At 36.0% G+C, this 144,179-nt stretch overlaps 1 protein-coding gene across 1 annotated transcript; it reads right to left on the minus strand.

Moving 5' to 3' along the window:
• Window positions 1–35,986: 35,986 nt before the first annotated feature.
• LOC140149107 (extracellular calcium-sensing receptor-like) lies at window positions 35,987–105,997 on the minus strand. The gene is given in 5 exon segments (XM_072171276.1): window positions 35,987–38,880; window positions 38,883–39,041; window positions 51,937–52,060; window positions 65,277–65,932; window positions 105,091–105,997. Coding segments are annotated over 5 exon segments (2,661 nt in total). The 5' UTR covers window positions 105,953–105,997; the 3' UTR covers window positions 35,987–38,020.
• Between the last annotated feature and the right edge of the window lie 38,182 nt (window positions 105,998–144,179).

Here is a 144,179-nt window from a genome sequence, read left to right on the forward strand (position 1 = left end):
CCTGGATGGATTGTTACACCAAAATTCATCTAACTGTCCTTAATGTATGGGTATTCCCCAAGATTAGTGAGAGGATCAGGGAAAGCTGGTTTTGAACACAATTGGTAACCTTTTCTTTATGATAATTAGTCTGGGCTGTTTCAATAAAAGCTGTGTTTTTCCTTATTTTGTCCTTAAAAATATGTTTATGAACTTCAAGGCCTGATTGCATCCATTTACGTTCAGCACGATGTTTGTCCTGTTCGCCTCACGAAGTTCAGTAGTAAACCACGGGACGCTGGGCCGTATAGTAACAGTACGCTTAATTTCATGAGCATGAATATCATAAATGGCTTTAAGAACAGTTTCATAATGGTCAACAAGATCTTCTAGATGATCCTTTGGAGATTCATGAACAAAGGATGATTCAATGTCTAGACGAAAGTTGGGTATGTCAATATCACGAGTTTCCGGTAACAAATGACTTTCTTGTCTTGGATGGTTTCGGTCTACGAATTTTAGATTGCATTCAACAGCAAAGTGGTCTGAGGGAAGGTCTCTTACAATATTAACATTAGAGACCAATCAGAATAAGGTATGATGTGTGACCAGAAATATGAGTTGCTCCTCGGACTCAATAAGGTCCCAAAATTGAGATGCTTCCTTATCTCCACGAACGTCAACATGGAAGTTAAATTCCCCATTCAGTGATCCAGGGAAGGTGCTAGAATTTTCAAGGAACCTCGAGAATTCAGTAAAGAACTATTTAGCAGTCAGCTTGTTTTTCTTGGACGGATAGAAAATCCTCACAGATGGTTCATCGAAAAATCATGAAAGGTGTAACTGAGATCACTGAATGTAACCAAGGTTCTCGGCAACCTCCTCTTTTACCACGTACTTTTGAACGAACAGTGTTATTTATTCCTAAGTCAAAGGAAGCATGGGAGACAAGCCATAACATTCATCGATGTTCCACATTAATACTTCGGATGTTATGCAACAGACCGTGGGAAAGTAATGCTTGTGGAAAGACATTGTGGTTCGAGGAAACATTATGCACAAAATGACGGTTTTTTAATGTATTTCTGCAATAAAGGAAATAAACTAAACTAAACTAAACTAAAATTAATGATGTATCAAAACATATAACATGCACTCACCACGGTGGTCACCAGCTTCTTTTGTTATGCATAGTCGCGCTAAAAGTCGATCGATACATGTTGAAATCAGCACAATTCATATATACGCCTTTTTGCTATGAAATTAATTTTATCGGTCAAATATAAAGCAACATCATGCAGTTATTGTTGCCTACATGTATGCACATAACACAGGGGCACTCACAATAGGCAATTGACCCCTGCTGGTAGCGCTGTGTTGTAGATATAGGAGATGAACTAGTTAGCGTCATATATCAAAAAGTTTAAAAGTTATGATTTTAGTACTTGCTCTATGTTTCAATTACTTATTCTTTTCAAAATATCTGAATTTTCAACCCGTTACAAGCATTAATGACGGGGAACCATACATTTTTATGAGAAAGAAATCCTACCATCTATATCCAAACTCCCATGTTATTCCAATGCATATTTTGCTTCACCGGGCCGCCCTGGCTTGGTCGCATTTGGGAGAGGGGTGCCACGAAACCGTAATAGGTAAAAATTTAGTACTTTCTGTCAATCAAGTATGGTTTATTCTCTACATGTCAATCTTTAAATCATTAGCATAGTCCTTATAATAACGGGGACCGCCTTGATGAGTAAATGACAGCAAACCATTTAAAAATACCCCAAAACTCGGTCAGTGGAGCTCCGCCCGTACATGTCAATAGCGTCATTATCGATTGGATTAGTGGACCGTAGCTGACAATTCGATCGCTCATTTGTTTAATATCATCACGTGGTAATACATTTGCATTGGACAATCGATTACTATAATGGTTTAGTACTGCATATCTCGGTTTAATCTTCATTATGCGGGTTTATGGCTGGAAAGGTCCCGATGAATTTGCACTATGATATATTTTTTCCTTCAGAAATGCCAGTTAAAAACATAGTTCTTGGATATACATTTAAAAAAAATCCTGGTGTTAAAATTAGGCATGAAATTGTGTCTTTTAGTGTAAGATTTTGATTTTTATAGGCCTTAACTTTAGCCGTGAGCTTTTTTGGCTAAAGAAATATATTTCTCACCTCTGTAAGACACACCGCGTGGGTCTATATATTATAGTTTTATCAGAATCTGTTTTGATCTCACCATTTTTCACAAGTGACTGCCAAAATGTCCAACCAGTACTTCATTTCTAATATAACCAGTAGAAATAATCGATATTTCTATCGTGGCTTGCAAAATCATCTATCCATGGGTACATTCGCGAGTTGATTTTGACAAAATTGGTAGTTGGAATTGATAAATGGTGCAATGAAAACGGAAATTCTGACAAAGCTATGATATATAGCTCACGGTGATGTGCGTTAGAAAGTTTGGGGGAATCCTTTTAAAAGTAGCGAACTATATAACTTTGAAAAGCTAAAAGGTTGATCCGGAAAAAAAGGCTCGCGGTCCAACTTGAAGCATATCAAAATCGAAAATCTAATACACTAAATGACTGAATTTCACGAAAAATTAGTATCAAGCATTTTAATTTTTCATGACATTTACTGCTTTTCATTTGGCCGAGAAAATAACTTTTACAATAAAAATTAACTAACATCAAATTCGATCGTTTGTATTGTCTCATTTTATGACTGAGTGAGCCTTGTACAACAAAAGATATCGGCGGACCACCGTTGTGAGTGCGTAGCTGTGCTTCTTTTCACTATTTTATTTTTTTAATTAATTTTAGATTTTGATTTATTATCACATAATATAGGCAGTAATTACTTTTCGTGATGTGTTTATGAGAAAGACATTATTTGTGCGATGTTAAATCTTTGAGACCTGGTCCCATAGCGCCAATACCCGCCGGCCGCCGTCATCTTCTTTAATACGCAGTTAGCATGTTTGCGATGTGGTAATTACTGACATATTGTATTTCTTAACTCAAAATAAAATGATGAAATCCCAACAGGTGTAAGGTTTCACCTGCAAATATGAAACGCCACTTAAATGTCTTATTATGAAATATCTAAGGAATAAATAGTATATCAATAATATTTATTGCATTTTTGAAAAGTATGCAAAGCAATTATTTTAAAAGCCAATACTATTATAAACAGGAATTGTTGTTTCGATTTCGTTCCTGAATCAGTTGTTAAAGGACAATGTGTTGTTGTTGTTTTATTTTAATTTTTAAATCAAATCAGTTACGGAAAAGAAGGACCATATTTTCAGTGTTAGCCATTAACTGAAAACTGCAATATAATTCTTAATATCAATACATTGATCTGACTGGAAATGAATCGAGGGTCGAGGAAGCCAATAATTGCATTTATATTTAGGTACACTTCTGGTGTGGTAACTACAATGTGTAGAGTCTCCGGCAATCATAACATTATGCAGTATACATGTTATATGTTATAAAAATAATTATCAAGCACGAATCACGTGATTTTGTTTAAAAGAAACTCATATTGATCATAAGAACGAATAAAAACAGTCAGCTCTCAACACGCGATATTCAAAATTCCCGTGCTGAAATTACTGCAATGATGTAATGGTTATTTGTGTTCAATTGTCGTCAGCCTTCATTGTATTACTGTGACGTCATGCACTCGACAATTTTGGCGCCCGGGAATTTTGAATATCGCGTGTTGAGAGACGGGTGTTTTATTCCTTTTATGGTCACAATGAGTTTGTTTTAAATAAAACCACGTGATTCGTACTTGACAATTATTTTTCTTACATATAAGGCATAATGTTGTAATTGCCGGAGACTTCCTTTAAACTAAAAATATCTCGGGCGTTCAATTTCACTGGGATAATGAGAAAAATATGAATTTTCTCCTGATGCCAAAAGCTCAGTTTTGATGATGAAAAATGGAGGATGAGGCTGTCGATCGGGTCAAGGACCAGGACCTTTAAAATGTTAAAAATAGAAAAAAGACACTATTTTCACAGCCATCACTATATCGCTTTGACTAGTGCTCGGATAAAAGATAAAGCGCTTGTTTCATTTTTAAAAATTGGTATATCCTGTGCGTAATTCTAGTCAATTATTGATATTGACAACTCTGATACAGCTAACGTCATCTACTCCATGATGTTTACTTACGAGCCGATTTCTTCTTTGGTTGCTTTGAAGCTGTATGAATTGATATACAGTATACAGCTTTGGCATTATTATTTTAATTGTGCTCTAAGTGTTTTGAAAGGTTCTTCACTTACAAGGTCCTTAAGCACCTCTTTTATATCAGACGCCCGATATTACTGAGATAATGGTGTAGTATCCGTGTGTACCAACCCAGTACACTTGTGTATTAGATGACTTGGGGCAGATCAGTATAATCTTACTTGTCTACTTCTGTTACGGTAATTATTTCCACTGTCATAATGCGATTTGTTTTCTATAACCGCAAAAATAATTTTGAAAACTTGACGTTTCTAAATCTACTAATTGTAATCAAAAGATTTATGTAAGTGACTGCAGCAAAATGTCCACCTTTTGTTCTGCCGAGTAGGTTTTTGTTCACATTCAAACACAAACTCTTTACCATATTACAATCAACACATGACTTTCTGTCTCCAGCCATCTGCATTTTAGGCGCTTAATTCAAATAAACATGCATGAACCCACTAGGCGCTGACCTTCTAAATGGGGATTACATCTACAAGCAGAACCTTCATCCACACTGCAGTTCACGTTTGGAATAGCTACCAGATGGGGTAGTCGGAGACATATCTGACAACGGCGCACCATCCGTCAAGAGCAGAATGCATAAGCATCTTATTCCATGTGTCTGATGCTTTACTATACTCCTTCACTCCCGGCCTTCACTCTTGTTGTTCCTAAGCTGCTGTGAACCACTGGTTGGCCCATGTTGGTGTCTTTTATAGTGCCTAGGTGCCTATATAAATTCTTGACCTGTGTCACTCCTCATGGGCTATTGTTCACTCTAGCATTTTAGCTACAAAGAAATAATAGCGATCAAGCTTATAAAGTATATAAATTAGCCCCGATAGAGGGCAGTGCCTGAAGAATGAGGGAAACTGAGGGGTAAATATAAAAACCTAAAAGTATGATGGGTGACGGGTATAGAGGAGTAACTTTTCAAGAAAAGAAATGTCTGGATTTTCAAGTTTGCTTTCTGAAAACGACTGGAATTCCAGTTGACAATGTTACTTGAAAAAGCTTGGAAATCCAATTAAAATAATGAAAACTCCAAAATCAGTTCTCAAATTGAGGATATCTGATTCTGAACTATGTTTCTGCTGGATTTTTTCGCTTTTCGACTCTTTAAGAGTCTGAATTTCCAACAATCACGACTGGACAAAACTCCTCTATAGGGGGTGTGCATCTATTTTTTGGAAAAGCCCATTTTGTCACTAATTTTTACTTTAGCGGGCTTTTTACGCAAACAAAAATAGTTGGTCTTTTAATTATATAATGAATAATAGGATAGGAAATGAAATGAAAAAACTATTTTATATATTGTTCTGCAATTGACGCAATTTCGTTCAAAATTTACTATTTTATCGGTTTCTACGTTCACTTCGACTTCTAGAGGCTTTCATGACAGGGTGGTTTTGATTAGATAATCCTCTAGACGTTGCAATTTGTGCTTTGGAATTTTGGAATATGCAATTTGCAAACTCTATGTTATCTTTTAAAGGAAAATTATGGAGAATATCAAACGTAGTCATGGTAGTGTGATATACTTTGTTTACAATAACATAATCAGTCAGATCTCCTGTGTTTTGGGAAATTACCAAGGTAAATTTCTCGGATATCATTTATGGGTTAATAAACGCGTATCACTTGTTGGGAGTGAAATTTTTCAACCAAAAATTCTAAATTTGATGACTTTTGAAGAAAAAAAAAAAGCGAAAATGAAATAAGGGCTGATAAAGGAGATGGACCCGCAGGGCTCCTTGTCTATGAGCCCCGGAGGCTCTTGCTACGCCCCTGAGAAAAAATTATGCGTTTAACGCTAATTCGGTTCGTGACAACTCTATGGAACTGGCGTGTAGTTGTGTTAGACCAGAAAGAAAATCATTCAACATTGATCGGAAGGGTCAGAGCGTTATTAATAATGTCTATATTTAGTTGTTGCAACTCTAGGTCGATATTTAGTTGCATGTTTATTGCTGTTTCCTTCTTGTGTTTAATTTAGCATAGTTTAGTTTGTGCACAACAAAAGCGATGATAAATTGTAGTGTAAAAATGCACATCATATTTCTCGCACACATATTATTCATTCATCGAAAATTCAAAAATGGAAGAAATGGCAGACAAAAGAAAATTACAAGGATAACCAGCCAAGATAAGTTTGTTAATGGAAATCAGGCATGACGTAAAACAGCATACTTTTTTAAAATAATTTTCATTTTAATAACATGTTGCGTTACCCGCAATCTCTTCCCAAAATACTGCAATGCAGTATCGCAACAAAGTTAAATTTGTTAACAGGATTTGCAGTGTGTTGCTTTGAGTTGCGACAGAATATAACAAAATATCGGTAACTCAACGCAGATGCAGTGAAGTATGAACGGACCTTAACGCACCCCGGACTTATCGTCTACCCGCTATGCAACATGCCCCCTTTCCGCGATATGATTATTGCAGACAACCACTATTGTGTCACAAATGGTCCTACTTCAAAAGAGGTGTTCCAGACATGACAAATTATTTACGCCTCTTTGCGATATATAATTTCGTGGAAAATATTGATAACAGGATGAGTAACTTGAATTAATTTGACACTGATTTCGGTGTGAATCGACATTTTGACGCCAAAAGGAATCGGCAAAACAATGTAGCTACAATGTAGCTCCCTTTCTGGTGCTTGATTCAGCATAGTTAAGTTTGTGCACAACAAAACGTGTTGTTTTAAAAGCGTTGATAAACTGAATTCAAAAATACATGTTCATTTCATCACAAAATCAAAAATCAAAGAAACGGCAGACAAAAGAGTAAGCTTAATCCAGTGCTATAGTTATTAATCGACGTCTGTCGCTGCGGAAAACGCTGCGGCAAAAAGCCTGCCAAACATCTGCATATATATCTAATGTAGTAGTACTATTGTTCTTTGACACCAGTATTCAAAATTTAACTGTCTATGAGTGTGATGGTCGAAATATAATCACGAGGTGAAAGATGGATTGTTCCATTCCACGAGCCGTAACGGCAAGTGGAATGGAACAATACATCTTTCACCGATTATATTTCGACCATTGCATGTATTTAAGACAGTTGGCAAAGGTCCAAATTCTTTTATGGTGTTGGTCGAAAGGGCTTTGGGTGTAGATCCACTTTGCTCGCTCATATGTTACCCGTTGCCATGGTAACGTCCAGGAATGTGTTTTAGACGATTTTAGCTCATTTCAGGCTGAAAATGCTGAAATTTGCCTAATAAAGAACGGGCCATATCTCCACTATTCGAGAAGATACATTGATTAGATCCTTACAATGGACCATCTTTTTACTTTCCAACAAAAAATTATTCATGTGGTGTTCGTTTGTATCTTTTTTGACCTGGCAACACTTATAGTTTTGCCCTTTTGAAAAAGTGACAATTTTGACCCATTTTTGAGGTGCAAAAAAACTATTGGCCATGACTCCCAGAATATTGTAATTGTGGTTGTGAACAAAGCAGACCATGCCCCATTCAAAATTGATATAAATTGCTTGGGGGATTATATCAGTAAAGCGGAGTGTTGCCAGAAAATAACATATTTGTTGAAAAGGGCTAAATTTGACATGGAGTGTTTTTCCCCTAAAATACCTAAAGATATTTCAGTTCGCATGTACTACAATTGTGCAAATCGTGTTAAAGTTGTCATATTTTGCAGAGTAATAGTCCCGGGGTTATAGTACTTTGCACAGAGGTTCAAGTTCCAAAATTACTTAAACCTATGCATCTTTGACCCATCTTTGACGTACGGTTATTGAGTTATGTGTAAAAGGGTAACATTTTGACGTCATATGTCTAATTTTCCCCCGTATGTGGCGAAAATGAAATTGCTCTGATTTTGATGAAAATTATCTCAAATTATTGACTCAATAGAGTTCAATGCGACTCAATGAGTAAAGTGATGTGTTACCAAGTAACGAAACATCGCACATAATAGCTCATATTATTATTGTTATAATTTGAGACCGTTCTATGACAATTTGATTCACATGTGCATCATCATTTTAGCTCCAATGTTATAACACATTTGCTACCAAATCTCTCAATTTACCAAAATTGATACCAGTATTAATTTTTTGAGGTTTGGTGCATTTGAAAAGCTGGATATTAAAAGGCGTACGCAGTCGAAAGATGCTGAAGTGATATCGATCGCGCTATGTATTACGCAACTATTTTTCGTATATATAGATAGACAATGTTATATTATACTGCCCTCACATGACAAAAGGGCATAACTAACACTTTTGTCAAAATTGAATTATGACCACAGGAACATAATTTCTACACATAGAATATCTAAAATACCCAACTTCTAATTCCAAACCATATATTTAAATGTTCTTGATTAAGTTCGTCAGGACTGTAGTATTCCATTAATTATACATTTCTTCTAAATATAGGTTCAATTGAAACACTTACTGTATGGGACGCTTCAAGAGCTAAGGACACTGTTGGTATTGATTGAAGTAACGCTCTCATCACCAGTATGACAAGTATACGAGATGGGTCAAGGAATCCATCTGGATCCGGAGACGGGCACCCCAATCTATTCAAATAAAGCCATATTTATCACGTATTGATCACTGGTGATGAGAGTGTTACTTCAATCAATACCAACAGGAAGTTTAAAGTGTCAATTCAAGCAGATCAGTGCATCATCTGGCTGATGAAAAGAGCAGACCTTACCTCTTGAAACGTCCCATACAGTAAGTGTTTTAATTGGACTTTGAAGAAATGTGTAGTTAGTACATTTAAATGGTTTACAAGTCTATGGGAGTAAATCAACAGTTTTTATCCATTATCTCAAAAAGATAAATATTTACGTTATGCCCATTTGGCATTGGGCGGTCAACGCGTAAATATGTATAAAATGCTGTCGCCTGCGTTGCTGGATTAAAGGGGCATTTCGTGATCCACAGCCTCATCCCCCACTTTTCCCAAAACAAGTTGAGATTTTTACACCACTGGATACCTCTGGCTACATAATGTTTATGTACCAAATATTTCTTGCAGATTAATTCGTTTAGCAAAAATATCGCCAAATTTGAATTTCGTTCTGGTGCACCAGAACGAAATTACAACACCACAACGCAAAATCGGAATCAACTGAAATTTTGGAAATAAGCTTTTTTCATGGATATCTACTGAAAAATGTCATAAAAAGAGGATGCTAGGATCACGAAATCCTCCTTTAAACTAAAGACAAGAAAGACACCTGAATCTTTAATGTTTCACAGTTCATGCGTCAGTGGTACATTGTATATACTGATAGCTACTTATCTTCATCCTTCAACACTTGATTTTGAAAGATTAGAATCTTCCATCATATTTGTCGAGAGTATTTGTGAAGTTATCAAATCTAATATCCGACATCTGATATGTGCTAAACTGTGTATTCCGCTTCAGTTCGGCGTTGTTTATTGTCCTTGATGTCTTCTTCTTCTTCTTCTTCGTTATACTGCTTAACTTCCCAGCGAAGAGATAACACAAGCAGGGATGTGGTGTGCGCAGTTAGTTTAGTCCTTCAGATGACTGTCCTGCTCACGCAGGTAGTCTATGGTGGCTGCTTTAAATTGATCTGGGTTGGATATTGAGGAGATGGTATCAGGAAGATTGTTCCAATCCCTTATTGTTCGGTTTATGAATATTTGTGGCAATCAATCCTAGCGTGTTGTTCAATATAATTATTGGTCCCAGATCTCCGGGATTGCCTTTGGGCTGGCGTCAGGTAGTTTTGCACCGGTATAGCGAGGTGCCCCCCCCCCTATGGCTTTATGTAGAATTATGTCAAGAAGTATTTAAAGAGCAAAACCCCCTCAGGTAGTGTAGGGAGACGTGTATTCTGTATTCGGCTTGAATGCCGAACAGATCATGTTGCAAATTGTGTTGCACTTACCACTCACTTGATTTAAACGAACCAACACACATTATTAAGGGAGGACCAAACTGGAAAAACCTATAATATTAGGATGAACCCGAAGATGAGCTTGGTGTAGTGTCGTGATGCAACCACCTTTTTCCCTGTTAATGTGCAATATTTAGTAAATTATTTATTGTATATGCCTGTGATGGATCGGTATAATAGTGATATCATTTTCGTCTTCAGACGTCTTGGGTTTTATTATGCAGAGTTTAAACCTATAAGGCGTCGACTGCATCAGATTAAACCTATAATAAACACCTTTTCCCCATATCTTGTAGATACGAGTGACTCTCGGTAAATCCCGACGGTAAATGATATTCTCTTGTGTAATATATGTTGTCCCAGAAAAAAATTGCCCGGTGAATGAATTCGGAAATAAGTTGAAAAATAGGTATCACAATCCAAAAATATATACCCAAACTTATTCTGTATCTTGTACGCTAATTTACTTGAATCGATTGACTAATTCCGAAGAAATAACGCATACGCCAATTCACTTCTCCTGGTTCACTTCTTTCCAAGTTTGAAAGAAAGATCATTCAACACAATGCATACTGATTGACATGTCAATGTGCTTTATCTTTTGTTTGGCGAAATCCTTTTTATATTTGAATGTGAAAACTGCACGATATTAAAAACTAAAGCTTACATGTAAGATGATGCTGGATACTTGTAAAAATGTATTTCGTTATAAATGTTAATAAGATTATTTCAGTTTTCTCACACCTTAATGTTTTTGGAGCATTTCTGTAAGGATCTTGACTGTCTTGGAAATACTGACCTATCGGTTATATTATAGACTCAATCTAATGGGTCTTTGCAATATATTATTAAGGCTAAACATGCTAAAGAAACGTGCACTGTATACACTGGAATTAAAGGGTAACTGGGATGTGAGTCACATGGATATAAAAGAAAGAATTCTTCGTAACCTTTTGTTTTCACAAAATGACGCAATATGAGGTGAAGCATGTCACTTTACAAGTTAACGAACTTAGAAGTGACGGTTTTAGTGCATTAACTTACGCATGATTGATGATACAATCAATTCGGACTCAGTAAGATCATTGTACAACAGTATATTCAGTAAACCATGTCCTTCGTGTTGTCGATTGACGATTAACTAATTTAGTCAAAGATTTGTAAGCGACTATACTCCAGGCAATTGCCTGAAGTTTTTAAGTGGATAAAAACTTTTACATTACCTTCAAAACCGGGTGCGAGTGCGTTGAACAAATCAAAATTGAGCAATTATTACTTTTTGGTAAAGATATTGAAATATACTCCCATATGCTTGGGATATTTTAAATTAGTAATCAATTATATCGTTTTTGTATATAAAAAGAACAGAGTTGATACTGAAATGGCCAATAAAAAGCAGTTTCCTATTATATGCTTTTTGTAGCTGAGGTACCAATTACCCTAATGGTCATCGGAGTTAGGGCCCATCAACTCAATATCCGGGGTCTGTACTCAGACAATGAGAATGTGAAGTGTTATGCTCTTTACGTTCCACTACACTTGAAGCAGTCTGAACCGCGACGAGAATATGTCCTTGTCTGAGCTTTAAAGGAATACTCCGGCAATCACAATATATGCCTTACTCATATTGACCATAAAAACAAATAAAAACAGCCGGATCTCAACACGCGATATTCAAAATTCCCGCGCCGAAATTGCCTGTGGTCAATTGTCGTGTCTTACTGGGACGTCATTGCCAAAGGCAATTTCGGTGCCCAAGAAATTTGAATATCGCGTATTGAGAGATGACTGTTTTTATTTGTTTAAATGTGGTCAATATAAGTTTGTTTTAAATAAAACCACGTAATTCGTGTTTGATAATTAGTTTTCTAACATATAACATGTATAAGATGTATAAGGCATAATGTTGTGATTGGCAAAGACTTCCTTTAGATTGGTCGGTAAGCGTCATGGATGACTGTTTGCCATGGTATTCAGGAATATTAACGGTAGGGTGTTTTAGTGGGCATTTTGTGTATTTAGATAGACACTCAACCTGCTCAGAAGTATTTTAATATTGTTCAGGAATCAAAACATGACGTCATATGCGATCTTTGAGCGAGGAAATACCTTCAAGAATGAAGACTTGAAATATTTGTCATCTGTACAGTGCTTTTACATATTTTGCTTTGTTCCAAAACTAGTAAAACATAAGTTCCTTATCATTTCAATGCGTTAGCTACATAAGCATGTCAGCAATTTCATTGTAGCTCTCTTTAAAGGAATTTGGCCATTTTTTACTTGCTTCTTTAGACCACATTTTACGGTAATCGACGGTGTGACTGTGAAGTGCCATATGAAATGATTTAATTTGAACCTTTATAAAGGTCCTTTTTGATTTTTTTTTCTGCGGACCAAATGTTACGGTATTGACGGTGTGATGTGATATCTAACATTCTAATGTGAGCTGGTAAACCCCATAGATATTTAGGGAAACCCTTTTGTTTACAATTACAACATGCTGGGAATCCCCAGATCAATTAATGCATGAAATAATGGCAATCATCAGGTGTGACTGAATGTGAACTGTAAATGTATCAGAAGGATCTAGCATTAGAACGTTATGTAAGGTTATGTACGGGATATGGTAAAGGGAAGACATATGGGAATATCAAATTTTAATAATTTGTCATACAATTTGTATTATATCACGAATTTCAAACATTATTTGATATCAGAAGGACATTCCTCGTATTCAGAATTCAATTCGATATGTCTGATGTGCTCTCATGTCCCACAAAAAATACTGTCCAAACGTTCATACCAGAGCCCTTAATGTTATAATTATCCAATTTCAGGAATCCAAGTTAGTAGTCCAAAAGTGTGCTATTATTTGATGAGGCACAGGCAAGGAAGTTTTTGAAATATGTACAGGAAAGTCATCTGAATGTAGCTTGGAACTATTTAAGGGGAGAATGAGATGTGTCTTATTTCAGCAGTTGTACTTCGAGAATTTTGAATGTGGACCACATTCAAGGCTACAACTGGACACACATTATGTGGTTGTACAGCTTATGGAGAATGTGAATGATTTCAAATATATGATTTACAGTTGTATAAGGATAAAACATGAACATTCATGTTTGGATATTTAGAATATATAACCCCCTTCAATTCCTAAGACTTATAGAAACACATTATGCAACAAGTCTAAAACATGTTTGCTATTTACAGTGTGATTGACGTCAGATGCAAAAAAAGATACATGTATTTAATTAGCAAAATGTGGGAATAAGTGTTCTCATGCCACATGCCAATTTTCATTTCAAAACATCAAGCACAGTTTTATGTTGTTAGTATCATAATGCTGATTTTTATTTTCAGTATCAGTAACAAAATAAGCATCAATACTTCATGCTGTATAACTTTGCATGCCATTATACAACCAAAACAATTTAAATGCGACACCTATGTAAAGTATATCAACCACAATGAATGAGAGAAGGTGATAAGCTACTGTGCTTTGTCACACGTCTTGAACTAAACTCTGGATGTAACAAGATACCTACAATAATTTTCTTTATGACACTTTTATACATACAAATACTTTTGTTTGTCGACAGGTGTAAGCCAACGTCGTGATGACTATAGCTTTATTTCACGCATAACATTATTCTTGTAAAACCTGTATTGCTATTGGGTTTCATATTCCAAGAGTAAATGGAAAGGTGCGTCTTGAAGTTGGCAGATATACATAAGTCAATATTGAATTAACGTTACATTATGCGTTCTTGTTATACGCTAACGTAAATGGGGCCACTAGTTCTTACTCAAGGTGTCTACAATAGTAAAGATAGAAAAGTGACATTCTTATTCATGAGAATACTTAGAAAGAGTAATACGTAAAAAGAGCTGTCTTGGAAATACTGACCTATCGGTTATATTACATAAGAGAAAATTTGCCTTTGGGGCTTTCGATACATGTTTTCTACTTGAGATTAGAACCCAATCTAATGGGTCCTTGCAATGTATCACCAGTAAGGCTAAACATGCTAAAGAAACGTGCACTATATACACTGGAATTAAAGGGCAACTGGGATGTGAGTCACATCTAAGCACATGTCTGTTTCGCCCGTGACAAATAACATGTAAAAAGAGAAGAATTCTTCGCAGCCTTTTGTTCTCACAAAATGACGCAATATGTCTTTGAGGTGAACATAGTGAAGCATACGTGAAGGTTATAGTGCATTGACTTACGCATGATTGATGATACAATCAATTCCCACTCAGTAAGAACATCGTACAACAGCATCATCCGTAAATCATGTCCTTCGTGTTGTCAATTGACGATTAACTAATTTAGTCAAAGATTTGCAAGAGACTACTCCAAGCAATTGCCTGAAGTTTTATACGTGGATGAAAACTTTCACATAATCTCCCGCACCTTGTGCAAGTCAATGTGTTGAACAAATCAAAATTAAGGAATTATTATTTTTTGGTAAAGGTGTTAAAATATACTCCCGTTTAAATGCTTTGGATATTTTTTGGACGAGTTTTTGTATAATTATAAAAAGAATAGAACAGATACTGAAATTGCAATATTTAACAGACATGGCCAATAAAAACGCAGTTTCTACGGTCTTTGATATTGATCAATCAAATTGATCGTGTATATGCCGCATTAAAGTAACAAAAAATCATCAGTACGGCACTTAACACCCTTTTTGGTCACACCCTCTTTTGGTCCAAACACATGTCATTTGTAATATTTATTATAAAAACAAATGTTGCTCATAATACATTTACCATCTTTTTTGTAAGCACATTACTAGAATATAATGAATCTGTATTTTAGTCTCTGATACAAAACAACTTAGTTACATTGTTTAAAATCATCTTGATCATATTTTGAGAGTGATATAATGACTTTTTTACATTCGTCCGATAGTTTTTTGACCATTTAACATGGAAATATGTATAAGTTTTTCATTACTTGCCCTCACAAGAGCCCAAATCAAGTGAAAGTTTTGCTTTAACACAAAAATCACAGGAGAGCCTTTTCGTCAATATTGGGCTGCAGTAAGTGGATGAACCTCTTTGAAACATTGATATTGCTGTATATGAAATGTCACGGTGGGTAGAATGACGTATAATATGAGTCTGAAATGCATTTTGTACGTCAATGAAGATAGTAAAGTAGTAGGTACAATACATCAAAAACTCCTTTGTCACAACTGCCATCAGAAATAGGTCACCTTTTACAATAGTTTTAATGTTGCTCAGTGATCTTGCACAAGTTTTTATTGAAATGTCACCGAATTATTTATAGAACTCCTTTGCAAAGTATTTATTGATTTCAGAAATATTAGGTCTTGTGGTCATCAATTTGCAGATCATGATTCATAAAGTTAATTCCATAAGACGAATAGAAAAATATAACTCATTGCTGTATCTATTAGGACAAAGCCCCCGACCTGTTTCTACTTCACAATTAAAGCTCCTCTGGGATATGCGAAATGCCACATAATAAACGGAGATTTTATACTGTTATATGTAACACTTTCGCATACTCTCTGCTTTTTTCTGGCAAACCATGAATTCAATGGAGTCTACACAGGACGCAGATATGAATATCGAAAATGTATATATGGCATTTGCTGTACAAACACGAATACTAATGAGATTCCGGATTTCCCCTTAAAGAACGATAGAGTGGCGTGATATGATCGGACATCTATATGTCATGGTCGTGTCGAAGAAGTTTTTGATTGAAGGATTAGGTGATAACATGACTATCAAGGAGAATGGTGTGATTTTGCAGAAGTTTGTAACGGACGGTGGACTAAGCGATAAAGAACATGGCCTTGACAATATTGAGCTTCAGTTTGTTACCGGCAGGCCACGAATTCAGCTCGAATGCATTTGTAGCGGAATCACCAGGACAGACCGGGTCAAACGACGAATGGCACATATACTTAGGAGTATGCAACATGATTAGAAAGTATAAAACTAGAAGGCTATATATTTGTACACAAATACGGCTATACCCGCATGTTATCGGTGTACCCAAACTTACAGTCCTTATTTGCTGATGCCTTAAAATAAACAAATTGTATGTGTAAAAATTGAAAGTCCAAGTCACAAGCTTTTATAATTGAATGTAGGTTGCGCCGTTGTAGCACTTAAAATAAATATATTGTAAAATGTTCCTTCCCAGGGGAGTCGTCTCTCTTATTCTCCATAGGGTGCTGTTGTCAGTCTCTCTTACTCACAGTGAGGCTATGCAATATGATTAAGGAAAAACTATTCCAGAGGGAGTATGTAAATTAAATGGAACAGCCATTTCAGAGGGAGTATGTAAATTAAACGGAACAGCCTTTTTGGGGGCCATTTCAGAGGGAGTATGTAAATTAAATGGAACAGCCAATGGGTATGTAATTTAACTGGAACAGCCTTAACGCATCACGCTGGTATTTCCAATTATGATATCATACGATCTGTCTGTTTAGTCCTTCGTGTGTGGGGTGGATGGGTGTGTGGATGTTACTAACAATATAATTCTCAGGTGCTATCTGTGTACAAATTCTGAGCCCGGAAGCTGCCTTATTTGATGAGAAACGGCCCGCCCTTTGTTTTAACATTTGGGGCCCTGGGGCCCATAATATTTGACTTATGAGGCCCATGTACATAATTATGTTGAAGTATAATTGCCTAGTACTATCAGTAGACTCAAGCTGGCCACTGTAGCTACTTTATTTACTGAGTAACGGCCGGCCCTATGTTTTAGCGTTTGGGGCCCTGGGGCCAATATTATGTGATATATGGGGCTCATATGTACATAGTTCTCAGGTGCAAACTGTGTACCAACTCTGAGCCATAAAGCTGCTTTATATAATGAGAAACGGCCGGCCCTTTGTTTTAACATTTGGGGCCCTGGGGCCCCATGTATATGACTTATGGGGCTCATGTACATATGTTGAAGTGTGATTCTCAAGTGCTATCAGTAGACTCAAGCTGGGCATTGTAGCTGCTTTATTTACTGAGTAACGACCGGCCCTATGTTTTAGCGTTTGGGGCCCTGGGGCCCATATTATGTGACATATGGGGATTATATATACATATGACAATATAATACTAAAGACCTATCTGTGTACCAAATCTGAACCCTGTAGCTACTTTATTTGTTGAGAAACGGCCGGCCCTTTGTTTTAAAATTTCGGCCCCTGGGGCCCCAGCCTTGTACATCTGGGGCCAAAATGGGCAAAAGGCACATCTACAACTTAGGGCCCATACATATGCCACATATGAGCCCTAGTGATCTTGTACTTTTAGAGCTAGGCTTGTCAATCTGTTGCACCATATTTTAACATTTGGGCCCCTAGGGCCCATAATATATAACATATGGGGCTCTTGTATATTGTAAATATAGAGTACCCCTAGGGCTATCAGTGTACCAACTCAGGGCCCTGAGGCTGCTTCATTTGATGAGAAATGGTGTGCTTTGTATTTTCACATTTGGGCCCCTGGGGCCCGTGACCTTTGACCTCTGGGGCCAAGATGGGCAAAAGGCACTTCTACAGGGTAAGGCCCATAAGTGTACCACATATGGGCCCCAGGGCCTTTGTAGTTTTAGCGCTAGCCTTGACAGAATGATGTGTTTGATGGAGAAGGAGGAAAAGGAGGAGAACTAGAAGGCTATATATTTGTAAACAAATACGGCTATACCCGCATGTTATCGGTGTACCCAAACTTACAGTCCTTATTTGCCGAGGACTTAAAATAAAGAAATTGTAAAAAGTCGCCCAATTGGGCAACAAATGTGTAAAAAGTGAAAGTCCAAGTCACAAGCTTTAAATGAATGTAGGTTGCACTGTCGTAGCACTTAAAATAAAGAAATAGTAAAAAGTCCCCTCCCAGGGGATTCGTCTCTCTTACTCTCCATAGGTTGCTGTTGTCAGTCTCTCTTACTCACAGCGAGGCTATACAATATGATTAGGGGAAACTATTCCAGAGGGAGTATGTAAATTAAACGGAACAGCCATTTCAGAGGGAGTATGTAAATTAAACGGAACAGCCTTTTTTGGGGCCATTTCAGAGGGAGTATGTAAATTAAATGGAACAGCCAATGGGTATGTAATTTAACTGGAACAGCCTTAACGCTTCACGCTGGTATTTCCAATTATGATATAATACGGTCTGTCTGTTTAGTCCTACGTGTGTGGGGTGGAGGGGTGCGTGCGTGAGTGTTAGTAACTATATAATACTCATGTGCTATCTGTGTACAAATTGCTGAGGACTTAAAATATAGAAATTGTAAAAAGTCGTAAAAAAGTGTAAAAATTGAAAGTCCAAGTCACAAGCTTTAATTTAATGCAGGTTGCACTCTCGTAGCACTTAAAATAAAGAACTTGTAAAAAGTTCCCTGCCAGGGGAGTAAGTCTCTCCATAGATTGCTGTTGTCAGTCTCTCTTATTCACAGTGAGGCTATGCAATGTGATTTAGGGGAAAACTATTCCAGAGGGAGTATGTAAATTAAATGGAACAGCCATTTTAGAGGGAGTATGTAAATTAAACGGAACAGCCTATTTTGGGACCATTTCAGAGGGAGTACGTAAATTAAATAGAACAGCCAATGGGTATGTAATTTAACTGGAACAGCCTTAACGCTTCACACTGGTATTTCCAATTATTATATTAATAATTATAATACGGATATGTCTGTTTAGTCCTACATGTGTAGGGTGGGGGGAGGGGTATGTGGATGTTAATAACAATATAATTCTCAGGTGCTACTGTGTACAAATTCTGAGCCCGGAAGCTGCTTTATTTGATGAGAAACGGCCGGCCCTTTGTTTTAACATTTGGAGCCATGGGGCCCATAATATTTGACTTATGAGGCCCAGGACATGTGTTGAAGTTTAATTCTCTAGTGCTATCAGTAGACTCAAGCTGGGCACTGTAGCTGCTTTATTTACTGAGTATCAGCCGGCCCTATGTTTTAGCGTTTTGGGGCCCTGAGGCCCATATAATGTAATATATGGGGCTCACATGTACATATAACAATGTGATTTTCAGGTGCAATCTGTGTACTAACTCTGAGCCCTAAAGCTGCTTTATTTACAGAGTAACAGCCGGCCCTATGTTTTAGAGTTTGGGGCCCTGGGGCCCATATAATGTAATATATGGGGCTCACATGTACATATAACAATGTGATTTTCAGGTGCAATCTGTGTACTAACTCTGAGCCCTAAAGCTGCTTTATTTACAGAGTAACGACCGGCCCTATGTTTTAGCGTTTGGGGCCCAGGGGCCCATATTATGTGACATATGGGGTACATATATAAATATCACAATATAATACTGAAAACCTATCTCTGTACCAAATCTGAGCCCTGTAGCTACTTTATTTGCTGAGAAACGGCCGGCCCTTTGTTTTAACATTTGGGCCCCTGGGGCCTCTAGCCTTGTACATCTGGGGCCAAAATGGGCAAAAGGCACATCTACAATTTAGGGCTTAATGTGCAACATATGAGCCCTAGTGCCCTTGTAGCTTTAGAGCTAGGCTTGTCAATCTGTTGCCCCATATTTTTAACATTTGGGGCCCTGGGGCCCATAATATATAACATATGGGGCTCATGTATACTTGTATTTATAGAGTACCCTTGGGACTATCAGTGTACCAACTTATGGCCCTGAAGCTGCTTCATTTGATGAGAAACGGCGTGATTTGTATTTTCACATTTGGGCCCCTGGGGCCCGTGACCTTTGACCTCTGGGGCCAAGATGGGCAAAAGGCACTTCTACGGGGTAGGGCCCATAAGTGTACCACATATGGGCTCCAAGGCCTTTGTAGTTTTAGCGCTAGCCTTGACAGAATGATGTGTTTGATGGAGAAGGAGGAGGAGGAGGAGGAGAAGAAGAAACCACAGGATGGCAATATACCCGTCCATGCTTCGCATGCGGGTATAAGAAGGAGGAGAAGAAACCACAGGATGGGAAGATACCCTGCATGCGCTGCATGCGGGTATAACAATCAAGCTGATTATGCATATCCATTGTTTTCCTCCATGTCGCCAGCTAAGGTGCGTTCCGTATTATGTGTCCCTGCTCGTTACACATACGCGCGTATTAGACTTGGGATTGTCATTTTCTAAGGTTTTCGTATGAAATTTCTCAAACTTTCAGCTTTCTTTTACTTTTTATTTGATCAAAATTGAACATTCCGTTCAAATTTTACAAATGAAAAACTGTCAACAGAAAATGCGAAAATAATCCATAATGAGTGATATCTCATATGAATACATGCATTCCATTTCTTATGTATTTTATTGTTTTCAAGCAGTGATATTTTATAAATCATTGAATACAAATTAATTGCAGATCTAAAATGCACCCGTTAAACCAAACATATTGTTGCATTGAATATCAACATGTTACAACAGTAAAAATAATCATTCTGATCATCAAAATTATGTTAATTAGCTAATTAATATTCAATTATTGATTTTGTAAACTTTAAAGTAAATTTTCTCATATTTCATATTTTCACCAATTTTGGAATTTCAACAAAATGTGGAAGCAAAACTACACCCCCTACTGGCCTAAAATTTGGAATGAATATGTTTTAATCCATGATCTGTGCATTGAGCCTACTTTTGAAAATGTTGACTGCATACTTCAATGTGAAATGTCTGCCATACGAATGTTGCCCATGACGAAAATTTCACATTAGCATGATTCTTGGATGCAGCTGTTGATAGCCATACCCCGTAAGTCTGTACAAATAGGCTCAATGCACAGATCTCGTTGATACCTTAATGAGCTTCATACGATGTTTAGTTCTTGCTCTACATTTGTTGTCGTTTCTCGGTTGTCCAGCTAATTAATTATGCAAATTAGCTAATTAATATTCATAAAACTATGCACTAATGTATTTCTCCATATGGTCATCATTTATGTATAACCTAACAATGATGTTTAGTTATCAAAATAGGTCAATCCCAGGTCTAATACCTTAAGTATGGGTATTAAGTCGGTAAGTTTTTACACTTGTACGATTAAGAAAAAGGCGGGGAAAGGCTTAACAGATACGTTACCACAGATACGTTACCCCAATATGTACAAGTTATATTGCTATCAAATATTGTTGAAAAATCACCCAAGCATTGTTTTGTGTTCTGAAACTATTAATGTTTACGATTATAAATGATTTTCATAAATTCTTCGTGGTTGGTATATTGTCATTCCTGTGACGAATAACTGTACGTCATCAGTGTATAGGTGAATTTGATACTGTAACGACGGATAATCTGATCAATAGGGTGGGTGTAGTAAGACTTAACGGAGTGTCTGAGCTCCCTAATCAAACACTTGACCAGCTTCATCAATATACGGCTTGAACCAGTTGGAGACATTATCGCTGAGCCCAAAATCTTACCCAACCGCTGCAAGGGAATACCATAATCCACTGTATCAAATCATAGACAAGCATTACCAAAAAGGCGGCATGTGCGCTATAAAAATACACTGACTGGTGACCGTGACGGCCACCGGCTCAGGTATATTTCACTACCGTCACTCTCGTATTCACTACCTGTATAAATGGGTGAAATCACTTCACCGGTAATTTGATTGACAATTGCTATTCGTTTGAGTGTATTTAGCCTGAAATTTACGTTCGTGCGCAGACAGAAATGGTGTGCGTACTGGACTACTGCTTTAAGTTCAAAAGTAGAAGTGACTTATTCCGTCGTGATTGATTGACATTCGCTGCCCAGAAATGATCACAAAACGTTTCACAGATTACGTTTAAATTTGGGGTTATATAATGGTATAAAACATTTCAATAACATCCAGAAAATATTTTTGAAAACTTGATGCAAAACATTCCGACATAATGCTATTAACTTTTGACAACATATTTTGTAAGCATGTTTGCCAAATAATGTTTTAACAACATTTTAGTGTTTTCTTGGTGGGCACTATCGTACTTAGTTCCGGATCTGAAAGTACATTTATTTCAGAAAGAAATATTCGTTTGAATCAAAAATTATTTTGTTTTTACTAGGGAAAATATGTTATTTTTTATTGATGAATTTCTCGCTAATTTAGACCGGTAACTCAACATTCAGTCTCGATACATGCAAGTCTAGCATTGTCAGGTTAACACTCCCCATTACTGTGTGGAGTTTATTCGCCAAGATGGCGGACAAGAAATGCCATTATTTATATATACTCTCTTGCAAAAATACAGCGTATTTAGCCAATATCAACACCTCAGCTTCGTACTTCACAATAACAGTAATGGAAGGAAACGTACATTGTTCGGCACTTATATTTTACACAAGTCAATCTCTTACAAAAAAGAGTGCACATGTGTAGTGAGTATGTGACTGACTTCATTTGCGCAAATGAGTGGCTTATCCTGTACTCTAGATCCTTGGTTCTATTGAATGACAGATTTACACCAAGATAATGTTGCCCCTTCGTTTGTGGAAGGTACAAGTCTCTGTCTCCTACGCTCCGAATTTAGTTGGATCTTCGTTACACTGCACAATATCTGTTCATGTCTTCTATTTGTTTATAATGAAAATAAATAAAGCATGGGACGTTATGGGAATCAAAATATGAATAACAAATAGTTAATAACAGTATAGCACGTCTGTCAGATGGTTTTATGTAGGTTAATAGCTTAATTGATTTCCTGAAGTAGATTTAACGGCAATACAATCAACATTACAAGTACGTGGGTCGTACTTTGCTACTTCAGTTCGGGGGCACTGCTAATTCAAAGACGTCTCTGATATCAAAGACTCTTCAGTGCCGAGTCACCTGACAGTATCATAATTCAAAGACGTCTCATAAATCACATACTCCCTAGTTTCAAAACCCAGCCGCAAACGATATTGTGAACGTGAACTGGCGCAACCGGAATAATTTTGCGAGTAGGCCTAATCAGCATGATCAGGGTTGTAGCTAGCTCAAGTGCCTGCTAGCTCCTGCTTATTTTACTATCCAATTTATGAATTAAATCGCGGGCTCGGGATACACTCTTTCTAGTGAACGTGAGAAATCGGAGAATGCTAAAAAAATGTTGCTCTTTTTCATAATTGAGCTTAAATGCTGCAGAATAACTTTGCTCCCTCGACGACATTTTGCAGACTTTCAATTCTCCAGGACACATCAAAACTGTTTATTGGTTATTTTCGGAGCATATATTTTTTTACAGATTTCCAACTGAGCCGCGAATTTTAGTTTTAGGCTTATATGAACACTCGTGCTCAATAATTCTTTCAATTCAGCCTAAGTTTAGGCTTTTCTGTTTTGCTTGAGGGGGATGTGCTATAATAGGCCTATAGTCATTATATCTATGAAAGATAGGCCTATAATTCATACATAACAAATTTCCTGCGGACCTGACTTCTGCATGAGTATGAACCTGCTCAATTAGGCCTATATGGATAAATGCAAGTTAGCCTTTTCTTTTTTGACGGAGAAGGGTGCCTGAGGGGGATGTACTCCCTCAGAAGTTGGAGAATTATTTTCAAAAAGTTATGAAAGGCACAATAAAGTCATTTGGTGTAAAAGTTTACACTTATTATTCGTATTATTTTGGGCATAACAGATTTCAACGGACCCGACTTGTGAGGGAATATTATCCTCAAACTAAAAGCCAATTGGTGCATCATTTTGCATTAGGCCCCTATTATTAACTTATTTTTCCGACCATCATGATTAAGCATAGCCTATAGGCCATATAACCATGTCATGATAATGCATAATATGTATTTTAGAATGGATTTCCAGTGGATGCGACTTCCCGTCACAACTTTCAAGCATGAACATAATTATGATGCGCAATGACTCAGAACGTATACTCTTCCTCGTTTCTTCTTGTTTTCTTCCTTGTTTTCTTTCCACTTTTCCCCCATAAGAAAGAAAAAAAATCCCCGGATATTGAAATGAGCCTGGGTGGCTGTGGCAAAACAAAATTTTCAACCAGTTTTGCTAATATTTTGTCCTGATTTTTGTAACATTTTCGTTCCGGTATGGTATTGGCAGTTATTTTATATATGTTTTCAGTTGTCGGGTTATTTCTTTCAATTTTTGGGAAATCAGACCGAAAAAGTAGACCTTTTCTTTTCCTCCTTTTCCGCCCTTCAATTTTTGTAGGGGGCACTATACTGCCCCACTGGCTATGCCCAGGCCCGTACGCAGAGTGGGCCGTGCGGTGGGGCAAAAGTCCTCAAAAAATCCTAATTTACGACCTTAGTGAGCAAAAAAATGTGTTTTTTATGCTTTTTTAGTCAAAAAAAGGTCCAAAGTTTGTGAAGAAGGTCCACTTTTTACAAAATAGCCCCCTGGAAAAAAAAGAAACACTTTTTCAAAATCAGCACCCCGCAAAAAAAAACGGGCCTGGCTATGCCCCTACTTTATCACTCCCCTTCCTCTCCCTCCCTCTCCCTTCTCTCTTTCTCTCTCTGCCTCCCTCATTTTTTTTAAGACCCGGGCTGCAGGCCCCAAAGCCCCACTCCCTAGGCAGTGGGCACGCGCCTGGTTTACCGTAATTTGTTGATCTATTTTGAGCCACCTAATCATAACATAACCCTACCCCTATCAATAAAATACAAGTGTCCATATTTCTCCGAATTCATCCCATGCACGTGTGCAAGAGTCAGGCTACGAGGTTAGGCCTGAACGTTTCCGTAGGGGCCTACCATTTTTCAAGTCATTTTGAATATATTTTTGAAAAGTTGACGCCACAATGCGTGCCAAAAATCGCTCCCCTTCCCCCTCGTTGACTGCCCAAAAATTCATTGTTCCCTCCTTTTTTTGCCTTGCCAAAATATTCACTCCCCCCATGACTTGGGATTTTTTGTTACTTCAAAACGTTGGATATGGCTCGATTTTGCCAATCTAAGTGTTTTCTGGGACCATTTGTCAGAATTTGCACAGATAGATATGATGTTTGCACAGGCAGATATTTGCTAAACATAGGAAAGCATATTCCGATACAGTCACCTTCTTTCCGATGTGCTGCATCTAGCCCCAAACTGTAAAAAAAGCACGACGTATGTGATATCACAGATCCCCGTATGTGAAATCACTGACCCGTCTTTGATATCAGAGACGTCTTTGAATTAGCAGTGCCCCCGAACTGACTTACATCTAATAAGAAAACTAATTTAAGATGTCATGTAAATATTTGCTTCCCATAAGCTGAACTAATGGGAATTGGAAACAATTCTTTTTCAAGCTTAGTCCTGTTACAAAACTTGTTTACAAGCCTCTGCTAAATTAGAGTGGAAAGAAATCTAAACGAATTATATCAACCCTAAACCCCCCAGGTGCTTTTTGGCGAGGGAAAAGGAAAGAAGGAAGAATCGGTTTGGTTTTGAATATCCGACCCCTCGGGTGCCACACATGCGACCGAGAATATCGCGCCACGGGGGTGCACATTGGCAGGCCAAGCTTTCTGTGCCCATATGTTCGTATGTCATATATATTCGTCAAGTGTTAAATGGACGTACTATCACGAGCCTTATTGATTCAAGGCCAAAATCACCTTTTACCCAAATTCACACGAATGCACAACAACAATACACTGTTTGATTAAGTTAACAAAATCTAAGCCTTTAATTGAAAGTAAGATATGATTGGTACATACCAACAATTGCACATACAATAATAATCACACAGTCACAATTTTAACTAATCAATACTTAACCAGCAGTCTTGATGATCATAGAGTTCTTGCAATGTTCTGGGCGGCTGATGTAAATCTCCTTATTTTATTTGCTTATCCTGCTAAAATCATTGTTCAGCGAAGTCCGTTGTACACTTATATAACTCCTCCAGGAATCAGGCTTCGTTCTGCACTGCTTCACTTTATTGACAGAATAGTGTGTTGTTTTATAAACCAGACTCCAGCAAGTCTCTCAAAATCGCCTTCATTGCTGTATTAGAATAGCACATTATTGGCTATGCAAACTGGTTAAAATGTATCTGCTTTTGACGACCACACACATGCAGAGTCTACAATCTCTCTTCATCTTCTGTATTCATCAAAAAACAAATGATCTATTAATAGACCATTCTGCCATTCACTTCCTGGGGGAATTTCTAAAATGATGTAATTTCACTTTACATTATCTGGGATTCTCATAATGATTTTCCAAACAATCCAAAAGTAGATATGATTCAATTTGTTTTGATCAACTTGATGCAAGAGAGGGATTATCCCAAATGTCTCATGAAATAGATTTTAATTGTAAACAAAAATAAATATTCAAATTAAATTACTCAGGGCACATCACATTACAATGTGCCTATTTGTAAATATGCCTATTTGTTTTTTTTAAAAAGGACAGTAATTATTTTAGATGATGTTGATGTTCTTAGTTATAAAAGAAAATGAAAGAAAACACATAAACATCTTAAGAACGTTAAAGAAAAGAAAAAATATACATAGAATCATTTGTTTGAATATCATGATATAGTTTCTGGCTCGAAGATCTTTCGGGACCGTGTGACATTAAAATATCTTTTGTACGAATATCAATGATACAAGTTCGAAATACCCTGGAAAACTTATATTATGAGCCGGGTGTAAATTCCAAATGGTGTGCCAAAAAATGCTTGCCCCTTCTCGGCCTTTCAAAATTCGCTTGCCGTCCTCCCTTTACACGTGTCAAATTGTTTTGATCCCAATTTGCAAACCTTAAATGGTCTAAAAATATAACTGCTAGCGTAGTGAGGAAGAAAATTTGCAAAAGCGTTTCCGTACATTTTAGAGCGTTTTATTTTTATGTGTGGCCAAAATCCTACTCTTGGCTTGCCAAAAACTGTTTGACCGCCTTTCGGCTGGCCAAACAATTCCCCGAATTTTATCCTCCCAGATTTTATAGTGATTGCACAGCCCCTAAGAAACAATTCCACGAAGAGTGTCTGGCAGCAGAATGCACAATGCCTATTTATCCATTGCTGCGCACCGACTAATGGGAGCTTTAATGTGATGTATTGAAACAAACTCCTCAACAAAAGTTTCGAAAATATTTTCAAGCATCTATACCTCAGATTTTTTGTGACATTTTCATTTGGCGACGTCTTCCATATCAATGGGCAGCTCATTTATTCCACTTCGACCAGCGTGTCCAGGATCTGTTCCTGCTGGGGGCTCAGAGGCAGTGGCGTGGCGTAACTGGGGGGGGCCGAATTGACCAATTTCATCATCAATTCTGCGCCCTTTCAAGCGATGAAAGTCAAAATTTTCGCGTGTTCCGCGCGCATTTAACCACACTATCCATTTAGATCAATTTATGACCGAAATTCAACTTCATTATAACCAAAATTAATTAGTAGTATTCGTGCAAATTTTTTTGCGCTCCGCACACAATTGTTTCAAGATTTTTTTTCTTGGGGTGAGGGGCGCCATGTATCCTTTGCCCCGGGCGCCACAACCCCTAGCTTTCAGAGTTATGGGGTGGGGGCCCTTAATGGGTAAAATCTCAACAACAACAAAAAAACCAGCTGATTTTACATGATTTTTAACAAAGTGCGGGGGCAAGCCGCTTTACCTCGATTTCTTCTCTACACAGGTTTGAAATGGGGAGCTGTTATGAGTGTTGTCCACTGGGCGTTCTTCAAAGGTAGCTGACATATTCTAACGAGACGACAGCGGAATAAATGTAAAGCGCTTTAATACATGTGAGAGGCGTTGCATAAATGCCAACATGTATCTATTTTTCGTTGAAGAAGGAAGCCTTTAACATTCATATTTTAACCACAAGGGGATGTGCCACCTAGGTTTCATTATCATTGAGGTATAGGACTTTTTATTTTTTTGGAGAAGAGCAGGTAGGGTAACTACTTGATTATATTACTACATGTTCATACTACATACTCTGAAAATTTTAGAAAATTCGCACGAGGCGGTTTTTTTTAAATCACATTTTTGTTTCTAAAATGGGGTTATAGCGCCCTCAACGGGCACTCTCTCCATAGGGCTACATGTAAAGACCAGTTATAGACAAATGGCCCTAAAATAAAAAGGCCCGTTCATTTTTCCTCAAATTTTGCATATGATGTAGATTTAACATCTGGAATGTAATGCAAGTGGTGTCGTTGCTGCTCTTCTAAATTTCATTTTTAAAATGTCCGCCCCAGACCAAGGTGTACGTGCCCTTGGTTAAAAATTGGTACAAATTAACATTCTGTTAAGCCTTGTTTTCCAGGACATTAATCTCTATAATATGGTGTTGTAATGAAAAAAAAAACCTGTTATAGTGCCCTTAAAAAATAAAAATATATAAAGTTGAGAGATAAATGATTATACAAATTAATTATAAAGACAGGGGGCCTATATTTCCTGTGTCTCCAGGATATCAGTCAATGTGATGTATTAAATGCGAGGATCACAGAGGATATAATGCCTGAGGAAATATGTATAATAAATAAACAAGTGAAGTTCAACTTGTCCATTGGACCATAGACCATTTATTGGACGGCCCAAAGGTAGCTGACATTCTAACGACAGCGGAATAAAGTTAATATTTAATGTCTTACATTGACCGATGTCCTGCTAGGACACAGCAGATAGGTTGCTACCCTCTTTATAATTAATTTACTTGGCTGTGAGACATATTGATGAGAGAATAAAATCATTACATATTTAATTTCCCGGCTTATCTTATCCACCATGAGCTGTTTTGGCGTGTGGTGGTGAACTTAACAACATGTAATCTCCGAACGGTCCTGATGTTTTCTCTTTCTTTTTATTTATTTATTTATTTAAAACAAAAAATGTATTGCCAGTTTTCCTGTGCTTCACTTCTTTATTTATTATAAAAATTACTTATAGCACAATATGAAATACAAATGCTTAACAAAAAGATCCTGGTATGAAAAAGGCACACATAATATATTAGATACTACTGTGCAAAGGGATCAATATTAAAGGGGGGTAACCCTATCAGTTTAGGATATGGATTGTCTTCAAACTTACAAACAATTTCAAATATTGTCCCCTTTATGCATCTATGTGAGAAAACGAGAAAATTTTCAGCGTAAAAGTGAATAATTAGCACAATTAGCAAGCCAATACGTTGGTACGCATGAATTGCATTGTGGTCCGGCATCCAGAAACAACACTCCCGTCGAGTGCTTCGCCATACCACTACGCCCATCATTCTTGTGACAAAATATCTCATTCTTTTTATTTGAATTTGACCCTGGCTACCACTATACCCTGTTTTTTTCCCGATTTAAAAAAATATAATCTATTAAATGATACCAAAAACTCATCAACAATGAGAAAAATCGGGGGGATAATGCTGTCGATCGGGTTACGGACCTTTAAGTATTCATGCAGGTTAATAACATCACTGTAATAACATGTAACCTGCATTTTATCCTCTGGGTGACGGGCTGTCTAATCACCAACAAGGATATTCCGTCTATAAATCAAGCCCGAGGAAGTGATAGCGACGAGCTCGGAGATGCCATAAAACAGATCTACGGTAGTTGAAAGTTCTAAAATAAATATCGCCCGAATAATAGCTCAAATCGGACCCAACTATTATAGATCAGTTACTATGGGATGTTTCCGTGCTAGTCGTTTCTTCGCGTTTGATAATTGTTTTTTTAATGATTTATTTATAACATTCGGCCGAGGCCAGGCAAATGGCCAATGGTGCTACGAGGCTACTAAATTAAAGTGTCATGATTCCAACCGAATATGACGGGACAGAGATGTGGGAAGAGATCATGATGCAGTCATGTCTACAGTAGAATTCATCTCGACCTTTGCAGGAGTTAAACCCCATTAAAAGCTATTAAACCAAGATAACACTCATTGAAGCAGCTCAACTGATTAAATCAGATCTTCTCTGGTTGTGCACAAGTGTCTGTTTTACATGTGCGACATCGCAATAAAGCTGGTATTATAGCTTCAGTTGGGTAACCAATTATAAAGGAAACGAAAGGAAACAATGGTATGTGTACCTTTGTTCACGAAATGAGACAATGACCTGCTTTTTGTTAACCAGCATTCTTCAAAATGAGAAACATAATGATTGTTGACTTAACACGGTTTGGAAATAATTTATTCATATTTTTGGTGTTATCTGTCGTTTACATATCCTTCCTAAAACACAAAAGTGCGACCCTCTCCAAACATCTAAATTAGCTAAAAATTTAGGCCATGTTACAACACTATATTTTCTAGAACCTATTTAGAATAGTTTAAATGTAGCTTGTACCGTTTTTTTTTTTTTTTCTTCAGAACGGAGCGGTCCGTTACCAATATTGTTCAATATTTTCGGTCAAATCTCCATTCAATTAACATTGGGAGTTGGCTAGCTAGCTATGCTTTGCCCTCACTCATATTCTACGAAAGTGCGACCCCTTCTGAACATCTAACCTAGCTGTAATTTTAGGTCATGTTAGAGAAATATATTTGCTAGAAGTTTGGAGAATAGTTAAAATATTGGCCGGTTATTTTTCACACAGTGATGTTAACTAGGCAATGCCCATATACCTATAACATACACTGTTTGTAGAGGTCACGCGTCAATGGTGAGAGCACTGTGTATTGTGTAGGCCTATAGAAAAACGGACAGTAACTGCAGTATGTCCGATTTTAGAACCAGGTGGAAAACCGGAGCACCTGGAGAAAAACCTGCGAGGATGAACATGGATCGGCAACCAAACTCACTTGGGGCAACGCGGGGAAATTGAACAAGAGCCGGGACCCAAGCCGCAGTGGTGAGAAGCGAGTGAGAAGACCACGACTCGAACCCGTCCTCTCAATTGATTGCATTTGATTCCGTACAATATTTGCCCTGTCCCCCCATCTTCTTTGCGGGGCTAATACAAGCAACACTGATAATTGCCATAATACTCACCTTGTAAGTCACTTATAATAAATATGATAGCCAACGTGAGCCATTTATGCAATCCCATAATTCCAAGGAAAAATTTTATACAGGGGTCAAAATTCAAAGTTGCTCATATTTTGTTATTATCTGGTCATAAGGATTCAGATTTATCGAGTTAAACAAAAAAGGTTGAAGGTCAACATTTAGGCTCCACATAGGTCAAAACGGAAGTTTCCTCCGATTTTGATGAAACTAGTCTAAAAATGTTCGACTTGTTACAACGATTTCAAAAAGGAATAGCAATACCTGAGATATTTTCAATACTCAATCAGACCTATTGGTTGTGAGATCTTTTGCTGTTTTTGTTCCCGCTCCAGTCAACCACTCTTGGATATTTTTTTTCTTAGTTGTATGACCAGTTTAAATATTATATACTTCAACCTATTTTGGTGTGTTTAAAATGTCCTTTATGTAACCAAATGTCCTAGATAGTGTAAACTATTCTCATTCTTGATTGTTATAACAAGATCACAAAATTGAGACAATTTTCATCAAAATCGAAGAAAACTTTCTGTTTTGACATATGCGTGGCTCAGATGTTGACCTGTCGACCTTTATGCTTATAACTTCGGTAAGGTATTAGTCGTACATTTTATGAATCCTTTATGAACTTTGCAATTTGACCCCGGTACAAACATCGACCTCGAAATTCTGGGCTAACGTTGGCTAACGTATTTTTCTTAATAAGTGATCCACAAGCAGAGTATACTTCAGTTCTGTTGCCTGTATCACCTGCGGCTCAATTGTGACACCAAAATTGATTAACCTGCAGTACTAGCCTATACTGCAGGGATTTTGTGCAACTCTATTGCCTGGGTGAAACATGCTCGGACCTTTAATATTGTAGCACAATGATAGCATGTAACTTTGTAAAATTCTCTGGGACTTCCAAGTCGATTCGATAAATTATCATCCAATTATCATAAAGGATAAGGCTGCGATCATCTACTATAGGTTCCAGAGTAAAAAATAAGTACAGCTTGTCTGTACGCAGTGCGATAATGCTCACACATATGAGGCCTCCACTAATAAGGAAGAAGAAGAAGAAGAATTCGCTCCCTGTTGACGCAAAATAATGTGACAACAAAGCTAATGGTAATCAATTGCAGCACTCTTATGTGATGTACTTTGCTTCAGAATTTATTACTTCAATATTAACATGCTTCAAAACATTAGCATTCAAATACAAAAGAAATTCTTAATTTTACAAATGTTACAATAATATTTTGACAACATTGGACTTGTTTGTTCGACAATTATCAATTCTTTTTAAAAATTTGTTTACACTTGACAGAATGTCTGTATGCAAAATGTCTGTGATTATTATTGACAACAAATTCACCGATTAATTTTTTATAAAGAAATCAATGCGAGAATCATTCACTCAATACTCTACTCACCATCCTCTTTTGTTATGCATAGTCGTGCTAAAAGTCGAAATTTGATTGAAATCAGCACAATACCTTTTTGCTTTGAAATTAATTTTCTCGGTCAAATAAAAAACAATTATTTTTCCAGTAATATCGGATAAAAACATATAAACTATAAAATATAAACCTTTTTTTGGAATTAACTTTTTACTAATATAGTAAAGAAAGATTTTCCCCACCTCTATATTAAAGGCACATCGTGTGGATCTATATATTCTAGTTTTGTCAGAATATCCATTTTTATTTCACCTTTTTTCACTTGCGACTGCCAAAATGTCCAACCCAGTACTTCATTTCTAATATAACCAGTAGAAATAATCGATATTTCTATAGTGGCTTGCAAAATCATCCATCCATGGGTACATTTGCGAGTTTGGACAAAATTGGTAGTCGAAATTAAAAAATGGTGCAATCAAAACCGAAATTCTGATAAAACTGTAACATAAAGCCCTATATGATGTGTACTATAAAGTTGGGAAATATCTTTTATTAGCAAATTTATGTTATTTTGAAAAGCAAAAACGTTGACCCCCCCCCAAAAAAAAAAAAACACCTCATGGGGCAAATTGAAGCCTGTGAAAATCGATAATTTTACCCTAGCAGCCTAAATTTCACACATAAGTTTAACACCAGGGTTTGAAAACCCAAGCATTCTATTTTTTTTCTGACATTTACCCAAGAAATTATTGCTTTTTATTTGACGGAGAAAATTAATTGTGAAGTGAAAAGGTGTAACTAAATATTTTGCTTTCCAGTTTTCAGTTTCCAGTGCCTAATTAAGTGACAGAGTGGGTCTTGTATAACAATAGCCATTGAGTGACTAGCGTTCTGAGTGCATTATGCTGATTCTCGCCCAATTTAAACCTTGCCAACTGCAGAACTTTGAACAGATAACAAGCCGGCTCTGCAAAATTACATTAAAGTTGCTTACTGGACAATTAAAGAATCTAAAATATTCAAAAATATCTTAACGAGACGGCCATAAGCGTCATATTATTTCCATATTATGGTGATAAAACACCACAGACAGACATATCTAGTCCTGTATCAGATTGTGTATTGATTCAAAGTCAATCGCATTGATGTCATCAAAAAATGTCTTGTGAACAGAACATAATATGAGCAGTAAATTAGAATCCGTCATAAAACGTTATTGTCATGTCAGGTCAAGTAAGGTTATTGTCATGTCAGTACAGGCGAAAGTCGAGTCAAATCAGAAATAGTAACATTGATGTATTAATGTTATTATTCAAAAGGTAAGTATCATGCGTAAGATCGTCTGTTGCTTCGACTAAAAACGGTTTTCTTTGAAATTGAAACTTTTTGTAATATATAGGGTTTCGCAACGATGACGAAGCTGGTTCGTAGGTCCTGTTATTTCTTTATACAGAAAAAAGGGACACATTTTGGCTGACTTGTGCTGGGTACGGTGGTATTTGCGTATTGAAGGGCATCGCCCAACAACAAGGGCTTTCCCTGCAATCAGAAGAAAAACATCACAGAAATCCCACTATTTTAGGAAAAACTAACAAATGTTGGTGCGTCCTCTATAGGCCGAAATTCGTCGGAGGTGTGTGGACATAGCTCACTCTGAAAAAAAAGTGTCGCCCAAGACACTCGAAACTGTCAGGTCAGTGAAAAACAGTATTTAATTGGTTTTGAAAAACGAACTTTGTATTCCAAATGTTAGAAATGTCTTTTTCGACCCCTCCCACTCCCCCGATTTCACTTCTCCCACCCCATTGCCCCTACTGCAGAAAAAATCCTGGAGCCGTCAATCACGGAAGTTGTGATTTGTTGACCCACAAATTTTTTTGCATGGTTTGAAATAGTGTCACCCTGGGTTAAAAATAGTCTATTATTAACCCAATTTTTTTTTCAACAACGCCTTCCGTCTACCGACGGCCTTACATGAACCGGCACTGGCCCTCTGCACCCCCCCCACTGGCTACGCCACTGTTCGTATGTATATGTGAGTTGTTGGTTTTTTTTATCGCATTTGTATATGCACGAGTACAAAGGCCAATATAACTATGTGATTAAGTTTTTGTTTTTTCTGGACTCATTATATATATTACTTCTGCTTAGCCTTTGGCATAGGTAGGGCACTCAAGTTTCATAGTGATCATAGATTGTCAAAACATACCATAAATAGGATTTGCCCTTTTGAGCACAAAACACCCCTAAACACGGTAAACAAATTTTTACCCCCTAAACAAGATTTATTTGAACGTGAAAGGTACCGCTAAGTAGAATTTGAAGTTATCATCACCTTTACCAGTTTTGGTAAGGACACCTATTTAGTGGGGTTTTTTTGCTCACACATGTGTACAGTACAGGGTGTATCAAAATGATTGGTACCGGGCTATGTCACATTTTCAAAAATATATCAAAAATATTAAATTGCTAATTAATATAGTTTTTGTACTATAAATAGAAAGAGGCATATGTTAACTTGTTGATCTATCAATCTGAAGTTGATAGGTTGATGCATCTGGGAGCTATTGTCATTTAAACGAAGATCGACGTAATCATGGTTTGACTTACAAAACACAAGATGAATATGTTCACTGCTTGAACCATTTATTGCATACATACTCTCCAATATCTCGCCTCAGTATACATAACATAAAATTGCTTTACACATGCTTTTAGAAAGACAGTTCCTGAAGTCTCTGCCTTACGACTCTGACAATGTGAGGTGAAGCCCTATCTTGAACTTAACACCTGGGATGGGTCCATTATGTAACTGCCCATATCTAATTTTGAAGCATTGCAAGTTATAGCATGTTTACATGGGATACGCCTTGCTCTTAGAAACTGTCTCCTAAATATTCTCTGCACTTCTCCATAGCTTCGTGTCTACCAGTAATTCTTAACTATGAATGCACACTGAAGTGTGGAATACTGTGGAGCCATTCCAATAACTTTTACCAGGTCTAAACTAACCTACACTGTCTACAGTGTATAGCCATTCTGCCACGCAATAGGAATCTCAATAATACAATTTAAATTACCGCCCTGGATGGTGTTGATACGCAAACTTCTTTCACCCCACCTAAATTATTCAAGTCAATAATATTACTCTCAAGCAATAAATATTGATTATAACATTTATATCTAATATGAATGGAGAAATAGGCAAGGAAAAAATTAAACATTTCCATGATTTTCAACATACAAGGTATTTGCAGTAAAATAGAGCTTTGAAAATGGTGCGCTACTGATCCAGCGTTACGATGAAAAGTGTAAAAACACCTACTTTCTTTTAGAATCATATAACTTCTGAATAGAATGTGCTATCTTTATGATCTAAAATTCTTAGAGAAGATAAAAATACTATAATTTCAAATATTTAAACAATTAACCCCAAACTGGCACCAAAAATAGTAAAACAAATCGGCAAAAATCATTTTGATACACCCTGTATGATACGACGTACTTGTGTGGCACCTAGTTTAGTATTACTTTGATTTCGTCTAGTTTTGGAGTTGTAACCGGAAATGATGCTATTAAATACCGGGGATGAATTTTCTGTCGTCTGAAATACTGGAATTAATAATAAAGCACCATAGTTGTTACCCGGCTACAATAGTATTATGCAATTATGCAAATATGCAAATTAGAGGGCGGCTTCACTATATAATATATTAGGACATATTAGAAACACTTTGACAAAGTTTCAGGGCAAAAGTATGCAAAATAAAAGTACCGTGAACATCTATGCATTGATTTTTAGCAAAATATTGGCAAAAAATTACATATTAATGAGCCTTTCCAATCCTTTTAGCTCATTATTATATTGATCATTGACAAAAACAATAGGATACAAAGAAAATATAAATTGATGTATTATGGAAACCGTATGTCCGATATGCTCCAAACAAAAGGCATACTGATCAGTGTACTTTACCCTACTCAATTAATTTATTTAAAACATGCTCTTAATTTCTAGAAAATGCCTCCAACACCACATTAAGGTCGTTGTTGTATACTTTGAAATAGTAAAATAAAAATATGGTTTTATCATAATCCATTAACGTACCAAGACGAATGATAATGTATGTCTTGGGTGCTACACTTTGTGGGTGTGAAGGTGGGTGTCAGTGTATGTAGGGGTGTATGGAGTGTTGTGAATAGATGTATGTGAGGTTTTTTAATCGTATTTGTAAGTATGTGCTGGCGCAATTTATGGGTAGGGGTGTCTGTGTGTTGTATTGGTGGGGTTTGTGTAGGGGTGGGTACGTGCAGGTGAACACGATCAAGTTTTTGGTTCTATGCTGGACTTATTGCATTGCCTCTGTCTTGGTGTAGTCTGATTTTGTCTAGTTTTAGTGTTGTGCCCGGAAAAAAGTATAATAATGCTATTATATTCCGGTAGATTTTTGTCTGAAAGTCTGAAATACTGAAATTAATTAAAAGCACCATGATATATTTTGTCCCAGGCTTTTATAATACCAATATCAAAATCAACAAAATCACAGCAGTGCACATAAGCAACATAATTTACATATTTCTTATATATATTTTTTTTTGTCGCAGAAGGAAGAAAGTTAATTTTGCATTTCAATAATCACCTAACAGCGTTTCACGGAAACCTAATATTACGCGCGGGTCAGAAATTTGACAACATAGCAGAAAATATTTTCAGACTCTTCTGAACATTTTTATATATGATTTGTTCATTTTAAATATCTGTCCTGTATGGCCTCTACACTGAGATGTGAAGCACACTATCAAGGTAGTAAAGCTTCTCATTAGTGGAACATGCTCAGTGTTACAACGTACAATCACAATGGTGGTCATCAATATCCCTGTGTCCAAAACGTAATGTTGTTGTAATCAATATACAAGAACATGATTGATGTATGGACAGCAATAGATTCACTACAATGCATGACCGGTTTCTGAAATTAACTTTTGCGTAATTATAAATATGGTTGATTTCTTACATTATATATAGTACTGTTACATTGAGAAAAACCGAATGCGTTTATGCTGAACTTCGAAAATTGTACATTATAAATATGATTATGTTAACATAAAGTTATATTCGGCACAAATATAATTTATTTCAATATATCTTGACCATATATCATTTGGCATAAAATATCAACATTTTTATGAAAATAATTCTTTACTGTTTCACTGATTGTTCAAGGAGCCCAAGCGTGATAGAATTCGTTCATGAAATGTGTATAAGAAATTCCTAAATTTTACAATATGCGTCTATGAGAAAAATGTAAAAATTTTCTTAAATATTTCTCATACAATTTATTGTTGTACACATTAAAATAATAACATAAAAAAACATGACTTAAATATTTCTCATACATTATTTTGTTGTATAGACGAAAATACAACCATGGTTTCGTGACTACTTTTGCAAAACATCCTAATTGTGACAAATTGAAGTATAATTTCCTCTCTTTTACCGCCAACTAAGATCCCTTGAATACAGAATCACGCTTGGGCCCCCTTAAACATGTTAAAGCAGATTTATTCTGAGCACGACGGTCTTCCTAAACTGTTAAGTTTATACGATGAACCCCTTAGTGTCATCTTTTCATCCATATTCACTACCAAGGAGTGATTGACTTCACTAAAGTGCATTCCACATGCTTGTCCTCTCATTGCATGTGCGGTATTTCTTTCCGGTTTGAGGAAGATAATATAGCACTTTGGTACGAACATGAAGCCTAATATAAGTGTGTCTGATATTAGAACTGTCACAATTTGCATCATAGATTGTAGCTTTCCTGTCGTAATAAAATAAGTTGGGAGGGATACAATCCAGATTATGATATAAAACAACATACACACTGTTATGTAACGAGTCTCATGAAAGTTTTCTGGAATTTTTCGCGCCTGAAATGAGAAGGTGAAGCATAAGCAGGCGATGAGTGCGTTATAACTGTACATGACAACGAAGGCAATCAAGTTGCTATGACATGACACGTAGATTTGTAAGTTAGACGTCTTGTCATCAATTTCAACTCGAGAAGGTAAAATAAGTAGATAAACCGTGACAATGATTATTTGTATTAGGCACAGAGTAACAAGAAAAGCTAGTTGAGATCCTGCGGTTCGAAATGAACGTCTCAAAAATCCTTGCTGGCGCCAGCTATTTGTGTCAAAAACTACCAGAATTCTTCTTGTTTTGATGAGAAATAACGCAATGACACCTGTATTGATGAGACTGTGTAAGGCAATTCTGACATTACATGACCAATCAGAAGGCATACCAATGTAAAAAAGAGGTTCTAAGTAGGCAAGAACAAGTAGGCATAGCAAGGAGTAACTGAGCTCTCTATTGGAGGCACGCACAATTGGACTTTGGTGATGAATGGTAAAATTGCCGTCATCCCAAAGGTACAAAGAACACCCAGAGAACACACAGTTAGACATATTAGTGTTGTTGGTTCGTTCCATTCTAGAAGATCCAATGTTTTCGGAAGGCATGCTGTATGTTCTGCATTTGACCAGGTTCCTTCTGGACATGATTCACAGATAGACTTACCTGTAGAAAAGGATGAACAAGAATATTTGAAAACGAATTAATGATGTAATTTTGCATTTTGTAGAAGCACGAAGAGAAGAAGTAGAACAATATGAGGAACAAGAGCAAGAAAGATGAAAAGTAAAAGATGATGATGAAGAAGGTTGTAAATGAAGATTGACGAAGAAGAGGAAGAAGAAGATTTAAGAAAAGGAGAAAATTGGAGACGGAGAAGATTGAAGAATAAAATTTAAAAAGAAGAAGAAGAAGAAGCAGAAGAAGCAGAAGAGGGACAGAAGAAGAAGAAGGAGAAGAAGAATTTAATCATATTATTATTATCATAAAGACTTTTATACAAAGCTAGCATCGTGTTGTAATTACTTTGCGGTTGCGGTAGAGCCTCACAATGTAGATGAACAAGAAATATCTGGGACACTCTTTCCCCTGACTCTTTAGTTGCAATTCAGATGCATAATAACCTAACATACTGACGTATGTTAGGTTATACACTTCACTAATGGGGCACATTGTCGATCGCCCTGATAGCTTCATGGCAGAAATCCCCATGATGGTAAGTCGAATCCACTAGTTCTTCAACAGCCACGCATTTTCATTTTGTTCCGACCTGTTAAATAGTTTTGAGACTATGGGCCGAGGGACCTCCGACTAAGGCTATTGACTGACCTCTTTTAGACTAACTCCACTAGTCTACACTGCTCATGTACTCCATATATTAAATTTTTTGGATGGAATTTCTTTATGATCACATAGACTGTACCTTTGTCTTTCAAACGACATTATGTGAAAATGATGCCATATACCATGTATACCTGATTACGTAACAGCATTAGCATAAAATCTATAGACTAGGGACAATGCCAAATCGCGCAAAAGGCTGGCCTTTTAAATTAAAGAAAGGCATGTGTTTAGAATGTTCGATAACAGCAAAAGTACATGGTGCATATGGCTAGTATGGGGAAGGAATAAACACTAGGTTCTGGGTCTTGAATATCAGACTTGCCATTAAACTTGAGTGGAAATGGAGCGTCTTGCTTTTTAGGACTTGAAGGAAAGCAACATTATTCTGCAAAATGGTAAAAATGAAAATGCAGTTATTACAAATGACGTTAATTATCTCCAAAATGAAACAGATTAAAGTATAATGACTGGTCACATGTGAGTGCTCAGCACGATGATTACTGATGCAAACCAAACAATAATCTGCGCATGCGTAGGTGGAATGACTGATACAATATGCTGGAAATCTGAGACGAATATATCAGCTGGAAATGTATGAAAATACGGAAGACTCCTGTTTTAATGTTTGGGGATTATTCAACAGAACTGGCAAAAAACAAATTCCACGTTTGATATTGTTGGCAATATCAAAATGTTTATAGAAAGAAAAGCCTTGTCAAAAATAACACATTATTTGACCACACATTATACATAAACCATTTGTAAACTAAAACCTTTCCAGCCCAACAAAGATGGTTTTATGAGTTTTGAAGTTTGTGTTCTACTACTATTCCAAAATGCAGCACTCACCATACTTTAATTCCTGATAAAATCTAGAATATACAACAATACCTCATTTCAGCCTCCTATCTCCCTTAACAAAAAACGGCTCGCTGTAGACATTGATTTTATGCTAATGCTGTTACGTAATCAAGTGTGGGATATAATTTTTACATGTGTTGTTTGAAAGACTAAGGTACAGTGTTTATATGATCATAGAGAAATGCCAAGAAAATAACCCATATAATGGGGTTACAAGTCAACTCTCAATACATTCTGATCGCCCTCGTAGCAGTAAATATAGGAAATAATATCCTTAATAAGGTAACTTCAATATAAGCTCATTAATCCCATAGCATCATAACATATCACTGAACATGCTGTAATGATGTCCCAAAAGTATTCGTTTTAATATTCATACTTTTAAGAATATTGCAAACATCACATGGGCTTTGACTAACTAGACTGCGCCAAGCAACTTCCTCTTATAAAGCCATTTGACATGTTCGATACCCCAGTGCAGCAAACATGATGACAACCTTTAAGCGTCGTTTTTAAAGTAAATAGAGACTTTGCGAAATGAAGTTTGAAACTTTACTGGAACTTTAACGGCAACTTCAAAAATATCGATTGAATTTCTTGCTCAAATTCACTTCAAAGCGAACGTCAGATTGGTTTCTGTACCAACAGCGTCTTGTTGTTTAAACTAGGGGAAGTGTATCAATGGGTGATCAAAAGAAGGGTATGTAAAAGCGACTGCAACAAATTTCTCCGTTTTGTTCGCTGAAGTGCTTTGTTGGTAACACTTCAATACAATTGGCGCTTAGTTTGAATAAACATGGATTACATCTCTAGGCGATGACCAATGCAATGGGAATTAGGCCTATGTTATGAGATATACGCTAATATTATACTTCTAAACATGTTTCAATTAAATATTCTTGTGATAGGCCTATATTATTATCCCGGATTATTATAATAAAAGTTCAATTATTCCAGTAAACGTTAGCTTTGTCAATTCTATATTTCCATTAGAACACAAAGCGTAACGCCCATTTTTAATCTGTTTGCTCTCCCTAACACCCCCCACCACCACCACCTCTCCATATCCTCCCCTCCCTCCATCTATTCATCTATCCTCGCTCTCTCAAACTGAATCGGGGTACACAAGGTAGGTCTAAATGAATAAAATAAATAATAAAATAAAATACCTGAACAGTACAAGCATCTTTGGTTATATAGAGGTGTAATTATAAGACACGCAACGTTGTAAAATAATGTTCACAGTAGCTGCAATTCGCAGAAGTTTAGTACACTGCTGGGTCCCGTAAAATCAGGCCATTTTTACGGGAACTTAATCCTCTTGGCGTTGAAGTCAAGGCAAAACTTGGTTCCACAAACTGATTTGGTGTACGTCATGAGCACACACAAAAGTATATATCAAGTGTGACGTTTGGAACAAAAATTATTTTGATTTAATTCAATCAGTAATTTTCAGCAACATGTGGCATGTTTTTTACCCAAACCAAATTAGATTTCCAATAATTGGTCTATTAACTAGATAATACATAAGTGGTAATTATGTAGTCTATGAGGAAATATGCAAACTATTGTTCTAAATTATGACGTATTTTCATCATAATTTACGGCACACTATAGACGAATCCAAGTAGCCAAGTCATGGTCAGGATTTGGTCGGACATCTTTGGGTAGCCGCTAGCACCAACCTGGTGCTTTGAGCGTCCAATTGTACAAATAAAAGCCGCCTAACACCTAGAGAAGATGCAAGGACGAGGAGGGTTAATAGAATAATAGCTAATAATATATATATAATGGAGATAATTCCGCAGGTAATCCCGTCGCATCTATTCATACATAGTCCTTTTGTTCGCAAGTACATCAATGCATAGATACCGCGTGTAGTTAATCCTATTATTATGTCACTTCAACAGCGAATAGACCATGCTGTGTGTTTTGTCGAAGGGAACTGTATTGTGTTATTCTTTTGTCTGCCTCTGTTTTCGCGGAAGGTGTAAAACGGGTGATGGAATGCAGTTTAAAATTTCCGCCAAGGCCGAATCATTTCACATTTTGAGTGCATTGCAGCCGACGGCTACCCAACTAAAGGCTGCTAGTCAGGTGTAGGAATGCGTGAATTTGGATTCCTCTATAGATTCTCGCGTTAACTTTTACTTCAAGCGGCTTTAATGGCAGAGTGGTTTTGAATACATAATCCTCTATAATCCTCTAGACGTTAAAGTTTGTGGTTTCAAACTTCATTTTGCAAAGTCTCTATAGAGAGTTCCCGTGTTTTCAAGCGGAACGGACTACAATAGTGTTTATAACGTGATTCGTACCGCCGTATTCCTCATTCCTTTGATTTGGTCAATGACCCTATTGGTGCCACATTCTACAAAATAACATTTGCTAATTATTGCGCGAGTGTTGGTATTCTGAAAATTGTAAACGGAGTTTAGGTTTCCCTCCAAGATGGCGGGTAACCCAAAACACGGGAACTCTCTATTGTCTAATGACGCAGCCTTTCCCACTCCTCTTTTCATTTCAAAGCATTATGTGCTTTCGAATTCTCCATTACGAACACTGCAGCTCTTTCTGTGTACTGCAAATTAAACCATTCTGGGGGGTAAAATTGAGCCCAAGGTCATACAAGAGAATTGGCACATGCACTCATTAAGGGTTACTTATTATGTAAACTCGTTAGCCAAATTAAAATCCAAGATGGCTGCCATGTTTTAAGATAGCCACCACTAAAAATTACAACAAGTTGCCATAGACGGAGTGACCAACTCTAATGAGCTGTGACATCATCACCCAATGTACATCTCGCCGTCCACAGCCAATACAATTGGACATGACATATCATTAATTTATACTCAATGCGATAGAAAAGGATTCCATAGTGTATTTACTAAGCAAATAACCAGTTCCTTGCTCCACGGTGAACTAACCCTTAATTAATAGTCTTCCCAATTTTACGCGTAGAGGGCCACACTCTACATACCTCAGTAAACATCTAAAGAGAAGAGAAGCTGTAAATTTGTGTAATGAGCACTATTGGCCTGTTTGGACATTATAGCCAATATGCATGATATTTATGAATATTTCAAGGTACATGAAGGGAAAATATCCGGATGGTGTCCAAATTTGGCTCGAATATTCCTTATGGTCGATACTACGAGTGAGTTTCATATTTTTATGAAAGAACCGTAGTATGAATGGTAACAATGGCATTATCGGGCCTTGTTTCACTACAAAACAGTGAAAATGCTTGAAATTACATCGGTAAGTGTGTTGGCTTTTGAATTTTTATGGGGTTTCTTTTGCATGAAATATGAAGATAACATATTCAAATCAATATCAATTGTGATATTTTGGCCTAAATACATTAAATGAACAAATTTTGTTTAGCAAGATACTGCTTTCGAAAGGACCGAATACGTGCAGTTGACCTTGAGTATATGATTATTACGTAGTCAATTCACCACACACGGTTGAATAGGAGATGTTCTCCAACTTTTTCCAATGATTACAAATATTCATGTTACAAGGGATCAAATGACCAGACAAGCACCAAAATTTACAGTTACCCTCCCTTTGAATCATTTATTAAGAAAAAATGTTAACCGATTCAAAATCAAAGATTGCCGCCACTTTTAAGATGACCACCCCTAAATTACAAATATCAATATTACAAAGGATTAAAAAATCATACAAGCACTAAAATTTGCAGTGAACCTCCTCTTCAATCCCTTAGGACACCCACATAAGACAATTGAAAATATAAGATGGTCGCCTTTAGTATTAATATTTATCAATTATTGGTTGCCATATTCAAAATGGCGGCCGTTTCTTGATAAGTGATTCACAGGGAGGTTAACTGCAAATTGTGGTGCTTGAATGACCTTTCAATCCTTTGTAACTTAGGTACGGCCATCTTTAAAATGGCGACCATCTTGGATTTTGTATCTGCTAATAATATTTCAGAGTAACTGCAAATTTTGGTATTTGTCTGGTCATTTAATCCCTTGTAATATTAATGTTGTCATTTAGTGGCGGTCATCTTATAAAATGGCTTGAATTTTAATTTCGGTAACGGGTGTTTCCTAATCAGGAACCCATAAGGAGTGTATGTGTAAATTTTGTTGCTTGTATGACATTGCGTTCGGCTGTGTCTCTAATCTGCAGAATTACTATGATGCATCTGGAAAAGCCCATTTTAAGTAGTTATCCCCGGATAGTGATCTCATCGTCATCGGATGTGCCGACCGAGTCAAAAGCCTTTTTGTACTCAACAAAGTCAATTAAGGCTATGAACATACACTGGAATAATAGGCATTACCATAATAATCGACTAAATATTCTAATTCAAATCATGCAAATGGCGAATGTAAGTTTCCCAACACTCCATTGAGTGAGTATTGTGCTTGAAATTTTATCTACTTATCTAATAGATGTGGCATTCACGTATGTTAATACTGAATGGTGATTGAAACACATTTTATAATTTATCCATCAAACTTGTTTTTATGGGCCGCACAACTATTACGAGTATCTATTATATATACTCATCAATTATTTTTAACTGTCAAATTTGATAAAAGGTTTTTTTTAGTTTTAGAATCACATGTGTGTTGTTGTCTCAATGGCTTTCACGCTTGCGACGTATACATTTCAAAATTTAAAGCAAGTGAAGCGCAATTTTGGAAATAGATTTGCATGAGGAATACTTCATTCTGGACTGCACACGCGTGCGGGCGAACACCTCCATCTCATCCTCAACCACCCCCTTACATCCCCCAACACACACCCACCCCACCACCATACATCTTTTTCAGACACGTTCAAATCCAATTTCATTTTAGGTGTGAAAAGGTGAAACAATATAAAAAAAATACTTGTTTTAGGATTAAAATCTTTCAGAGAAAGAAACACTCAAATTATATAGAATCAAATCAAGAAATTTACATTTCTAATTTTGTTGAACAAATATCTGATTAATTCTTAACCTCGGTTAAGCTAAACAACATGCTTTCTTATATCACTGCAATTGTCCTCTTCTATCTAAAGTAGATGCCGATTTCCATTTGTAATTTAATACGCTCTTTCTTTCTTTTTTAATTTACACTTAATGCAGGCATAATAGGGAATGATATTTAAATCAATCTGTTACAACGCTATGCAACTTATAATATGTAAATATAAATTCCCTTGAATAGAAAAGAAACACTAAATTTGATTTAACTATTATATGTTATATGTTTGGAATACTTTACCATAAACCATTTCATTCTCGAAACAATAGCGTATAATTTATTAATAAAGTTGTACAGTACTGCAGCTGCTGCCCGAAGTCTTATTTATGTACTTTTTATTTTCAATTATTGAAAAAAAATGAGAACGAATTTTAAAATCGGAATTAAAGCCATATTATAACATTTTCAAACAAAATAGATTAGCAATTCTTTGCCATAAAATGTTAGCTTTTACTGTCAGATATATCCCTTTTAATTTGGAGCAGAACAACTACAGCAAAGCAAGGAAAATTGGAATTTACTACCAGCGCACATGTCGCCAATACGTACCACTCCTTCGGTCATGTTGTGGTACGACCCTTTGTTGTGTATATCACCCGCATCCCGCACGCCGTACGTATATGGCAAGCCAAGGGGTCCAAAAGCGTGGAACTGCTACGCGTAGCTTCTTTCTCGTTACGAGCAGCTGTTTGACCAATCAAAATAGTCCAATTTAATCACGTGGTTGGGTCGTAAGCTGCGCGTAGTATAGTGCTAGGTATCCTCTTTCACAATTATTATCTTGTAATTAATTTACGGAATTAGCATAGATAACGAGCGGGTAAGGAGGCCAAATCACAGCACGTGTCAAGAGAACATGTTGCTAATGCCTGGCTAAAATGACACGAAGCATATTTTATATGTTTCCAAGTTTACACCGTGTTTAATAGCAAGTAACTTTATATTCGGGCTGTATTAGCGGTGCAGGGGATATGAAGGTCAAACAACAACTACTACTGATGTAAAGCGCTGTGTAAAGATATTGCAGGGAAAGCGATATCACATGTCACTGTGTAAATATGGAGAGAGTAAAATGGGTCATCATTTTTTTCGGAACGGGGGGGTCCTAAATTTACAAAAAGTCGGCGTCAATAAAATTGCGGCCCTCACTATTTCGGTATCAAAATGTTATGACCCCCGACTCCCACCACCGATACACCTTACCCCTAGACAGGCTAAAATTGTATTGAAATCAGTCTTTTGAATACAATAAACACACTATCTGTAGTCATCTTGTGACTCCTACATTTTGTCATTATCAATTTATGACCCCCTCCCCCTTATTTTTCTTTCCAAAAAGTATGACCCCTATATTTGGGATCCCTTCCGAAGAAAATGATAGCCCCTAAATATAGAACAATCATCATTCTGTTCAGATATTACTTTAATAGCACCTATACCATTTTTTGCTGATATACTACAGATATTTTCATTTACAAAAATTAACAACGTAATATTTGTGAGAGAGGATGTTTACATCAGCTCCACGTGTTTAAAACCGCGAATCTGATTGGTTAATAAGCTGCACGTAACGAGAAAGAAGCTACGCGTAGCAGTTCCACGCTTTTGGACCCCTTGGCTTGCCATATACGTAGTGTGTTTTATTCAAAATCTCGGATTTTGACAAAACTACAGCACCTAGAGTCTTGATTTTTGCAGGGTATATTGGTTTAATAAAGTACAATTTAATCGTGTAAAAAAGGAATTTTAAAAATTCAGTGAGGGCGTCTTCCTCAGTAAATGTTATAATATGGCTTTAAGCACTGTACCTTCTTCTTCGAACTACGTTTTCGATCAAACGATAACTCTTATTGATTACTTCCATTTTAAAAGATTTAAAGAGAGTTGAGAGTGCTAAGGCCTGTCATATAAGTTGATATAAGTAAAAGTGCCATTACATCTACATCTAAGCACTGTACCTTCTTCTTCGAACTACGTTTTCGATGAAATGATAACACTTACCGATTACTTCCATTTTAAAAGATTAAAGAGAGTTGAGAGTACTTAGAACTGCCATATAAGTTGATATAACTAAAAGTACCATTACATCTACATTATTACACCTATCTATATCATGCTTGGAACATTTTATGGCAAGTCTCTTCTTGCTGACCAACACGCCTGTAATTCGTATCAACAGCACAACTTGACGTCCCATGAGCCATTGATTACTCAATGCCTCTAAGCAAAGACAGAAGGTGAACAACCAGATAATACCGTAAGACCGCCTAGATACAACTTCTTGTTTATGACAAAAGGTTGTTGCAAGATATTTAAAGCAAAAAAACAGACCCACGAAACAGATATGAAATACAGGTACTTGTACAATTTACTATATAAATAAAAAAAAAAGTCTACGAGCACCAGAAAGCGGCAGACCCATAGCCAGGATTGTTTTGGCAGTGGGTACGGAATTTCCGAACTGTGGACCTCCACCCACACGGGCGGGTAACCGGGTACCCGAAATTGCAATTTTTGTTAAGTTATTTATTTTTTCGGTTTTGTAGTGTCCCTGGAGCTAGATCTAAATGCTAGGATCATTCATGGTTGACCTAAAAAATATTGCACGATGTTTTGTGTTTTTAATATAAAATTTGATTATTTGTATTCATGTCATACTCTATTATTAATGATATCAAAATGCATTGAATTTGAATGCGAACTCACCCGAAAATCCCTGGCTTAATTGGGTCCCCCTTAGGTCTATCCCACCTAAAATGTGAAATGATGTGGCCTTGGCGGGATATTAAACTGCATTCCATCACCCGTGTTACACGTAGACAATAGAATGATGAAAGTTTACAACACAATACAATTCAACATTGATTTTTTAGCGGATTTAATCCACCCAATTGGGCAGTAACAACACCAGTTTGGTGCAGACGGGACCCAGTAATGGCCGACTAAATTCTGACCATCACTTGGCTCGTTGGATTCGTCTATATGATGAACAAAGAATGCAAACCTAAATTACCTGATACATATGTATATATAATCGAATGAGTAGGATTCGAAACATAAACATACAAATAGGAAGGACATGCTGTATAGCTTTGTATAGTGTCAATTTTGAGACTATTTTGAGTTTTGACCTCTGTGTGAACTTTGGCACTCAATATCTCAAATTGCTCAATTGGTCCGAACATACGAGGGTGATTCAAAAAGTTCTACCTCCATCGTCATATCGCGGTTATCTTAAATGCCAGGAAGTTGAAATTACTAATGATTATACTCTTAAATATTGGCTACAAAATAATAGTTATTTGATTAAAATGTGATTTATGGTTGTTAAGATGTGTTGATTAAAGATTTGGTACGTCGGAAACGGACTGAAAAGAAAGGCTAATTTTGAAGAGGTAGGTAGGCCACATCTATGTGGAAATCATTGCAGATTTATTTCTGAAAATGATTAAATTGCTATATTTTTGTTCAAATAATGTAATCAATATCTAATGCTTGCAGGTAGTACAGTTTTTCTAGGTATCGTGTTTTTTGCTCAGCAAAAGCAATACATGTTCAGGATAGCCTTCATATTGACCATTTTCTATAGGTTGTTGACTTTGATCGGGTGAGCACTTGTTGGGTTTTTACTTTGGTCATAAGTTAAAATCAAATAAATCTTATGCACATTTTTGTGTTTTGTACGCATATACAAGGTTATTAACAAATTGTTCATCTTATTTCTACATCAAGATGCACCCGTTGCTTAAAATAAGGACGAAATTACACATTACCCTTAAACATTATGGTCTAGTCGGAATCTGGCAAATTTCACTAACATTTGTTTGTCTGTTGAACCCTTCGCGGATCAGGATGAGAGGAATGAATAAGACCATGAACCGAGACGAGGGCACCTACAATCTGAGTAATATCTAAAACCCTCTAAAGAGCGACATAGGGTCTGGCATCACTGGTTACCGCCGTAGCAAATCTTCACAACTCTGAAGAAATCCGACTGATCTAGGCGGATGAAACGTCCTTTAGTGAGTTTTTTACCACCATTTCTCCACTAATCTATTGGTTTTGTAGAAACAATCTGTAATATTTGAACAATAACAAACCTGGTGAATCTCTACAATGATTTAAGGAACTATTGTCAGATTGTCACTAAAATGTATAATGGCGTCCTCTGATGCCAAATGTTCAGGTAAAAGTGAAAGAGTCGAAGCGGCAAAATCAATGTAAAAGTCTTCTCCTAGGTTAATAAAACTCACAAATTGAGGGCAATTTCCCCAAAGTGTCACCATATTATGAAATAATGGCACAGTTGGTGTGGATAACCGGTTAATGTCTCTTGTAAAACCCTTCAAATTAAATGTAAACATTTAAAATAGGACAGCCTAAATCAGGAGCTTACTTTAGGGTAAACCTGATCATTCCCTTGGAAATACGCTATATGTAGTATTAGCCAAAATTAAACAATAATTATTAGGTACTCAATTATTCAGGTGGTTTTATCGCGTCTTATTCTGTTATTTCCCGGTGAGTTGACAAATTCACGGAGGCTATAAACTTGTATCAGAATAATACTTATTATTGCAACATGCAATGATTCCGTGCCTTTAAAGGTTTCTTGTTAAAAAACCCAAAGCGATCAAGGTCACATTGCTCTTTTTTGGTCAACCCACCATTGCATACTTCAGACAGATATTATTAATTGGACCATATTCAGTCCCAGAACAACGCCAAATATGGATTAAAAGACCTTTGACCTTGGATGTACAACAGCATGTTATGATCTAATGGGAAACTGTGCACATCAACAAACACCATTTCTATCAAAAGGCAACAGGCCGATATAATTTGAAACCACATAAATTACTAGAGTTGGTTCTTCTCTTGGATTTGGACCAAGCTTTAGAATATCGACTGTTGCGTTTTGAAATAAAACAAACCAGAAATTTATCACCCATTGTAAAAGATATGGCACATGTACCGAATACATGTACATACATTGGCTGACCTTGTGGATTTCCTGGCCCAGCCATGCTAACCACATAAGGAGATTATACGATTAACCTAGTGCAGCTATTGTCATAGCAGGGTATTATTATGTAATACTCCTGATCCATATTTGGCGTTCTCTTGGACTGATATTTATACCTTCCCTTTTATTTACTTTTTTATAATCACAAAAAAAAAAGTTTTGGGAAATATTTGGTTTACTTTACACAATATCTCTAATGAATGTATACTGTTACACTGTATACCAACATTTCCCAAGTTGTGGCTACAATGAGCTAAACTTTTGTGAGTATTTTGAAGTAGGACTATATAGAACTAGACTGGACTGGTTTCTGCATTGGATAATTTTTCAAATATACAAACAAACAAACAAACACCCGGGAATCTAGAGCTAGCAGACGACCACCATCATTATCTGTCAGTCATGTGGTCTAATTTTTACCTCTCAAGCGGAACGCCGGTGGTGTCGACGCGTACCGGCCGGTATTCTGGAGGTTGAGAAGCAATGTTAAGAGGCGTTCAGCCATAATCCCACAGATGGTAGGTTCGCGCCACTGTCTTCTTGAACAAGCACGTGTACATGTGGTGTGAATCTGCGGTTTTCGTAGGTTTTAACAGAGTGAACCAGACTGACTAGTTAAAACAAGTTAAACGAGATGGACTAGCTTATACTAGTCGAGCAAACTAGTCGAGCATGACTAGGAAAAGCTAATCCACCATCTGGAGTAGCTTTTCCCCAGTCGTATACTAGTCGAGCAGGCTTGACTAGCTTAAAGCCAGCCGAAAGCCAGTCAAGCAAAACTAGTCAAGCAAGACCGACTGGGGAAAAGCTAGTCGAGTGACTAGCCTAAACTATCCATCTAGCTTGACCAGGTAAAAGCTAGTCCAAATAAGCACCACTTTGACTAGGTTTTGCCTAGTTGGGCTTTCCAGTTTAGGTTTCCAGTGTATACACTGTACACACAGTGCTTGGTACTCCTAAATACAGATTGATATTTCAAACCGGGGAGCGTGGAACGAATTGAAAATTACTAATTTTTGTAAAATCTCAAGAACGAAACGATAAATTTTGAAAATTAAAAAAGTTATATGCAAATTCATGAAATATATAGACGCATTTGTAGTAATTTTGGATTTGTCTATCGAAAAATCTTTTCGTTATGAAAAGAGAAACAATACTGCATGCTGCAGGTGTGAGAGCTGCTTTTCTACTGCTTGCCGCCATGATCATCACTTGACGATATTAGCTACAAGTTGCAAATTATAGTGTCTGATGAGACGACGTTTTTTCTGTTTGAATTCGTGGTTAGATCTAATCCAGATTAATAAAGATTATTTACCTGTCGTGTTCGTGATGGAACCCTCAGGACACGCTGTACACTCAAAACAGCAGCTTGGTAAACCTTCCTTATTGACGATTCGACTACCAGGTTGACATGGAAACTGGCAAATACCATATGGAGGCTGTTGGCAAGAAAAAGATCACAATTGATAAAACATGAACTTGGTATTTTGAAAACACATTTGATCAATAACGTATAAGACAATTTGGTATGCCGTCCAGGACATAAGGTTAAAAGTACCTGAAAAGTTGTAATGCTCATTGGTACTGAAAGTTTAATTCAATTCAGTTCAATCATCTGCAATTACAATCAAATATACTAAAGCATAATTATATTATGTACATCCATAATTTTCTTGTGCCCAATTTGGGTGTTCAGTACCAGTACCGCACCTTTTACGATCTTACAGTGGTGCGCTCTATGTCTTTGACATAATTTTATGTTCGTTATATTTTCGTATCTAAAGCGAGCTTCAGACTCCGTATTGTACGTACAATATTGTATGTACAATACTTTTCGTGACGTCAAAAAGTATTACACGTGCAATAAATATACGTGTCACGACGAGTTGAATCAGATTAAATAACGCGCTATAACCCTGATGGTTCATTGTTTGCTAAATCCAAGCGAGGTCACCAGAAAATCTATGCAAGAGAAATTTCTACTGCTGCTGATGAAAAACAAATCCTAGAGTGCGTTTGGAGGTTTTTTCTGCACTTTACCAGTAGGCCTAATAAATTCATAAAAACAAATTTATTATCAAATACACTAGGCCTATACATTGTATTACAGGAATTTATAGATGGTGCATTTTAATAAATAAATAGATTAACACGGGTAATGGACGAGAAATGGACGAGAAATATTTGGCAGTACCGGATTTACCACGGAGCCAGTGGATAAAGAAATTAATTAAAATTAAAACAAATTAAATGAGAAAATGAAAGCAAGGACATTTGGTGAAGTATTGTTTTAGAATTCGAAGGAGTCCTAAATGTTATCCTGGCCCAGGACACTGATTAATGTAAATTCGACCCATAGTTATTTTATCTACTTTTTGCCAGCATTCAAACTGTTCAATGTGATTAATGCCTATTTTTAATAAAATTCCGAAATCTGACGTATCAACGTTGTATCGTGCACAAATTATGATTCGAGACTATTTCATTTGACACGGTTGTATGGATTTCAAAAGATCGGTCCTATAATAGATATCGATTAGAGAATTACAGCAAGAGGCTTTGAGGATGCCGTAATCCTCTTGACAATCAACCAATCAGAGAGGCATATTTCAGAAATATATTGGTAGAGTTGAAACTCTTTCAACTCTGAAATATATATTTCAAGTAATCTCGTTTCACATTTAGCAGCACTTTGGCTTGCAATAAAGCCACAAAGGGGCGGTAATGCTAATATACGATTTCAGTCAAATATTGGTGCAAATATACGATTTCGATCAACTATTTGGCTATTATTTGCCCAAAATTATGAAATGTTTATTAGTGACAACAACTCTTAGGAGGGTTTTCGAGTCATTTTAGCGAAATAACTTACAATTTTGGACGCTTAACTGTGGTGTTCTAGGGGAATTAAAATATCACAATTAACATGTTTAATTCAAAATCGTTGTCCTACAAGCACATGTTAAATGGCTCGATTCATATTAGGTATAAGTTGGGACATTGTCAGATTGTGTGAACATTACAAATACAAACAATAAGGTTGAAAAAATAGCCATTTAAAATGATTTTAAAAGATCGTCTATTTTGTAGCTTTATGACACTGAATAGACCAAATATCTGCCTCTGACGAAAAAAAAAATGTTTTCCATGCTGATTTATTTTTGGAACGAGTACCGTATGTCATTTCAAAAAGAAAGAAAAAAAGGTGGATATTACTTTTTAAAATCTCAACGCATTACTATTAATACGCCTATAATTAATGAAAAAGTATAGAAGGCGTTGCATCCGGTTCTGATGAGGGGGGAGGGGCACAGTCCGTTTTCGGCAGTTTTCCTATGGGATTTTCTAAAATTTCAGATTAATGGTGGGAGGGGGCTCCCGTGCCCCTATAACGCTACGGTTCACTTCATTAACACGTTTATGGATGTATTGTGATGATCATAAGCAGGCCTATAACATACACCATCATAACATGCCTCAACGATATCAATATGTAAAAAGGTGTTATAAAAATTCATAAGACAGCGTGTATAATGTAACGAATGCTATGCCAAATCTTAAAAAAAAATAACAAAAATATCAGTATCAATAAAATCAAATCTCTAAATCAATTAATCAATCAGTCATCAATCAATCAATCAAAAAATAAAATAAATAAATAAATAAATAAATAAATAAATAAATAAATAAATAAATAAATAAATAAATAAATAAACACATAGGGCTAAATAGATAAATCTATAAATACATAAATAAGAACTGAATGTGCCATTTATATTATTATTACAATTTTAATATTATTAATATTAGTATTAATATTATTAACTTTAAAAAGGTGCCCATTGATTATATAATAATTCAAGTACAGTTGAATACAAGAAGACATAAAAGATGTTCATCATTCCGTGCACGGACACTCACTAAATTTACCACTCTTAGAAATTTGGCAACTCCGTATCAATTAAGCAACCAATGATTGTAGCAAAATATATATTTTCCCGGTACATACTATTTATTGCTTTTTTTTGACGTCACGAAAAGTATTGTACATACAATATTGTACGTACAATACGGAGTCTGTAGCGCGCTTAACCAATCAAAGAAAGAATTTGCCTTGAGGAACTTGAAACGAATACGCTAAGGCTGATCTCCTCAAAGGATGGTTAGTCATGCTTTATGCTCATTTTCGCATGTTTGGTAATGGAGAGAAACAATCGTGGATCAGGAAACTAAATATGAACGTATTGTTATGCAATACGAAAAAAGTCAATAGAATGATGTTAGGCTATTATAATTTGTCTGTACTTTGTTTTTAATTATATGTAGAGTAGATATGACGTCAACTTTATGTATACTATGGTACACATTAGAGTCCTGGACTGATCCCATAGTTACGCAGACATCTTCTTACGCATGGTTATTGTGCTAATCGCTCACATATTATTTTTCTTAACTCAATAAAAAGTTAATAAAACAGTGAAATCTCTAGAGTTGTAAGGTTTCATTTACAAATATAAAATCATATAATTTACGTCTAATAACGGCACTTTAACACAAATATCTAAGGAGGAAATAGTAGTATGGTAATAACATTGTTCATTTAATTTTGGAGAGTATAGGCAGAGCAATTTAAGGCCAAACAAATAAACATTTTCTCCTCTGAATCTATAATATTCCGACAACATGCTTTTCTTCATTGTACTTGTACAAAAATATGTGTTTCTTTGAATTCAAACATATTTGTATGGACTCCAAATTTTTGATAAATCATTACTCATAAACGGACCTTTGAATATCGTCTTGGTACATACATTATGATCTTCTCAAGATGTTTGCAAACGAACCACTCTCCACCTTGTTTATCTTTCCTGTATAAAAGAATGATGCTTTGAAGCTATGTACCTCCCAAGTGTTCGTCGAGCTGTTTGTATTCAAGTACATGTTTTAAATTAGTTCACCATTTAATAGTGATTCTAAGTGTTTTGAAAGGCTGTTCACATACACGGCCCTTAAGCACCCTTTTTTATATCAGACACCCGGCGAACACCCCAATGTCCAATTATATCAAATGCAGCTCTTATTTACAGAGATAATGCAGTAGTTCCAATTGGTACCAACCTATAACCGATTTGTAGGCAGATTAGTATAATCTTGCTTGCCTGCTTCTATTTTACTTTAATTATTTCCGCTATCATAGTGCGAGTTGTCCTATTTTCAACCTTCCTTTGAGGGTAGTAATACGTTAGCACCATGTAAGTTTGAAAACTTGAAGTTTTTAAATCTGTAATGATCTGCTTTAAAAATTTACTTCATTAACTTGTCGTTCAACATTACGACCATTTTCCAGAATGTTACTGAAGGTGTTTATATGTTGAATATTATATTATCATATTATAATAATATATTATCATAATTTTTCAGATTATGATAATTATGTCGGATCGATCGAAAATCTTAGTCTCCTACGAAGCCAGTTTGGTTCAAATATGCAGCAGCAAAATCAATGCCGTCCAGTGATACAGCATCGTGGGGAAATCAAACGATATTGGTACGTATTAAGCTCAATGGGCTATTACATTTAAATCCCCACCCACCCCCTGGAAGATTTTGGAAACATCTTGCAGGGCATATGAATTTGAAATTGAATTAACACATTAGCAACTCCATTTGCAACTCACTCTCTCTCAGGGGAAGATTCAGGTTGAATCTTTCTCAGAGGGTGGATGAAAATCAAATGGATCTTTCTGATGTGGTCATTCTATTTGAAATTCATATTCCCCCATGTGGCGGATATTTCCAAAATCTTCCACAGGGGTAGTGTGGATTTTAAACGGAATACTCCAATACAACTGTATTCCATCAGTCCACTACTTTGCAACTTTTGAAAATGGGTCATTCATCATTCAATATGCGCATGAAAGCACTTTGCCACAGTGAGTTTAAATTCTTAGTCAGTGTTGGTATGACATGCTTGATGATGTGTGCCAAGACCCATTTCAGTTGAGTTTTAAAGATATCAGACCAAATAGAAAAACTCTATTTCTCGTTTATCGTGGATGTGAGGTAACTTGTATTTTTGTACAAGTGTGATGTAACTCCACACGGCATCTGCTGTGCTGTTAGGAATATATCAAACTAATTATGTCAATTCCGAATTCGGTATGATTTAGGTCAATGCCTTCTAACCTTTTCCAACAAAACTCCAAATAGTTTCGAATTTCGGGTATAATCAGTTTACCATTACTGTATGCTGCCTTGGTACAGTGGTACTATGTATTTGCTATTTGCTAATTCAATTTTTAAAGAAAATTGAGGCGAAGATTTAGCAGCATAGAAATGCTTCATAATGCAGTAAGTGCCTCTTTTACCGAACATCTGTCAGATGTGTTGCAACATTAGTAAATCCTTAACCTCCCTAGAAAACCAGTAAACAATAGTTAATATAGTATCTTATCCTTGGCGTATATCAGAGTCAACGTGGAACGACGAGTTTAACACTACACTATACTATAGTGGGTGATTTACAACCTCAAAAAACGTTCTTAAACGCTCAATCAAGCTACCGAATGGCTTTGACTAATCATTTGACCATCATAACCCGGGATCATAACGCTTATTTTATTGAAACAATTTCATTTTCAAGGTGTCCAACATGAGTGCGACCGGCGAATGCGGAGCTTACGATCTATTGTTAACATAAGTAATTGCCATATATTTTAGCTATCGTTTATAAAAGACTGAGTTCATTTAGTGAAACGTTTTGAAGATAGACCGCCTAGCGCAAATCTTTTTGTAAAATTAATTTCACTAATTCATTTAAGGGAGGTGTAATGAGCGTGAACCTGGTTTGGATGCAGAGGGAGTGTGCCTGTAACAGACACAGCCACCAGAAAAGGACCAGCTCAGATCGCGCGCCAAATAAGTTTGCAGTCCAGAAATTTCATTTTTTCTCAGCCTTGCAAAAAATAGGCAGAGGTGGGAATCGAACCCGGGACCTCGGTGTTGTAAAACCTACTGCGTTACCACTGAGCCAACTTACAATCAGCTATGAGAAGTTTGATAGTAATCCTTGATATTGCTGAATAGAATAAATCAATACTGATAGGTCTATTTATCTAATGTACGATGTTATTCAAATTGGCCTATAAACTAGGAATATAATGTGAAATGACTATCAATCGATCAATCAATCAAGTTGTCAAGTTATCAACAATCAATAATAAACCGACGTAGGCCTATCATGGAATATTACTAACTAGGCCTACTAACTAATATACCAAATAAATAAAATAAATAAATAAGTCAGTAAATAAATAAATAGGCATAGGCCTAAATAAATAAATAAATACATAATGCAGAATGCAGTTAGTATTTTAGTTGCAAAATTCAAACATTCTATTCACACATTCTATTATAATTTTCTGCTATACACGCAAAGGACCTGTGCCTTTAATATGTCCGCGCCTAATCAATAATGAGTCTTTCACCATGCTCACACACCATGTTAAACTATTGTATCCCTGCAAGTATAGTACTGACCAAGTCCTAACACCTCAATGAAATGGATGCTATAACGTACCCAATCAAGCGAACATATCAAGGTCATATCAGGGCGTTATACAAAGAATGGTCAAAGGTCAACGTTTCCAAAGAAGTATAGTAATAGATGTAGACACAAGCTTTCGTGCGGGAAACATAAACACATAGTCGTCAGTCGTGTGGTTTTTATGAGATTTGATACGGCGCTGAAGTCTATTGGCTGTCCCAAAATCAGTACCAGACCCGGTTTCCAGACGGCAATGTGTGTGTTGTCACAAGGAATGCAAACTCATTTTGTCAATGAGTGAACCACATAGAGGAATACGACATCTATCGTGAGCCAATCTGCATTCTGTTGCCTGCAAAAGCCGACGATCAGGTAAAATTTCTAAAAGCAGCGTGACTAGATATTTGCGTTAATTTCATGATACGTGTAAAACGCATTGAAAACGCCAAATTGCAGTCATAAAATATATAATATTAGTAAATCACCCAATCGAATGTTAACGTAGGTATGTGGAAAAGAACTGCAATAACAATAACAAACTATGTGCCCAAAGAGTTGTCTTTGGCATGTCGCTTTTTTGAAATATGACCAAAAATATCAAATTTTGGAAAAACGCCCCAAAATTTAAAACAAACACGAACCTTCCAAAATAAATATATATTAGCACTCGGCGGCCCAGTCACTACCTGCCGCTGTGATTTGGGGTAACTCATTGCTTCCCCTCTCCAGATACCGGAACTTCAAGGTCGCTCATACCCCAGCCCTTAAATGATCGTATGAATCATTCTACAATTGGTCTTAAAATGATTATATCAATCACTTTACTACAGTGGTAGCGCCATCCGTTGTTATTAAGTTTATGCCGTATATAAAACGTTTTGTCGATAACTCTAATCAGCTCGTAATAGGCGGGACTCATAACATCGTGGATTGATATAGAATAGCGTACACACAGCTGGACGCAGCACCAACACAAACTGCTTTTTGGGTTGAAAAGTAAATAGCCTATGTACATACTGAACACAAGGTACATACAAGCTGTATTTAAGTACATGCCAAAGCTGTCAGTATAAAATGATATATATGACCTTCACGATGCTATTAATTTAGCCCAAAGATTAGGAAAACTAGCCAAACTGGTGAACTGGTACTGTTCAAATAAAAACATCTGCAAATCTTGCTGCAATTTCCAAATAGTATTTCTATTACTTAAATAATTATTTTTGTTATTTCTTTTAATACAAACACATTACTGCCTATGACGACTTTATCGTATTACTTACATATCAAAATCAAGTAATAATTACAAAACTCGCCGTAAACTATCACCTCTGTGGGTGTTTGGGATATAACCGGCACGAATATTTTCTCAACACTGCGGCATGTGAAAAAGTAGGTCAATAGTCAGAGAATACAGGTATTCTAGGTATGATTACGAAAATGTTTTAAATAACTATTATCTACAAAAGTTTTATAACCATGTTTTATATAAAATGTTAACATAAAACGTCTTGTGTTATGATGTGAAGGGTTAATATAAAAACAGGGAAAATCTGTTCCAACTGACCAGCAGAGAACAAAGGATAAGCAATAGATCAGATTAAAATCAGGGAAAATATGACACAACCTCCAATGTGGGAATAACAAACGTATAAACGTATAAAGTTAAAAATTCTTTTAACTTTGTTTATACGTTTTGTGTTATTCCCCTATTAGAAATCGATGTTGTGTCATATTTTCCCTGTTTTTAATTGTGAACTTGACTTACTCATTCTTTCATTTCTCTTGACAATTTTTCATTTGCCCACCCTATTCCTTTTAAAGGAATTTTTATTGTGATATACTCGAGCGTAAGTTTGGACTTTATTGACTAACGCAGTAACAAAAACCGAATAATTCTCGCCTATTACGAGCTGATCATAGTATATATTTAATATCATAGAATATAAAAACATGTAATTTGATAAATTTGATAAGTAAGGTTGTCGATAACTTAAGGTTTTATACATTATAACCTAATTTTCGTAACGTAAGAAAAACAAAAAAGACATCAGTGATAGTTAAGGTTACGCATTCAAGCAAGACGTATCCTTACGTTATCGATTTTTTACCCTTAATTTCCCTCATTCTTCAGACCCTGCCCTCTATCGGGGACTAATTTATAGTTTAAGCTTGAACGCTATTGTTTATGGAGCAATATTGTTTTTGTAACCCTGGGGAGCAACCTTGAACAATATTGTTTTTGAGCGCCCGAACCTTCCCATACCTCATTGATGAATTTAACTTATCAAATTACATGTCTTTATATCCTATGGTCTCAAATAAAACTTCAAACCGTTTTATTTATATACGGCATAAACTTAATAACAACAGATGGCGCTATCACTGTACTAAAATTACTGATATGATTATTCTAAGACTTGTTAAGGAATAATTAATATGATCATTTTCATATTGAGACTAATTTGCATTCACCACAGCCATTTTCCACTGTTGGTATCAATCAATGTGGTATTAACTTGGAGATTCTTTACAGAATAAATTGTCATATGTGACCGTACACGACGAATGAGCCGTAAATGTCCTAAATTGAATTCTGAGTTACAGTGTAAAATGTGCATGGTGCGACAAGTATCTGATTTTAATAGCGCTAGTCAAATATCATTTAAACCAATCAATAATCCTATTGTTGACGAGAATATTAGCTTCTACCTATTTCTATAGAATTTTTAAATAGCTCTGGTCTTTGTTTGCTTTGGTTAAATCCTGTTCAAGTGGTGGGTTACAAAGCATTGTATTTTGTCTAGGGAAATATAACCAACAATTAACAATGAGAGGACATTCCTGAATCTCGTTGACTTGGGGATGATTTGAAATGACCGCTAATTATTACTGTTTGATATTTATTACCAGCAATGTGGAAAAAGAAACCCATGTAGAACCGAAAAAAGGGTACTAATTTGTTGAAGGAGCAAAGTTCAACAAACCATAACCCCGTTTCCGGATATCGTTTGAAGTCAAATGATATACCATATTAAAGCTTATGATATATATTTTCTAAACATGAAATAAAACTAAATTGATCCAGGGAGGAATTTACGGCTCTTTCGTAGTGTACGGTCACATATCATGACCAGGTTCAGATTTATGACCAGGTTCAGATTTATGACCAGCTAAAGAAGTGAGGACTTTCTCTTTGTGGTGTTTTATCAAAGGTAGTTCAGTTGTAGCAGCTTGCATTGTATGTAGCAAAAGATAGGTCAACTTGAATTCTTCTTAAATGTATTTCAAAATTCAACACGTATTAAAATGCCAGTATAAAATAATGTATGTATAAAATACTGTCGCCTGGTATGATGGATCAAACGACAAGAAAGATACTTGAATCTTTAATGTTTCACAGTTTAGGCGTCACAGGGGTTTATTGTATGCTGAGAGTGAGTGTCACTGTCTCTTCCTTCAACACGTGCCTTCGAAAGGTTTGGATCTTCCATCATATTTGTAGAGAAGATTTGTGAAGTTAAATATCAACAAAGAATATTTTATCACAATCATAAATAGCCAGCATCCATATTTACCTAATGCTGTTTCTTATGGTAGATAATAGCAGTGGTAAAACATTACATTTACATTTTGAGCAAGCACCGATTTCAAATATTATGTATCCGCGTCAACTTGTCGTTATATCTTGTCCTGGTGTCAATAAGTGTTGAAAAGCAAAACACCCTTATGCGGCCCATACACGATCAAACTATTGATCAATAGTGGGGACTCTAGATGCAGGAGTGGATAAAAAAATCTACCATTGTGCGTGTTCAATGGTAGATTTTGTATTCACTCTTGTATCTAGGGTCTTTGATATTGATCAATAAGATTATTAGATGTGAATATGAGATTTTAGTTTCCATTTAACTGAGGGAGAAAACCAAACTTTAAAAACTTACATATTATTTAGATGAATTTGGCGCCGAGTGACGCCAGGCCTCCCCCAATTTCCCCCTGAAATGTGCAATATTTAGTAATTATTTATTGTATATGCAAGGGATGGATAATATATGTCTAATTTTCTCCTTCGGGCGTTTTAAAGAATTTATTAAGCTCTATATTTGTAGGGTTGTTAACCTTTGTGGTGTCGACTTCATCAGTGTTACACGATTTTTCCATTTTGTGTGAATTTATGCAGCTTAGGAGTGAGAAGGAAATTCATCCCATCTTTACATGGGGTTACGGGCATGGGGTACTACCTTCAAGCTCACTTCAAATCAATACAAATAGCTGAAACTTTTAAATTCGAGTAAAACGGCTGTATTGTTAATATTAAACAAAATTGGATGAATTGGGTATCAAAATGCGCGTTAATATATCATCCTTCTTCCTATGTTGAGAAAACATTTATTAGTTCTTTTGTGCAGTATTTACATTGCTTTCAGCCAGGGGCTTTTGAAATGAAATTTCAACTTTTTTGTAATATTGGGTGGTCAAGTGAACTAAAGTTGGGCCACATTATAGACTGTGGACTAATGCAATCTTTCTGACCCCTTAAGGATAGTATGAACTAAAAGTGCAGGCGCGAAATAGGCTTATATCACATTTAAAATATAATTTTCCTCTTCATAGTTGAAAAAAAAGTTATGAATTTGAAAAATTGCAATTAGCCGGAGGTGTGTTGTTAATGCGACGGCGTTCAGCGAGATCTATGCTGTTTTCCTCCGCTTCGCTCTTCCATAGCAATAGGCGGAAATAATGTTTTTGAATATATCGCGCTGCACTAGAAGCAGGTTGCACTCATCACCTGTGTATGTCTGCAATCAAAAGTTGAATAAAATGCCACTATTTTCAAAGATATAAATCTATACAGGTCCGAGTGATCAACATGATATGGTTCAATGCAGAGGTACCGCGTGAACGTACTCGTGCAGCGCGGTATAATCAAAAATTGTTTTCACTTATTGCTATGGTAGTTAATCTGATTATTACGTTACTTCGCAGGCGAGTAGATTGTAAAGCAAAGGCCTAGCCCATTGCATGATGTGTTGTAAATAGAGTGAGTTAATTGTTAAATAGCCTTGGCAGAATAGATCAATATACTGTTGTATCGAAAATACACTGAGCTATATATATGTACAATGCCAAATCAAATAGAGGTATACCGTATAATAGCAGTAAATAATATATAAACTATCAATGAAGTGCATTATAGTATTTCAACGTAGGCCCCATCAAACATTGGACTACGTACTCTCAATACGTGCTCTCTTTACTGCAGCGCATACAGTACGCAGTATGCTATTATAAACATCTAAAAAAAGTAACTAACCCCCTTACATAATGGCCATTATTCAAAAAGGGGTTGTTGTATTACAAATCTGTAAAATGCGTTAGAAGCAGAATTAAGAAGCAGCATTTTGACACCTCATTTGATACGATAGCCCAGAAAACAATAAAACACCGGTCAATTTAATGTAGTGAGGTCCAGATTTGAAAGTTGCACTTACATACAATACATACAAAACACTCAGATATCATTACATAGATTTCTTTTCCATTATACTGAATACAAAATCAATTCAATGTACTGCAACTTTTCAATTTTCAAAATGTGCAGAAATAAATTCTGCTTCCAACGCATTTTACAGATTTGTAACACAATCGCCCGTTTTTGAATAATGGTCATAATTTAAGGGGGGTTATTTTTTTGAGATGTTTATTTACAAATCTTCGTACTCTGTAGGAGAGACATTTGGCATGTCGAAAAATGCAGATCACCAAAATCAGGTAGGCCTAAGTCTTTATAAATCGAATGCTACATGCTATGTACTTCAAGTATATGCAGCATAGATGAAAAGCCGCCCATCATATACAAATTTTGACCTTCCGTATTGACGATATGCATGAAGTTTCCAAAAAAAAATTATAAGCCTATCGGAAAAAATATTTATATTTGAAGAGCTTATTTCCAAACCGTGTTAAGGCCACTATCCCATGTTTCTGATTTCCCTGTGCGATATTGCAATGTGTTGAGGCGCTAGGTATTATAATTTCAGTTGGATGCACCATCACAAAGCAAACAGTAGATGGACGCACAGTAACAATACTGTGTGAGGCCTTTGTTTCCCAAATGAGAACAATAGTCTGCATATTGTTATGCAGCATTGTAATGGTAAATAATAGCTTGTTGATGGTACAACTCATTGTTGCTAATGTCAAACTTGTCAAAGTAATTGTGATTGTATCTCACAAGTAAATGAGACACACGGGGTTGTGGACTTAACACGGTTTGGAAATAAGCTCTTCATTTACTGACGTCAGTCGTGATTTTAACAAACACGGTTAGAAATTCTTCATAATTTGTGTTACCTGTTTGCGAAAGGAATTTAATTTTTGGACTTCGCGGAATGTTAAATGATAAAAAATGTATTATATATATATCGCGAATTTAAAGAAAATCCAAATTATTTGATATCAGAAGGACATTTCTCGTATCCAGAATACAACTTGATGTGTCTAATGTGCTCTCAGGTCTGACAAAAATAAAAAAATAAATGTAGATATTTATATAGCGCTTTATGCCGTAAACAGCCTCAAAGGGCTTTACATTTATTCCGCCGTCATTAGAATATGTCGGAACCACGTCTGCAGCCTACGATTGGCGCAGGGTTCATCAGTACAATGACTGTGACAACCCCTAACAGCTTCCCATTGCACCTGGGTGGGGTAAGGCAAGCGAGGCAAAGCACCTTGCCCAATGGCGCAACACGGTGGTGGGACGGGGACTCGAACCCATGCACATCAAGCAAGCTCTCAGATTATGAGTCCAAGGCCGAAACCACTGAGCCACCGTGCCCTCACAAATATTGATCAAACGTCACTATCCGAGCCCTTAAGTGTTTATGCAAATTGTCTTGTTATTTTTCTATTTCTGGCAGCATTAAGTTATTTATAGACGGATTCTAGACGGTTTGAGTATTTAATGCATAAAATCTTGGGAGTCGTTTGTGGCAAAACATAGTGAAATGTGTATAACTATCACTATTCTATTGCTTTGAAAATACTCACATTTTACATTTCAAGTGCAATTACAAAAGAATCTGAGAAAAAAATTGCGTTACCTTGTTATTTGTATTTTTCCAAGTAATTTTGTCATCATCCATTCGTAATCCTTGTTCGTCATGGTAGCCAACGTCAACAAAGTCCATTTCATTACTATTGCCTCCCTTGTCTTTATTCAACTGCCATTGTACAATCTTAAAACGATTTTGCATTCCGCCTTTGTCATCGAAATAAACCCATCTACCTTTGACATCAGTAAAATTCACATTCTGCAAATAATTCATCAGTTGCCATGGTTGTAGATTATTAAGATCTGGACAATGACCACCTTCTAACAATCCATATGGCGCTTCACAAGCTTCAATATCATTCAAAGCATTAGCAGCCGCATATACGGCAATGTATACACGATATAACGAAGGTAAGGATGATGAGGAAAGTAATTCAAGAAGACTGTGGTTTGCACAACTGTCTTTATCAACAGCTCCTTTCTGAAGATCCACGTTACATTTGAATTCCGCTTCCCAGATTTCTTTGAGCCATTTGTCATGTTTGTCGGCAGGTTTGTATGGGTTCAGATTGTTTAGATACTCCCGGAATCCTGGTATTTCCGTATCTTCTGTTACAGGCCCGAAGACATTTCCAAGAATGCGATAATTCCCGTTGGCGATATCTGGTGATGTAGACCATGATTCACTAGCTATCCAAGTCAAGGCTGTAAAATGAAAGCAAGGAAAAAAAGAGACAGCCAATCAGTAAAAAACAACTATACATCATCATAACGTATTGTCAGATGTTTTACGTTCCCATATTAGGCTATGGGATGATCTCCCACACATAGGGTATAAATTTCAAATGGAGTCACCCATTCAAGTAACCCCTTTGAAATTCACACTCACTGTGTTGATGGATTTTAACTGGACTAGCCCATTGTAACGGATTTACAATTATTCAGCCTTTGTATTGTGGGGGAATTTACATAAAAACGCATCATTTTTAAACTGTCCAAAAACATCCTTTTTTCATAAGCAGGAAACATGAATAAAATCGTTGGTTATTACTAGCCACAGCCGCCGGGAGTCAAAGCGCATAACATAGACATGATAGACATTATCTTTAAAATAGTATATTTAATCTCCATTCTTTGTTAGCAGCGGCGTAGCCAGCGGAGTCGGGCAGTTCGGGAGTAAACTGCCCCCAGACAATTTTCAAGGATATAATTGGGACGGCGAAGAAGAAAGTGTCTAAAATAAAAATGCCCCTCATACTAAATTCTTGCTTAGAAAAAATGCTACAAGTCTAAAACATGTTGGCTACATATTGACAATGTGATTGACGTCAGAGAGAACATCATAATTGCCAATGGAATATGAGAATGAATAAGTTTGCGCAATACAAGACACGTGCCAATTTTCAGCAAAATATTCAAAAAATACCACATAGTTCAATGATATTCATTTCACCGTTTCCTTTGTTTATATTATGATAATGAGTCATTATTTACAAATCATTACTGGTAAAAATAAGCAGCGATACTTGATGTCGTATAAATTGACATGCCATTATCTGATTATACTACAAAAATACTTTCAATGCGACAGCGATACGATAATTGTTATGAATGGGGGAGGGTGATAAGCTAGTGTGCACACGTCTTTAAGTAAACTCTTCGTGTAACAAGATACTTACGATAAATTGTCACATAACACTTTTTATACAGAAAATACTATTGTTTGTCGACAGTCATGATGACTGTATACATGGTATACGTAGTTTTATTTCACGCGTAACATTAAAAACTTGAACCTGTATTATTCTTGGGTTTCATATCACAAATCTGAAAAGAAAGATGCTTCTTGAAGTTTTTATCCCTTAACAGAAATAGAGACCACTTGTTCTGGTTCTTAATTAAGATACCTAAAATGATAATGGTGGAAAACTGACGTTCTTAAACCTGAGAATAATCGGCAAGAGTATAGGTAAAACTAGATTTGTATTGGAAATCCTGACCTAGCGGTTATGCAAGAAAAATGGCACTATCTACGCCAATGCATGTTTTTACACGTTCACCCCTTGGGATTAGAACCCAATCTAATGGCTAATGAAACGTTTATATACAATGACATAAATGTGATACTGTGATGCGAGTTGTATACAGCTGTTCCGAAAAATCATTTCGACAAGCTAAGGGAGACTGCTTTGCAGAGCATGTCAGAGTCAAATCGACAATTGTTTTCCTTAGCTTGTCAAAAAATGATTTGTTATGTGAAAAAAGTAACTTCCTGCGACTTTGAATTAGAGATTAAGATTTTATTGTGTTCGGGAACCAATTAAGATTAGAGCCGTAATCATGGTAATGGGTTCACGGAAATCAAAGGGAAACGGTGATGTGAGTCTAACGTAGCTATCAAGGCTATCAGGGTCCCTTGTTTTCTTGCCTATACGGGCCTCCTGCTTTTTTTAACAAGCAGTTCAACAACATCATCATCATCAAACCAAAGGTTTAGCACAAGATTTATTTGTATTTATCAATAATATTCGGAACATAGGAGTGAAATTACAATATTAGATTAATGTAAGGGTCGAAATAGAAAATAAATAATAAATTTAACTGCGGCCCAAAAGTTACAAAAATAAATAAAATATGTGGGCCTAATTAGTTCCTAGGAAAAAATAATGTGAATAACTTATAAAGGGTCTAAAAAGTAAAATAACATTTTTGCATTAGGGACTTATATGTAACATATACAAAAAACTTCTTTTGTATACTTTGATCAAGGTAACTTCAAACCTGATATTTTGCGGTCATACGATTATGTAACTAATTGAAATGAAAACCGAAACTGCTTTCTACAAGTTTATAACAAAGGGTACTGACAATGGTATCGGTAATGACGTCAGTCAAGAGTTTAGGCAGGATAATAGGAAACCGCGTGACCAAACCAACTAATTCTGAAACTCATAACTTGAAACGACCGATAGTTAAACTATCGTGCGCCCAAACAGTATTCTTGTATTCGCTCGGCCGTATAATTCAGCCTGCATGTAGAAATGCAATGAATAAGTTTGAAATGGCTGTTTTTATCATGTAGGATATGTTAATCGCATTTGAAATATTTGATTTCTAATAATTTTCTTGGATTTTCTAGTTTGGCGATTCACCGAGAGATATTTTGAATGGGCAATATTGAACCTTTCAATATTGATGTTTGCTGTATCCATGCTTGAATATCTGGAGCCAAATGGTGTAAAGTAATTTGCAATGTGCTGATAAATGAAATGCCTCAAGAAAGGTAGCTTTCCATATTTGAGCCATTGAATTTTGTGCAAATGAAATCAAATTTACGGATGTTACGTGTCCATTATACATTGGATCACTGTACTTTAAATCAAAGTCATTAAGTCAATACAGCTATGTACATTAAAATACAGCTATGTACATTAATTACATACAGAATATAACATTGCCATTTTCCAAGTAAAGTGCAAGTCATTTATTCACTTATTGTAATGACAGTCTATGATGAATTATAACCAAATTGTTGTCATGATAACAGGGCTTCCTATAATGTATGTTCCTTTATTCGTTGATACATTTAAATATTGATATAATTATGATTTATTTGACAATATCCGCTGATAAAAATACTAAACATGTTAGTACATTTATAAGTCCAAATACTCCCTCCTTGGAGGAGCCACATTGGGGATTATAAAATACCAGTGGCGTAGTTGCCGGAGGGTGGGGGGCAGAGGGAATTTCCCCCGGATATGGCCCTCGCCCCCTGCCAGCGCAATAGTAATTGCCAGTGCATTAGGAACTAGCAATTGCCACTTAAGACAAAGTCATTTAAGGTGGTACTGCACCCCCTGAAAAATGTTGTGACTAATTTTGCATTTTTCTCAAAAAATAACTACACACTGGTAAAAAAAGTTATATATATTATAGGGGCAAGGAATCCAATTACTTCACTGAAATTTCAATGAAGTACATTCTAGCGGTACCATTTTTCTTATCATAAATAACTTACCGCTTGTCTTGAGTCACTGGAATTTCAGTGTAGTAACTGGATTCCTTGCCTCTATAATATACATAACTTTTGTTACCAGTGTGTTATTAGTTTTTGAGAAAAATGCAAATATATTCACAAATTTATCAAGGGGTGTAGTACCACCTTAATGTTTAAATTCCAGCTACATGATGGTGAGACAGGAGTCAAGGAAAGACAGCGCAATATAGCTATTTGGTCAGACTTATAAACGTTTACTTTAATGTCATCTTGGTGACTATAAGCTAGTCGCGACCGTTTTTGACAAAAAATAGTATTGTAGATATGATTCAACAGGTGTTAGACATAACAAAAGATATTTGAAACTGATCAGTGTGAAACTTCCAAACCGGGCTTCCAAACCTTTTTCTTCACTTATGTATATGTATTTGGTGTATTTCTTCAGCCAGATGATCAGATGTTACAACTGGCAAAAAATTGTAAAAGAACTTTACCTATCAATAGATTTTTGAGTAACCATTTTTTTCTTAATTACAAATGTCAAACAATAGCAAGCTGAAAAACGAATATTGAAGCAACTATATACATGTATAGATACACTATGTCCAACTCAGTACTTTATTTCGAATACAACCTGCAAAAATAATCGATATTTCCATTGTGGTATTCCATGTCCTTTTGCATTGAAAGCAAGGATTACTCGACTAGCGAGTTGGTAGCCCAATTGATTGCCCTGGTTAATGGTGTGGGTTGAGATAGAAATTGAGTGAATTATGGACATTGCTCTCGTGATATCCTGCAATTTCAAAATACATGGTTTCCTAATGTCGTCCATTTGGTCCATAAGCAGGGTCCGTGAAGGACGCAAGTTCTGACAACACTAGCTTTTCCACGATCTTCTTACGTAACCCCAGGGATATCGATTCGCAATGCTGCTAGCCTTTTACGCATTGATTTTGAAAAATGTTCAGTGGAAGTGAAAAATAGTGAAATCAAACTGTAAATTCTGACAAAACTATGATATATAGCCTCAATGATGTGCGTTTGAGAGTTGAGAAAAATCCTTCATAAGTGAACTATCATACTTTGAAAAGCTAAAAGGTTGATAAAAAAAGCTAATGGGGTATGTTGAAGCCTTACACTAGAAGCATTGATTTGAAAAAATCTACAGTATCAAGTAATGTAATTTTTTTCTGAGATTTACCGAAGAAATGAAAATTATTGGTTTTCATTTGACCAAGAAAATTAATTATGAAGTGAAATTTGGCTCATTTCAACACCGAATTCGATCGTTTCCAGTGCCTAGTTAAAGCCATATTGTAACATTTCTATAGTGAGAAGAAAACATCAATTGTAACATTATCCATAAAATGTTAGCTTTTACTGTCAGATATGTCCCCTTTTAATTTTGAGCCGTACAAGTAAGGTAAAGCAAAGAAAATTGGAATTTAATACCAGCGCCAATGCGCGTTACTCCTTCGGTTGTGCTACGGTTCGAATCTTTGATGTGTGTGCACAACCGTCCTCACGCCGTGTACGTACTGTGTTATGAACATCGCATACGTGTTCGATTAAAATTTCCATCGTAATAATAAACCGTCTTATTAAAGACGGATTTTGACAAAACAACGGCACCTACAGTCTTGATTTTGCAAGGTATCTTTGTTTACTAAAGTACATTACAATCGGGTTTTTTTTTTATTTTTATAAATGCTAGAGTAAACAATAGCCCATGAGGAGTGACACAAGTCAAGGACCTATATAGGCACCAAAGCACTATAAAAGACAACCACGTGGGCCAATCAGTGGTTCACAGCAGCTTAGGAACAACAAGAGTGAAGGGGTACAGTAACATAAGCATCAGACACATGCAATGATATATCCACTCTGCTCTTCAATGATGATGCGCCGTTGTCAGTTACGTCTCCGACTACTCAATCTGGTAAGATATTCCAACTGCAGTATGGATGAAGGTCCTGCCAGTAGATATGGTTTTAGAAACTGGTACTGTAAGAGCATGGCAAGGCATTGACAAGCTGGAGCGGGTAACTCTTTTGACTACAAATAGCTTTGGTAGCAGTGCCTTCAGATCTGGTAGCCACACGCTGGTGTGCATTTTGTAGAGGACTGTTGCTGCAGCGACTTGACGTCTTTGTGGAGAGATGTGATGTTCAGCTCTGTAAACGCTTTCTTTTCGCTCACACCTATGATTCGAAGGGCCTTCATCTGGATACAGTCTAATAATCCTAGAGTGGCGGCTCTGGCACTCATTCAAGACAGTGAGGCGTATTCCGTCACACTGCGAACTTGGGCCTTTTAAATGGTTACTCTGCCTCTCACATCAAGTTTGTTTACAACTTTCCTTGGAGCGCCCATCATCTGTCTTGCTCTGGATGAGCTCGAGATGTGCTGTGTCAAGGTCAGCTTGCTGTCAACTGTGACTCCCAGGATCTCCAGCTCCTCCTTTTCAGCCAGTTTGGCGGTACCAAACAAACGATCTAGCTTGGTTGGATTACTCTTTCTTGATATTGTCATTGCCTTACATTTAGATGGCTCGACGGGCACCTTCCATCAGTCTGCCCAGATCCTCATTTTCTCCAGGTCTCTGTTTAGGTTAGCAGTAATAGCTTCAGGGTTGTCTCTAGATGTAATCTCACAAAACAAGGTGGAATCATCTGCGTAGAGGTATAACTGGTTTTCACACTCATCACCCAGGTCATCAATGAAGACAGAGAATAAAAGTGGGCCCAATATTAACCCTAAACCAGAATTTAAAAAGATATTGAGGGCGTCATCCTCAGCAAATGTTACAATATGGTTTTAAGTGACTGAGTGGGTGTTGTCTAAACACATGTCTTTTTCTTTCAAATATCATTCCTCTATCCACGCATGCAAATCGTATAGTAATCAATCAGCGTTTCCTGACAAGGATATAAAAACAAGCAGTCTATTATTTACGTTAATCCTTAAGTTTGACTACCTTTATATAAATAGAATGATGAAATTAATCATTGTTGTTTACTTTATTTATGAGGTTAGCTGTCTTTTAGGATTTTATTCCTTTTTAATGAACAGAAAAAGCATTGCCCTTACAGGGTGTCAATGGATATGATGATGATTCAAACGGAACTGTCATCGTAAAGTCAATTGTCAAAATTCAAGAAGTGTATGCAACTGTCTTATTATACAATTGCATTATTATTCAATCTTGTTTGGTTTCGGAATTAAAATACTTTTAAAGTATCATTTCCGACGATACAGTTCTTTCAGAGACATCATGTATTATGGGTGATATAAAAGAATCTATAATTAAAGGCTCATTCAGTGATTTGCTCATTAGGACGATCGCAAAACACAAAAACGATCATTAGAACGATCGCAACATACGATAGCCTTTCAGTAGTTCAGCCTAAAGCCATGTATGAAAGACAAAATAAGACATTTTACATGAATCTGTAATTTATATACTGACAGTATATAAATTAGCTACATGTGTTTCAATTGGGCTACAACTTGCCGATAATGCTGTTTACTTGTTTTTTGTTCGAATTTTCATTTTAGAAATACCTTATGACAATTTTAACAACGTATCCTTCACTTTTAAGGGATTTTTTTACACTTTCGCTGGAATCACGGAATGGGACTTTAACTTGTTGAATAACAAGTACAAACCCATTCCTTTGTCTACTTATATTAAGTTATTAACAAATTTCATAAATTTTGCCCACCAACTAGAATTTAAGCATAACACGTTACCCTTGCTTAGAATTGAGATGGATTACATTTTCTTAACATCTAATCATAAATTTTTCAAAAGATGCCAGTTTCTGGCATAAATCCCCATTATCGCTTGTGTACTGTTGACATGTTTGAGCAATCGAAACCGTATAATCGTAACCAGAGTGCGTTTGAATTACATTCAAGCGAAATCCAAACTTGGTCCTATGTGGATTCTTACGTTTGAAACTAGAACATTACGATGATTTACTTTAGTGCACGTGCAAGGATTTGGTTTTCAAATAAATACTAGTAATCATGGTAATTGGATATTTTATATCTACCAAAAATACGTTACAAACGAAAAAGATACCAACGTTGAAAACTGCAATCGAAAACAGAATTAAAAAGACTAGTTTACGTCTAACGTCACTGTCAATCAAGCTGCCACGACCCTTGATTGGTTTAGTAGGGCATAAAAGGACGGTTGATTAATCTGGTTCCGATCGCAGAAAATGAATCGCAGAAAATGGCGAAAATTTTCGGCATTGTTGACATGGTGCCTTCAGGAATGAAATTTTATATTTCCCGGCCCATATTTCCTATTACTAAGAAATTTCCTATTTCCTATTACTAAGACCTAATCTTTCAGACAGTTTATATATTTGAAGGTGACAAATTAACCATAAGAAATGCTGTTTTATTGTCTCGGTCTCAGCCGGTTTGTGTTCCTGCGTCACTAAACAAACCGTCTGGCGACAACCCCGAAATGACGATTGGTTAATGAATTTTCCAATAAAACTGTTTTCAATTGGCTATATGTCGTGACTTGTGTAAGTGACACAAACATCATAGGCCTCCCATACTGCAGTTACTGTTCATTTTCCTATGTACAATACACAGTACTCTCACCATTGACGCGTGACCTCTACAAACAGTATGTTATAAGTATAGGGCACTGCCTAGTTAACGTCACTGTGTGAAAAATAACCGGCCAATATTTAAAGTACTCTCTGAAATTCTAGAAAATAGAGTTTTGTAACATATCCTAAATTTGTAGCTAATTTTGATGTTTGAAAATATTCGCACTTTGGTGTTTTAGGAAGGAAGGGCACGGCACGGCCTGCATTTTTTCTGTGTAAATCGAATGCATCTTTTACTGACTATCACTCACTTGTGTACCGCTCTCTTGAGAAGGGCATTAAAGCTAAACCTGGGCTAGGCTAAAAACTGGGTAGGCTGGGCATCTGACCTCCCTGATATATGGAAATGACAGATAACACCAAAAAAATGAAGACATAATTTCCAAACCGTGTTAAGTCTACAACCATTATGTTTCTCATTTTCAAGAATGCTGGTTAACAATATGCAGACTATTGTCTCATTTGGGAAACAAAGGCCCACACAGTATTGGTACTTTGCGTTTGCTTTATAATCGTTCACCCAACTGAAACTATAATACCAGCTCATTTCAATATCGCACAGGTAAAACAGAAACATGTGTAGTGTGGATTTGACCAGAGAAGATCCGTTTAACCTAGTTGAGCTGTTTTCAATGAGTGTTATCTTGGTTTAATAGCTTTTAATGGGGTTTAAGTCCTGCAAAGGTCGTGGTGAATTCTACTGTAGACATAACTGCATCATGCCACTATTTATAGATACCACAAACGCAAAATATACGCTCTCTTAGCAGCCACTGAGGCGCCAATCGTCGGATATCGCCTTTCATGTCAGCGACTCGCAGCGCGTACTCACGTACGTTGTGTGGATTTATGTAACCGCATATCTGTCAATCAAACGCTGCATGCGCTGAAGCCCAGCGCTGATTGACAGCCAATTTTTAACTCAGTTTTTTAGTGAGTTGATGTTCAGCCAATCAGAAAAGACTTACTATGAGGTTGTCACCAGACGGTTTGTTTAGTGACGAAGGAGTACAAATCGGCTGGGACCGAGACTAGCTGTTTTACCGCCGCGTTCAGAAACTCATGTTTGATTGTCAGATGACGTGTGAGGCAAACTATTCTGTCTTTGATTATATTATTCTTTGTGTCTTCCTCGTTTTTGGTCCCAAATCTTAAACTCTTAGTTGTATTGAAATACATTATGTTATTCTGTTAATGTTATTTTTTCGCATTGACGGTTTTATTTCTGCTAAAATAATTGTTCATTCTAATTTAATATTGGGTTTAATGGTAATGATTTCCTCATACATCATGTACATTGACACTAAGTATTAGAGTAAACGTGAATGTTTGTTAGTTTTCCAGTATGCTTACTTCATTAACATGATTATTGATTAAGCATTAATAAAATTCATTTGATGTGAATTAGAAGAATTTTTTGACTTCAACACTACTTAAAATTTGATCGCTTACCGGGAGCGCTTTCACAGTACCAACTGCGTCCTCAGCCGGATGTTATGGTTCTGATGGTTTATGGCTTGTTGACAACCTTCTATGACGTCACACTAGAAGAAGATGACGTCAAAGGTGTTGTCCTCGTCCCCCTGGTGGTCTTGGGTATGAGTAGGTTGTCCCAAACTGGATCTAAATCCAGTCCAGTGTCTCTGTTCAAATTGGGTCCTTTTTTCCTGATGTGAATGGCTTCTAGGATCCACTGGATATACTACCAATGCTATGTACATTGGTGAAACAGGTAGAAAGTTGGAAAAACGGCTATCTGAACATAAATCAAAGGCTGCCGGTTCCAAATCTGCTGTACATGAGCATATTTCCAGGAGCAAAAACACCCATCAAATAGACTGGGAAAACGTAAATGTGCTGGAAAAAGAACCCAAAGAATTTTCCAGAAGGGTCCTAAAAGCCATTCACATCAGGAAAAAAGGACCCAATTTGAACAGAGACACTGGACTGGATTTAGATCCAGTTTGGGACAACCTACTCATACCCAAGACCACCAGGGGGACGAGGACAACACCTTTGACGTCATCTTCTTCTAGTGTGACGTCATAGAAGGTTGTCAACAAGCCATAAACCATCAGAGCCATAACATCCGGCTGAGGACGCAGTTGGTACTGTGAAAGCGCTCCCGGTAAGCGATCAAATTTTAAGTAGTGTTGAAGTCAAAAAATTCTTCTAATTTAAATTATACCACTACGTATGAATTTACAATTTTATATCATTTGATGTGCTTTTTTTAAATTGTTGCCTGAAATAATTTATTTGCCTATTGCGGATCATATTTATAATGATTAATTAGCGTGTCCTGACAAGTAGATATAAACAAATAAGAGACATTGCGGTTTTCTAAACGCAGCACGTGGAACGTACGTTTTCGCGTACGTTTTTACGTACGTTAATACGGTATTAAATATTGCTAGTCTCGGTTCCAGACTGGATTGTGCTCATTCGTCACGAAGGAGAACAAGTGAGCTGAAATAAAGACTTTAATATTTGATCTAATCTAACAGCTTCTAACCTAGGTCGATAGAGGGCATAGTGATTGAAAAAATAACAGTCCCGATAACAGTAAGCCGAGTCTATGCCTGATCAAACAGGCCGCTTTTGATTTTGACTAAAATTTAGACCTACATACTGATTAAACTTAATTGATTTTTGTGCTCCCCAAATATTATAGTTGCCCAAAAACGTATATTTTGGTAGATTAAAGATCACTACATCCATACATCATGACTTTACTTTCAAAATGAGATTTTTTCGTCCTGAAAATTGGGCGCGTTGCATGGACTTAGACATGAGGTAAAATCAGCATATTCAACGTAGCATCTGCGTTTTAATCTACGTTGGGAATCCAAAATGGGAAATCGCAATGTCATTTTTTGTACGCAAAGGGTCTTTTTATCTTTTCAGTTTCCGTAAGTCTATTATTCAGATACGAAAACGCAAGGGATTCATTAAGTTCATTCATTAAATTCATTCATTCATCTGACTTCATCACTTCATTGTTAACTCTTATTTCAATAGAGGTGATTGCCTGTGTCAATATTAAAAGGCTGGAGATAAAAGTGTCTGACCGGTGTTTTAATGGTCTAGCGCCCTCTCGTGTTTGACATTGATAAATTGGTTCACATTATTATCATGATTATGACAAATGCCAATCCGAATAAAAAGGTCCACCTTTTTCTGTAAAAACGTTGAAAATCACAAAAGGTCCGCTTATGAGCATGTCGCACCACAATGCACCTGTGCAGGGTCGCAGTGTCGCCCTTCCCTCGTATCAATGTCTATCTCCCTATTTTGCTTCATCCTCCCCCCCTCCGAATGATCAGTCGCCCCACTCTCTCCCCGGTCCCTTCTCTCTCCTCTCAAGTTCTTCTCTTTCTAGTCTTTCCGTCTCTCCATCTCTTCTCTTTCTTCCTCACCCCTGGTTCCGATCGCAGAAATGATCTCACTTGTTCAGTCTCAAGTATCCCTCCTCCCTCCCCTCCCTTGCGAAATTTATCAGTATGATCCATGACTGAAAATAAGCTCTGCAAAAATAAACATTTAAAATAAACCTACACCACATTTCGCCATACTGCATTTTAGAAACGCTTGCTGTTAGAATAAGAACAATTTTAATTGTAATTATTGCACAGGTCACGGCAGTCATGTGACCTTTCCGGAAAAAGCCGAGTGGCAGGTTTTTCAAATAAATATTTTCTGTGTAAAAACTGTACCATCAGATAGGTAATGGAATATATGAATATTAACTGTACATCTATCATAACAATTTTTGATAACAACTTGCGTCACAATTGATCTACTATAGAAGGTAGAGAATTTATTTCAATCTTATATACGCCTTTTTTTTGGAATTAACTGAAAATTAATTCTGTAAAACGGTATTTTTTTATAACATTGACATTAGACCCCACAAAAGATTACCGCTTTGTTGTTATGATAATCTAATCTTTTGATTTCGTAAATAAAATTAGGGGTCTAATGTGGATTCTGGATGCAAACTGGAACAATCCAATGCCTTGTCAAAAGCATTCACTTCGGATGCACTTCGTAATACAACTTCCGCCAAGAGCACGTGGCCGAAATCAAAATCGATTTTATGTATTGTGTATGTATCATAGGACGCTTGTATTAATTGTCTCTATGCCCTTGAGAATTCAACAATATAAATAATGGTAGCTCTATTATAATACACATTAATGTTTTAAGCAGATAAAATTCCAAAGTTTTCTGCCTTTGCTTGTCACGTGGTAGGCCTATGTTGAAGTTGCGATTATATGTTCAAATAAGTTTCAAATGGATAACAACAAGACAAGTGGCCGAGTGGTCTAAGGCGCTAGGCTCATAGAGTACTAAGCGGTGCGCCATGAGTTCGAACCCCGCCTCTGCCAAACTTTAAAAGAAGTAAATTAAAATTTTACTTTTTTTAAATTTCATATTTGGGAAATGTGACTGGGAGAATTTATGTATGGCGTGTGAAATAAACCCGAGTCTTGCATATAGGCCCAACCAATTATCAGATTAGCGTGCCATTGGCACGAATGAATAGAATACATTATATTTGCTCCAATGCAATTCTTTTGTATTGCATTTCAATATAAAACATGATTACCAAATCACCACTTGTACGCGCCTCATTGGGAGATGTTTGACTATTTCAGACGCTAGTTTCATCGCCAATATGAAAGACTTTTGCTTATAACTTGGCAACATGGTTAGTATATATTTCAATGCAAGACTATTTTTACGAGCCACTTACGTCTAGGCGTAAGTGCATATACACCAAACACAAGTCAATTGAAGCCGTACAGTTTACCGCGAATTTAGGACCGTAACATTTAGACTCTTCTTTTGTCTAGATTAGCACCCAACCGCACATCTCAAGGTTTTATGTCAAAATCAATATAACTTACGAAAACTGAAATTCACGAGTTTCAAATTTTCAGTAACTAACAAAAGGCTAGAATAAAAGATTGGTCACACCTGGGAGACTACCACTTCAGAATAACAATGACTTACAAAAACGGATACGGATACGGAAACAGAAACTGAAAAGATAAAACGACGGAAAGTATCACACACATTTCAATGGGCAATCTCTGCGTATGAATATTGCGTTTAAATTTAGTCCATTTTTAACACATCGCTGTACCTTTATTATAATGATTTGTTACAAACAAAAAAGATCATAATAATAATAGGTATGTCACAGTGGCTGCACAATAATTCTGTCATACTGTGCATGCATACATAACAGTGAATCAAAAAGCGCGCGGATCAAAGTTGGCCAATTTTTGAAAACATACATGTCAAAAAACGATTTCCTCGTTATGTTTCATTGATCACAATAATTTGTCTTTTTAATATATGGTAGGTGAAACATTTCTTAAATCACTATCAACTCCGCCGAAATTAAACACTGCATAGTTTAAGAGTTAAGACCTGTTTTATGAATTTTTTAAGATCGTCCATAAATCAATAAATATAGGTCTCTCGAAATAGAGGACCTAGTACCACCGGTCTGAAATACCAGTGTTTGTTATCATGTATTTTTTTTCCTTGGACAATGAGTGAAACACTTCCCTATACCAATTGAAAACTCGGTGCACTTAGGCAATTAACTGCAGTTTCTTTATTCAACATTACAGCAGGTTCATATTTAAAAAATCATGCTGTATGAATAAAACATAAATAAAACATTGAAAAAGGAAAATTACATATGCCTAATTAACATAAGAATGGCATAAATATATAATTAGATGTAATTAGCTAATTTGCATAATTAATGACTTTTTGTGTATTTTTTGTTACCAAATGAAAGAACTTTGGGTACTTATGTGTGCAAAAAACCGCATCCTCATATCATGTACGGTTCTCTGTTGGCATTATTTTTGCATATTAATTAGCTGGACTTAGTCATTTTTAAGCTTTTATTTGTCTGCAGATTGGTCAAAATGGCTAAAATTGTATATTTGGTGGATTTATTACATTTATTTGAGGAGAGATTTTTTAATCTTGTTTTCTTTAACGAAGTCCGGAAAGATATGCAATTAATCTGTGATACTTAAATCAATGCTACCTTTTCAAGTAAGTGTCCGAATAAGCATTACAAATCCCAAAAATTACCATTTTGCCATTTATAGCAAGTTGTGGCAGGTTTTCACCCGATTTCCGGGTATCTTCAAGTTGACGTTACATCACTTTGCATTATCCGATTTCAATTCTGTTTTTTGTTTTTTTAAGCATTCATAACGATGATTCAATTAAAAGCGTCAAATAACATGTTTCTGCTGCGCTTATTTTTGGGGTGATATACCTAATAATAATTAGACTTTCCTTCGTATGTTCATTATCTTTGACTGTCTTTAACATATTGTGAAATGGACAAATTTTGTACATTATCAACGATTTATCTACGTCGATTTCGCACGTGGAATATCTTCAAAAATAGCTAAATACGTGACCTCGCTTCGATACAGGAGATACAGGAGAGTGGTTTTGAATAGATCAACGTACGTCCGATGTCTACGTTTGGAAATCGCAATGTCTCTATAATCTATTGCTTGCTTACTTGCCTATTTCGGGTGGTTAATCTATTATTTAAATAAATTCTTGATGCCTTGATATAAATAATCGCTCAGTATGTTAAAATTCATGTATTTTAAATGCTTTTTCAAAGAATGTGCAAACATATTAAATTTACGTCAATCACAGATACTTGATATCATGGGTCACATCAAGGAAAATATTAATTTCTTCAAAAATAAAGACTATAATCTTCAAATATGCTCAGTGCCGTTTCCGTTGTTTACTCAGATGATTGCATATGGCTAATAGGAAATTAGCGATAACGATAAGTATAATATGAAGTATTATTCTTTGAGCTACTACCAGTCTGCGCCCATGGTACTCTAGGAAGCACAACACTAAATCGCTTTGATTTTGATATAATCATTTAAACAATGATTACATTATAGAAAATATGAATTGATTAATGTTCATAAAATCACAAATGGTGCATTTTTAAGCTGGATAAGACTCTGAATTGAAAAGGAGCGGCCCTATTTACATGGTGTATGTGCTGCTTCTGATAAATGCAAATGATATGGAAATACATTTTAAAAGAATGAATTTTCTACCAATTATTTGCCCTTATGCTTTACGAAAATATAATCAAAGCTGTCAAAATATTGTCATATCGGATAGAAAAGCAAACTTACTTTCATTAATTTTACGTGTGTTTAATGGGAGGACTTATACAGCTTTCTGTAATGAATTATTGTTCTTGCGATGCCTAAGAATCTCCCATTAGGAAATAAATTTGGAGAAAACCTTCTGACAATAAAATACTATGCTGAGCCTCCAGCCTGGGTGGCTCACGCTCCAGTAATTTCAGATGATTGAGCTCAGTAATACATCAAAGAATGTCTTCCAATTCATAAAAACAAATAGATAATCAGCTTATCGGATTAAAAGCTTAGAGGGAAGGTCTTGATGCTCAGCGAGTGTTTATCATGGAAGGTTTTCTGCAAATTCATTATCTAATGCATTCAGCCATTAATCCAAGCCATCGTAACTCCAGTGCGTTTGAGTACATTTACAGTACGTCCTAGATTTAATCGAAATCCAACCATGCACCGTTCATATGGGAATCCTAACACCGAAATGTAATAAGGGCAAGGAGATTTTTGTTTTCAGATAAATATTAATAATCATGTCATCGGATATGTTTTTGTCTCGTAAATAGGTCGAGCTTGAATTTGATATGTACTTCGGTCACATACCGTAAAATGAACTCTGGTATTTATAATTTATATAACAATCCTCAGATCATAACATTCCTGATCTTTGAAGTTTTATTCATGAATATGAAAAATATATAAGAAATATATTTGAACAAACGTAAAAACAAAATACATAATTCCGCTTTTATCTTTTATAAATTAGATAATCATTTCTGAATAGTCTGAAGTGATTTTTAAATTTAAAAATTGTTTTAACAATCTGTATATACTCTTTATGAAAAATGTACAACAATGTACAATTTAATACTTATTGGCAGTTACTTTAACATAAACTTAGTTGTCGATTAAACTTTAAACCGGTTTACGTAATCAATTGAGCAATAATTAACACTGCAAAATGGATTATAAATTTATGTCCGTCCATCTTATGAAAATGTTGACCTTTCGTATTGAAGATATGAATTTTTCCCACTACAATTGATGGTCAGCTTTTCATCCCAGCTACATACACTTAAGGTTAAATACCACTAATAGGCCTGGGCGATACACTGAAATACGACTGCATTAAAATCGCTGAAATGATCAAGTTATATAGCCAAAAAAGTACTTTTTAGAGTTTGATGCCTCAAAATGGTACATTTTCTCTCATTATATGACATTTTTGTTGTAATAATACCAAAATTCATACGCACGGCTTCGGTTTATAGTAAATATTCGCCCTATCATATTGTTACTTTCATCTTCGAGGGCGCACTGTCATTTTAAGGTGTTTACGGTTCAGTGCGTTAAAACAAGAAAAGACTCAGGTCAACCTATGTTGAATTTTTGATAATTTGGCATCTAAATCATATAGTTTCACCTGATATTAGTGGCATTGAACTGTGAGAGTTCTGAATATGAGAAAAATTCCACCCGAAATTAGGCATTTTCCCATTGTATTTAACCTAGTATACATCATTAGATTTATAAAATTTACTTCGAGGACTGTTAAATATCAAAAAATATTTAAAAAATATCAAATATGATAATAATAATAATAATAATAATAATAATAATAATAATTTGCCATAAAATCTATATTATATCTCGAATTATTAATATATTATTTGATATCAGAAGAACATTTCTCGTATTCAGAATGCAATTTGATATGTCTGATGTGCCCTGAGGTCCCATTAAAAAATACTGCGCAAATGTTGCTATCCAATTCCTTAAAAGAATGCTGAAAGCTCACTTTGTTATAATATACAAAGTAATAATTTCCAAACCGACAATTTTAGATCCAAAGCCAATGGGCATTTTTATGCATTTCTGATTTTCCTATAATACCTTTGATTAACATTTTTTATCCATTTATAGCGCAAAAAGTCTTTTGGATTCGTTTTGGTTTGTTGTAGGCATATCATTTCCTTTGATTGGTTAGCCAAGTAATGGCGCAACCGAGAAACATATATCAATGCGTAATACCAAATGCTGAACGAAATATTTAATGACGTTCGAAATAGAAACGAAGGTCCAGGGCATTCAATAAAACACCTGGTATTCACATATTTAAATTTGCTACATAATTTCAATGCGCAAGTACGTCGGAACTTACGTGAATGTTTTCCTTACCATTAACTCCAAAACTACTTTTGTATCCAATATTCAATCAGAGCTCAAGTATATGAGACATTAGAACGTCTAGAAAAAAACGCCTTCTTCCTGCTTGATGTGCAGTCCTTCAGAATTATAGGTTAATAAATGCGTATCACTTGTTGCCGAGCTTGTTGGGAGTTAAATTGTACAAAATAATGCACTTGTACTGAGGTATTGATACGTCTAATGCACGCGCCCCAAACAGAGAGAGAGAAAGAGATAAATAATCATAAAATGTGACGCGATCAAGCAAAATCAGTCGGAACTCGGCAATAAAAATTTTTCACTTTCTTATAGGATAGTAAAAAGCATTTACAAAGCTGGATTTTGCAGAAAACCCCACTGAAATTGAACAACCAGTTCCAAAGATATTAGCAATTAAAGAGTTTCCAAAACAAGAGAAAACAAAAGGAAATATTCTCTTTGCTTGGTTGTATCTCAAAATCAATATTTCCGAGTTCCGACTGATTTTGCTTGATCGCATCACAAATGTGTATTATATCGCGAATTTCAATAAAATCAAAATTATTTGATATCAGAAGGATATTCCTCGTATTCAAAATGCAATTTGATATGTCTGATGTGCTTTCAGGTCCCACAAAAATTAAAAATACGTGAAAACGTCGCTATCTGAGCCCTTAACTTAATCAATCTTCATAATACATAAGGTTGGTCATGTTTTGTTTTTTACTGTTGTTATTTTGATGCGCATCACACTCATTACGCTCACCTAGTGCGTTTAGTGATGTCCACATCTCACATTGTATTACATATTCATGTCATTTGTGTTATTATATTCGTATTGATGCAATGAGATAAAATAAACAATTGAGCTGGTTTTGGTCAAAACGTTGTCAAACACAAGTATTTTATCAACACTTATAACATTATGTTAGAATGTTTTCCAAACTTTTTTAAAAAGTTTTATACCCTTTATATGACCAGACATTTAAATGTTTTCTATAAAAAGTTTTGTGTTTGCTGTCGAATAAGGTATATTACCCAGACGATAGATAAATATACTGCGACATAAAATGATCAATGAGTATTATTAAGTGACATTAAGCAATTTCGTTTAAAAGTCTTATGGCTACTTGTACTACTCAGAGTTAATAGAAACAGCCAATATAAAGTAATTGCTTTTGACAAACATTATTTGTGTAGCTATAGAAAGGGACAAATAATAACTGATGGATTCAATTGATTTTTATGTTCTTGCTTTGAGAGAGATATGACTTGCATAATCGTATCGTCTATTTGTGTTTGAAAATTACTGGGAAGTACTTTCAACCTAGTTCCAATAATTGGAACTCGCGGCTCCGACCGTGAAGAAGTCCCCAAACTTGATGACTTTGACATTTACCACATCAATTTTAGCCAGAAATCCAAGATGGCAGCCGCCGGCGCCATCTTGAAAAAATAAGTTTGGGGCCAGAGCACCTAAAATCATGTACAAAGACACTTTTTTGGGTAAGTCCCCCATGGATTCTGAATCGGACATTAGTTTGACGTTATGACATATTGTTTGCCCAGTAATCCAAGATAGGCCCCATTCGGTAGAGCGAAAATGTAACTTTTGAATGGGAGCCTTATCTGGGGTTTATGTCCCTTATCTGGGGTTTAGACTGCCTTATCAGTGGTTCACGTTCCTTACCTGGGGCTAAGATGCCTTAACCTTAGCATTAGCATAACGCAGTCTGAACCCCAGATAAGCAACTAAACCCCAGATAAGGCGCCGTAACCCAAGATAAGGGACGTAGACCCCAGAAAAAGGCAGTCTAAACCGCAGATAAGGTGCCTTAATCCCAGATAATAGACGTGAACCCCAGATAAGGGATCTAAGCCCCATATAAGGCGCCTTAACCTAAATAAGGGATGTAAACCCTAGATAAGGCAGTCTAAATCCCAGATACATTTTTGAGGCATCCAAACCCAGATAAGGCGCCTTAACCCCAGATAAGGCGCCTTAACCCCAGATACGGGACGTAACCCCCAGATAAGGCAGTCTAATCTCCAGATAAGGCATCTTAACCCCAGATAACGCACGAAAATATAGGATAATGCAGTCTATAAGTTGTCTTAAGGGTGGTCTTAACCCTGGAATTATGGTAACTTTCGGGCTTCATAACTGCTAAATTATTAGTCTAAAGAATATAAAAGTATACATTTTTAGACTGGAAATGACTTGCTGAATTCATCTGTGAGGTCCAATTTGGGCAAAAATGCTCATTTTGGAGAAAATTCCAAAAACGGGGTTTTGGGCCCAAATTTTTTTTCAGCAACGTAACAAAAAAATTGGTTGGCCAAAAATTTTTTTTTATTAATTTTTAAAAACTAGATAAAAATATCTAGGGAGCGTTTTTTTATTTTTTTTGAATTTTGACCAACTTTGAGAAATTTGCACCAAAAATGGTAAAAAATGCAAAATTTTCAAAAAAAACATAAAAAAGCCTGATTTTCGCCCAAATTTCAAATAATTTTGGTGAAGTTGGTCAAAATTCAAAAAAATTAAAAAACGGTCCCTAGATATTTTTATCTAGTTTTTAAAAATTAATAATAAAAAAATTTTGGCCAAACATTTCTTTGTTACGTTGCACGAAAAAATTTAGGCCAAAAAAACCGTTTTTTTGGGATTTTCTCCAAAAATGAGCATTTTGGCCCAAATTGAACCTCACAGATGAATTCATCAAGTCATGCCCTTCCTTTGAAGGCACATTGATACACATGTCCCGAGTTTCAGCGACAAGACGCTGTTGGTGCAGTAATCAAACATATGTTCGCGTTGGAGTAAATTTGAGCAAGAAATCCAATCGATATTTCTGAAGTTGCCGTTCCAGTTGAAGTCAATTTTCAAATTTCACTTCGCAAACTCTCTATTGAATCAATAACCTTTAACGTACGCAATGAAATGGTACATAAAAAGAGGTTTACGTTTATTTTTTATGAGCAAAATGTTCTTTTTCTCTCCTCAAAATGAGTTCATTATGCAATGCACGAAATGTTCTCTAAAACAGATTACATTTTGAGATAATATATATAGAGAGAGAATATGACTCTCAGAGAACAGCTTAAACAGTAGCGAATTGATTTCCCATGTTAATAAAACATAAGAAACCATACTAAAATGTATTGCTTGCACCATTTGATATGGCTTGTATTGTATTCAAGGTAAGTAAAGTACGAAATTCAATGCAATTGAATAAGAGTCTATATAGTCAGCATAGCTTCTTTACCTCAAAAGGGGAGTACGGTTAATCACCATCTAAAATCTCACAATCCTAAATGTCATGTCATATTCTGAATACGTCAACCTCATCAACAACATCGTATAGATTATAGACGATATAACGGTTCTGGGGAGTATTAATCATTCTTAGCATTTGCAAACCTACAGTATATCGATTCATTCACGAACTTTAAACAAGAATATAAGAATTGGCTACGTTCCAAAAATGAAATGGTAACAAATACCTTTTTCTTTGAACAAGGTAACAAATACCATTTTGAAAATCCTGGGCATTTCAAGAGGATCCCCCAATATTATATATTGAAGAAGCATGCATGTCCATAAACACCTAAAACTGGTGGGTACCGATCATTTTGATAGAGTTAGTTGTGTCCCCTAGTTTGTATTTTCCTCTGGTATGATGTCTTCTAGGTTTTGAATAACTCTATCAGATCACCTCTTACTCTTCTGACTTCCAGTGCGTAAAGATTCAATTGAATGTATTTTCATTTTGCTGAGGACATCAAACATACTTGACTAATAAAAAGCATTTGATATATTACTGTTCCCTGCTTTGCCAAAGAAACAGTGATATTTATATAGTGTTACGAGTCGTACTGAATCAAGGCCAAAATCACCTCTTACCCAAATTCACACTAATGCACAACACAAATACACTGTTTGATTAAGCTAACAAAATCTAAGTCTTTAATTGAAAGTTAAATATGATTGGTACATAACAACAATTACATACACAATATAATCACACAATTACAGTTTTAAATTAATCAGTACTTAGCCAACAGTCTTCTTGTTAGTGATCATAAAGTTCTTGCAATGTTCTGGACGGCTGATGTAAATCACTTGTCCTGCGAAATCAGCGAAGTCCTTTGTACATTTTGCATATCCTTGCGTATAAAATCCTCACACAAAAATGGTGCTGCTTTCTCCAAACATTAACTCCTTGCGCCGCTTTCTCTATAACTCCTTGCGCTGCTTTCTCCAAACCTGGTGCTATTTCCACCTTTCACACAATATCTCTAGTAAGCAGGACTGCGATGCAGTTGTCCCCACTTATATTGACAGTTGTGTTGGATCAAAAACCATGGATCATAATATTTAGATAATCTATGCATAAACCAGACTTCAGCAAGTCAACAGAAGAATATATATTCCTTTCTTGGAAGAAGTACGTTCTTTGACGTATTCTAGATCTTCTCCGACAACACTGGCAAGCAGTAGTACTTTGACTACATAAAATATTTCTGGTTCGCAATTCAGTATCGAAGTTACGTAATGTTACTATGTCAACGGGATCACGCGCTAGAGTAATGAACCACGATCGAAATGATCACCACATAAAGTATATGGCACTCGAAGGCATACCAAAGTAGCGTGATCCGGTAACCAAGAGAATTACGTAACCACTTCGATGCTGAATTTCCTTTCTTTGAAGGAATTGGACTGTAAGCATATTAGCTAGCTAGCCCAGATCAACACTATAAACTGTGGAGAATTATGTTTACATTCTCTTAAGTCTTAAGTCTTAATTATAACATTAACCTTTCACATGACATCACTTCCTGAAGGAAGTCTCATACGATGTCATCTTCACTTTACAATCTCAGGGGAATTCCCATATGATCCAAAATTAGAAATGATTCAATTTGTTTTTGATCAAGTTGATGCAAGAAAGGGGAATCCCTAAAATGTCTCATGAAATAGATTTTAATTGTAAACAAAGATAAATCATCAAATTAAATTACTCAGGGCATATCACAAACATCACAATAGCTATATGTATAATCTTCGTTATATACATTATATTTTCTGAGATTGGTTATTATTCAATCACAGTTGGAAAAGTATGGTGAAAATTGAATATTCGTCCAAGTACTATAGCTAATTGTATGATGTTTATTAAATGAAACCTGAATAGTGCCTCAAATCATGCTCAAATCTTGTTTACCAATTGGACTACATCGATTTATCTTATTCGCGCAAACGGCAGACAATGTTTGGTTAATAATGAACGAAATCATCGTATCTCAAAGATAAAGCCGGAAATCTGTTAACCTCAAATTCAACATGTTTTTTCCTCAACCTGACGCATCCGAGACTCTCTACCACTAACATCCTTTGTTAAAAATAAAATTCCAACAAAATTATAAAAAGGCGAAGGGCATAGAGGGTACCTGCTTTAAGTAATAACCTGATCATAAAACTTTAACCTTCCGCTGAGAAATTCTTAATTATATACTAACAGCCTATATAGTGAAAGCTGAACTTGGTTTCAGAAAATAAATAGCTATACATAACCAAAGTCATACTTTTTGGTTTATAATATTCAAAACTGTGAATATATAAGCAAAAAAGATAATACCAATCATATCGTTCTTTTTGGTGGCTCTGAAAAGAGCCGTTCATTCTGCGGTTCGAAAAACCTTTCTGTCTCTTTTATAGACACTTGGTGGCTCTGAAAAAACCTTCAATGTTTTCTTACCCGTTAATAGAGGGTATTCACTGGCACAATTCTATTCAATATTCAATTAGAGCCATGACAACAATTTACCACAGACCGAGTGACAAACTATAATAAGCTGTGACATCATCACCCAATTTACATATCGCCGTTCACAGCCAATACAATTGGAGCACCGTTGGCCTGTTTGCCAAATATTCATGAGAACGGCATATACTCCCTCATTTCAAATATATAGTTTTGGTTTCTCTTTTGTTCAGAAACCAAAAATCAAGGGATTAAAAAGTAGAGCTGATCTGGTCTGCAATCATAACACTATTATGCTGGGAGGACACAGTATAGGGTATGTAACCAGAAGTATACAATAGCCTATTGTGCTAACATAATTATTATCATGATTGATATCGGAAATCTATCCCGCGGACGACAGTTGATGCTCTCTGTCGACGGTAGGTGGCATATTACACTCACGAGTTCTAGGCCTAGAAATCATATAAATGCGCGTATATTGAAGGCTGGGGTGGGGTGGGGGATTTGTTTGTTTGTATGAAACATAAACGATGCATGGAGATGATTTGATTATGAATTAGTTTATTATCCCCGGAAGCACAACCCATACCTCTTTAAGAGGGGCTCCCTCCCTATATAACCACATCTTCCCTAAATTACCCCTTTCCCCTCCTCCTCCCCTACATTCGATATCTTCATCTCGAGCTCTCCTCCCCTTCTCTTTCACTTCCAATGCTCTCTCTCATATGTTTCTCTCTCTCCGGCCCATATCCCCTTGCCCTCCAACCCCTCCCCCCACACCCCCCACACACATCACACAATCTCTTCTCCCCTCTATCTTCTACTTTTTGCAGTAAAAATTGCTTCAGTAAAAGTCATTAGGTTATTAGAGGTCATATAGTGGCCTTCCATCGATTCTGGTACATGGGATTAAAGCGGGCTTCAGACTCCGAGTATTGTACGTACAATATTGTATGTACAATATGTACGTTATTCAATCTATTGCCAGTCTATTTCCAGTAATGTTTAAGTTCTAACGAATGTTTGATGACGAAAAATCGATAATATGTTGCATACAATATCTAGCAGAAATATATTATCGATTTTACGTCATCAAACATTCGTTAAAACTTAAACAGTGCTGGAAATAGAATGGCAATAGATTAAATAACTTACATATTGTACATACAATATTGTACGTACAATAAAAAGTCTGTATACTGCTTTAGGACATGAATCGATTTTGTTTATAGCACCTATACAATTACAATAGGGGCCCCTTTTGTAATGTCGAATGCAAATATTTCGATGGTCTATATATTTTCACAGTGAAATCAGCTTAGGCTATTTCGTAGTCTCAAGTCAATGCTTTCAAACTAAATCAATGCTTTCAAATGTAGACTGCTTTGTTCGACTTCTCTGCTCGTGAATATTGCACTGCGAAATTTAAACATTTCTTTTGCATACTTAGATCAGGTAACTCGAAAATCCTGTAATTTTATTCGTCACACCACTTATAAGAAACTGAAACCAAAACCGAAACTACCTGTCACAAATGTTTAGTTTTAAACAAAAGGTAGAAACAATGAGTTCGATATCTTGTGATTCAAGTGGTTAGGCAGGACAATAGAAAACCACGTGACCAAAACCAAAACCAAAACTAAAACTCAATATTTGAAATGAGGCACTGCCACAAGAGGATGATCATGTAAATGAGAATGTGCACAATGACCTGCGCATGCACGGCTATAAAGGATGTGCACATGACATATCATAACGTAAATGTTGCGGACAACTCAAATGCATTCAACAAAAGCATGATTGCAATCTACCGCGACAGTTCGTCTCACACACATAACAAATGCACTACCATCAAATAGGTTGATGACAACATTTCATTGAATGAACTGTACTGAGCTACTGATTACGGTGAAGGACACCGGTTCAAATCCTTTGTTGAATGTGTACATGCTATGCAATATCGATCAGCCGAGCAGAAGGCAAATTGCGTCAATTGGCCATGAGTCATGCATGATCAATTTGCATAAAGTGGTGGTTTCCGACCAATATTTATGAATATTGCATGGTACATACAGGAAAAATACCCGAATGATGTCAAAATTTGGCTCAAATATCGTGATGGTTCATACTATCGAGTGAGCTTGATATTTTTATGAATGGACTGTAATATTATTGATAGCACACAGCCTTCTGTAAATGTAAGTGATGAACGCATGGTACCATGTATTGTCAATGGCATTTTCGGGTCTTGATTCGCTACGAAAACAGTGAAATTCATGGTTGAAATTACACCAAGTACTGGTGTCGGTTTTTTAAGTTTTTTTAATTTTTTTGCATGTAATATGAAGATAACAAAAATCCCATAATTGTTTGTCTCTCTTTCAACCTGTAAAGTCTTATTTGCATTCCTCCTTTGTTACTTGCCAAGAACTCCACCAGAATCCACCCGGTAGCAAATTATTGAAACTCTCTTAAAGCCATATTATAACATTTGCTGAGGAAGACGCCCTCACTGAATTTTTAAAATTCCTTTTTACACGATTAAATTGTTCTTTATTAAACCAATATACCCTGCAAAAATCAAGACTCTAGGTGCTGTAGATTTGTCAAAATCCGAGATTTTGAATAAAACGCCGGAACCGGCGCTTTATTATTACGATGGAATTATTAGTCGAGCGCATGCACGATGTTTATAACACACAGTACGTACACGGCGTGCGGGACGTTGATATACACAACAAAGGGTCGTACCACAACATGACCGAAGGAGTGGTACGTATTGGCGACATGTGCGCTGGTAGTAAATTCCAGTTTTGTTTGCTTTGCCGTAGTTTTTCGGCTAACATTTTATGGCAAAGAAATGCTAATCTATTTTGTTTGAAAATGTTATAATATGGCTTTAAATACGCGTTATTTGTTTCACTGAATAGAAGATATTTCAATCCGTCGTCGATAATGGATACACCTAATAGATTATTATAATAAATAATAATAATAATGCACAGACTTAGAGAGCGCTTTTTAAATGAAGAAACAAAGCGCTATAGAAAACGTAAAATGCAAGAGGGATGTAACATTAGGTAAATATAAATATAAATATTAATACTGATGATATCATGATAATATACTCGTATTCACAAGATTGAGCAAATGTTCAAATAAAACTGATCTTAAACTAAATAATAAGGTATTTGTACTCAGATAGAGAAATATATTTGCAACATAAACTGGTCAAAGAAGATGATCAAAATGGCATCACGCATTTCAAATTTTAAGAGGATCCAATGAAGAATCACTTGTCAATAAACACCAAATATTGTTATGTGCCAATCCTTTTAATACAGCCTGTGTCCCTTGGTGTCTGCATTGTGTGACTTGGTGAAACCTCCTCTGGTCTAATATCTTCTACACAGATATAAAACGATTCTGAACCTGTTAGGCGGTTTTTGTGTCGCCTGCAAAATTACAACATCTTTTCAAATTTGTCATTTTATACTGTTCCTTGCTTTGCCAAATGAGTAACAGTGAAAATTCACATTGTAGCCTAACTACAATATGTAGCTATAGAGACAAATAATAACTGATCGCTTCAATTCATTTTTATTTTGTGCTTTAAGAGAAATGATAATTTGCATGAATGCCTCCATGCCTCTTATGTCGTTTTTCCATTCCTGTTTGAAAAGTATTGAAGTACTTTTTAACCAACAGATGTAAAAATAAATATAAAAAGCTTTAAAGAGGCTCTGATATTCAGAAAAATCCTGCAGTAATTTAGACCGGTTGGTATTATTTTGGCATTGCAGATATCAAATTACCTTCAATAAATTATATATCCAGCACTAATTACAACAGAATCCATTTAATCACCACTCATTTCAGACAAGTATATTAAATAACACATCAGAAATCCATTAAAATCCAAGTAGTGGAACAGTGCCTGATTTGCATAAACTCAAAATGATGTTTATTTTATCATTTGACCTATGAGGTAAACAACTTAAATTAAGTGTCAGCTGTCACGTGGTGGAAAAGAAAAGATATTGTCGATCGCATCACATACTGTTCCATTCGACGCAACACGTTTTTTGAGAAAATCACGATTGAAAATTCTGCCGTTAGGTTTGGTTTCACACTTACTTATTTCACAATAGAATTTTCTCAACATTTATTTAAAGAAGAGACTTGGAAGTTTCCATTTGGTGAAATTGACATGTCCATCTTTCAAGTGAAATTGTTTAATATGGTGTTAAACTTATAGCTATGTATGTGAAACGATTTTTTAAAACGCTGCATATTATGCTACAGTCTCGCTATGTTTGTCTTTAATACCGTAAAAACTCGATAGTTAGCAAATGTGCTTACTATCGAGCGCTTTTGAAAACATTACATTGTACCAAAGTCCGGCGCTTTACCAACACACTTTTGCAGGTTTGTGTGCTCGTATATAACTATGTGTATCGATGATCTGCTCAATACCCTTTACACTTTTATGGATGCGGCACTTCATGTTTGCATATTTTAAAAACGCTCGATAGTAAGCACATATGATAACTATCGTGTGTTTACGGTATGTAAATATCTTTATGTTATGACTGTATTAGAAAGAATTGAGGTATGTAATTTGGTGGATTTGAAGAGCTCAAAAAATATTGCTACACACCAATTTTCACCAAAAAAGTTCTTGCATAGAGCAGTATGTGATGTGACCGACGATATGTCCTTTACGTCAATAATTTGTGTCAGTCTTTTGATATTGATAATGTTATGATTGTAAATTCAAATGAGACATTTATCATATCTAACCAGGTAACTAATGTTGTTGTTCCAGTACCAGACATGCTTAAGACTAATACGATCGCCATCAGTAATCTACAACCTTACGTCGCGTATACCACCTGCATCTTTTAAACATTAACAAAATATCATGAATATCATCAATCACGTTTGAAAAGTTCCAAATATTAACACTTTGTATACGGCATTTAAAATACAATACACTTGGGTTGGGTTTACATTATTTGATTCATACTAATGTGTACATAATTCTGCATCATTATTAGTACCTTTATTCCTTTAAAGGTCCGGAACCCAATCGACAGCCTCACCCCCCGATTTATCTCATTGTTAATGAGTTTCTAGTATCACACAATAGATCATATTTTTTTCTCATTACCATTCAAAACTTTGGCGCTCCAAATCAATGTATTTCCAAAGAAATCGTGAAAAAACAGTCCATCTGTGGTTACCACTTTTAGCGAAATTTTACAAGCCCGAGAATTGTGGATAGGGAAAAGGAATGAAATCGAGACGGTTCACTCCAATACCAGTACGCCCGGAACAATAGATCAAACTATAGAGGGCGCAATAATGATATACACTTGTAAAGCATGGTACGAGGAACATGAAAACTATAACAGCGTATACGCCCCACTAAAGAATTAGTTAAGAAATGAATAAAGAATATAAATTTTTGTTCATAAAAAAAATCGTAAAATCATAAAATAAAAGAAAAAGGTGTAATGGACATGATAAATACAAGATTAAAAAGATATAATGATGCTAATTGTTTCCTTGTACCTAATTTCTATGCATTATTTGGCATATTTATATGTGAATATATCACACATAATAGCTGTAAAGATGTTAACGTTAAAAAAGTCAGTGGTTGATGATATCCTAAATATGAACTGGTATGTTACACTTGGGTATAAATAAGAATAAGTTTACAGTGTAGTTGTTATCAGCAAAATGTTATTTGTGTTTGTGTTTCAAAATGAACAAATTTATATGCAATGCACGAAATGTTTTGTCAAAGCAGAATACAGTTTGAGATATTATACATAGAATATGACAGACAGAGAACAACATAAACCAGCAGGGAATTGAATTTCCATGTTAATAAAAATATTGGAAAACATGCTAACTTTTGTAAATGCACAAACTGTCAAAATTGGGATTACACTATGTAGCAATCGACAATAAAAAACAAGTGTTATTTGAATGACGTGCCTCGAACAAATTCGAAATATGAAATAATAATTTGCATGAATGCCTCTATTTAACTTTTTAACCAACAGATGTAAAAATAAATATAAAAAGCTTTTAAGAGGCTCTGATATTCAGAAAAATCCTGCATTATAATTTAAACTGGTTGTATTATTTTGGCATTGCAGATACCAAGTTACCCTCAATAAATTATATAATTATATATTCACCACTAAAACATTAATTACATTAATTACAACGGAATCCATTTAATCACCACTCATTTCAGCATCAGAAGTCCATTAAAATCCAAAAAGTGGAACAGTGCCTGATTTGCATAAACCCAAAATGATGTTTATTTTATCATTTAAAAGTCCGTAACCCAATCGACAGCCTCATCCCCCGATTTTTCTCATTGTTAATGAGTTTCTAGTATCATATAATAGATCATATTTTTTTCTCATTACCATCCTTAAGTTTGACGCTCCAAATCTATGTATTTCCAAAGAAATCGTGAAAAAATAGTATATCTGTAGTTCCACTTTTAGCGAAATTTTACAAGGCCGAGAATTGTTGATAGGCAAGGATTGAAATCGAGACGGTTCACTCCAATTGTACGCCCGGAACAATAGATCAAACTATAGAGGGCGCTATAATGATATAAACTTGTATACCTCTCTTTGGAACATGAAAAATAAAGAAAAAATGTTCATAAAAAAAATCGTAAAATTATAAAATAAAAGAAAAGGTGTAATGGACATGATATACACAAGATTAAAAAGAATTAAAAGCATGAGCCATGATGTTAAGGTTGGTCAAAAATCAAAAATGAGCCCCCAAAACACGGTCTTTTGGTCCACTTCTGTTTTGTTAAGGGGGTACTACACCTCTCGATAAATTTGTGTCTATTTTTGCATTTTTCTCAAAAAATAATAACACAGTGGTAACAAAAGTTATGTATATTATAGGGGCAAGGAATTCAATTACTACACTGGAATTTCAGTGACCCAAGACAAGCGGTTCGTTATTTATGGTAAGAAATAAGGTACCGCTAGGGTGTACCTCATTTCCTATCATATTTATACTGAACCGCTTGTCTTGAGTCAATGAAATTTCAGTGTAGTAATTGGATTCCTTGTCCCAATAATATACATAACTTTTGTTACTGCTGTGTTATTAGTTTTTGAGAAAAATGCAAAAATAGTCACAAATTTACCCCCTTAAACGTAACAAAATAATTCTTGGCCCAAATATGTTTTTAAATAATTTTTAAAACCTAGACAAAAATATCTATATACCCTGTTTTACATAATGATGCTAGGTGTTTCCTTGTACCTAATTTCTATGCATTATTTTGCATATTTCTATGTGAATATATCACACATAATAGCTGTAAAGATGTTTAAAAAAGTCAGTGGTTGATGATATCCTAAATATCACACGCAATGAACTGGTATGTTACACTTGGGTATAAATAAGAATAGGTTTACAGTGTAGTTGATCAACAAAATGTTATTTGTGTTTGTGTTTCAAAATGAACAAATTTATATGCAATGCACGAAATGTTTTGTCAAAGCAGAATACAGTTTGAGATATTATACATAGAATATGACAGACAGAGAACAACATAAACCAGCAGGGAATTGAATTTCCATGTTAATAAAAACATTGGCAAACATGCTAAATTTTGTAATTACACTATGTAGCAATCGACAATAAAAATAAGTGTTATTTGAATTACGTGCATCGAACAAATTCTATATGGCTTGTACTCAAGATCAATACCATAGAATTCATTTCATTTCAATTCATTTCATTTCATTGCAGACTACAAATTTTCTCCAAGCACCGCAATCCATAAATATTAAGGCAATATCATCTAGTCCCCTTTCCTCCACCCCCCCCCGACAGCATCTGTGTTAGACTTCTCCGTAGTCCACTTGCCCATACTCTGGCTATTACATTTAAGCATAAAACTCTGATTTGTATTAATTTGTGTGCAATTGATAGATTTTCACATCTGATCTTTTCAGTCACCGTACTCCCTCTGTTTGTTAGCTTCCCAAGATTTTTCACTCAGGCTTTCGTGAATAAACTGGTAGATTCCAAAATCAGTATTGTTCAGTATTAAAGTGAGCCAGTATGCAAGATATGTTATACTCAATAACATAAGTATACACTTACTTTTACTGTCACTAATTATATAAACTCTTTATGACCATTTTACTATTAATTATAATACACATCAGTATAATTTTGAGTTCCACCAGAATGCGTTCATCATGATTAATAATAACATATTTTTATTTAAATCAAACATCTACATCTAATCTACATCTGTGTGTACGTAAGTCAAATAGTTTGTCCTTTGTCACCCTGATCTCCTTTTGCCTTGCGATGGAACATAAAGAGCATTATGTTCTGCACGGCTCCTCCACTGACATCCTCAGGATGTGTCAGAGGCTGCATTACTACTACTAGGTTGATGAGAGAGAGAGACTGGTGTCAGTCATATAGATCTAGGCAATGGCCCGCAGCAAGGTGCTTGATAGTGTGTGCATTGTCTTATTTTTCATGTCGGCAGATATTACTTACACAGGTGATGTTGAAAAGCCTGATTTTGGTTGCGAGCCGGGGTTGCGAGTGAAATTCATGTGCTTCTTCCAAAAATGCCTCAAAACTTCCAAAAAGCAGTCCGCCTGGTTATGTTGCGGGTACATGTACTAGAGGCCATTATTGATCCCAGATATGTCCTCAGTTTTTGGTACGATGATAATGAGACCTAGACTGCGCATGTTGTTCCGGTGCCTGTGCTCAAGCAAATCAATGTCGTCAGCAAAATCTAGATCATTTATTCTTGCTGGATATCGACTTTACTGACGTTGGAATAACAGCCTAAATCTGCGGTGGATACTCGAGCCTCGAGGTTTGATTTTGGTGTTACTTTCAGCACACAATCTGATACATACATGTACGAGTATTATCGCTTAAGTAATCCATCGTTTATATTATGTTTCAAACACTATGGATAATGAGAACCAATCAGAGCAAACGTTAGTAAATTACTAGCCGTGCATAAATATTGTGTCAACACATACATCCCGATTGGGATTGTCATGAAATATCGTATGTATGTGCCGTTGGTTGGAGGTGATGTTACAACACTTGTCATACACACATGATACATGTATAGCATATTCCCACATTTGTAGCCCCTATCACATTAGAATGAACGACGGACCTAAAAGTCATCTATTGTTCATAACATTCAGACATAATAAATTTAGTAATATTACGATTTTGCGGCCTCTGAACATTTGAGACATGAGGGTCTATAACCTTATAACATGTGGATATGAGGGGACTGATATCAACACCCTTTCTACAATCAATTCCAAACTAAATAAAACATAAATGCTCCCTTTGAAATGAGAAAGTGCCCTAAACTATATTTGATTTGGTTCGAGCTCAATGCTTTCAATATTTTACAGTCGTTGCGGGAATGCCTCTCGCAATGTAAATGTCATATATAATTCAAACCTTGAAGCAGTACAAAAATACGATTGCATTTTTATATTAAAAGCTGCGATTGGACGCTTGACAAGGCTTTGGTCATTACAGCATGTAGCTTTTGTCACTTCGTGCCCCTGATAGGAGGATGGGAAGGGCATAATATCGTACATGTATTATGCAGACAGTTATTATAACATTATAATTTGCCACTTCTGAATAAATACAGCACTATGATTTGTTATCATTGAAGCTGTCAGCTACAGAAAATATAGAAAGCCTTAAAAGGTTTCTACAACTGATTAAAAGTATTTGTATTATATTTACAGTCCCCTTACCAGCACATTTTCATATATAATTTATTTTCATCTATGTTTTAAATCATGGGTATTCAAGGTGTATACAGTTTGACCATTACCTGACCTTTGACCTCGTAATGGCTTGAAATGTCAAAATTCCTTGAAAAATCATATCTCAATTTGCAACCTTGCATATTGACACCACTTGCATATGTGTATTGTTATAAACAAGCCTTTACTATAATGACGCATAATTGGGGTCAAAGGTCATTTGGGGTCATTACAAACCCCAATAATTTATATAGTCAAGGAACTACTAGCCAGTGATATCGGAGAAGATCTAGAATACGTCAAAGTGCGTACCTCTTCCAAGAAAGGAATATATTCTTCTGTCGACTTGCTGAAGTTTGGTTTATGAAACAACACATCTGTTAATATAGGTGGAAACAGGGGGACAACTGCTGAATGCAGGCCTGTTTTCCATTAGAAATTGTATGGAAGGTGAACATAGCATCATTTTGGAGATAAGTCAACTGTGCAAGGATTTTATGCAAAGGATATGAAAGTCTTCAGTGGACTTCGCTGAACAGTGACTTCGCTGAACAGTGATCTTCGCGGGACAAGTCAAACAGGAAATACATTGAGAAATAGAGACTTTCCAATTAACAACAACAAGAAGGCTACTGGTTAAGTAACATTATCAAACATTCATAATAGATGTAATTGATTGCATGTATCTATATTTATGTCAGATCATTATAAATCACATTTTACTTTTGATTAAAGACTTAGATATTGTTAACTTAATCAAGCAGTGTGTTTTGTTGTGCATTTTGAAGTGAATTTGGGAAAAAGGTGGTTTGGCCTGGAGTCATTAACGACTCGTTACAAAGGTCAGATTTTCAAAATGGTCCGATTGAGCTCAAATTTTGCAGAAATTCCGAGCATAAAAAGTAGGAGGCATCTATGGTGGTTTTGACCCCATTAAAGTTATTTCCTGGCCTGCGGCTTGTACATAGATTCTATTGACTCTAGTTGAAAATATATTTTGTATATAGAACAAATGGAACTAATTGAAGCTAAATTATAGAACATGGTGTCAAGTTTAAGAGCCGTGTTTTTTGTATGTATGTTTTTCTTTCTTTTTTTACATTAGCGTAATCCTTTTCCTGAGAGATTTTTTCAAGTAGGGCAACATAATAAAATACATTATAAAAGGCAGAATGACACTAAGCGACCAGCCAGTAAAATTTGTTTTGACCCTTATAGAATCTTTTTGATTCGTTACAGAAACGTTGAGGGTTCCCATATAATGGACCGATTTTAGAACCCTTTTTCCTGAAGGGTGTTTGGAAAACCGTTTTTTATTGATATTTCCATAACAGCATCATCAAATTATTCGGTGGTGTTTGTTAGTTATAGGTTAGTAAATGCGTATCACTTTTTGGAAATGAAATTGTACTGAGATACTGATGCGTATAATGCACGAGCCCCGAAGGTGGGAGCACATTAGACGCATCAACATCTCAGTACAAGTGCATTATTTTATACACTTTCTCGAGCAACAAGTGATACGCATTTATTAAGTTATTTTATACACGAGAAAAAATACCGTGATTTTTACTATTTATATGACAAATTTGTCACTTAAAATGTTGGTAAATATAAGCAGATATAAATGCATCCAGCCGCAAGACAAATGATCGCGTCCGAAATCACTGCGCGTACTTCGCGGAGTGCACTCCCGTGCATCATACAATATTTTATGCACGGCTACTATTAAACTTACTTACGTCTGCTCTATTTGGTTCTCACTGTCTAGGAGTCTATGAAAGACAACTAAGTCTACTTTCATGTGTAACATCAGTGCGCATAATTGGATAAAATATCAGTTTTTCTGTAGCTGAGCTATACTAGTTCCAGTTTTTAAATACCTTTCTCCAGCGCTATGACGTCATAATGTGAGTGCGGCTTCACAAAACTGTGCAATTCTGGCTATTTAATATAAAACTGGACTAGGCTGGACCGGATTTTTAGCAAACTATAGATAATAAGAAACCTACCCTCGTAAGTTAATAGACAACCCTACAAGGAGGTAGCTAAAAGGAGCGCTAAGGATAGACTCTGTATCTTTCACAAAACATAACTATAGATAATTAGGGCGATAAAACATTTTAATTAATGAGAACAAAAAAGCGTATTTCTTATATTATTAATAATAATGTAAGAAAATGATATAAATTATAATAATAATAGATGGCAATAAGAAAGGATATTCTCACACGACAATCGCTTCAAAATATTTATGCAAAAGACGTAATAGTGACGACATTACGCTTAGTGACGACATTACGCTCAATTATGAATCTAAATAAATAAAAGTATCTTTAAAGTAATTTAACAATTCAATCAAATTATAACTACACGGTAACATCTCATACGGAATCTACTATCACAGACAGAGAACAACATAAACTAGCATGAATGCCTGTGGTCATTTTGAGGTTCTAAGAATCCTCACTCAAAAGTTGCTTTTTCAGGAGAGTGACAGAAAACTACACCATATATGAAATGGCGTTATATTATATGTACAAATCTGTAGAGGTTAAACGAAGCGTCATTTCAGCCAAATTGGTGTTTCTTTCCCCTGCAGCAGGTTTGAGAACAGCGCTTTGGAGAGATCCCTCGTAATCCTTATCAGTAATTCAAATACGACCATGTTTCATTCTCACGTAGTTGATCATCTTGTAAAGTTGGGTCCCATGGGCCTCTGCAATGTATTGACACGGCGCGAGTCTGCATTATAATCCAATTCCGTAAATATTTCCTCCGTGTGTTATAAAAATACCAATATAATAACATTATAAATCCCAAATCAATTTGCCGAATTTGCCGCATATTAATGAAAATGAAACCTTACTTGATGGAAATCATATTCAGGAAAATAAAACAAAAATACAAATTAAGCAATTATAACGTTTATTAGAAGCTTGTCGTTAATTGATCATCAGCAATTTTATTGGACACAAGCTTAATGTGGTAATTTGTCTGTTAGTTATATTTTTATAACTAACAGAAATATTACCACATTAAGCTTGTGACCAATAAAATTGCTGATGTGATCAATGAACGTATGTTAAAACACCTTTTAACATACCAGTTATATACCATTTTTCACCCTTATGTGACAGTGACGTCATGCGAGTTTCGTTGGGCTTAGTTTCAAATATCTAGTGCTCGCTGAAAGCGCTGGCGTACACCCGCACGCGCTTACGAGCAAAACAGCGGCCACTCAGACATGCAGCTTTATTGTTAATAAATACAAGAAGTATTTTCCCACAATATTCTATATAATAGATTATGTTCTCTTAAAGAAACTCTTAAAGATAAAAGTATTCATAAGTTGCACTGAATGCAGCACTTGAGTGCAAATAAGTTGTACCATTCTGTCAGGATGTGATATAAAAACCTTATCAATGCAATATTAAAACAAATTTAGCATGATATCAATATCCCCTTGACATGTAGTAACAACTATGTCAGTGATACTAGCTCATGTAGAAAAATATGCTGATCACGTATAATATCACTTCAAAGTTCCCTTTCAGAAATTATAATTTATTATCTGGTTTAAAGAGCTTCTCAAGATGCATTATCACCCTAAATCAATTTCAGTCGCGTACCATTGACAGAGATTAATAATACCTATTGAGGAAAAATTAATAATGTAGATAAAACTTTTCAGTAAAATCAGTAGCAATTTAGAGTAGTATTCAGTGTATTTGTGTTGTTTTATATTACATCGGCTGTTGGATAATGCGCGGATCCGTTCTCCGTTCTTGTCATGAGAAGTAGACTATTATCAGAGATAAAGTGTCTTTACTTTCCCGAGGATTGTGAGCCCCGACAGGGGTGAATATAATTGGAGACCACTGGAATCTACTATGCCGAAAGCGTTCAATCATTGGACGGTTTTGGACCAGTCCTTTTTATTATGTATCTATAGTGTTAATAAATACAAGATGTATTCTTCTACACTATTCTGGTTTACAGAGCTTCCCAAGATGTATTATCACCATTAATCAATTGCATTGACAGGGATTGTTGATACATATTAAGGAAAAATTGATATAAATCAAATTAAACTTTTTAGGTGAGTCAGTAGCAACTTAGAGCAGTATTCAGTGTATTTGTGTCATTTTGAAGGTATTCTTGCTGATACGTGGATCTGTTCTTGCCGTACTTACTACTACTAGACAAACGAATGAGAAGTAGACCATTATCAGAGATGTAAGAAAGATTGTAATGTACGTCATGCGCGGTACGTGCGTTCATACGGGCATTCATACTTGCGTACATGCCGCTAGACTCTGTTCCAAGCTGGATTGTGCTCATTTATCACGATGGAACCGAGACTAACGCTTGTGCAGAAGACAGATATTACCGGTCTAGGGCTTATATCCGGGTCTTATTTTTATGTCTACTTTAATTCAGCATGCTTTTGATTTTGACCATAAAGAGGGCTAACATGATAATGTTTCTCCATCTTTTATACCTTTACTGTTGCATCCCTTTTGGGGGGAAATCGTAAAACTATTTCCTTACAAGTGATAGAAGAAGCAGGTAGTCCCAGAGGTTTCAAACTAATTAGAAGGAATTTTGAATTTTCCAAGCAACAAAAAGCGATTACCTCGTCCATTGTCATCAAATATAAAATGCTTTAATTCTAATTTCATTACATACGAAGCAAGCCAGCGGCCTCGATGGAGAGATGGTCTGTAGTTAGCATAAAACATTACACGGAGATTTCCAGATAGTAAAGAAGGAATACGCTATTGTCATAATGTAATCAAACACCTTTTTACATGTTTCATTGCTAGCTAAGACATCTTTCCATTGAGACCAGTAAAGCGTAATGGTTTGCTATACATTAGGAAATGAATTTGGAGAAAACCTTCTGATAATAAAATACTATGCTGAGCCACCAGCCTGGGAGGTTCACGCTCCAGTAATTTCAGATGATTGAGTTCAGTAATACACCAAAGAATGTCTTCCAATTCATGAAAACAAATAGATAATCAGCTTATCGGATTAAAAGCTTAGAGGGAAGGTCTTGCTGCTCAGCGAGTGTTTGTAATTATCAGAAGGTTTTCTCCAAATTCATTCTCTAATGAATCATCATATATATAAAGTTGGTAATTTGACATCAAGTTGCACTGATTGTCTCAAAATTGTGTTTCATGAAAGAATTTGATTATCTTTCTCATTAACAAACATTACATGTCATCACATTTATTTGAAGCACCTTTATAGGACAACACCATCCTTTGACAAAGGCAAACAATAATAAACGTGTATAAGGTGCAATGCATTATGACAAAATGGTATCTGACCCCTAGTACTTTTACCTATTTTTAGGTTTTTTAGATTGTTTTGATTGTAATAAGATGAATTTTATTTGACAAACGTTACTCGAGGCTTAGAGTGTGATGTAAGAATGCATAATTATGTAAGGGTGCACAAATATCATAAAGTAGATTTGTAATACAAGCAGCATTACTTCTAAACCTAACAAATGTAAGTATGTTTTTAAAGATTTATTTTGTGATTCTATGATCCCCTTTTTATGATATATATGTTTAAGCAGATATCTAAAACTAGATACAACAAAAGCTTATTAATTTTTTTCTGTTAATAGAACAGGGCCTCATGAAAGAACAGATGATTAATTGTGTTTTCAACTGATTGAGTGTCCCAGGATAAAGAAGAAATAAATCAAAACAAAAGAGCATAAATGCAAATTTTAGGACATTTTTGCCAAGCGAATGAACCTGTAAGATTTTTCTTGCACACAGATATTCTACAGCCAGAGGTTTTCGGTTCCCGGAATAAAAATCTCAACTCTTTTGAGAAAAGTAGGGTATGCGGCTATGGATCAAGAAATGTCCCTTTAAAACTTTTATAAAGTACTTATTTTCAAAATTTTCCAAAACACTTTAAAAAATAAAATGACAGGTTTTACACTAGGTTTTGTATCAAATATTTTAAGCTTTTTATAATGTTGACAAACAGTTTTTGTGAAATATTTGCAAAACCGGCAAACGTTTCAAAGAGTCCATGCTAACGTTTTGTTATTTGAAATTAATTATTAAATGTTATTAAATATTTTTATAACGTTTATAATAATCAGACATTTCAACGGGAATGTTTGGAATGTTTGTATACATTCTTGTGACTGATATATGAGTTGGATACGGTATGCGATCTTGCCTATAAATCTACCAGAAAATTAGTGTAAACATGCTTACCATGATCTAGTGTGAAATCTGGTGTATCAGCTCTTTCCAGAAAAGGAAGTAACGTCTGCGTATAAGTAAAAGCTACTAATATCTCCAATTCTGGATGGTTTTGTAGCGATTCAAAGAGTCTTGAAATATCTTCTTCTTCAATGTTTTCTTGTACCCTTACTTGAAAGGCAATACAAATACCTCGCTTTGCCGCTTCATCGATAAAATCACTAAGTGCAGATCGTCCATAGCTATTGTCTACCGCAACAACTCCTACCCAATCCCAGCCGTAATGAGCAACAATATCCGCAATAACAACAGCTTGAAACCCATCATCAGGAATGCTTCTAAAGAACGTTCTATAACGATCACGTTTGCTTAGTAAGGCGCTAGTAGCAGAGTAACTGATGAGAGGCACACCAAATATTTGTAAGAAATCACTTACAATCATAGCTGGTTCGGATGAATCTGGACCAATTATTAAGGGAGATTGCTTATCAACAATACTTGTACCAAGACCTGGTGAATGTAAAGTATATTCATCGCTGTTCGAAAGACCTAAACAGGCCATAGTTGATTTTAATGCTACGCTGTTACGATTGCATATATCGAGAATCTCATATACAATTGTAGTGTTGCGAAGAAAGAAGCGATTTCCATTGATCTCTTCGATAGCAAATTTCATCACCTGGGCGCGTAAATACGACCTTAGAAGGACACTAGAACAACTCTCTTCAACTGGACCTCGAGTAAGACTAGTATCTGTCGTCACGATACGAAAATGAATGGAGAATAAACCACAAAGTTTGACGACTGGTGAAGAACACTGGTGAGGTGTAATCATTAGAAAAAGCAAGTAATACGCAGACACAAGCAGATGCATCGTTGATGAATAAGATATTATTCGTGAGAAAAACAAGTTTTGAATGTGGTATCTAGATGTTTCCTATACGTTTTCCAGACAATTTCCAACTGGTAGTCGATTCTTCTTTCTCAAGTCACTTATGTGAACAGCACATTCCTGCGTTTGTAGCTATAAAATAAACCGTGACCATTTTTCAAACTAAGTACCTCAACCTATTTCCTATTATTTGTTGTCAACTTGTAGAGAAACGATAGATTTTAGCGACGTAATACTTGATGTTGACAGTTAACAAAACTGTTAAAGTGAGATTCTATACAAAGCAGACGACACGATGGGCTATTCAGTAGCTAACTAAAATACGCATGTGCAGGAGCCTAAGATAGATAAGAGCACGTCACTCAAATGACTATTTGCGGATTCAATTCCTAATAGCTGTTTGTAACATTGACATGGCAAACTCCACGTGAAAGACAGTCATCGACGAGATAAAGTAATAAAATTAACATAGCAGGGCTAGATGAGGTATGATACTAAAAGTACATTCCATTTTAAACACAATTTGGTACATTTCTGTACCCATATAAAAGACAATAGCTCTGTTATTCTATAGTATTCTAGTATTTACAAAAAAATAAATAAAAAATAGACAACTACAACTTAAATTCATTAATATTGTAGACCACGAAACTATCCCTATGCAACAGTTTTGCCTGCTACTAAGTTCCTTATTTTGGGGAGCCATTTATCTTTATGTCCAAGTATCTTAACCTAAAAATCACAAGCTCGTGAATATGATCAGCATATTTTAAACATTGGTATATTTAATTCAGAATAAGTGTAGATTTCAACTCTGTTACCACACTCAGTTCCTGTACCGGCCACATTGATTTGTTAACGATGTTGTTACATTGTTTGATGTTACGGCACTGTTTTAAATTTTATAATTTTAAGTACCATTTATTCAGTTTTTATACTTTTTCAAAATTTTCCGCCCTTTTTTATTTACTAATTCTTTTTGCCGCCCTTCTTCTTCCGCCGCCCTTCGTTTTGGCCGCCCCTATTTTGACCCTGGGGCTCGCGCCATAAAGCCCCCCCCAAAAAAAAATACGCGCATATATATAGTCAGTATTATGCGGTGGCGTGTGAAATTGAGTTGTTTGTTGGTGTCGGGAGGTAGGTGGGGTGTGGAGTGTGTGTGTGTGCCCGAGGGGTGTCTGTAGGGATGGAGTGTGTATGTGAGCGCACATTTGAAAGTTGTGTGCTCCTAGCTACTCGTATGTTGTTATATTATATTCGTTTGGAAAACCGAACCTTTTTGTTGTCCGTTGATAGATAAAACGAAAAGCAAGTATCTGTTATTATATTCATTCATCCCCATGCTCTAAAAAACACACAAATAACAACGCATATAAGTGATACAAAGCGAACAACGCATTTCCGCTTAAGACAAGCTACATTGATAGAGTTTATTTTGTTAAAACTTTCAGTTAAATTATTAATGTGAATACATAAAATATCAATGGCATTGATACTTTATCTAGATGTGTTTGAGTTTATAGAAGTAGGACGGTCGGTCAGAAAAGCATCACGATAATAGCTGGCTGTTATTTGACTCTTCAGTAACACAGGTGAGAGCAATCTGGATTTAATGACGCCACTGTTCTTAAATTTCGATTTAGCGTGTGCTCCAATATCAATAAACGCGACAGACGATAGCGATCGCCATTTTGTTTGAGAGGGAGTATGTCAATTTTATTTCATGTCACAAAATATGTTTGATTGCTCACTATAATATAAAATACACTTAAAATAAAACGAAATTGAAAGGTATGTCCTTGGCCACTTGAACTTGAGCATTTGACGGGATGTGGTCATGACATTTTCCATAATCCATAACTGCAGCACATGTTATATGCTGTTGATCGTCGAAAAGCACTAGCTTCCTGTTGCGCAAAGATTATCTGTTAAGGGTAGACTAGGTATTGTTGGTCGAAGCAGTAAAAAAAAAATCGATTTTCATTTTCAATATATTATTGAAAAATAACACTTTGACGTTTTTCAAAAAATCATTCTACAAATCATATACTTTGAAAACTTGCTTGATTTATTGTTTTTAATGAGTTATGCGCGTCTTACAACAGTGTTGATATTCCAGCCCTCTTTACAACATAACTCAAGAACCACAGGACCTACAAAAGTATATCTGTGATATGTGACCGTACATCACGAATGAGTCGTAAATGTCCGAAATTGTATTCTGAGTTACAGTATAAAATGTTCATGAAGGTCGTATTTATAGGTTATTGCTACATGTATCTCAATTTGATAGCGCTAGTCAAACACCTTTTAAACCAATCAACATACCGTATTGTTTGTAATAAACGCTCCCCTCTAATAAACGCCCTCCAATTTTTCTGTGAAAAATTGACAAACAATACGGTATTTGAATTCTTCTACACGCTCGCTATGAAATAATCAATGCAATTTTTGTCAAAGCTCACTACCATTCGCATGATGCTGTGAACTACCAAATCGAAACAGTTTAAAATAGTTACTAACCTTAAGATATGGCTTATTGACATTGTGTACACGGCACTTAAAGATCAATCAACTACATCCTGAAATGTTCTTGCTCGCCCACTTACATCTTCATTTGATACTTGCTCATGTCTTGAATGGTATGCTCTAAAAAACACCAGGGGGAACTCATCTTCATTAACTTTCCAGAAACGTTTAAAACCCACTTGTTTTGAATTACGATTGTTGTACATGTGTTTTTGCTTCTGTAGTTGGCGTAGACAATAATTGTATTCAAATAATATGATTACGATAGTGAAAATTATAAAAGATAAAAGTCACAAAGCTGGCACAAACCTGACCAAAACCTAGCACAGGAAACACGAAAAATTATTGTCCGATTATAATATATCATCCATGACGTTGTTAAACATTGTATTACAAGTCACGTTCTGAAGGTAATGATTCCCTATAATGCTGTAAGCCCATATAGCATGTATAGTGAAACCAAACATGACACGTACTTGAATAATAAACTAATTATCACTACCATGTCGCTGATTCAAAAACCCGAATAAATGTAACAATATTTAGCAGCTCACATAACTTAAATAGTGACAAGAATATATATTTTGCCACCATGTGTAATATACCTGTAGTGTAGTGTTACTGAAAAAACACATTTCGTTGATGGAACCCCAGGTAGTCTACGAATGAAATAAGTAATTAAGCCAAGTCCCAAACCTAGACGGTAAATGAGATAGTAAATTACTTTCCATCCAGATGCCAATTTGTGTAAAGTGCGCACGGATGCGTGGATAGTTTTTAGTGGCAGTTGCAGCTGAATTACAAGTCCCCGTGGATCGCAGTGATTACATGCATCTAATGTATGGTATTCTTTGAACGATATTAGTGAAAGGTCAATAGACGATGAATTGGGGACTGCAAATGGGATTGTTGCATAAAACATCTCACTTAACATGCACTCTCAATCTCAAGTCAAACTAAAAGCAACTACGGCAAGGGGTACCAAATTATGCTACCTCGCTAGTAAATTTAGAGTAAATTTACTATAATTTGTCTTTACATCTGCCTAGTCTAATCGGTGTATCTACGACCTTGGGATTGCACTACATTCAAGATTTTCGGTGGAGCCCTTGTATCTGAGTATATGTGACCTGCTACCACGAAATGAGCGTAAAGTCGCAAGTTAGTAGTTTCGAGATGCCCTGGCTACTTCGTTGGTGTTCTGTGTTTCACATACACCTGTTCAAGCCAGTAGTATTAGTCTGTATGGCCTTTGTGAATGGGGCAAAATGGGTCATTCACAAAGGACATACTATAATGGCTTGTACAGGTGCCCGGCAAACTAAGATCATCAACTCAGTCAGCCAGAATGTCTCATCAGTGAGGTGACCTGGGAGCCCGACATTGCCCTTATGAACCATCACCCTCCAAGCCATTCACGAAGATCATACCGGACAGATTGCGATGTTCCATACTAGACTGGTTCTATTTTGGAAATATGTGCTTATTTAAGGATCAAGCGGCAAGTTCGCGTAAAAGCTGGCAACCAAATCAATTAGGTTAATTTGGGAAGCTGAATTCAAATATTTTGTCTGCCAAGCTATATTGGAACCCCTTGTCCCTTAAAAAAAGACCCCAAAGCCCTTGGTGGACAAAAATTAAAGATGCCCCAAATTCACTACAACACATTATTTGTCTGGGTCTAAGGTTCACAAAAATGTAACATATTTGCGCGTAGGACATTTAGATACCAAGTTATGAGGCTCAACAGGTCCAAGGTCAATTTGCATGTTATAGTTTTTTATATTTTTACTAGGCGGTTACCCATATCTGGCGGTTCTCGGCTGGGACGCGACTACCTGGCTGATGGTGAGTGTACCAACCAAGTTTCATGCCCATATGACAGTTTTTACTAATTTGTCCTCAGATGACCCGTGGGTGACCTTGGATGACCCCAAAATGACCTTCCAAAATGTTGGCTCTAAATGTTGTCTGTACCCACCAAGTTTCATGCCCATACGACAGTTTTTACTAATTTGACCTCAGATGACCCCTGGGAGGGGGCCCGGGGACAGATGACTTAACGAACATAAACTTCTTCTTGCCAGTACAGAACTACACCCACCCACCGAATTTGGGCCCCGTACGACCTACGACGGCCTCACATTAGCAGTCACAGACAGACAGACAGATCTACAGAGAATAGTGTATTATAATATAGATAGTTAGACTTTCCTTCGTTTTTTCATTATCCCTGGCTCTCTTTAATATATTGTTAAATGGACACATTTTTTACATTTTCAACGTAGTTTCCACGTTCATTTTGTACGTGCAAAATCTTCAAAACTGGCTAAATACGCGACCTCACTTCGATACAGGAGAGTGATTTTCAATAAATCGACGGAAATCGCACACTCTTAGAAAAAAATGTTCCAGAGGGGGTTCTTGAAATGACAAATGGTTCTTGTTGGAACATCACATCTCCAAAGAACCTTTTAAGGTTCTTTATGTTCTTGAAAAGGGTTCTAAATAGCAAAATGTGGGTTCTAATTTAAGGACAACGGGTTCCAGACTGTCAACACACACCTATGTTGCAATAATATACCTACACATGATAAATGAGTTTTAAATTAAATGTTTTTGTATTTTATCCTTTTGAACAATACAGTAACTGTCTATAAAAAGTGAGCTTACTAGTTATTTTCTTTTCCTTAATTTATTTGATATACCTATTTCAATGATATACTGGTGAGAATTTCAATTAATTATTCCTGCTGCGTAACGATATGTAGTGTGCAGTAAAGCGGCAATCTAGCAAGTTCACATGTTGACACCATAGAATATATATTCTGCTTTTTAAACTTTGACCCCATAATTTCCCTCATTCTTCAAAACATGCCTTTATCGGGGGCTAATTTATCGTTTCAGCTTCTTGGATGTATACATATTTCGCGGTTAGTGGTTCTTTGTTGCCCTCCAAAGAAGGTTCTTTCTAGAATCCATTAAAAAAGGTTCCATCTAGAACCTGTAGGGTGCTCCCAGTGGGACAAACTGCAAGAACCATTAATGGTGCTTAATAGAACCTGAATGGGTTCTAGATAGAACCCTGTTTCATGGTTCTTTATAGAACCTCCACAAAAGGGTGCTCCCCACGGGACAAGCTTTAGCACCTTTTATGGTTCTAAATGGAACCTTTTTTTTTCTAAGAGTGCAAGCTTTCTAATGGGATTTATCTAATTACCGCAATGCATGACTACTTTTATAAACACAAACAGATTTCATAAAATCCCTACGCATTTATACAATTTTATTAAAGCTATGTAACTGTGTGAAAAGCGATTCTGATAAATGTGAAAGGTAATTACTATTTTAACTGAACTTTCAAGTTTGAATTCCATATCCCTTAGAGTAATTTCAGAAGAGCAAAATTAAAATCACAGATTTAACTGTCGAAACACATGGTGGGCCTCACCACCACTTCTTCCTTATAATCACTACACTGCAACCAAAAGTCTTTTAGTATGTCGGACAAAACCCCTTAGGGGAGGGGGTTTGGTACATCCAAAAAAAGCTGGCGAAAATTTAGCGAACCTTTGATTGGTTTTTCGAAGAAAGTCAAATAGTTTGAAAAGGGAATTACCTTTGTAATCGAAATTAACACTTGGTATCCCTAAAAAGTGTAAATTAAAGACATATTATAACATTTGCTGAGGAAGACGCCCTCACTTAATTTTTTTAATTCCCTTTTTTATCCCCATTAAATTGTACTTTATTAAACCAATATACCCTGCAAAAATCAAGACTCTAGGTGCTGTAGTTTTGTCAAAATCCGAGATTTTTAATAAAACGCCGGATTCGGTGCTTTATTATTACGATGGAATTATTAGTCGAACGCATACACGATGTTCATAACACACAGTACGTACACGGCGTACACAACAAAGGGTCGTACCACAACACGACCGAAGGAGTGGTACGTATTGGCGACATGTGCGCAGGTAGTAAATTCCAATTATCTTTGCTTTGCCGTAGTTGTTCGGCTCAAAATTAAAAGGGGATATATCTGACAGTAAAAGCTAACATTTTATGGCAAAGAAATGCTAATCTAGTTTGTTTGAAAATGTTATAATATGGCTTTAAGCAGAGTCCAATACAGAGACGATGTAACACTAAACAGCTGCCGTCCTAAACCCGATAACCCCGATGTCATGTCTTGAATATAATTTGAAACACACTCGGTTAATCGGTTGCAAGCACACCAATCCGAAACCTCGATTTGTAAGCAAACAATCCGACTTCGAGCTTCAGACCCGAACATTCCACACTTACCCACTTTGATTGTGTTTCAGAATCTATATTCCAAATTCTATTACCTCCACGACCCATTATTCAAAATCGCGCACTGTGACTTGTTGAAACGCGTCACGTTCTCGCATCACAGCGCACAGCAAAGCGCGATGCAGTATATCAGCGTCGTTACGCATTCTACGCAAAGCATTACGCTTGGTTATGCGTCTGCAATACTCGCTATCACTTACGCTTTCGCTCCACCTTGAGGTAAACAACTTGAAATATTTGGGCAAAAAATGTGATATTTTCTCTTTAAATCGCACTATTTTGTGGTAATAGAATACATTGTAGTAGTAAAAATAGTAAAAACGTTTAAGTAATGGGTTCGGCAGCGCCTCACCCATTATTTACGTTTTTACTGCCTCGGACACATTATTTGCGTGTAAAGAATAATGCATTACCCTTTATTTCTTAAAAATGGAGGAGGGGTTGATATGTTCAATCATGCCATTCTTCGTCAGAAACTAAAATCTTTTGGAATCATGGATCTGGAGCTGGTTTTGTTTTATTTCCTGGGTTACTCATTCTGTTCTTACAAGAGGCCGAGTGATTTATGTCTTCGTGACAGATATCAACCAACCGAGATCGGTAATAAACCTTCATCATTTGTTAGTTGCTGTTCTCTAAGGATCAATATTGTATAAATTTCTATTCACGATGTACATCAACTATCTTCTTTTGATTGTCTCTACTGACATCAAAATCACACATCTCGCCGAAAAATATTGATGGCATCAATGTGCATCTACATTGCTTATATCTATTTATATGCCAAAATGCTGTGGTATCATTTGAATTGAAGCTATATTTATGGATTAGACGCAATGATAACGCCTCAGTATGCATGCATTATCTTGTGCACTTTTGTTACTCCCAACAAGTATAGGGTGTCCCAGAATGATTTATACCGTGTTTGAATAAAATATCAAAACTATATAGTCAACAGTGTGTCCAATTTTAATAAGTTCAATACAATGACACAAATGTCTCCTACTTATTCTGTGACTTTCATGGAAATAGCTTGATTCGTTTTGGCGTGACATCACTATTAATGAAAATGGACGAAAACTGCATGTGTGTAATTATGGATCCTTTATCACCATCGTCCAGCAGCACTGTGCAATATGTTGGAGAAATCCTACATTCTTTTATAGGAAATCCCGGGTAGGAAATACACCAAATCTGGCACAGATGTAGAGCAAACAACGCTGAATAATTCTTAATATGGGATTAAGTGAAACATTTCAATATGACCTCAGATATTTAGGTTGAAAAACGTACTTTTTATGTGATTTTTACCACAATTTTACCCAAAAATGTCATTATTACAGAGAATATAACTTCTTCAAGGATCCTCCGCAGTAAATTTTAAATCTCTCCGTGACGTAGCTATGGGTTTGCAAATATAATGTGGACATAAATACATGTTGTGACACTAAGGACAAACCTTTTCTGTACTTTTATGAAAAATCCATCTCTGCCGGCATTTCAAAAGATGAAACTCACACACTGCAATAATTGTCTTCAAAACTGCCTCCAAAGAAAGACTAGTTTAAGGTCACTCAAGTGTAACAAATCCATACCAGGATTGCTTCATAACATCATAAATAAAGATATCGACATTTAGTAGAAGTAACAGGACACAACTAATATACTGCATAACATTTCAGAAATAACTTTGTGCTGAACGCAATATCATGTGCGTAACTTCTATTAGAAACGTGCAATTTCTATGCAATATGTAAGTTTTAGAATTTAAAACAATACTACCAATAGTAATGCCCGTCACATCTACAAACATACAAATTTTCCGGTATAAATAATTCTGAGACACCTTGTATGTAGTTATTACCCTCTCAGTTACGCCGCTCAGTTTTGTGAATTTGTCTCCCTGAAATCTCATTTTCATTTTAGTCTCGTACAACACGTCTAGTGTATTGCCTCCTTATCGACAGATCACGCAATTTATTACCTATAAACAATGGCTTCAAGTGTCACCATTTGACTTCGCATGGGTCGCCCATCTTTGCACCTTATTACCTGTCAGACATATATTCATATTGAATACGAATGCTTATATTCAGGAAATAAAATGGATGGATATCAACTTCATTTACATCACTATCCTGGTTTTGAGTAAGTGGTAATCCCATGTGCACTGCTGTTTCCAGATAATTAATTACCCATACTAGAAACATTACAGCATGAATAAATGAATAAATTGCAACACAATAAATTGGGCATAGGGGCATCGGACTTGATATGCATTACTCACGGTGTTTTGGCTTAAGTTGGTAAAGAGTTCAACAACCGGTTAACCACTAAAACGTAATATAATTAGAAAAATGAAAAAAGAAAGGCATAAGCCAAGCAAACGAAAAACGCAAAAGTAAATGCAAATGAACTGCTGAACTCTGCGTTACTTAAAATAATCTGCCGTCTCCATAATAAGTTTAAAAGCTTTAAACTTGGCTACTGTTTAATAGATTAAGCAATAGTTGTTTAAACGTGCACTCAAAAACGCGTTATTAACTTTAAACCGCATCTAGTTTTACTTAAAAAGCTTATACATTTATTGTTTTAAACTAGTGAAGATTTATTCCGTAACAGTCTAAACGGTTTAATTCATTATGGATTAAATAAGTACGGGTATATTCTGGCTGCATCTGAATTTTGTGGATGGAAATTTGAAGTAAATATTCCAACACTATGTGATAATTGAGTCAGCTACACCACACACTGAGCGACGCCTTTGACGTTCGCCATTCGTCGTCGCTGTTCCAGCCACTATGGATTAGATTTTAAACCAATCTGCTATGCTCTACGGAGTTGACGTGTTTTAACAATTCATATGGGGGGGGGCATAGCATCTTTCTCGGGTTGTATTTTTATACCTTACCTAGAAAGTCATAATCATAATAATTTGAAACATAATCAGACAGAAAATAACAACGTCAAATCGCCGACCCAATTTATATTGGGCCTTAGCAGGGGCACACTACTAAATAAAACACCCATTGAAATACACGTAAAATATAGGCGTGTAAGGTTAGGCGTATTATCTTAGGCGTATTTAGAGGGTATCCGCCATCCATATATCCGCCATCTATACATAGCATCAAAAGACACCTACAATTATACACCTAACCTTGGACGTCCAATGTTGTATCTTGGACGGCCAAGAATTTCACGGTATACTTAAATCAATGAATCACCGCAGAGCCAGATATCATGATCAGCCAATCGTCATAAACGTATTCAATAACTGAACAATGAAATCTCACAGGCTTTTATTTTAGATTTTAGACGCCCAAGATTTCTCAAGATTGACCATTTACCATGGCTTAATGATGGCAATTAGTATCGAAATTTTCTAACGTATACAACTACACAGTGTCCAATAAACAGTTACGTAAGTTTTCAAATGGAATTTGCTTGGTTAGTATTCATATTTTCTATAGTTCGTTGCTCTCAAAACAATTCCTTATAATTGTCGGACCATTTACATATTGAAAGACTTTGCTGCTGATTATAACACGTCAGTTGTTTATAGATTTCTTACTTATTGCCTTCTTTTAGCCGGGAATCCCTGCAGGGTTATAGGCTACATATCATGTATCTCTGACTATGTCGGTAGCTTTACAAAAACGTGATTTGAAACATTTATTGATTTTTTTTAACCTTTCTCTTTAAACAGTTATGAGTTTCAGTATTGCTTTTGGTTTTGGTCACGTGGTTTCCTATTATCCTGCCTAATCTCTTGACTGACGTCATTATCGATATTTTTGTCTGTACCCTTTGTTACAAAATTATAACTTGTAGCAAGCAGTTTCGGTTTTCATTTCAGTTTGTTACATAATTTTGAACGCAGAATCGCTTCGTTTGAAGTTACCTGATCTAAGTACACAAAAGAAAATTTAACAAAATTCCCGGGACAAAATTGCGTTTTGTCAGCTCAAACACACCCCTTATATCAAAGTACAGGTTTAAAAGGTACGAAAGCTCCGGGAGGAAAACTTGTCAATTTGTCCCACGGCAACCATTTCTAGGCTTCGGGACCGTATAACTCTAGGTGTCGTGCTTTTAATATTAATAATTCAGATTTGATAGACAGCATCAACTATCGCCCGCGCTGATAGATAATAATTATGCTTAGCACAATAGGCTATTATATACTTATGGTAATTTGCCCTACTGTGTCCTCCCAGCACAAAAGTGTTATGATTGCAGACCAGTTCCGCTGCACTTTTTAATCCCCCGATTTTTGGTTTCTGAACAATAGCGAAACTAAAACTCAGAACTTGAAACGAGACAACATTTTAATTTCGAGAATTTGAGTGGTGGGACGGAAATATCAATACAATCAAAAATAGGAGGAAGAGGTATCTACAAAACCAAGATACTGTAATAAAATTGTTGTTATTATAACGCATATTTTGAAAACATATTATGTTAAAGAATTAATTTCCTTTACTTCTGCGACAGTTTATTTAAGAAATAAAGGGTAATGCATTTTCCTTTACACCCAAATAATGTGTCCGAGGCAGTTAAAACGTAAATAATGGGTGAGGCGCAGCCGAACCCATTATTTAAACGTTTTTACTGCTGAGGACACATTATTTGCGTGTAAAGGATAATGCTACACCCTTTATTTCTATTCTATTACCAGAAAATAGTGCGATTTAAAGAGAAAATGTCATTTTTTGGCACAAATATTTGAAGGTGTTTACTTCAAGGTGGAGCGCGTACGCGTAAGTGACAGCGCGTATCGCGGAAATATTGCACGCGTAACCAAGCGTAATGCTGTGCGTAGAATGTGTTACGGCGCTTGACCCATTATTGCAGAATAATGGGCTCTCACGTGACGCGTTTTAACGAATCACAGTGCGCGATTTTGAATAATGGGTCGTGGAGGTAATAGAACTGACAATAATGTTAAGTGTAACAGTATAATAATGTGTAATTGAAATAAAGTCCATCCATTATTTGAGTGCGTTCATTTAAAATGAATAAAGCTTCGTTCAATGTCATGTCCATGGTGATCATGCGCAATTTCTACTTTGGAGAAAACGAGAGACGAAATGCAAATAATTATCATCCATATGGTGTCCATATGGATGCCAGGAAAGAACCAGGCACTCTAAATCATATGTCCAGGTTTTGTGTTTCAGCAACATCACTTTCCTCAATATTATAGTCGTTCCAGTGGTTTTATAATATTATGTTGAAGAAATACATATACGAGGGCGCTATATTGACTACCTGGGGTTTACTTTACAGATATGTTAACAATTTGCGAATCAACAGTATTAATTTTTCTTTACTACTCGGGAACACGTTTTACGTCATTTATATTTGGAGTTACTAAAATATCAAACTGTGCAATTTCAGCACGATCTGGTCGGTCTGATGTCAGTTGCCTTGAGCCGCACCGCATCATCCGCATGTACTTTTATTTCTCTCTTTTTACCTGCTTTGATAAAAAATTGTTATTTATGAAATCCAATAAACGTAAATTTCGTTAAAATATCTGAACACACAGGCAGAGAAAATCATATGACCAAACACCGTATGCCAGCAATGACATGATTACCAACAGCCTTAATTCCGGCCTCCGTTTAAAGACCCATTCAGTGATCACAGCGAAAGTGTAAAAATATTAATATTGTATATTGTGAAATGACAAATTTGGGGAAATATGAAGAAAACAGCAGTATTGTAGAAGTTGAAGCCACATTCAAATACATCTAATTGATATACTGTCAGTATATAACTTACAGATTCATGTCAATTCCTTATTTTGGTCTTAAATATACATCTTTTGGCTGAACCACTAGCAGACTACGGTATGTTAACACATTTAGGACAATGACAAAGGTACCAAAATCTTTATCCACGTGCTGAAATATTTATTAGACCTTGCTATTCTCCAAATATAATAAATCATCTTTATGTGTTGCTTTGATTGTTCAAACCTGAAACAAAGAGTAATTGAACTTGTCATAGTGTAGTTTATTACGTATGTTTGTTTTATATTTTTCAAGTAGTACGTATGTTAATTTTTCTGATTTCTGGGCACCGTGCAATATATATTGTTTCCTGTATTCTATGCAGGGAGGCTTGGGGACTTCTAACCGATATGGGGTGTATATCTCTGTTGATAAATTTATATTTATCCCGAACAAAATCACTGATAGCGTCACCTTATAGTAGCCAGAAAAGCTGATGCATTTTAGCTGCGCTATAACTTGGAGGGCGCAGTGCTGAAGTCAACAAACATCTAGTATGTTCCGGCTCCAATAACAGCTCATGCATAATGTCGAGGGGAGGAGATATTCACCGGAGGGGCATGTATTGATAATAGAGAGTGTGAAATGCAGTTCAAAGCACAAACTATAAATGTCTAGAGGATTGTGTATTCAAAACCACATTAATGTCTCTAGAAGTCGAAGTGAACGCGAAAATCTATAAGTGAGCCGTAAGTTCCAATTATTGGAAACTTAGTTTGGTTTAGGTATAAAACACGCCATATGTTGTTGAAAATTACTGATTGAATTAGGTTAAAATAGTTTTTTGTTCCAAACGTCAAGATTGGAATACACTTTTATTTGTGCTCATGACGTACAAAAATACAGTTTGCAAAATTAAGTTTTTAATAACTTCAACGGCAAGGGGTATGGGCGAACTTAAAATACGGGTACCTGGAGAGGGGAAGCGACGAGTCACCTCAAATCACAGTGGCAGGTAGTGACTGGGCTGCCGAGTGCGAATATGTATTTATTTCGAAAGGTCCATGTTTGTTTTAAGTTTTGGGATGTTTTTCCAAAATTTGATATTTTTGGTGATATTTCAAAGAAGCGACATACCAAAGACAAATCTTTGGGCACATACTTTGTTATTGTTAATACATTTGTTTTTCACATACCTACGTTATCATTCGCTTTGGTGATTTTCTAATGTTATACATTTTGTGACTGCAATTTATCGTTTTCAATGCGTTTTTATAAGCTTACCATGAATAAACGCTGATATCTGAAAATGCTCCCTTTAGAATTTCAGTCTGATCGTCGGCGTTTGCAGGCAACAGAATGGAGATTGGAAACGATGAGTATTATATTCCTCTAAGTGGGTCTCTCTACCATGTCTACGATATGATTACTTTGAATTCATTGTAACAAGATTGTAATTTATCTCTGTATACAGGGTTCGTAGCTGCGTTTGGAAAAGCTGTAGTCTTTGCCACCGTATCAATATCTCAAAAAGGGCACAACTAATATGGATCCGTTGGTTGGCCATTATTACACATGTGCTGTGATTGGCACCTGAGATATATCTTTGTATATCAGCAAGCCGGCCAATGACCTTGTTATTGTCTTGATTGGACACTCTTATTCTGTTATAAAGCATACAGATAAAAGACTGATTGGTTTAGCAGCTGGTCAATACATAATCCGACAGGGTACACAGTAGTTTGACTATAGACGAATCCAATTTCACGCATTCCTATACCTTAATGGCTGCCAAAGTTGGGTCCCCGTCGGCTCAATCTCACCTAAAATGTGAAATAAAGCGGCCTTGGAGGGTATTTTAAACTGTATTTCATCACCCGTGTTACACGTAGACAAAAGAATGATGACAGTTTACAACACAAAAGAATCTAACATCGATTTTTAAGCGTTTTTTGGTGTTGCGGGGACCCAAAGATGGCCGACCAAATCCTGACCATGAGTTGGCTCGTTAGATTCGTCTATACCCATTATTGATTAGGCGCGGATATTAAAACCCAGCTCCTTTGCATGTATAGCAGAAACTAATAAATAATAGAATGTTTGGAATTTTGTAAACTAAAATGCATTCTGCATTATGTATTTATTTATTTGTTTATTTATGCTTATTTATTTATTTGTTTATTTTACTGACTTGTTTATTTATTTAGTAGATTTGTAAGTATTAGTAACTGCTGCAAAAGCACTACTTCCAGCCAAGCTTGGGCCTTTTTAATAGAATTGTATCTTAATACTATTTTTATATTTTTTTTATATATATTTGCTATCTGTACTTTTTGTGTCTTTTATTTCCAGATTTGTATACATTGGATGTATTTTAATATACAATGTCTATTATTTATGTAAATTGTTAACCATTTTGATGTATTTTGTTTGACCCCTGGGCACCCACGGAAAACAGTGGGTTTTCCCAGGCAAAATAAGATATAATAATAATAATGATAACAAATGAGGTACATTCTAGCGGTACCTCTTTTCTTATCATAAATAACGTACCACTTGAATTGAGTCACTGTAATTCCAGTGTAGTAACTGGATTCCTTGCCCTATAATAATACATAACTTTTGTTACCAGTGTGTTATTATTTTTTGAGAAAAATGCAAAAATAGTCACAAATTTATCAACGGGTGTAGTACCCCCTTAACGGCAATATTCATTGATCGGAATCGGAATCAACATAAATTTTAGGAATAAGCTTTTTTTGTAGATATCTACTGAAACATGTCATAAAAATGTTAGGAACACATCCGTGAGGTCCGGGGTTGATTCCCAGCTCCGACTCAATCTGAATGATAACAGTTTATTTCTCTATTTTATGTGAGAGGACAAATACGTATCAACTTCTATGGTTTATTTTGTGCGGAATCCAGTTTTATTCTTGTCTGAATGCTATTTCTGTTACAAACAGAAAAAGAATTCAACGGTGGATGTCTAATCGCGATTAAATATTATGTTAATCCAGATTTCTTGACTGGCTATTCGGCCTCATGATGCATGTCGAGGGAAACGTGATACCATAACCACCAAAAATATTATATAAATTATATGCTCTACATATCGTATCCGTGTGATTGCTCCCTTTCATATCTCGTTGCAAAATTCCAGCTCCCTAGATATTTTAAATTTGCCAATACTGTAATATTGATTAGATACCTTAGGTATGTTAAAATGGATATGAAATTGTAATTAACTTGTAGATTTACTTTGCGCATACTTTATATATTAACTTTTGATATTCTGTTCCACTAACACGCTCAAATTGCTATCATTGTAGCCTATTTACCCTACTTTTCTCAAAATAGTAAGTAGTTTAAACGAATAAAAATGTGCTTTGTTATCTATGAAACATTCATGAATCTTTAATGGCGTTTAGAGCTAGTGGAACATCTTGGGAATTAAGTGTATGCCATAATAAACTTACAATAACGCCAACTTAGGTACAACACATGAATAGGATGATTTCATTAGAACAAAGAAATGAATAGAAAATAAGATTAAACGCAAAGGTGATGTGGAAAACACGATTTTAACGGGATGCAAGAATTGAGAATAATAGATGATGTTAAAAGGTTTCAAGAATATCTGTCACAACGCACTAAACATGTTCGACTGAGTGTTTCATCTACTTGCTATTAGGTAACCCTTTCATTCTAAAGCGAGTTTTGTAAACAATTTCACACACTGCTTTCGATTGTTGGCTTGGATTTTTTCTTCAAAATATAATTTTTGATGTCAATTGCAGCATAGATTTGTTTTTGTCTCACTGTTTTTGCAGCTCACGCACGATGTTAACTATCAATTGAGCATTATTGAGGTGGAGCATGTTGAAGTGACATGACACAGACAGTGAATCGGGTTGAAAGGAACATTGAAATGAAAATTGGAAGCTCGTAGCTGGTAGTCGAGTAGCAAAAGGATATCACCAATTAAGTCATACTTCAATCAAAATAACTATGTATCTGTTGATTTTCCTCGACAACACATGCGAGGAGAAATATTTTATTTTTCTTGTTTCTGTTTGCATTTTGAGTTTGTTTTGACCTAGCCTTGACTCAATATTTTTATTTCAAAAATAGCCTACTGTTACGAGTCGCAAATGACTCAAGGCCAAAACCACATTTTACCCAAATTCATTTTTGAATGCACAGCAAAACACTCTGTTTTGGATTCTGCACATAAAATATAAATGCACACACTTTATGAATCATAGTGGTAATTTAGAGTTTACTTATTCAGCAGGCTTCTTCTTGTGTTAGATTTCAAAGTTTTGTTGCACTCAATGGCGACTGATGTATATCCTGATTCAAACTTGTCCTGCGAAGACCACTGTTCGGCAGCAACCTAGTTGATGCGATCTGATTGTGATGATTCACCATTGCAGCGAAATTACAGCGCTATGAGTCCTCTAAGATCTGGAGAAAGGCGCTTTATAAATCCAAAATTTATTTATTTATTTATTTTATTTACTGTTCAGCGAAGTTCTCCTTTGAGTTATATATCCTTTACGTGTAAATGCTTGCACCGATCTACAACGGTGCTGCTTTCACCAAACACTCTTTTTCTTCAGGAAACAAGCCACGGATGCTCCATTGTTTCCATTTACATTAACAGATGTGATGTATCATAAACCAGACTTTCGTCAGTTAACAGAAGAATATTATTCCATTGGGAATTCGTTATTAATAACACATTATTGGTTATAAAATCTGAAATGACTGGTTCACACGTACCTTTCATTGAAAGCACGTAGACTACCAACACATTATATTGCCTACAACAACTTTCTTGATCCAAATCTGCCACGAAAACCTTTTGCTTTTACCTTTTATACTAAGACTCCCAGCGATTAATATTACCATGCTGAAACATTCATCGTATTATAGCCCAACAGGGATTTTCCATATTTTGCAATTCAATTGAGCCATATGAGGATTTCCAGAAAAATCATTATACACAAACTCTTGCATGACTACTAGAAAGGGGATTCCCATCCCTAATGAAAAAGCTTTATTCGTAAACAAAGTTAAATGATCATATTAAATTACTCAAGGCACATCACACTACTGATTAAAATTTTCTATCCTATACAGGCACGTTCCAATTTCTTAATGGTATCTCATTTAGGTAATGTAATACAAACAAACAGTGGGTGATCAAATCAAATTTGTCTATAACGCCCAATTGAAACACTGAGGCAGGGGAAAGAAAAATGCCAGCTGTTTTGACCTGATAGAGCACGCGCAGTAAATAACGTCAACAAACCATTTATGAGATTTAAATATTGCTGAATTAGATAATGCTCGCTAACCGATGAGACCACCGTCCAAGGAAAAATTTGCATCTGTATCAATTCGGCCTGCATCTATAACCATGACTTTGGTCTTCTTTGTGTTAAAGATCATTCCCCTCTGTTCACTGCCTGACTTTATTGCTTCCAATAGATCCATTATTCCTCTCTGCTACTGCAAACCAAGGTTCTGTCGTCTACATATCTGCGATTTTTGATCCGCTGACGACCTATGGTTACACCTCCTCGGAAGTCTTCCAGAACACCTCGCATGATACCCTTAACATAAATGCTGAAGAGCTGGGGAGACAAAATGCTATCTCAGTATCGAGCCTCTGTCTTATTCTGTTGTTGATGATCATGAGCAGAATCTTGCTGGTGTGGCTAATTAGTCTGATGGTTCGGTGGTTTGAGTACTCTTTTCCAGTCCTTAGGCCATTTCACGTCTCTCCACAGATGTTATCACACATCTTCACACCTTGCTCACTAGATGCCTTCCACAGTTTGCCTGGAATCTCATCACAGCCTGGTGATTTCCCACTTTTAGTCTCTTTCATTGCTGGACGAACTTTATCCAGGTAGTGGTTCTGGGTCAATTTCAACTGAATCATTGATGGTCAATTCCTCTACTTCTTTCTGTTTATAAAGCTCAGTGCAGTATTCTGCCCATCGGATCTTGATGTCTTCGCTTTCAATAAGGGTGGTGTCATTTCTATCATTTATGACATCAGATCTTGCTTAGGTTTTGGGTGGTGTCATTTCTATCATTTATGACATCAGATCTTGCTTAGGTTTTAGCAAACACCTTCTTTGAGTAATTTCCTGCTCTTTACATTTCCTCACATTTTCTCTCAACAAAGTCTCGCTGATCGGCTCCGACTGCCGTTGCTACTTCTCTATGTTGCTTCCTCCATTACGACATGTCTCGTATCTTTCTGGCATCATGTCTCTTGTTATCCAGCTGTAGTGTCTTCTTAGATATCTAGGGCTTCTTCTTCTTCTTCTTCTTCTTTGCGATGATTTCCTGTGCTGGATTTAACACTGCCACCTTCATTTCTTCCCACAATTCGTTTTTACGGTCAATATGAGTTTGATGTAAATAAAACAATGTGATTCGTGCTTGATAATTATTTTTCTAACATATAAGGCATAATGTTATGATTGCCGGAGTCCCCCTTTAAGTAGCTGGTGGTCACTGCCGCAGTCGGCACCTAGTCTGGTCCATACACTTAGCAAGGAATCTATATGGATATAATAAAAGAACCCTGAACCACCGGGACTATAATTCAATTCACATGTACCATATTGGTTTGCTAATTGTGCTAATTAGTCACATTTACGCTGAAAATGTTCTCGTTTTATTACATGGATACATAAAGGGGACGATATTTGACATTGCAAGTTCAAAGACATTCCATATCCTAAACAACAACAACAACAACAACAACGACAACAACGCACTTATATAGCGCCCAACACCAAAATGGCTTCTAGGCGCTTTACAAAGGATAAAGCTTACAGCTACAATTATAAACTACCAATTAAAAACCAGAAAATTATACACAAAAGTAGCAAAAATATTTACAACGGATTGTCAAACAAATATGTCTTTAAAAGTCTCTTGAAGATGGCGAGTCTCGTGAAGATGGCGAGACTGCCCGCTTTCTGGATGCGTGCAGGCAGCTTGTTCCACAAAGTCGGCGTTACCAATAGGGTTGCCCCCCTTTAATGATGTCTGTTCTCAAGCTTAGTAAGCACACTCTTTTTAACAGATATGAATGTCACCGAGAACATTCAACCATAAAACATAAACATTAACGGCAATATCTGTATGAGTGTTTGCAATCGAAACTATTGACATTTTAGGGACATTTGACGTACTTTTAAGTACGTGAAATATATCTTGTTATTTATCGTATATTGGTAAGATCATGATGATGGTGACCAGATATTCTGCATTTCAATTTTGTCATGAGAAGTTCAACATTTCACGAATGTTTACAAAAGCAAAGCTAGTACTGTTAAGGAGCAAAACTTCCAATGGTTTTGTAACTTTATTATATTATAAATTATTGATATAAAACAAAAACAATATAAAAGCCTTGATTTGCCAATATAGCAATAACAAGTAAAGTATCTTATACAGAGAGGTACTGAGAGGTAAAACTGTTAGTGCGTTCGTTCACTCCGTAGAAAACGTTAAATTGAAAATGACTATTGACTATTACGTGTAAATAATCATATAGAGGTGAGGTGAAGGGGTGAATTTATATACTATTAATTAAATCAGATTAGTTTGGGGTCAGCTTGGGGGCCAACGTGTACTTCGATTCTTCATAATAATTATGCACACACGCAGTTAACATAAAATTATTGTCTTATTGTCATGATTGTTGACAATTTTTGATAAATATCTAAAATATTCACTTCGATCGGGGGAACGTCTCCCCCTTGCTCCTACGAAATATATAAATAATAACATAGCCTAAGACTGGATGTAAGTAGGATTGCAAGCTGATTGAAGCTAAGCAAGTACATAAAGCAGTGTCAGGTCTGAGGCCCCATTCCGTAATAATCGCATTCGCCTTCGAAGCAACATGCATATAGAGATGCACGAAATGCGCCGTAGTCAAAGGACTAGGAATACTGGCTCAAATGTAAAAAAAGGGTATACTTTTTCTCATTGAGTCGAAGCAGCTGGCATTCTTCATCCAATTAAGACCATTGGGTGATTGATATATGAAATTTACATTATCCCAGTAAATCAACATACTTAGTAATTTGAAAGTGCAAGAGTGGCGGCAACTCTACAATGCTGAATGTTATCCCTTTGGCAGGTATAGTATAAGCCCACTTCACAAAAGTGAACACACTATAGTGGCGCCACGGGGGCATAGGGGAAATTTGCCCCCAATCAGAACTCTTTCCCCATTTACGAATTACGAACATTTTTACTTTTTGCAGCAATATTGCGCAACATTTGTTGAATTTGCTCCCCCCCTGAAATTCACTTTGCCCCCCCAACCGCCACTATGAACACATGCGATTCACTTTACATGTTGATTTCTCGCTTGTAGATTTCTCGCTTATAATCAGCAAACATAATGTGAAATCTGTCATAATGACTATCCTAGTTCCGCCTACTCGCGTGTAACTTTGGTTCCGCTGGAATTTGACAGCTTCCTTTGCACATTAAAGCCATATTGTAACATTTGCTGAGCAGGACGCCCTCAATAATTTTTTTAACTATGATTGATTTTTACACGATTGTAATGTACTTTAGTAAACAAAGATACCATAAACAATCAAAACTTTAGGTGCCGTAGTTTTGTCAAAATCTGAAATTTTGAATACACCGTTTTAATAAGACGGTTTATTATTACGTAGTCGAACACGTCATGACGTCTAGTCCGAAGGGTCGCTAGACCGAAGGTTCTCTAGTCCAAGGGTCGCTAGTCCGAAAACCAAATTAAGTTCACTAATTCGAAGGTTCTTTAGGCCGAATATAGTGTAGCGGAAATGGATTCAGAAGAGAGATGGCGCCCTTCAGTTATTTCGGGTCACGTGATATCAGGGTATATAAACCGTTGCGCCGATCATTCTTGGCTCTTCCGTACCCTGCGATCGTCGAGGCAGGTTGGTCAAGACATACCTCTCTCTCTGCATCAATAACCACTACTACCGCTCCCAGCCGATCACTTGGATCAGCCCAGAACCCTAATAAATGATGAGAACAATGACATATATCGGACTCTTTCGTCTGACTCATTAGTGTGACTAGTATTCAGAAGACTCTGCGGATTGGCCGCACGCCCACGTCATCACCAAGTTGCCTTAGACGCTCGCTACCAGATAGTTTCCGCCACATTTGTGCCAGCTGTGGGATTCATTTGTCATGATGAACTCGGAAGCTCGATATTCCGGCGCACAGTGGCCGGTTCCGCCACATTGGTGCCAGTGGTGGGATACTAATCCGCCACTATAGAATAAGGGTTAGGGTTAGGGTTTAGGGTTAGGGTTAGGGTTAGGGTTAGGGTTAGGGTTTAGGGTTAGGGTTAGGGTCGGGTTTAGGGTTAGGGTTATGGAGCCTTATTCTATATTCGGACTGCTAGAGAACCTCATGTGGAAAGGTTTCTATACAAAAACGATTCTCTTATAAACCATCTACGCACAGTTTCCACCTCGAGCATACGTTTTCGTCCAAGAGCTCCCGAGCAAGCAGTGAATTGTCTCCACAGTCTTTGATTACGGTTGAGTGCATAGTATCGTAAGAGCTGTGGAGCTTCTAGCTGGAAATTGGTCCTTTGTGATTTGTTTTTGTCGAAACCTCAAGTGTTCCCTTAATCCAATCAAATTTTTTGTATCACAAAAGAAAGCTAACACTTCCCCCTAAACACACTTGTCGTCATTAGGTCAACAGATAACGCAATTCAATGTTATAGTAAGGCGAATGTGGTAAATCTGTTGAAAACTACCTATCCAAGCATATTTTTGACCAAAATATAGGTTTTAAAAGTCAAAACCTCAAGTGTTCCTTACAATATTTTTTCAAATTGTTTGTATTTAAATGAAGCACACTTATAGTGTCCATATACTAGCGTCATTAGAATGGGCAATGTTAAATTCTCTTTAAATTGCAAATCGTGTGCAAAAAGTTACTATTTCGCCTGTTTTATCATACGGTTATAAATTCAATGAACTATGACTTTGCTAAAGAGTGCTTACAAATTGATATGTATTTATTATTCGGACTAGCGAACCCTCGGACTAGACAACCCGATATTCGGACTAGCGGACCTTTTCCAGAATTCGGACAAGGAGCCTTCGGACATCGGACTAGGAAGCCTTCGGACTAGAGAGTTGTCGCCGAGCACGTATGCGATGTTCATAACACAATATGTACAAGGCGTGAAGGACGGTCATATAACACACACACACATATTACGACCTGCTGAGTAATGGGCATTGGCGCTGGTACTGAGTAAATTCCAAAATGAGACATACTGACAGAAAGGATAACATTTTATGGAAAAGAAATACTAATCTATTTTTATAGAAATATTACAATATGGCTTTAATACACATCCCTATAAAAAAAGTATAACGCGGGCACTAAGGCTCCTGCTTTTATGCTACCCACATTCGTGTAAATGTCACGTTTTACCTGCTGCGGCCCAGTTAGAGGCGTATGAATGGCTGCCAGCATCGACAAACACTAACAACCATTCATCTTAAGCGTATAAATTTTAAAGCAATGAAATCTTAAACGCCTAAGATTTTATTGGACGTCCAAAATTGAACATTTACCAAAGGCAGTCAAGGCCTGGGAATACGAATGCCGAGTGCGAATATGTATTTATTTTGGAAGGTTAATGTTTGTTTTAAATTTTGTACGTTTTTCCAAAAGTTAATATTTTTGATGATATTTCAAAAAAGCGAAATTTTTGTCATTTTGTTCCGACCTGTTGAATAGTTTTGAGACGCATAATGGGCCGAGGGACATCCGACTATAAAGGCTATTGACAATAGCCTAGTAACTCACCTCTGTAGATGTCAGTAAGCATGGTATACGCCATGACGTCATCTGCTTTTAGACTGCCTCCATCAGTGGCCTACGCTAAGCTATAGTTCGGCACATATAAAATCAGAATTTTTGTCAGTTTTTGAGCTCAATACGCACGGTTCTTTCTCAATACGCCAGCTAACGACTATCATATTCTTTCAACACATATATTCGAGTGCAAGCATTAAAATCGGCTTCTTTACAATAAAATAATTACGGAGATATTCATCATTTTCTACCCCGGTATCCAAAGATTTATCGTCTGAATTTCAAATCATGCATAGCACATACATGTGTATCGATCCCGGGTATTGATTTTAGTGTCTCTGCTGTACAATGTAATTATTTCCCAAGCGATGTCGCTGTGCAGGGCACACAGTAGTTTGACTATGGAGTGAATTACCCATTATTGATTAGGCGCGGGTATTAAATGCACAGCTACTTTGAGTATAAATCAGTGATGTATCGTTCGAGTCCGGACTCGGACTCGAGTCCACTTTTTGTTGGACTCGGACTTGGCTCGGACTCGGACACAAAAAGACTCGGCTCGGCGCGGACTCGGACACGAGTCCGGTCCGAGTCCAGTCCAATTAAATCCATGTAAAATGTGAAATGATTATCTAATCTCAAATTTGTTGACTTTTATATTTTACTTTATATTTGGCCATTTCCAAATTAATTGGAGGCTGTCAAATCTGTGATCTGTCATATATCCTACATATCCACCTAATAATTTAGATTCATCTGTCACTTAGCAGAATCATATTATTGTTATCATCACTGAAAATGAAATAATTGATAATTTTATTAAATATTTGGACTATTAAAAAAAACATCTAAGAGCTCTTTCATGGAACTTCCCAATCCATTAAAATTAAACTCTTGAAAGAGAGAAACATGCACACTGGACCCTACATCTAAGCTCGCACTCAGTTAATTGGTACTCATCCATAGTGGTTTGTGTGTGCTCACTACTCACTGCACATTTATGTGGGACAATTTTGAAAAGATGTTAAGAATTAAAGGTGAATTTATGTTAGTATTATTATTATAATGACGATGATGATAACGATGATGATAACGATGGTGATGATGATGATGATGATGATGATGATGATGATGATGATGATGATGATGATGATGATGATGATGATGATGATGTTATTTTTCTGTAATGTATTTGAATACACTGCAATTCATTTACATGTATGCTTCTCTAGTCCCTGGGTGCAAGAGCCTTTACATGTAGTGTGCCACACACATATATCCCCACGTGACTAGCTGCTGTCTGATATAGGTGATCTGATACATGTAGAGATTTACCTTCAGGAGTTACATGTGCCTGTTCATGGGTATGGGGATTAAAATATTGTGTGTACGGTTGGTTGGTTGACTTGGGTTGAGGGTGGGGTGGGGTTTGGTAGGGTGGGTGTGTATAGGGAAAGCGGTGTGTGGTGTGGTATAGTGAGTGACCTTTAACCAATGACCTTCTTTTTCTACAATTTTATCATCAAAATGCCATACAATTATGCGGAATCTTTGAAATTTTCTTTTTTTTTTCAGCAAATCTGTCTTGTAAATTTTCAAATTAGAAACAAATGATATCAATTTTGCTCCATTTCTTGGAAATAATGACTCATTTTCAAAATGTTATACCAAATGACCCCCTTCTTTCACAATTTTATACCCAATTACCCTTTTTCATTTTGTTATACCCAATGACCCATTTTTATACAAATAGGCTCCTACTATAAAGGAATGCCAGTAGGCAGACCCCTCCCCCACCTCCGGGCATGGACTCTGACCAAGTCTGGGTCTTACTTTTGTTGGACTCGGTCTTGGCTCGGACTCGGCACCCCCGGACTTGGACTCGAGTCCGGACTCGGACACAAAAGGACTCGGACTTGGCTCGGACTCGGATACAAATGGACTCGCCTCGGCTCGGACTCGGACAAGCTGGACTCTGGTACAAGTCTGGTATAAATTATAGTAGTAATGGTCTCTTGTCACTGCGTGTATTGTATGTGTGTGCTGAAAGGTGTAAGCAGCCGACATGGTCAGACACATAACCCTCAGACCAATGTCAACAATGCGCATGGCTATAGGCTACATGATATGTAGTGCTAATGCCTATAAACCATGCTGGGATTAGGAAATTGGCTTTTAATAGTAGTAGAATCTTAATTACCATATGTTCTAGGTAATCTACAAACAACTGCTATCAGCATTATCCAGTTGGGTTTATGTTCAGCAGCAAAGTATATCAATGTATAAATTGTTCAACAATTATCAGCCTAATATATTTGACTGCAAAGAACTGCAGAAAAATATACCACAGGAAAGCTCTGGCTACATAATGTACAAAAAAATCTGGTAGATTAATTCGTTTTATAGCAAAAATATCGTAAACCTATTGAGTAGTGTAATACACATAATCATGCATAACTCGCAAACGCAAAATCGGAATCAACTGAAAAATGTCATAAAGAGTGTGCTAGGATCACCTTTAAGGTGGTCGGCTTATCGTGATTTCTGGCTCTGTGATTCGTCGATTTAAGTCTTCCGAGAAATTCTCAACGAAGAAAGCTGATATCCAATTTGTTTCGGAGTTATGTTTTATTTATCGGTTGTTATCTTCGATATTCTACGATAAATAAATAATGTATTCTCAGCTGTATCAGTGGGCAATACCCTTGACCGATACTTTTAACAGCTGCAGACAAGTCGATATGGTACAAAGTAATACTGTTACTGAAACGGCTGAACTGTTATGAATCAATAACATATAAATTGAAATATTGCAAACAAAAATCACATAAAGTAATCACTTTGTTGAAATTTGAAAGCGCAGAAACGCTGAAACAATCTTGGCCGCTTAACTGTAGAGTCACTGGGAAATGTATGTCTTAATGAAGATATTAGTTCAAAACTGCTCTATTGCTCTTCAAACACACCAAATTTGGCTGATTAAATTCAGACATGTAGTGAACATTACAAATAAATTACAAAAAAATCTATTTGAAAATGATTGAACAAATTTACGACAACATGTTAGTTATTACTTAAGTGGTTAACTCCTCACCTTCAAGTATTAATAAACTTGGGTATTGCATCCTAAAGCAATAAAAGCATATTATGCTGAATGTGATTCAATAATACATTCATTTTGTCTAAACAAAGAAATTAATCCAACACGACCCGGAAATCGCTACATATATATTACATTGAAAATCAAAACATGCGATATTGCCTTATAATCCTCGCATAAACTTATCTGAGTGATCATTGTCGGCTCAATGTTATCATGCATATCATCCTCAAGTAACTTCATGTTTCGTGACCAGATTGTGATCTGATTGTAACACATCGTGTTTTCTATCTCACATAGGCATAGATTCCGGTGGTGGGGGTAGGATAAATCATCCTAATATTTTGCCAGGAGGATGGTCCATACAATCATCCCCCCAATGTTGACGCCTGCATGTGGGTGTCTGACCGAATTGACCTTGTATTTGGTCATTTGAGCCCCAAAAGTGCAATTTTTGGGCGCTTCGCACGAATGTATTCCACTTTTGCACCATATTCCATTAGTTTAACTTCACCATGGCAAACTTTTTTCACGAGATTCGCGTGCATTTGTACCATAAACTTTATATATATTATGTCGCCAAAAGTTGCTGGATTCACTATACTTCAAGAAATGTTTTCCAACCCCATCCTCCCAATGTCAAAAAGAAATGTGCGCCACTGCTATCTCACATTGAGGCCTAGCAAACAAGCATTCTTATTCCAAGTGGTTTGATTCAACGACCATCGTACCACCTAACAAACAATATTCCATGTCTAAAATTTCACTACTGTTATGAGGAAAATGTGAGTTTCACCTTATCTACATTTTCATGGGGAAAACTGCGGGACGAGGTGATAAATCTAGTCAATCACCTTTAATGAATTACATTGGCAGCTTCAGAAAGCAATATGAAATCTTATCATACTTCCATTATCATAACATACATGAAATAAGATTAGGTTCCATAAAAATCAATGTGTTCAAATTACTTTGGCTAATCTAAAGTCTATCCTTTGCGCTCGTTTTTATAGCGAAAACAAATTGATGCTAGCCACCCTACCCGGGGTAGGTGGTCCATTAAATATCGGCAGAGTGATTGTAGAGGCCCATTTAGATTTAGCTAAGTGATGCTAAGTTATAAATTTAGACTTGAAATTGACATTTTCTTTCAATAGACATCAATAAAGCTAGTGAATGGTAATTGACTATGAAAAAGATCTTGCCACTTAAATTAAGTCATTTTTCAATCAAGTTGTTTCCTTTTCCATACAAAACTTTCGAAAGCTTATATATTGTGTTATTTTGAGGTGTTTTTTTTAATTCTAGACCAAGGTATGTCCAATCATTTTAAAAATAGCTTAGCAGACACGTTCCAATTTCTTAATGGTGTCCCATTAAAGGGGCATTTCGTGATCCACAGCCTCATCCCCCACTTTTCACAAAAAAAAAGTTGAGATTTTTATATCACTGGAAACCTCTAGCTACATAATGTTTATGTACAAAATATTTCTTGCAGATTAATTCGTTTTGCAAAGATATCGTGAAATTTGAATTTCGTTCTGGTGCACCAGAACGAAATTACAACGCATTGTCTATGGAGCAGAGTGTAATACACATAATCATGCATAACTCGCAAACGCAAGTGGACTTACGGTCTTCTTGCGCTCAGGTCTTCATATATGGCAGTATGTGCCATCTACATTGACATAACTACTTTAACCAGAGCTCAGCTTGGTAAAATAAGATCAATATAAATCAGTTGGCGGAACTGGTCACTCTTGCAATACATAATCTTCCTTCGCTCAGTGGCCATAATCAGTGTACTTCGGTTATATTTATAAATGCGCTTTTATAAATGCGCACGTGACCCATGGGCACGACGGACCAAGACCAGCAAGCGTGACCAAATCCTCGTGCATTGGCCACAATACAGAAAGGAAAAGGAACTCTGTAGATAAATATCATCAAATTGAAGTATTAATTGAATTGCAAAATTATTACACATTTTGCAATTCCGAATTGGTAATATGTTATCATAAACAACATTAGGAAAGTATTTGACGACGGAAAAAATATTCAACGACGGAAACGTTTACAATATAATCAGAAAGTTGAACAAAATAGACAATTTTCTGCATAGCAGTCTCGTGTTGTTCCGCCTTTGCATTCAAATTAGGGATGACCATCATAATTTCATGCTGCCCCTTTTGCTACGAAAGATTGTTTTCTGGAAAGAACTCATCAACAGAAGTATTTTGGTGGTTAAATGGTCAAAATCGGTCAAAAACTTTTCGAATTATGAATTTTCAAAGTTTCCCATTCTGACCGGTCATTGAACGAAATAAATTGACAAAGTCTAAATATAGCAATGTGAGGAAAATTGGTATAAGCATATATTTACCTTTTTTATATTTCTTTATTTTAATATATATGCAAACATGAAACAAGCATATTGTGAAAGAATCAAAGGGGTTTCTTATGAAATGGCACTTTACTAGTCAATAGCATTAAGTATTTCTTCAAACCGAGGCACTGAAATCATGCTTTTAGAAAACATTTGCCAAAAATCATCCATAATGGCCAAAGTGGCACAAAATCAAAAGTCCAGGTGAACTTTTTTTCCACAACAATATACACTACACATAAGAAAAATACTAATGTACTACAAGGGATTTTCAACATAGGAATCCAAACAATAAAGTACCAACATGCACAGCTTTGTCCTGATATCACTTCTGGGGTTTTAACAAAATGTGTAACCTCTATTGTGATTGGCAGCAGCATAAGGTATCTCTTTGATAGCTGATAATGCCCAGCCATTCAGCAAGTGGCTAATAACTGACCTTGATAGGCTTGAATGAATACTGTCATGTGCTACAAAACCATCACACTCCAGGGCCCGGTCACTCCATATGCTACAGGGAGCACAGTACTTTAACAATGGAGTGAAAGATTCATTATTGATTAGGCGCGTATTTTAAAAGTACAGCTCCTGTGCGTGTATAGCAGCAAGTCAGTGCAGATGGTATAAATATAAGAAAATGTTTAGGGTTGAGATCAGGTGAATAATACAACAAATGAGCATGAAACTTCACATTTATGTTCAGAAAGGTGTCTATTTAACATGATTCGAAAGGTGTTTGGAAATTCCAAAGGGAAGCTGGTGATCTAATTTTTAACTCGAGATCTACTTGTCCGGTTTTTTTCCTTTTTACAGAGGGTATGATAGAGGTAATAACAACAACTCTGCCAAATTACAGCTCAGTAGGTCAAGGTGTTCACCTGATCTTATTCATCTGAATATTTTGTGCCATTCTGAGCAGTGCTGCACTGGGCCACTGGCAATTAAGCGCACTGTGGCGATGGACCAATTTAGATTCACACTTACAGAAAAACCAAATAAGTTATGATGCTGTAATTTGCAGGATAGTTACAAAACGTAATTGGCATTAACATCTCTAATTTTTACAGAAAAATTATGAAAAATAAAAGAATGAGCTGAATTTAGAAATGTCTGTGCAAGCAGTGCACAGTTGAGCTCCCTGCATGTCTATGGGACTGTTCTAATCAAGTTGATGGTTCATTGGTCATCCCTATTCAAATGTATAGAAGGCCACTCGCTATGTAGAAGGTCACTTCGAGACTTACTGTCTATAGCTGTTATGGCAGCGGGGAGGTGGTCACGTGCACATTTATAAAAGTGCATTTATATATATAACCGAAGTTGCTGATTTTGTCCATTTTCGTTCAATATCAACAACACAGTGGTGTTTTTAAAGAGAGATACCCGAATTTAAAACTTGCAGTTATTTGTATTGATTTGAAGTCAGCGCGGTGATAATGCAGGGTTTTACGTACCACAATGCTTGCCTAATCATGGTAATAACCATTGATCGCTGTAAACTGCAACTTTTAAATTCCGGTATTTTTCTTCAAAGGTACTACTGTGTTGTTAATATTGAACGACATTTGACAAATGGGGTATCAAAATGCGCATAAATAAATCATCACTATTTCTATGCAGAAATAGAGTGGAAACAATTATTCGTTTTGAAGCTATAGGCGTATTTATAACAGCTGCGTTACTTTTTGTGCAGACTTGAGTACTCTGACTTAACCTCAAATCTCTAGTGCCAATCGCTCTACTTCGAGAGTATTTATTCAGTGCGTTGTTGTCATTGCAGTTTCCAAAATATAGACATTCTGCTGATTTACAGTTAGTAACACCAGTAATGATTTTACCGGATGTCAAACAAAACTACACAAGAAGAGATTGTATGCATTAAACATATGGGACCGGTAAACCCGGGTCTTTAAAGCGTTTTTGTTTCAATTATTTCATTATCTTCCGACTCATCCTAAAGTGACCTTGGTTCATTTCATTCTGTACTAGCGGTAAGTCGTTTTCCTGAGATGCAAAAAACGTCAGAAAAATCAAAACGCTGCTTGCGACTGTTTTCTATGATACGAGTATAAGATCAGAGGCAAATATACGGACAAAATATTATGTTTCATTGAAAGATTCCCCTATGAAAGTCTAAACCTTCTAAACCAGTTCTATGTTTACCTGAGGTAAAAGCCTGAAACTATAGTCTGCATCCGAAAACTATGATGTACTTTATTACAATGTATATCATTGGTAGTATGAACAAAATTATTTTCCCACATATGTTAGTCAAACTTACAGTGGGCCGCATTTCCTTTTCTTACAGGTTTATTGTCCTCCGTCTATTTCGTGTTACAAGTTTCCTGATTGTGTTCACGATTACACATAATTATATACAAAAGTCGGAATAAATACCTTTCAAAGTCTCTCTTATTATATATTTAGCCAATAAATATGAATATATGAACATTTTAATTAATTATTTTAAACTTACAATCTCAACCAAAAAACCAAAAAAAACACCCCAAAATATGCCTCAAATTTTCGGTCACAACTTTAACCTTCATTATGACCATTGACCTTAATTTGAACACGTAAATTCAAACCTTACTCATACACTCCAACTTCCCGATTTAGTGCTGGCTGGTTGACTCATACGTACATACGTCCCGGGAAACTAGTTTTTTCAAATAAACTTGGTGGTCGAGGCCTAAGATTCAATAGAGAGTTTGCGAAATGAAGTTTGCAAATTTACTTCGACTTCTACGTCAACTTCACATATATCGATTGGTTTTCTTGCGAACGTTACTGCACCAACAGCGTCTTGACGCTAAAACGCTGTACATGAGTATCAATATACGATCAAAAGAAAGCCATGTGTAAGCGACTGCTGCAAAATTTCTCCCTACTGTTCTGTCGAGTGGGTTATTGGTCACACTCAAACACAAAATACTACTTTAGGCAGAATGTAAATGAGAAAGCAACTATTCAAAAGGACACTGAGCCCGGACTTGGGATGAAGCTCCTGAAAAGTTACATTTGATTAAGTTTCATACTGGTATGCCTAACTTGATATAGAATATGCAGTAAACCTAATAATTATATTAATTATATTAAGATTTGATAAACATATTTACATAGGTATTTCGAAGGAGAAAATGGACATGTTTCATACAAACTTTATTTGTCATTATCTTTCAACTAGCTATATAAATTCATCCATTTAGCTGATATTTGGAAATATGGGAAATATGAGTTATTTTTGACAATCTTTAGAATTAGTTTTTATGAAAGGAAAAGTACAAAATGTAAGGTGTTTTCCCATTCCCACGGCCGTGTTCATTTGAAAATACTGATTATAATTGTTATATCTCATAAAATGATATTAGCATTTGTGTATTATTCAATCATATCAAACTGGATTTATTTACAACAAATTACTTTTTCTGAATCAAAAACCGCAGAACTATATTTAATAATGTGCTGCGCTGTAATATATAAAGTATATATAGACCCGGTTGCACTGCTATTTATGGCTTATGTAAAGTTTACGCATTTATTCCTAACATGCAATAAAACACATATGAATATCACAGAGGCCATTCAACTATAAAATATTAATCCTGAGAATAGTAGCTAGTTTTTGATATAACTGCAATATCTGCATGAGTGTTTGCAATCGAAACTATTGACATTTTTAGGGACATTTGACGTACTTTTAAGTACGTCAAGTTTACCTTGTTTAATAAGATCATGGTGATGGGGACCGGACGTGGTTAACCGGTGTTAACCTTGCCAAGCATGTATTTTTCCATTGAAGAAGAAAGCTGACATTTCACATTTGAGCCTCTCTTTACATTTTCATTTCGGCATGACCAGAAGCATTTAATAAGTTTAACATTTTAGTAATGTTTACCGCCGTTTCAACGTAATTCGATACCACAAACTAATGTACTACTTTAGTACTACTAAGGAGGAAGAAAGCCAAACATTAGTACTATTAGTGGTTTTGTCACTTCAAAATGAATGATTGACAAAAATAGAATTTAAAAGCCTTGGTCTCCCACAATATCGATAACAAGTAAAGGATTTTACGGTGCTGTTTAGAATGCGTGCACTTAGTAGAAAACGTTAAATTGAAAATGATAATTACACGTAACTAGTCATTGCGTTGCACCATTATAAAAATATCAGTATTTCACATCATGAAGCAATCATGCAGGACTGTACAGGTGGATGTTTAACGCACAGTGTCATCGCCCCGATATCTTCATGGCAGAAATTGCCTTGGTAGGTTGGATCCACAGCCACGCATGGCCATTTTGTTCTAACCTGTAAAGCTGTTCAGGCCAAAACCACTAATAGTACAAATGTTTGGCTTTCTTCCTCCTTAGTAGTACTAAAGTAGTACATTAGTTTGTGGTATCGAATTGCTTCATTTTGAATGAATATTATCCTACTTAGCTTGTGGCATGTGCTACTAACGATCTTGATCGTCTAAATTTAATAAGAATAGCCTTTTTGAAACACTTGGTAAGTTTCATTCTTTGGGGTACAATTTTTACTTAAAATCTTATTTTTCCAAACTGTGATTTATCTACATAGTCAATACCAATATATCACTGTGATAAATAATCCGACATGTCTTGTCAAAGGTTATATGAATTGTACATGTGTTTAGTTAAATGTGAAATGAGAACATCTTTGGAATTTATTCATTTCAAATACAATAGCTGTGTTGGACAAAAGTCAGAATAAGAAACAAAATATAATATACAAAATTCACTCGGAAGAATTTATGACGGCCCTATGTTAGATATAATTAGACTAAATTTATCAACCATTTGCAGCTTATGAAAAAGAAATAGAAAAGGTAAAACGGGTCACATTTTTGTACCCGTAAAGTATTAATGAGTTACCTAGATGTAAAATACCTCATCTTGGTGTTACGAATATTCATTAAACCACATCTCATCCATCAAAATTTATAGTAATTGATGTAATAGGAAACGCAGCATGATTGGATAGGCTCATACTATTAAATAGACTATGTATACGATGGTTTCAACGCTTTAGTTATCTCTTTACCAAATATATATTGATGAGTTCCTGTCATTTTGTAGACAATAATGATATTGTAAGTTAATATAGTGTATGGAATAAATAAATAATTCCTTGAAATGTATCGCTTTTTGTAAATCTCATTTGGTGTAAGAATATTAAATACAGTTAGAATAGCAAATAGATGAATAATTAATCTGATCAATAAGATTAACAAATAGGCTACAGTTAGAATAGCAAAAAGATATGGCATTTAAAAAACAACTAATAATTTAGTCTGATCAATAAAGCCCTTTTATTTCAGGATAAATAATTATCCCATTTTTTGTACTACCGGCGATCGTCTCTGAATTAGAGGTAAATCAATATTTATACTCGTTCCAATTTGTAATACATAGTAATAGTCTATGTTCCCTTTGGCTAAAATATCCACATTGTAGATTGGTAGACGACAATTTAATTTCCCTTAATACTCGCGTCTTTCAAGATCTATACCAATTGATTCAAAATGCATTTCCCCGTTGGTTAATCAAAAAGATGATTGCTTATCGATATTCATTAATATGGTACAATAATAATGTGTAAAAAATCTGCTGTTGCATATTCCTGAATCAACAATGTTTAGCCGGGAGAGTTTAAAGCTTAACAATATCCACTTAATACAAAAGCAGCACTAAACTTTACAATATACGATCGCCTATTCTCTTAGTAAACTCGAAAAGATGTAAACCATATCACGTATTACATAATTATCAGGTAAGTAGGTTTATAAAATGAAGATTTTGTTAGAATAATACGGGCACCTATATCAATATACTGCTATAGTATTTCTTTCACAGAGGCGCATTATCAAAATCAATATGAAAGTAAAACCCTAAGTAAACAAGTGTTTATCGTGGTAAATTCAATTTTATTTCAAATGTACAGTGCAATTAAATGCGATTAATTTATAAAATGATAGCGTGTATATAGCGTTGATGTTTAAGGGGTACTACACCCCTCGATAAATTTGTGTCTATTTTGCATTTTCTCAAAACTAATAACACAGTGGTAACAAAAGTTCTGTATATATTAGTTGCAAGGAAATCCATTACTACACTGAAATTTCAGTGACCCAAGACAAGCGGTTCGTTATTTATGATAAGAAATAAGGTACCTCTAGGATGTACCTCATTTCCTATCATATATACTGAACCGCTTTTCTTGAGTCACTGAAATTTCAGTGTAGTAATTGGATTCCTTGCCCCAATAATTTACATAACTTTTATTACCAGTGTGTTGTTGTTTTTTGAAAAAAAAAAAAAAATAGTCACAAATTTACCACAGGGGTGTAGTACCCCCTTAAAAGGCCTATCAAATAATCTTATTGTATAGACTAATACGATACAGTTTCAAAGGCTTCTTTTAAAAGTTAGACAGATTTGTTTAATATGGGTGATACTCAGGCACCTACGATAAGCCGAGAAATAGGCATCAGAATCCAAAAATATTATTTAAAAACCAGCGTGTAGCCCATCTTATTAGAGAGATTGCGAAGTGGCGTTCTCTAGTAACGCCATACGGTTTACGTATTACGACATTGTGCGGTGGTCGCATCCAAACTAGTCTCCTATACAGTCATTCCTCGTATGTTCGCGATAGCCGCATACAGACTGGCCCAAGACTACATCCAAACACAACTCATGGTGGCGCTATGCTGAGACAAATATAACTAGACTTAGCTGTGGTCTAACCCACGAACACAGCCGTGTTATAACCCCTTAATGACCTTTGACCCCAAAATATATGAAAACCCCATAGACATTGGATAATGTCAATGTATGTGTGCACGTGGCATCACTTTGCCATGTTATTTGTGGCAGAAGGGGCATTTTGAAGGTTTTTGTCTCAGACCGGAAGTGACCCCTTAATGACCTTTGACCCCAATTTGTGTACACCCCATAGACACTGGGTAATACCAATGCATGTGTGCAAGTGGCATCACTGTCCTACGTAATTTGTGGGAGAAGATGCATTTTAAAGGTATTTCGTTTTATTCCGGAAATGACCCCTTAATGACCTTTGACCCCAAATAAAAAAATACCATATATACATTGGGTAAACGCAATTCATGTGTGAACATACCATCACTCTCCTATTTTTTTCTTAGCTAATGAAATTTATTTCAATTTATACCGGAAGTGACCCCTTAATGACCTTTGACCTCAAATCTGTGTACACCACATTGACACTAGGTAATAACAATGCATGTGTGCAAGTGGCGTTACTGTCCTACGTAATTTGTGGGAGAAGATGCATTTTAAAGGTATTTTGATTTATACCGGAAGTGGCCCCTTAATGACCTTTGACCTCAAATAAAAAAATACCACGTATACATTGAGTAACTGCAACTCATATGTGAACATACCGTTACTGTCCTATGTTTTCCTTAGCTAATAAAAATATTTGAAGGTATTTCGTTTTAAACCGGAAGTGACCCTTAATGACCTTTGACCCCAAATCTGTGTACACCATATAGACACTGGGTAATTACAATGCATGTGTGTAAGTGGCGTCACTGTCCTATGTAATTTGTAGGAGAAGATGCATTTTGAGTTGAAATCACGTTTTTGACCCCTATGACCCCTGCGTGACCTTTGACCCCACGAGTTTCATGTGACATGTTGGGGCACGGTCAATGATCATTTTGACCAAGTTAGGTCAAAATCGATGTAAGCATGTGAGTGCTAGAGCAAATGTAATGGTTGACAGAAAGAAGAAGAAAGAAAGAAGAACCTGTAAGAAAAAAGACACAGCCGTGACTAACGTCACGGCTGTGTAATAAAGATATAGGAAGCACCCATTCAATCGTCTTGGGTGCATTGAACCAGAGAAGATGAGAATAGGTTATCATCTTCCTAACCGAAACCGCTTTCCTTGGTGTTGATATGCAAATACGACTGGCTGTATCTATTGCGCTAAGCATTCAGTCCAGATTAGCGACATTTGAGTTTTGCGGGTTAAAAAAATGAGTAATTGTTCACACGTGTATGCCATTTGTCTTAGTGTTGACCCGTAAAGTTAAAAAGTTCACCATGGTGTATATTATTCGAATTGCAAGAAATAAACATCAATATCATTATAAATAGTACCCTGTTTACTTTTTTCAGCAAAATGAAAATAGATAGTTTAATACGCCTAGTTCGATTACTAGATTACCCAGCAAACACAAATAAACATCTCAAAAAAAGTAACTAACCATTATTCAAAAACGGGTAATTGTATTACAAATCTGTCAAATGCGTTGGAAGCAGAATTTATTTCTGCACATTTTGACACTCATTTGTAGCAATTGACTATATATTGACGTCACAGCGTACATTTGAATCAATGTAGCCCAAGATTTGACAGTCGCAGTAAATTCTATTGATTTTGCATTCAGTGTAATGGAAGGCAATCTGTGTAATGATATCTGAGTGTTTTTGCATTGTACAAATTTGTAAAATAGACTTAAGACATTTCGAATCTTGGTTTAAAACGTTGTAGTAAATTATTATATTTGTTCAATATAAAACCTTTAAAATATAAAACCGTGACTTTTATATAACCCGACATTGATATGTTATCAAAATGTATTAACTAAAACCAAAAACACATGCATTATCATTGATCATGTAATAGCAATGGTGATAAATCACGTTACATGAACTGCTGATGCCCGTCCAAAACTGACAATTCATACCGCATTATGTCTTAAGACGACACGATCTTGCCTAAAACTCATTTTCGTAAGATGTTTTTGGACGGCATTCTCCACACACAATAAAGAGGAAATCTGCCCGTTCGAATTCGCGTCGAAAAATTTCTAAATCTATTCACTTCTTCTCATCTAAACTAGGTTAAATTGCATTTTGTAATAATTATTGCATAAAGAATTATTGGTGGTTCCAGACATGCATTAATGTTTTTGGAATATTTCAAAGATTTTGTAATGCAAAATATTTTAAAACTTCAACATACAGTAAGCCAAAAAATTAAGGTACCAGTTATGTTCACCCCCTGTATATCATAAACAAAGACAAGTATGTCACAGTAGGAATTAGCAGCCAATACTTGCATCTTTTAGCTCGAATTTAAGACCTCATTCGTTGAAATGTTTCAAGAAATAAGGATAAGAAGATCCAAAAACCCAAGCTAGATGCTAATTTAAAAGTTGCA

The sequence above is a fragment of the Amphiura filiformis genome, chromosome 3 (assembly GCF_039555335.1).
Source record: "Amphiura filiformis chromosome 3, Afil_fr2py, whole genome shotgun sequence".
Lineage (NCBI taxonomy): Eukaryota > Metazoa > Echinodermata > Ophiuroidea > Amphilepidida > Amphiuridae > Amphiura > Amphiura filiformis.